This window comes from Scyliorhinus canicula, chromosome 19 (assembly GCF_902713615.1).
Source record: "Scyliorhinus canicula chromosome 19, sScyCan1.1, whole genome shotgun sequence".
NCBI classification, from domain to species: Eukaryota; Metazoa; Chordata; class Chondrichthyes; order Carcharhiniformes; family Scyliorhinidae; genus Scyliorhinus; species Scyliorhinus canicula.
In genome coordinates, this window is record NC_052164.1 from 99448024 (window position 1) to 99592202 (window position 144179).

General features: G+C 48.2%; 3 protein-coding genes across 12 annotated transcripts in view; all 3 read right to left on the minus strand.

Annotated features, from left to right (window-relative positions):
• Nucleotides 1-800: 800 nt before the first annotated feature.
• tmprss4a (transmembrane serine protease 4a) lies at nucleotides 801-59049 on the minus strand. 10 transcript variants are annotated; one of them, XM_038778740.1, is made up of 13 exons: nucleotides 58996-59049; nucleotides 37183-37258; nucleotides 32900-33010; nucleotides 29786-29938; nucleotides 27968-28097; nucleotides 26128-26229; nucleotides 18660-18700; nucleotides 17101-17260; nucleotides 15352-15521; nucleotides 13197-13292; nucleotides 11929-12071; nucleotides 10813-10962; nucleotides 801-2715 (listed from the first exon to the last, which is right to left on the minus strand). In XM_038778740.1, exons 1-13 carry the CDS (start codon nucleotides 59032-59034, stop codon nucleotides 2704-2706), a joined length of 1383 nt encoding a protein of 460 aa, XP_038634668.1. In that variant the 5' UTR covers nucleotides 59035-59049; the 3' UTR covers nucleotides 801-2703. The 10 variants fall into 10 exon arrangements, with proteins under 10 accessions (XP_038634668.1, XP_038634665.1, XP_038634666.1 ...); XM_038778737.1 differs by lacking the exon at nucleotides 58996-59049 and adding an exon at nucleotides 58868-58963; XM_038778738.1 differs by lacking the exon at nucleotides 58996-59049 and adding an exon at nucleotides 52140-52214.
• Nucleotides 59050-100280: 41231 nt separating this feature from the next.
• LOC119954505 (interleukin-20 receptor subunit alpha-like) lies at nucleotides 100281-117593 on the minus strand. The gene is made up of 7 exons (XM_038779796.1): nucleotides 117142-117593; nucleotides 112093-112219; nucleotides 107375-107556; nucleotides 105491-105657; nucleotides 103392-103548; nucleotides 102048-102169; nucleotides 100281-100940 (listed from the first exon to the last, which is right to left on the minus strand). The coding sequence occupies exons 1-7, from the start codon at nucleotides 117188-117190 to the stop codon at nucleotides 100365-100367; spliced, it is 1380 nt and encodes a 459-aa protein (XP_038635724.1). The 5' UTR covers nucleotides 117191-117593; the 3' UTR covers nucleotides 100281-100364.
• Nucleotides 117594-142262: 24669 nt separating this feature from the next.
• Nucleotides 142263-144179, minus strand: part of LOC119954454 (marginal zone B- and B1-cell-specific protein-like) — a 17744-nt gene continuing 15827 nt past the window's right edge. Inside the window, exon 5 of the mRNA XM_038779674.1 lies at nucleotides 142263-143465. Coding sequence (XP_038635602.1) covers nucleotides 143300-143465 — 166 coding nt within the window. The 3' untranslated portion in view covers nucleotides 142263-143299. The remainder of the gene's footprint in view (nucleotides 143466-144179) is intronic.

Consider the following 144179-nt stretch of genomic DNA (forward strand, 5'->3'; position numbering starts at 1 on the left):
AGAGCTGTCCCCATTCTTTCTTGTATTTACACCGGTGGGTGGAAAGCCAAGTTTTCTATTGCTCGGATTTTTTCAAACATTTAATCACAGGATTTGGGAGCAAACCCCTCATTGCCCCCGAGATAACAGAGTGACTTGCTGGGACAGTTTAAGAGTCAACCAGCATACCAGATTAGTGAACCTTCGCTCTTCTAAAGTGAATGGACTCTAATGCCAATTATGGTGCGAAAGGCAGACATCAGGACGACCCCAAGATTCATCCCCTGGTCACAGAGGGGAGAACTCCCCTGCTCTTTAACATCTTACCATGAGATCTTCTACAGCCACCCCGGGGGGAGGAAACTTGGTTTAATGTTTCATCAGAGGGAGGCATCTCTGACACTGCAGCACTCCCTCAAGTGTCTGACCCAGACGCAAGAGTCACATAGCTGGAAGGTCACCATCTGCAACAATAACTCAGTTTCTATCTCCACAGACACTGCCAGACTTGCTGAGTGTTCCCAGCATTTTGTATTTATTTTTTTTTAAATCATAAAATTAATGTATTGGGTTATCAGATTTCCAACAGCATTAACGCACTGAACAGGCCTCAGTTTTCACCAACATCGGCGATCTGCAGGATTTTGTAGTTGGACAAAGGGAAGCGCTGGAATTTGCCCCTCTACTCCCAACCTCAACCAAAGTGGGGAGAGCCGTCATACTGGAGTTTCTCTCTCGCCGCCATCTTCCCCCCACTCCAATCACACTCGCCCTTTAAGGATGAACAACTCCCCATCTTCCAGTCACCACAGACACAGACCTGAAGTGGTGGCCAATTATTTATTTAAAAACTCTGAAAATTCAAACGCAAAGACATAAAAAGAACAAAAAAAATGTTGACACACAATTTGGCTCCAGCATTTGAGACCGACACTTCAGTCACTTGATGTGGGGGACTGAGAACAAGCAGTGAACTGTGGAAGCCTTAAACCACTGTCCATGCAATATCTTAACACCAGAGAGTATCAGTACAATGAAAGATGGACAAGCACCTGAGAGGAACTGACCAATAACCCCCCCGAAGGGGCGTCAGTCACCTCTGGTAAACAGAATGAAAAATGAGGCAGCATGGTATCAGGCTGTGCCCTTCTCTGGGCCAAATACACCCCATGTTCAACAGGCATTTCTCATCCTCATTTTAATGCGGAATTTAAAAAGTGCACCTTGCCTCAGATTCACATCAATCGTAAGGAAGGATTGACCCGGATTCACGTAAACAAAACTCTTTTAGAAAATTCGCCCTGCATTTTACGGAATGGAACACATTCAAAAATCCATAAAATCACGTACAATAATAACTAGCATAAAACAAGTTTAGATTCACCCGGAGTCTATGAATTCATCAAGTGTTTCCTCATTGGCATTCGTCAGTCTAACTCAACTTGACCATTTCCGACACTGGCCGTCACCTCAAAGTCGTATTGAAATCCAGCCCAGTCTCCATGGGTCCAGCCTCCATTCAAAGTGACACCACCAGTCCCTTCAATCTCACTTCGAATAGATACAATCAAAAACACACGTGTCATAGACTGGGCAGCACGAGGAGTCTTCCCTTTCACATCCATCACAGTGCTAGACAGACGAGGGGGTGGGGCGGGGGTACAGGACAGGAATTACCCGGTGACATCCCAGATCTGGGATGGCTCATTGCAGACTCCAACAAAAGGTGCCTGAGACGGGCAGAGGTGCCATTTCTGAACACCAACATCGCCAGTCTTTAGTATGTAATCAAACACACAAAAATCATTATTTTTCTTCGACCAAATGGGTTTAAAAGTTGGGGTGTGCTAAGAGATTCGAGGGGATGGGAATCAACAGGACACCACAACCTCCCAAAAAAGCTAGACTCAGGCAGATAGTAAGTTCCCCCCCTCCCCACCCAAACACCTCGTCCTGACTACTATATATATTGCTTCTTTTTTTTTTAAAGTGTAAAAATATAAGTCTTATATACATTAAACGTGGAAACGCAGGTTATTAAGCCCATATTTCAAAAAAATTAAAATTAAGCACCAATCAAACTTGTCTTCCCATAATCAGATTGTTGATTGGTCACCCTGTAATCGGCTGTCCAAAAATCTGGTCAGCCTATTGGATATTTCAATCTAAAGTAGTCAATCAGAAAGAATTTTTTGAAAATCTAGTTGTCCAATTTTCAACTTGAAATGACGAGTCCCCCCACTCCCTCCCCCATGGGGCAATGGTACTTTTTCCTCTTAGAATTATGGAGGTTTGACCCACTCGAAGGTGCCTGGTTATAATTGACAATCAAGGCAGTCACCCCCGAGAAATGAATTGTAAACCCTAGCTCTCATTGCCGTTGCATTCCGACACATTTCAACATTTACACCATTGTGAGATTGTTTCCAATCTTCGACTTTACAGGGTTTACACTATTTATAAAAAGGTAATCACGGATCTGAGCATTTTCCCAAATCTAGTGCGCGAGCTCCATTACAGAGGGTCGCCGAGGCAGCTGGACTCTGGGATGTTTATATTCTTTCATTCCAGGCTGTTCAACAAAGGCAAGACAGCCGAGCAGTTCAAAGTGGGCTGGGTCCCTGATCAATGTTCAATAAAGTGCACGGAGTGAAGATCTCCCACAAGTCCAGGAAACTCGGCCCAGGCCCAAGGCGGACTTCTTTTCCCCCAAACCTCTCGTCCTCATCGCTGTGTCTAAATATAAATATAAAGATGCATTTATTTTTAAACATACACGAACTTGCATTGTTACATTTAACAAGGTCAATTAAAATAAGCAAACACTGGGGTCCATTTCAAGGGGAGTAAAATTGAAATGTGAGAAATATTGTGCTTAAATAGTTATCAAATCTTGGTTATATCGCGCTTCCCATTCACGGTTCTGACTTCCTTATAAAAGCAGCTCTGAGGAAAGTGCAAAATAATAAAGATTTGCAAGGGTGACATCAGAGCTGACAGGGTATAACAGTCAGGAAAGGTGGGACGGGCTGCGGCACCTTTCTCTACAAAAATAGGGTGGCAGAATAGAGATCTGTTAAATTATCAAATGTTTGAACAGATAAACAGGGAGAAGGTGTTTCACCTTTTGGGGGTTAAAAATGCAAGACAGAAATCGAACAGGGAATTCCGGAGTAAGTTATTTGCAGAGTGGTTTGAATGTGGCACTCAGTAGCGAAGATCGAGATGCATTTGAAGGAAGGTTGGATAAACACGAGAAGGATACGCTGATGGGCGAAATGGAGAGAGAGGTGGGAGGAGCCTCATATGGAACATAGACATCAGCATAAGCCAGGTGGGCCGAATGGCCTGGCTCTGGGCATACATTTATAATATAGAAATACTCACATCCCAAATAGAACAATATCTCATCGGCATCGTGCAAGTTTGAATATTTTAAATGTGAAAGTCATTGTCAATAACGTATTGGATGCTTGGGAAAGTCAATCCAAAACTCATCCCAACAACTTACATTTATATAGCATCTTTAATCTAGCAAACTGTGCCAAGGTGCTTTGCAGGAGTGCCGCGTAATATGTAATGCAGAACAATGCCAGCAGCGTGGGTTCAATTCCCGTACCAGCCTCCCCGGACAGGCGGCGGGTTGCGGCGACTAGGGGCTTTTCACAGTAACTTTATTGAAGCCTACTCCTGACAAGCGATTATTATCAATATCTGACACCAATTCATCATTAGATCAGGTGACCAAAAGCTCGATCAAAGGGGGCAGGTTGTCAGGAGTGTCTTTAAAAAAGGAAAGCACGGTGCAGAGGATTAGGAAGGGAAGCCCAGAACTGAAGGCCCAGACAGATGATGGTACGCCAGTCTACAATGCTGCGGTCAAAATCAATGGGCCGGAAATTCAGGAGTGGAAAGATCGGAATGTTTTTTGGCCGGAGGAGTTTCGGCAGGGGGTGGGGGGGGCGACTTGAAAAGAGGGCTGGCTTGGAATTTTAAAATTGGGGCCTTTGGCTGCAGGGCAAGGATCCCCAAGAAATGTCATTCAGAACTGTAACGCTCCACTCCTGCCTTCATCTGAGTGAATTTACAATGCCCCTCCATGACTTTAGTATCCCTCTTATAATGAAGCTCCCAAGCTACACACGGGTTATTGCTCAGAGTCCAACTGGCATTCAGCGCTTTCCACCAAAAACTCTGGTGTGCGTGACCCAAATTTAGATCCAAATCCCTCCCTTAGATTCCACAGTGTAACGCACTCCAGGGTTTCTGTGATTCTAAATCTTCGGTCTTAGTCAGTCCCTCGGGATTGAGGATGGCCTGTTTCCACTCCGATTCGATGGGATCAGAGATAGCCAATAAATCCAATGCGCCACCTATAGACTGTCTCATGTAGGGCAGGTGTCGCTTGGAAGGGTTGGGTGGATGGGTTATTTGGCGGTTTATTCACTCCCTCCAACTGAGAGGGTATCTGTTATTCTATATATAACCCTCTTGAACCCCTCGATTAGGTTCCAGACTGTAACTCACGAAAAGGGTGTCTGTTATTCTTTATATAAAGCTCATGAACCTCTTGGGTAAGATTCCAGCATGTGATTAACCCCTGATTAAACTTTGGGGAGAGGGCAGCACGGTGGCACAGTGGGTTAGCCCTGCAGCCTCACGGCGCCGAGGTCCCAGGTTCGATCCCGGCTCTGGGTCACTGTCCGTGTGGAGTTTGCACATTCTCCCGTGTTTGTGTGGGTTTCGCCCCCACAACCCAAAGGTGTGCAGGGTAGGTGGATTGGCCATGCTAAATTGCCCCCTTAATTGGAAAAAATGAATTGGGTACTCTTAAATTTAAAAAAAAAATTTTGGGGAGAGTTTTATGGACTCACAAGAGCTCGAAACATGATGTGTGGGGTGATTTAATTAGGAGGGTGTCAAAATTCAATTTCCCAATGGCGGGAGATACAGAACCAAAATCAGTGGTGTGCCCACGCCACCTTGTGACAAGTTTGTAACATGTGCATGCCATGTTTGTAACATGTGCATACCATGAATACTCATTAGCATAAAACTTTTTAAAATTGCATTCTACCTTCAAGACGAAGACAGTGGCGCATGGGAGTTGTCATGGAACCCAGTTCACAATTGTTTAAAGGTGACATGTGCCACCTTTATGCAGTTATTAGGACACCGTTTTTCCGGATTTATCTCTACGACATTGGCTAGGGGAGCAGGAGAGTGGCAGGTTTGTGTGGTGGCACGGGGGGGGAGTCAGTAGCGAGGGAGGTTTACGGTGTGAAAGAGGGGTTCAGGAGAGGACGGAGGGTGAGGTTGAGGCAGTGGAATGGAAAGGGTGCGGTGGGGGCAGTGGAAGGGTCATGTCATTATTATCCAAACATGATGCCCCCCCTCAGGATGTTGACTTGCAAAGTCCTTACAGACCTTGGGGTTCACCCACATTTCAACTATTCCTGATGTTTAGTTTTTTTAAAAAATATTTTTATTCTCCATTTTCACATTTTTTCTCCCGAATTTACACCCAACAACAATCAATAACCAACAACAAATATCTCAAACCCCATAACAGTAAGAACGATCCCATCCTCCCACCATGCCCAGACATCAGCCCGCATGTTAACATAAACAAAAGGAATCAGGGATTACCCATAGCCATCTTCAACATACATAGCCCCCCTCCCCCCGCAACCCACCCACCCATCCCCCCCCCCAACTAATGTTCGATGCCATCCAGTTCTTGAAAGTGCATAATAAATAGTGCCCATGACTTGTATAAACCCCTCCGAGCTTCCCCTCAGTTCGAAATTAACCTTCTCAAAGGTCAAGTATTCCAACAGGTTCCCCCACCACGCCAGGGCACAGGGTGGAGAGGCTGCTCTCCATCCCAGCAGGATCCGCCTTTGGGCGACCAATGGGGCGAAGGCTATGATATCTGCCTCCGCACCCGTTTCCAACCCTGGCTGGTCCGACACCCCGAATATGGCCTCCCGGGGACCCGGGTCCAGTTTCACATGCACCACCTTGGAAATTACCTTAAACACCTCCTTCCAGTACTCCCCAAGCTTTGGACAGGACCAAAGCATATGAACGTGATTAGCGGGGCCCCCACCCCGCAACATTCGCACACATTTTCTACTCCTTCAAAGAATTGGCTCATCCTCGCCCTCGTGAGGTGCGCCCTGTACACCACCTTCAGCTGTATCAGCCCCAACCTCGCACACGAGGTGGAGGCATTTACTCTCCGGAGCACCTCACACCAGACCCCCTCCTCTATAACCTCTCCCAACTCTACCTCCCACATAGCTTTGATCCCCTCGAGTGGTGCCTTATCCTTTTCCAACATAGCTCCGTATACAACTGGCACTGTCCCCTTCTCCAGTCCACTTGCCGCCTGCACCTCCTCCAACAACGTGGAGGCCGGTTCCTCCGGGAAGCTCTCGATCTCCTTCCTGGCAAAGTCCCGAACCTGCATATACCTAAACACTTCTCCCTGCTCCAGCCCATACTTCGCTTCCAACTCCCTCAATCCTGCAAATCGACCCCAAAGAAACAAATCTTTTAGAGTCTTAATCCCCTTCTCTTCCCATTTCCAAAAGCTTCACTCCCACCTCCCTGGCTCAAATCTGTGGTTCTCCCGAATCGGCATTTCCCTTGACCTTGCCCCCAACCCGAAGTGTTGGCGAAACTGCCTCCAGATTTTTAATGAAACTATTATTACCGGACTCCCGGAGTATTACCCCAGAGCTATCGGGAGCGGAGCTGTTGCTAGTGCCTTCAGCCCCAACCCCCTGCACAAACTCTCCTCCATTCTGACCCACTGGGAATCAAACCCTCTGACCCAACTCCTCACCTTCTCCACATTTGCCGCCCAGTAGTAGTACATCAGGTTTGGGAGGCCCAAACCCCCTGCCTGCCTTCCCCTCTGTAGCAGCACCTTCCTCACTCTGGTCACCTTCCCTCCCCATATGAACGAGGTAATCCTTCCCTCAATCTCCCTGAAAAAAGACTTTGGCAGGAAAATCGGTAGACATTGAAAAATAAACAGAAATCGCAGCAACACATTCATTTTAACTGCCTGCACCTGACCCGCCAGTGACAGAGGGAGACCATCCCACCTCGCCAGGTCGGTCTTCACTCTCCCCACCAAACTAATGATGTTGTATCTGCGAAGCCTCCCCCACTCCCGGGCAACCTGCACCCCCAGATACCTAAAGTGAATCCTTGCCCTACGGAATGGCAGCCCCCCCCCCCACCCCTGCCCCCACACCCGGCTGAGACACAACAAAATACTCACTCTTGTCCAAGTTCAGCTTGTACCCAGAGAAAGACCCAAATACCTGCAGCAACTCCAATATTCTTCCTATCGACGCACTCGGCTCCGACACATACAGCAGCAAGTCGCCGGCATACAAGGACACCCTATGCTCTATCCCCCCCCCCCACCCCCCCCCTCACTATTCCTTTCCATGCTCCCAAACTTCTTAATGCGATGGCCAAAGGCTCAATCGCAAGCGCAAACAGCAGGGGGGACATAGGACATCCCTGCCTCGTCCCACGGTGGAGAGAAAAGTATCTCGAGCTGATATTGTTCGTGCGGACACACCTTCGGCTCCTTATATAATAACTTTACCCAGTTCACAAATCTTGGTCCAATCCTAAACCGCTCCAGCACTGCCATCAGGTACCCCCATTCTACCCGATCAAACGCCTTCTCGGCATCCAATGCCACAACCACCTCTGTTTCCTTCCCTTCCGCCGGTGCCATAACGACGTTCAAAACCCTCCTAATGTTCGAAAGTAGCTGCCTCCCTTTCACGAACCCTGTCTGATCTTCACCTGTCACCTTCGGGAGGCACCCCTCCAGCCTACCCGCCAGTACCGTCGCCAATATCTTTGCGTTCAATTGAGAAGTGATATGGGCCTATACGACCCACACTCTGTCGGATTCCCTGATGTTTAGTTGAGCTAGTTTCAGAAGCCAATGATGATTCACACATGAATAATGCGTTAAATATTTGTAAGTGAAATTTAAATTTGAAAAACACCTTTGTGCTCTCAGCAGGTCCTTATGTGAACGGCAATAGGGTTGGCAGGTAAGATTTTGCCATGATGCCCGATTTGACCAGGAGGCTCTTCAATCGCTCACCCATAGCTGCTGTACTGTCAGCTAACAGCAGGTTACATCAATAAAAAGTTTCCCACCCCCCTGAATCACATGTAGTTTCTTAGAATTTTAATTGGAAACACATTGGGAAATGGCAAAAAGACATCGCGTATGTGGCGAAAGCCACGCTTTTGGCAAAATCCCCATCTTACCGCTTATCGACAAGTTTCTAAATGGATTTTTCATTGTTGCTACGAGACCATTGGGTTGACCTTTTGGGATGGTTTGATTGTTCAGCGTAGAGGGCCCTCTCTTTTATTTTAATTTTTCCAATTAAGGGGCAATTTAGCATGGCCCCTCCACCTACCCTGCACATCTTTGGGTTGTGAGGGTGAAACTCACGCAGACACGGGGACAATGTGCAAACTCCACACGGACAGTGACCCAGAGCCGGGATCGAACCCGAGTCCTTGACGTCATGAGGCAGCAGCGCTAACCACTGCACCACCATGCTGCCTTGAGAGCACGCTTTCTGCCTCGGTTTCCAATTACTAGGCTAGACCTTCAAACATCCAAAACTTCGGGCGTGTGGAGGGTAGACAATAGTAAGTAGAACTGCAATGATCTTCCTGTTCCGATTGGCAGATCAATTATAATCAAACTGAATTTCAGTCAAGTATTTTCCTCGAGTGTTTGTTCCATGTTTGATGCAGCCACTAGGTGGCAGGAAAGCTTCACATGAAGAGTCAGCATGGAGGGGGGGCGGGGGGGAGAGGGCAGGAACCCTGGCTGTTTAATCGCTGCCTCTCTCGGTAACCCAGGGAGTGAAGTGGATTGTAGTATTCGCCGTAACCCAGGCCGAGCACAAACTAGTGAAGGGTACTCACGTGTTGAGTGTGTCAAGGGAATTATCTAATAATTTGGCCCCTACCTCGACGTTTTGTTTATTTTGCACGTTATTTACAGAGAAAGCAGAAGAGTGGGGGAATTGGGGGCGTGCGGAGTTTGGTGGGTTGGGGGGGGTGCTAGTGTGCCAGGTGGGAGGAGGGGGCCGTATGCCAATGTGATGGATGGGTGGGGGGTTGAGGGTAATGTCCCAGTGTGATAGGCGGGGTGAGGGCAGTGTGCCAGTGTGATTGGGGTGGGGGGGAGGGGGGTGTTGAGGCTAATGTCCCAGTGTGATGGGTGGGGTGAGGACAGTGTGCCAGTGTGATTGGGGGGGGGGGGGGGTGTTGAGGCTGAGGCTAATGTCCCAGTGTGATGGGCGGGGTGAGGACAGTGTGCCAGTGTGATTGGGGGGGGGGGGGGGGGGGGTGTTGAGGGTCATGTCCCAATGTGATGGGCGGGGTGTGCCAGTGTCATGAGGGGTGATGGTGGGGTGGGGCAGGGGGATTGCTGATGTTGATGAGGGGTGAGCCGGAGGGGGGTGGGGTGTTGAGGGCAGTGTGACGTGTGGTGATATGCATCACTGTAGATACTCAAGGGGTTAATGTAAATACACTGGGACTAAATAAACACTAGGGGGAGCACCAGAGACATCATGACACACAGACATTCAACCAATAGGCCAGTAAGATAGGACATAACCAATAGGCAGTCAAGACACACCCAGAGGTGACACTACCACAAGGGGGCTACCCATATAAAAGGACAGGGCACACATGGTCTTTCTCTCTTTCTATAGGCGACACTGAGAGAGACAGGGGCAGGTCAGAAGCATCACACCCACCGCATGGCTTAGAGCAGACTGGTTAGTTAGATTGAGTTACTATAGCAAGATTAGCAGGAGAGTTGAACTCAAGTAGGAGAATTGTTAACTGTTCAATAAATGTGTTAAACCTATCTCCAAGTCTGAACCTTCCTTTGTCAGAGTATACATCAAGGAAGCAGCTTATGCTACATAAAGAAGCATAACACAACACAGAATAAAGCTCCCTCTACACTGTCAGCATTAAACACTCCCAGGACAGGAACAGCACGGGGTTAGATACAGAGTAAAGCTCCCTCTACACTGTCAGCATTAAACACTCCCAGGACAGGTACAGCACGGGGTTAGATACAGGGTAAAGCTCCCTCTCCACAGTCCCCATCAAACACTCCCACGACTGGTATAGCACGGGGTTAGATACAGGGTAAAGCTCCCTCTACACTGTCCCCATCAAACACTCCCAGGACAGGTACAGCACGGGGTTAGATACAGGGTAAAGCTCCCTCTACACTGTCCCCATCAAACACTCCCAGGACAGGTACAGCACAGGGTTAGATACAGGGTAAAGCTCCCTCTACACTGTCCCCACCAAACACTCCCAGGACAGGTACAGCACAGGGTTAGATACAGAGTGTGGCGATATGCATCACTGTAAATACACAAGGGGTTAATGTAGATACACTGGGACTAAATAAACACTAGAGGGAGCACCAGAGACATCATGACACACAGACATTTAACCAATAGGTGACAATCAGAGATTGGGGCAGATTAGAAGTATCACACCCACCGCATGGCTTAGAGCAGGCTGGTTAGTTAGATTGAGTCACTATAGCAAGATTAGCAGTAGAGTTGAACTCAAGTAGGAGAATTGTTAACTGTTCAATAAATGTGTTAAACCTATCTCCAAGTCTGAACCTTCCTTTGTCAGAGTATACATCAAGGAAGCAGCTTATGCTACATGAAGAAGCATAACACAACATGACGGGGCTGGGAATAGTGCCCGTCTCATACTTACACTCAGGACATTGTAGATCCAGTCGAGCTGTGCAGTCACATCACCGTAAACTCCAGGACGATTGGGACGGGCACATCCACTGCCCCAGCTCACAATCCCGATTAGCTGCCAGTGCATTTGGTGGTAAACTAATGGCCCCCCACTGTCCCCCTGAAAAGAGACGGAATGGCAAATTCAACCGACCACCTGAGAGAATCGCACATTCAATATCCAGCATCACACTCGAGTGTACACGCCCAGGAACATAGGAACCGGGGTGGGGGGGGCAATGAGTTCCTCAAGCCTGACCCAACATAGATTTAGGTTGTGGCTTTTTTTTGCATCTTCCACAAAATGTGACTTGGTTCCAAACGAGATTTCACTTAAAATTCATCGGCTCCTCAATTCCAACGTGGTTGAAAATCTATAGATTATGGGGCTGAAATAAGTGTTGACTTGCAATCTCTTCCTCTTCCCTTGAAAGAGTTGGCATTGACCTGGGTAGAGCACTGTGATGCCCTGGGTTACTCACCCAGGAGACCATTGGCAGAGCGAGAGTCCAGCTGGCCAGCAGAGCACTGGGCAATGGATGGTGAGGGGTGTGGCAGGGGAGAAGGTGGGTGAACACCACCAGTCCCCATCCCACCCACAAAACGATTGGAAATCCAAGTGACAATTTAATACAGACAGGAGGAAAGGTGCATTTGGTGGGAGGAATGAAGGTTAATTCCCGCATGGGGAGAGAGAAAAAAAACAGCTGAAATGCAGAGAGGCGTGTGACCCGACCGAGGGATTTAAAATGATAACGGCCTTTGGATAAAGGTGGACACCCAACAATGTTGTTGCTCAAGGGGAATTCAACACCAGGACCAAAAATCTAAAATACGATTAATAAATCTAATAATTAATTCAGTTTGAAAGCAGATTAATTCTGGTGGCAGAAGGCTTCAATTGGATCCAATATCCTGTTCACGTGCTGTGGGTTTTATACAATGTTTAAAACAGATCAGTTAGAGAATCGGACATCTGGTCTAAGTGAGCAGTTTCTCCCACCACTGCTCACTCAGCTTAGAGCAGGACTCAAAGTCGATAACCTCCCGCCTCGTTCAGGGACCTGGCTCTCCGTCATTCCCATACCTGACATGCGTCCACCTTGCCAGCCAGGTAGCCTGCGCACAGCATACGGTTGGTGATCCGCCCACCGTAATACTGTCTCTGGTTGCAAACGTCCCGGTCAATCATCGTTACGTTAGCTTGTTGAAGCCTAGTTGACACTTTACCTGTTTATATACAAAAAAAAACCAAAATAAGAATCAGAACGGGAGATTGCCCTTACAGCTTGATTCAGCACTGTGTGCCACGTGCAGAGGGTGACACTCATCTGCCCTACTTGTTGGACATCAAAGATCCATCATCATCATCATCAACAGGCAGGCCCCCCCCCCCGCCACCTCCCAATCTCCGGGCCAATATTTATCCCATAACCAATATCACAAAGAGAGCTCATTATCACACTGATGTGGAAGTTGAAAATTGGCTTCCTGGTTTCCCCACATGGCAACTAAGTATTTCAGAGGGTGGTGAGCATCTGGAACGGGCTGCCAGAGGCAGTGGTAGAGGCGGGTACGATTTTGTCTTTTAAAAAGCAGTTAGACAGTCACATGGGCAGGGCGGGTATAGAGGGATATGGGCCAAATGCGGGCAAGTGGGACTAGCTTAGTGATAGAAAATGGGCGGCATGGACCAGCTGGGCCGAAGGGCCTGTTTCCATGCTGTAAACATCTATGACACTAATTGATCTTTATTCCTCCAGCGCAGGCCTCTTGCACAACATTGATTTCCTTCATCCCACCACTAGGTGTCCATCCCTTCAACCGAAAGGAGAGAATTCCTCTCCTGAACGTCACCATCTCTCCTCACACCTCCTCGAAGACACTTTGAAACCAACTTCCTTGCCCAACCTTTCCTTACATATTTTGGCATCAGATTCGGTCTGACAATGCTCATGAGGTCTTGTGGCACATTGCTAGGTTAAAGGTTCTGTATAAATGAAAATTGTCCTTGTGCTTTCAAACAGCCAATCACAGGTGTTTGGGGGTGGTCAGAGATGAGCATCAAGTGGCAAAAACCTCCCAGAATATGGCCAACCAGAATTGACAACATCACCATTTTCGAAAAATCTGCTCTCGATGACTCCATTGGAGCATTAATCCCAAATTTGTTCGAGTGACGTGCAGGAGATTTCTGGCAAGTTGTCAGTTAACAGGAGTTTGCTTTACTCCTTCCCCACCCCAAGACCAAACACAAACTCATTACCCCTGGGCCAACGCATAAATAAATCCCTCTTTCCCAGCCATCTTTGAATGGATTATCTCTCACCTTATAGTAACCATGACGATACTTACCAAATTCCTTGGTGTAGCCCCAGCCGGTGACCCATGCCATATTTTTCTTTGGAAATTGAGCGTCGTGGTTGGGTAAACAAACAGGACGGATGTAATCTTGAATCAAGGAACGGAGAAAGATTATTAAATGGGAAGAGATTGCGCTCGTAGTAAAATAAGTGATTGTGGGCCGAGTGACGCCAACTTACCTTGGACAGAACCAGTGTGACCCGAGTCAGATAGGGACAGAAAATGAGCCGTTTTGTTTTTAATTACCGCATTTTTCAATGTACAGGTCGATGTGGCGTACGAGTCGAATTGATTAGATTTCAGGCTTTTCCAAACTCCACTCATACACAAGTCAAAAGTGCTCTCAGCCAAGACCAGGCCAGGAAAACAGGTTCAGTTCTGATCTCTCGTCAGTACATCACCGACCTGTCCCAAACATTTTTATGGTTGGCTCCTTATTTATGGTGAGCAGCCATGTTCCTGCCATTTTCCTCTGCACATTTCATGGCATCCAGCTTGAACACGGTGGGGTAGGATTGACGTGACTTGTCTGGAGATATTGTGGTAGGAGGTATGGGGTTTGCGTGGATTTATTCATAAGGTGTCGACATCTAAAATCCATTTTTAATGATAGCTATGTCGAAGTGGTGTAGAAGACAACGCCTGACCTTCAGGAGGAAGAAAGTCTCATCTTAACCCAAGATTGGGTTGTGAAAGTAGCCCCACAATTGGATGCAGCACCGCAGGGTTTCGGAATACTGAGCAGGGAGCAGTGATCACAGCCACACCCATGCGTATGCTATTCAGCGGGGTATAAGTGATGGGCTATAACCCCGTGCTTGCACATAGAGGGAGGGCAGGAGTAAGTTTGGTTCTGATAGTTCTCACATTGATTGTCTTACCCATGTTGCTGGGAATAATAAGAAGCATCACCGTGCCCCAGTGGGAGCTGCCGCCGCACACACTGAACTCACAACCTCAGTGGGAGCCAACACCACTATCGCAGGAAACTTCCAAGATGGTGAGTATTTTGTAGAAAACTGCACAGGAACGTTGTTCTTAGTGAAGATATTTTCACTAGGTTGGGGTTAGTAGCTAGTTAACAATCACTAGGTTGGGGTTAGTAGCTAGTTAACAATCAAATGCAGTTTAATGGTTGGAGGTCAGTTATCTCAGTTCCAGGACATCACCTCAGGAGTTCCTCAGAGGAGTGTCCGAGGCCCAACCATCTTCAGCTGCTTCATCAATGACCTTCCTTCCATCATAAGGTCAGATGTTGTGATGTTTGCTGATAAATGCACACGGTAAATGCACAATGTTCAGCACCATTCCTGACTCCTCAGACCAGGTGGAAATACCTGGACAATATCCAGGCTTGGGCAGATAAGTGGCAAATAATATCCATGGCACACAAGAACCAGACAATCACCATCTCCAATGAGAGAATTGGACTATTGCCGCTTGACATTCAATGGCATGACCCTGGGGGGGTTACCATTAACCACAAAAGGAACTGGACGAGCCAGATGAATACTGCAACTACAAGTGCAGGTCAGAGGCTAAGAATCCTGTAGTTAATAACTCACTTCCCAACTCCCCAAAGCCTGTCCATCTACAAGGCACATGTCAGGAGCCTGATGGAATATGCTCCAATCGCCTGGATGAGTACAGTTCCACTCAAGGTGCTCGACACCATTCAGGGCAAAGCAGCCCGCTTAATTGGCACCCATTTCACAAACATTCACTTCCTCCACCACTGATGCACAGTAGCAGCAGTGTGTACCATCTAGAAGATGCACTGCAGGAACTCACCATGGCAGCATCTTCCAAACACAGGACCTCGACCATTTAAAAGGATATGGGCAGCAGGTCCTTGGGAACAGCACCTGGAAGTTCCCCTCCAAGTCACTCACCATCCCAACTTAGAAATATATCCCTATTCCTTCACTATCATTGGGTCGAAATCCTATAATTGCCTCCCTAACAGCACAGTGGGTGCACCTACACCACATTGACTGCAGCGGTTCAATAAGGCAGCTCAGCACCACATTCAAGGACATTTAGGGATGGGTAATAAATGCTGGCCCAGCCAACGACACCCACATCCCATAAACAAGAACATTAAAAGATTAACAGGGCTCACTTGTGTGCTTAAACTGGACCTTACCTGTGTAGGGTAAAGGTGATCTCACTTTAACAAGCGCAATGTCATAGTCACTGGTCCGTGAGTTGTAATTTGCATTTGTCACGATCTTCAGAATCGAGAAGCTGCTTCCCCCGGAGTAAAGTGTCTCACTCCCAGCATATACCTTCCAGTTCCCAATCTGATGATATTCCCTGGAATAAACAATTCCAGTCAGCAAATAATTCCAAAAAGAAAACTGTAACTTTTGTAAAGTGTAGATGGAGCTTTACTCTGTATCTAACCCCGTGCTGTACCTGTTCTGGGAGTGTTTGATGGGGACAGTGTAGAGGGAGCTTTACTCTGTATCTAACCCAGTGCTGTACCTGTCCTGGGAGTGTTTGATGGGGGCAGTGTAGACGGAGTTTACTCTGTATCTAACCCCGTGCTGTACCGATCATGGGAGTGTTTGATGGGGACAGTGTAGAGGGAGCGTTACTCTGTATCTAACCCCGTGCTGTACCTGTCCTGGGAGTGTTTGATGGGGGCAGTGTAGACGGAGTTTACTCTGTATCTAACCCCGTGCTGTACCTATCATGGGAGTGTTTGATGGGGACAGTGTAGAGGGAGCGTTACTCTGTATCTAACCCCGTGCTGTACCTGTCCTGGGAGTGTTTGATGGGGACAGTGAAGAGGGAGCGTTACTCTGTATCTAACCCCGTGCTGCACATGGCCTGGGCATGTTTGATGGGCATAGTGTAGAGGTAGCTTTACTCTGTATCTAACCCCGTGCTGTACCTGCCCTGGGAGTGTTTGATGGGGACAGTGTAGAGGGAGCTTTACTCTGTATCTAACCCCATGCTGTACCTGTCCTGGGCATGTTTGATGGGGACAGTGTAGAGGGAGCTTTACTCTGTATCTAACCCCGTGCTGTCCCTGTCCTGGGAGTGTTTGATGGGGACAGTGTAGAGGGAGCTTTACTCTGTATCTAACCCTGTGCTGTACCTGTCCTGGGAGTGTTTGATGGGGACAGTGTAGAGGGAGCTTTACTCTGTATCTAACCCCATGCTGTACCTGTCCTGGGAGTGTTTGATGGGGCCAGTGTAGAGGGAGCTTTACTCTGTATCTAACCCCATGCTGTACCTGTCCTGGGCATGTTTGATGGGGACAGTGTAGAGGGAGCTTTACTCTGTACCTAACCCCGTGCTGTCCCTGTCCTGGGAGTGTTTGATGGGGACAGTGTAGAGGGAGCTTTACTCTGTATCTAACCCTGTGCTGTACCTGTCCTGGGAGTGTTTGATGGGGACAGTGTAGAGGGAGCTTTACTCTGTATCTAACGCCGTGCTGTCCCTGTCCTGGGAGTGTTTGATGGGGACAGTGTAGAGGGAGCTTTACTCTGTATCTAACCCTGTGCTGTACCTGTCCTGGGAGTGTTTGATGGGGACAGTGTAGAGGGAGCTTTACTCTGTATCTAACCCAGTGCTGTACCTGTCCTGGGAGTGTTTAATGGGGGTAGTGTAGATGGGGTTTTAATCTGCATCGAACCCTGTGCTGTACCTGTCCTGGGAGTGTTTGATGGGGGCAGTGCAGGGGGAGCTTCGTTCTATATCTAACCCCATGTTGCACTGGTCCTAGGGGTGTTGGATGGGACAGTGTAGACAGAGTGATTGATGGGATACGGGCGAGAGGTGGGATGTTGCTGGTGGAATGGATCGGGCGAAAGTGCGATGTGGGGATTGGGAAAGTGGAGTTTACTTGATGCGGGACGGGGAGCATCGTTACTTACACACTTACTCTGGGAAACAGTGAGCAGCAGTGAGGACCCATTGGGAATTGATGATGCTCCCACCACACAGATGCTGGTTCTTGTATTGAAGGCTGATCTGCCAGGGCCATTCGTCAATAGTGGCGTCCGTACCCCCTACAATCCGGTCACTCGCACTTCGCTGACACCCTGAAACATTTCAAGACAAAATATCTGATAGGTTATTATTTTCTCTCAGTTGGAACTGAACAATTCTTCAGGATAATCTATAAATCTAAACTACTCTTAGGAACAACTGTAGGTGCAGAAGAATCTTTCCCAATCGCTCTTCTTCCTTTATTGATTAATAGAGAAAGCAGAAACATTGCCAATTGTCCTTGGGCTCCCAAAAATGGATTCCACAATGCAATTTCTGGAGAAAGATGCAGTAGGAACAATCATGCTCTGGTCACAAGGGGTTAGCAGTCCAAAGATGTGAAGGTTAGATGGATTGGCAATGCAGTGTTCAAAGATGTGCTGGTTGGGTGGGGTTACAGGGATACGGTAGGGGAAGCCTAGGTTGGGTGCTCTTTCACAGAGGTGAAGGGCCGAATGGCCTCCTTCTGCACTGCAGGAATTCTATGGTTGTACGTAACTCACCTCCCAACTCCCCACCATCCACAGGGCACAAGTCAGGAGTGTGATGGGATATTTGCCACTTGCCTGGATGAGTGCAGCTCCAACAACACTCAAGGAGTCAACATCATCCAGGACAACGCAGCCCTGGCAACCCATCCACCTCTCCATCCACCACTGACGCACAGTGGCAGCAGTGTGTACTATCTGCAGGGTGCACTAAGGAACTCAAAAAAGCTCCTGCCAAACCTGCGACCTCTACCACCTGAAAGAGTAAGGGCAGCAGGCACATAGGAACCCCACCAAGTTTCATCCACGTCATGCACCACCCTGGCTTGGAAATATATGGCTGTCCCTTCACCATTACTGGGCCAAGTTCTGTGAGCTCACTCGCTAACAACACTGTGGAAGTGCCTACGCCACAATAGGCTGCAATGGTCCAAGGCAGCAGGGCATTGTAATCTTCTCAAAGGGCAACTGAAGATGGGCAATAGTTGCCAGTCTCCCATGACACCAGCATCTCGGGAATGTTATAAAACACAGGAATAGCTTAAACAAATCACATTGTTCATTCCTCAAGTTGCAGTAACAGTTTCAAAGCTTTATGAAGAAATATTTTTCAGGATATAGGTGGTATATCATGGTGAAGCCGATACAAGCCCAATAACCAAACAGCGGTTAAAAGAACCCCAGGAACCAAATGACAATATACAAACTGCCCAAATGGTCAACAGTCTGGGTCTGCTGCTGACTCATTGATAATAAGTTGGCTTTGTTGACAATTACACCATTGTATCATGTCAGCACCAGGATGATAGATAAGGAGCAAGATGGGCTTTTAGTCTTTCCAAATCCAACAATTCCCATCCTCCTATCCAAATTTGCACTGGCAAACAGTTCAGTGGCATTACCAAACACACACACACAATCTGAAGAATTCAAATTGAAAATTAGGGAATAGTATATAACTTACGTGCACAGACCAAAGAGACAATCGTCTTGGCAAAGCACTCCCTAAACAGAAAGTAAAAGGAAGCAAAGGTTGACGGACCGGTTTATTTTTCAACTTAAGCTTCAACGTTATTTCATTCTGTCTCCCAGTGTTAGAATGTTGATCAGGTGCCAGGGAGAGATAATAAAATGCTGCAGTTAAACCACCAGTTTGTCGGGAAAGCTTGGAGCAATGTGCCTGATTTAGATTACAAGCTGGCTAATATCTCAAGCATTCTTTGGACATTTCCATGCGATCTCACACCAGGAACCACAAAACCTCTGGCTTTGTGTTTGATTCTAAACCTGAATGTGTTTCAAATCACAAAGAATTTTGATAGACTAATTAAAGAGAAACTGTTTCTAGTCTCTGAAGATCAATATCCAGAAGACACAGGTGTTAAAATGATTGCCAAACGATCCAGAGACAGCAAGGAAAAGCTTCTTAATGCAACATGTGGTTAGGATTTGGAATAGATAATGCGATGGGAGCTCATTCCATAATAATTTCCCACAAGGAAATTGCAAGGACACAGATGGCCAGAGGAATGGGATTATTCTACAAAACAGCTGACAAAGACCCAATGGGCTACGACCTCTCCCTTTGCGCTACGGGCCCTCCATTGCGCTACGTCCGCTCCCTTTGCGCTACGTCCTCTTCCCTTAGCGTTACGGGCCCTCCATTGCGCTACGTCCGCTCCCTTAGCGCTATGTCCTCTCCCTTAGCGCTACGGGCCCTCCATTGCGCTACGTCCTCTCCCTTTGCTCTACGCCCTCTCCCTTTGTGCTACGACCTCTCCCTTTGCGCTACGACCTCTCCCTTTGCGCTACGTCCTCTCCCTTTGCGCTACGTCCTCTCCCTTTGCGCTACGCCCTCTCCCTTTGCGCTACGCCCTCTCCCTTTGTGCTACGTCCGCTCCCTTTGCGCTACGTCCGCTCCCTTTGCGCTACGTCCGCTCCCTTTGCGCTACGTCCTCTTCCCTTAGCGCTACAGGCCCTCCCTTTGCGTTACGTGCCCTCCATTGCGCTACGTCCTCTTCCCTTAGCGCTACGACCTCTCCCTTTGCGCTACGTCCTCTTCCCTTAGCGCTACGTCCGCTCCCTTTGCGCTACGTCCTCTCCCTTTGCGCTACAACCTCTCCCTTTGCGCTACGTCCTCTTCCCTTAGCGCTACGTCCTCTCCCTTTGCGCTACGTCCTCTCCCTTTGCGCTACGTCCTCTCCCTTTGCGCTACGACCTCTCCCTTTGCTCTACGTCCTCTCCCTTAGCGCTACGACCTCTCCCTTAGCGCTACGTCCTCTCCCTTTGCGCTACGTCCTCTCCCTTTGCGCTACGACCTCTCCCTTTGCGCTACGACCTCTCCCTTTGCGCTACGTCCTCTCCCTTTGCGCTACGACCTCTCCCTTTGCGCTACGTCCTCTCCCTTTGCTCTACGTCCTCTCCCTTTGCGCTACGTCCTCTCCTTTTGCGCTACGTCCGCTCCCTTTGCGCTACGTCCTCTCCCTTTGCGCTACGACCTCTCCCTTTGCGCTACGTCCGCTCCCTTTGCGCTACGTCCGCTCCCTTTGCGCTACGTCCTCTCCCTTTGCGCTACGTCCTCTCCCTTTGCGCTACGTCCTCTCCCTTTGCGCTACGTCCTCTCCCTTTGCGCTACGACCTCTCCCTTTGCGCTACGACCTCTCCCTTTGCGCTACGTCCTCTCCCTTTGCGCTATGACCTCTCCCTTTGCGCTATGTCCTCTTCCCTTTGCGCTACGACCTCTCCCTTTGCGCTACGCCCTCTCCCTTTGCGCTACGTCCTCTCCCTTTGCACTACGTCCTCTCCCTTTGCTCTACGTCCTCTCCCTTTGCGCTACGCCCTCTCCCTTTGCGCTACGTCCTCTCCCTTTGCGCTACGTCCTCTCCCTTTGCTCTACGTCCTCTCCCTTTGCTCTACGTCCTCTCCCTTTGCACTACGTCCTCTCCCTTTGCGCTACGTCCTCTCCCTTTGCACTACGTCCTCTCCCTTTGCGCTACGTCCTCACCCTTTGCGCTACGTCCTCACCCTTTGCGCTACGACCTCTCCCTTTGCGCTATGTCCTATCCCTTTGCGCTACGACCTCTCCCTTTGCGCTACGTCCTCTCCCTTTGCGCTACGTCCTCTCCCTTTGCCCTACGTGCCCTCCCTTTGCCCTACGTCCTCTCCCTTTGCCCTACGTCCCCTCCCTTTGCGCTACGTCCCCTCCCTTTGCGCTACGTCCTCTCCCTTTGCGCTACGACCTCTCCCTTTGCGCTACGTCCTCTCCCTTTGCCCTACGTCCCCTCCCTTTGCGCTACGTCCCCTCCCTTTGCGCTACGTCCTCTCCCTTTGCGCTATGCTATTCTACAATTCAGGGAATGAAATTCCTCCCCTCTCTATACATCTCGGTTGCAATATTAAAAAAAAATCCTCCAGCAATTAATCTGGGCCAAAGTTATAACGTGATGTGACTATGGTCAAAACGAGAACAAACTCAAAAATAAATAGGAGACTTTGTTGAAGGAAGTCACGTGGGCCGGGATTCTCCGGTATCCGGCGGGCGGGCCGTACCGGCGCCGAGGAGTGGCGTGAACCACTCCGGCGTTGGGGCGCCCGGAAGGTGCAGAATCCTCCGCACCTTCGGGGGCTATGCCGGGGCCGGCAGGGTTGGCGCATGCACGGGAGCGCTGGCGTGATCCCAGCACATGCGGAGGGGATTTCTTCTCCGCGCCGGCTATCACGGAGCTTCACAGCAGCCGGCACAGAGAGAAAGAATGCCCCCACGGCACAGGCCCGCCTGCAGATCGGTGGGCTCCAATCGCGGGCCAGGCCACCATCCCCCCCCCCCCCCCCCCCCCCCCGGGGGGGGGGGCCAGAACTCCGGCACCCTCCCCCCTTCCGGGGCCAGATCTCCCCCCCCCCCCCCAGAAACCCCCCCCCCCCCCACCCCCCCCGAGGACCCCGCAGGCCGCCCGCAGACCAAGGTCCCGCCGGTAAGGACCTTGTGTAATTTACGGCAGCTGGACAGGCCGAAAACCAGCGGCCGGAGCGGAGAATTGCCAGGGGGGCCGCTGCCAACGGCCCCCGACAAAAAAAAACGGCACTGGAGAATTCGGCGGCCGGCGTCGGGGCGGGATTCACGCCCTCGCCCCACCGGCGATTCTCCTGCCCAGCAGGGGGTCGGAGAACCGCGCCTGGCAGTAAGGGCTGCCCTCCTCAAGACGGGAGATTGGACTAGGATTCACAACTCTCCAGTGCCGGGAATTACAGAATAATCTCCTGAACATGACGACAAGCAAACCTAGCGGAGAGGTCATGAAATATCATGAAGATATTCCTTTCCATCATCAATAAATGCTCATAACTTCATAGAATCATATCATAGAATTTACAGTGCAGAAGGCCATTCGGCCCATCAAGTCTGCCCTGGCCCTTGAAAAGAGCACTCAACTGTTGTATTCTCTATTCTGCTTTATCGGCTTGGCTGGGATGGTAGTGTTGAATAAAGAACACAAAGCTTGGTTAACGTACAAACAATACATTTATTACACTACTAACCAAGATTCGTTCACATTCCTAAAGAAGGTTACTTTATAAAACTATGCTATCTCTAATTTACAGAACTCTCAAGTATACAAATGCTCTCTATGCCTGACTATCGTATCCAACTGCCTCCTAACTCTCAACTCCTAATCATATCATCGACTAATCCCAGAATCCCCTCGTCACATGATATATATGACTGCTCTGTGGTTCCCTCTAGTGGTAAGAAGCATCATCATTAACTTGTTAACTCTTTACATCCCAGTCAATATACATATCATTGCACCAACTTAAGCCCAGGTCTCCACCATATCCCTGTAGCCCAGTAACCCCACCTAACCTTTTAGACACTAAGGATTAATTTAGCTCGATGGCCACGTTGGCGCGATTGCAGCACGCATCCAATGGTACTTAGTGGCAGAAATTAGTCCCCAGCGTGTTTAACCCGCCGTGATGTGCCAGTTACATGCAACACTCACCGCACCAACAATAAAAACATCAGCATTCTACAAAAGCATTTCTTAAACAGTGTTATGGTGACCCATTTGGGACAATATCAGATACCAGGTCCAGCAGCATCACCTTGCTGCAAACTGGATTTGCCTTCTGGGCTTGTACATTTCCCCCAAGCCTGGTAATTTTGTTTTTTTATTTGTTCACGGGGTGTGGGCATCGCAGGCTGGGCATTTATTGCCCATCCCTAATTGCCCTTGAGGGGGCAGTCAGCCACATTGCTGTGGCTCTCACGCGTCAGCCAGACCAGATAAGGATGGCAGATTTCCTTCCCTAAAAGGACGTTAGTGAACCAGATGGGTTTTTACAACAATGGTTTCATTAATTCCACATTTTTATTGAATTCAAATTTCACCATCTGCAGTGGCGGGATTTGAACCCAGGTCCCCAGAGCGTTACCCTGGGTTTCCGGTTTACTAGTCCAGTGACAATACAACTATGCCACTGTTTCCCCAGGGCCCAGGTAGCTTAGAAAAAAAAATTGTCCTTCTTTCCAGCTACAGAAAAGAAGGAAGCAGAAACAGAAGCCTCCAGGCATCGACAGCCACCAACTGGAGCAAGCATCAAAGGCTTCTTTTTCTAAATTTAGACAACCCAATTATATCTTATCCAAATTAAGGGGCAATTTAGTGTGACCAATCCACCTGCCCTGCACCTCTTTATGGGTTGTGGGGGTGAGACCCACGCAGACACGGGGATAATGCGCCAACTCCACTCGGACAGTGACCTGGGGCCGGGATCGAACCCGGGTCCTCGGCGCTGTGAGGCAGCAGTGCTAACCACTGCGCCACCGTGGCGCCCACAAGCAGCATCACAATCTGCAGCTCTGAATTGCCCTCACAACTAAAAAGGCCAAATTTCGTATTAGCAATAGCCTTCAGCTATGAAGCTAAAGGCTGCTCACGGTCAAAGGGAGTTGAAAGTGTACTTCAGCATATAACCAAGAGCAGGCTCTGCCCTGTAGGTTTTAGTGGGACAGACAGGCAGCAGCTATGGGCTGTCACAGTACATAAAGATGGCTTGAAGGCCTCACAGATGAAAAGTCTCTGCCCCCCTGGCTCGGGGTCAACCCACGACCTCGAGCACTTCAGCACCCCCCCCCCCCGAAAAAAGCCCAACCCCCCCCCCCCCAAACTCCGAGCGCTGGGGTAGCACATCCTCAGTTCCCCTCAGCAGCTATTGCGTCAGCTTCCTGTTTTTAAAAAGGAGTACTGAACGACGGTCACGTGAATTCTCGCCGGTTAATTCCCAAGAGAACATTACATTCAACTCCAATCTCGCTAATGAGGTTGAAATTCATGCAAGTGAACATCTGGGCTTGATCTGGAGCTCACGACCGGGAGGGGGCCGGTTAGAAGACAAACTGATGCTCCCAGCACAATTTTGGCCTTTCCTGCTCATTTAAAAAACATTTTAATCAATACATTTTCACATAACATACAAAAAGATCAAGCAGAAACATACAACTTTTTAGAAAAATATCCCAGAACCCAGCCCCACCTTTCCCGTAGATACCCAGAACCCACCACCCCCCCCAGACAATTGCTGACGACAGCCAGCTCCTTAAAGATGGTAACGAACGGCAGCCGCCTGGAGTAAAACACCTCCTCCAATACCCTTATGGCATATCTCCTCTTTTCCATAGACAGGAATTCTGACCAATCCCCCCCCCAACGATGCTTGAGCAAAGCTGATGCCCTCCATCCGGGCAAGACTCGCCTTCGGATTGTTAGAGAGGCGGAGGCCAAGACGTCAGCCTTCTTCCACTCCTGCAGCGCCAACAAGTCTGATGCTCCAAAGATCGGCACCATTGGACACAGCTCCACTCTTTCCAGAATCTCCAACATTGGCTCGAAGAAGGTGGCGGCATGGTGGCACAGCGGTTAGCACTGCTGCCTCACGGCATCGAGGACCCGGGTTTTATCCTGGCCCCGGGTCATTGTCCGCGTGGAGTTTGCACATTCTCACATTCTCCCGGTGTCTGTGTAGGTCTCACCACAACGACCCAAAAGATGTGCAGGGTAAGTGGATTGACCATGCTAAATTGCCCCTTAATTGGAAAATTTGTTTTAAAAAATTGTCTCTCAAAGGCAGCCCAGAACTGAATCAACTTAGGGCAGGACAAAAACATGAGGGCAGTTCGCTAGTCCCTTCAAGCAATGCTCACATCTATCCTCTACACCCAGAAAGAACCCACAAACATGTGCCCTGGTCAAGTGCGCCCTCTGTACCAGTTTAAACTGAATCAAACTCAGTCAAGAGCAAAACCCAACTCTTCCTCTCCCATTTTCACTTTACTTTCTTCAGCAAATCTCTCTCTCCATGAACTTCCCACAAATATCTGAAATCCTCCCTTCCCCCATCTCATCAACAGACAGCACCCGATCCACAAGAGAAGGAGGCGGCAACCGAAGAAATGAAAGAGTTTCTTTTGCACAAAGATCTGTACCTGTAAATACCTAAAAACATTCCCTCCCGGGGGTTGGAACGTCTCCAACAATTCCTCGACCCCAGCAAACCTACCCTTCATGAACAAGTCCCTAAATCTCTTTGCCCCTCCCTCTTCCAGACTTTCCTGCTATTTAACTGGCGTGCCCAGATCCACAGGAGACAACGCGGTAATTAAATCACACCCAATTAGCATAATTAAGCATGGCTCACTGATCCTTCTGCTCGTTACAAAAACCACCCAATTTTTATTGGCTTCAAAAGGAATGAGAATCAGGCACATTCAATAAAAGGAAAGCTAACCTCCTCCCTCTGAGGAGGGCAAACTACCCACATTTGATCACCATGCAATTCTTCAAAGTAACAAACCCGGGCAGCACGGTGGCCTAGTGGTTAGCACAACCGCCTCACGGCGCTGGGGTCCCAGGTTCGATCCCGGCTCTGGGTCACTGTCTGTGTGGAGTTTGCACATTCTCCCCGTGTCTGCGTGGGTTTCGCCCCCACAACCCAAAATGTGCAGAGTAGGTGTATTGGCCACTCTAAATTGCCCCTTAATTGGAAAAAATAATTGGATAATCTAAATTTTTTTTTTTTAAATTTTTTTTTAAAAAGTAACAAACCCATCCGAACATGTCCGCAAAGCTCAGTTCAGTTCTGGACGCCAACTTGTCCCCAGAGGAACCAGGAGATGCAGAAATAAGGAACCTGCACCGGGCCTCCTATTGCTAAACCCAGATTGCCCCACCTCTAGAATATGTTGAGGCAAATTCCATTTGCAAATTAGAATCTAAAATCTAAAACCCACCCCCAACAAAACAATCCCACCCATTCCCACAACCAGTGCCAAACATTGGCGTGCTTTAAGACACGGGAGATTAAATCGGCCATCGCCTCTGCTGCACACGGGCTCATTGATCAATGTAGAGCGACAGTAACCAGGTTCTACTCACCCTTCCATTAACGCATCCCGAATAGAAGCAGGGTTGGTGCCTTTTTTGATTATCACGTTCGAGGGCCAAAGACCCATTTCCACAGGAATACCTGTCGGGTTTCTGCAGAGCAAAAATATGTGTTAAACAAACCCTTCCAAACATGGGACAATGTGTCATAGCCACTGTTTACAGAAACTACCCGCCATGTTTGTTTAATCCAGGTTGCAACTTGATGTGATTTAGCAACGTTACTGATGCTTGGATACCAAAGCTACAAACTCAGGAACAGTGCGACATTGTGCTCGAGCATGGTCTTTGCGGATCGATGTTGCTGCTTGAAGGGGGCAGGGCCAAGCATCGTGGGGAAGTGGAAGACTTGGGGACCCAATTTCAAAATCCCTGCTGCCGAGTTTCTGCATCCTCACTTCCAAACTCAGTTTTCTAATGTCAGCTCCCAGTGTATAATCACCCTTCTCTGCCCTCTCTCCAATACCTGGGTGTGAATAATGCCCAGTATGGTATCCAGTACTCCAAACCAGCTTTCTGTATAAATTCCATCATCCCTTTTCATCTGTGCATGAAAGCTTGAGTTTATAGAACCCAAGGTCCTCCATGTTCTCTTTAGTATTGCTCTACACTGTCCCAACGCTTATCTATCCAACAGCCTCCTTAGTTCTCACTCCTGAGCCCTGTCAGGGTGGTAGGGGCATAGGGGTGGCACAGTGGTTAGCACTGCTGCCTCAGCGCCATGGACCCTGCCTTGGGCGATTGTGCAAACTCCACACAGACATTCTTCCAGTGTCTGCATGGGTTTCCTTAAGGCTCTCTGGCTTCTTCCCACAATCCAAAGATGTGCAAGTTAGGTGGATTGGCCATGATAAATTGCCCTTCAGTGTCCAGGAATGTACAGGTTAGGTTATGGGGATAGGGCGGGGGAGTGGGCCTAGGTAGAGGGCTCTTTCAGAGGGTCCGTGCAGTCTTGTTGGGCCAAATGGCCTCCTTCGTCTGCACTGTAGGAATTCTTTGGTTCTATAAGTAACACCATTTACATTACCACATGAATATCTACATTAAACATCTGTCTCATCAACTCAAAACTACTCAGGTCTTTCCATATTCCAGCAGCTTGTCCCAGCATGTAGGGTCTCCCAGGTTGCCATCACTTCCTTCAGCTGAGTTTGGTCTGCCTGTCCAAGTGGATCGGCCCGGGTTTGTTTTCTCTGGAGCAGAGAAGACTGAGGGGTGATCTGATTGAGGTGCCCAAGATTATGAGGGGCATGGCAGGGTGGATAGGGAGCAGCTTAGTTGAAGGGTCAGTTACAAGGGGGACACAAGTTCAAAGTGAGGGGTCAGAGGGTTTTGGGGGGGATTTGAGGAAAAACATTTTTACCCAGAGGGTGGTGACGGTCTGGAATACATGGCCTGGGAGGGTGGTAGAGGCGGGTTACCTCACATCCTTTACAAAGTACCTGGATGAGCACTTGGCACGACATAACATTCAAGGCTACGGGACAAGTGCTGGCAAGTGGGGGTAGGTGGGCAGGGTGTTGGGGGGGGGGGGCTCCATTCCTCACCTCAGGGTGTTCATTGGCTCAAGAGATAATAAATATTTTAAAATTTCAGTCAAAGTCACAATGTTTGCGGCACAGCAAGACTCCACAAATTCCAAGGCCATCTGTTTAAGTGAGGTCAGTTGGGGTATTTGGGCCAGGGCATCAAGGGGTTAAGCTTCCTGCTCCTCTTCAAAATAAAAACCATGAGGTCATTCATGTCCCCCACAGAGAACATGGTACCGCTATTGCATATCTCATCCGAAAGGCATGGGGAGAGAAGCAGAATTGAACATTCGCCACTCTACCTTGAGTAACCCAACTGTTTGCATGTTACTTCGGCAAGTTTAGGCTGCCAGTTGTCATAACACACACTCTTCCATTGCTGGGTTTTCAAATCTTTCACTTGTAGAATGGAGTGGAGTCCGTATATTCGCACTGAAAAGGGGACACAACAAGTCATCACTGCCATTGGATGAACAGCAACATGAAACACACACAAAATGCGCGCACACAATGCGCACACACACACACAAAATGCGCGCGCGCACACACACACACACAAAATGCGCGCGCGCACACACACACACAAAATGCGCGCGCGCACACACACACACACACACAAAATGCGCGCGCGCACACACACACACACACACAAAATGCGCGCGCGCACACACACACACACAAAATGCGCGCGCGCACACACACACACACAAAATGCGCGCGCGCACACACACACACACAAAATGCGCGCGCGCGCACACACACACACAAAATGCGCGCGCGCGCACACACACACAAAATGCGCGCGCGCGCACACACACACACAAAATGCGCGCGCACACACACACACAAAATGCGCGCGCACACACACACACAAAATGCGCGCGCACACACACACACAAAATGCGCGCGCGCACACACACACAAAATGCGCGCGCACACACACAAAATGCGCGCGCACACACACACACAAAATGCGCGCGCACACACACACAAAATGCGCGCACACACACACACAAAATGCGCGCACACACACACACAAAATGCGCGCACACACACACAAAATGCGCGCACACACACACAAAATGCGCGCACACACACACAAAATGCGCGCACACACACACACAAAATGCGCGCACACACACATACAAAATGCGCACACCCACACAAAATGCGCGCACACACCCACACAAAATGCGCGCACACACCCACACAAAATGCGCGCACACACCCACACAAAATGCGCGCACACACCCACACAAAATGCGCGCACACACCCACACAAAATGCGCGCACACACACACACAAAATGCGCGCACACACACACACAAAATGCGCGCACACACACACAAAATGCGCGCACACACACACAAAATGCGCGCACACACACACACAAAATGCGCGCACACACAAAATGCGCGCACACACACACAAAATGCGCGCGCACACACAAAATGCGCGCGCACACACACAAAATGCGCGCACACACACACAAAATGCGCGCACACACACACACAAAATGCGCGCACACACACACACAAAATGCGCGCACACACACACACAAAATGCGCGCACACACACACACACAAAATGCGCGCACACACACACACAAAATGCGCGCACACACACACACAAAATGCGCGCACACACACACACAAAATGCGCGCACACACACACAAAATGCGCGCACACACACAAAATGCACGCACACACACACAAAATGTGCGCACACACACACAAAATGCGCGCACACACACACAAAATGCACACACACACACACAAAATGCACACACACACACAAATGCACACACACACACAAAATGCACACACACACACAAAATGCACACACACACACAAAATGCACACACACACACAAAATGCACACACACACACAAAATGCACACACACACACAAAATGCACACACACACACAAAATGCACACACACACACAAAATGCACACACACACACACACAAAATGCACACACACACACACACAAAATGCACACACACACACACAAAATGCACACACACACACAAAATGCACACACGCACAAAATGCACACACGCACAAAATGCACACACGCACAAAATGCACACACGCACACACGGATTCTTTGCTTACCTGGGAATTGATCGCGGAATGTGATGTTCATCACACAGTCCAGCTCGTCTTCGCCTTCAGAACAATCAGCGATTCCATTACACTGCGAATCGCGAGGAATGAACTTGGAGGTTTTGGAACAGAAGAAATAATACGTATCGATGGCAACCTTCACTGCAAAAAGAGAGAATGATGCTGATTAAACATCAATTGGTATGTGGTTGTCCCAGTGTTGGTCCTTTGGGCTGTTCTGCTCGAAGTTGTGGACTCAGTAACAGTCCAATAACTTTAAGAAAGAACACAATTGCACTGGAAACAGTTCAGAGAAAGTTGACCCCAGTTCTGAGAAAGTTCCCAGATGGGAGGAGGCAGGTTGGAGGAAACATTAGGCAGGCTGGCCTGTATCCTTTGGAGGTCAGCAGAATGAAAAATGTCATGGAAGTGTCCCTTTAAGAAATGTTTTTGTCTTATCACATGGCTTCAGTGATGTCATTGTGTGGGTGGAGCTGGGCTGTGGCTCCGAGTTTTACTTTCGCTTTGAGTATGAACTGGTTGGTCCTGCACAGGTTGAAAAGCTCTCCATCTGCATTTCAAAAGCTGTTTCCAGACTGCTTGATAACTTGAAGGGATTCAAATTTGCTATTTTGGTATCCATACCAAGTCTTAAAGAAAGTAAGAGTACTGTTTGTTGGCCCACACCTTTGAAAAGGGGGTTTCTGGTTTCTGGGATCTTGTTATTAAATTGGAACAGTTAAAGGGGGAAATTTATTAAGTTATACATAGATTACTGTAGCTGTGTGGGGTACTTATATTGGTAGTTGATAAAAACACTTACTGTGTATGTTTTTAAAAATGTTAACTAAATTCGTAGAATAAAGCTTGATTTTGATTAAAAGTGCTTAAGGCCTCTGTTGAATAACACCTGAAAGACAGGTCCTTGTCCTCATCGAAAGCAAAATCAATAAACAGTTACAGGTCAGGTGAACTCTATGATATACTTTGAAGTTTTCTAAACCCTGGTCCTTAACAAAGGTGATCTTACTGAAACGTAAAGAGACTGGCACCCAGAGTTTCTGCTGTTACTGTTACCTTATATGGCAACAGGTTATATTCAGAGTACCAGAGATGGGACACCATGGGCGGGCTCAGGTGACCTCTCAAAGGGTCATCAACTGGACCATTGGATGTTGAGACCCCCTCCTGAGGCATCCTTGGCTTGAGGAAATGGTGAACGGGGGAGGGGGGGGGGAATAGGCACCCGAGGCATATCAGCAGTGAAGACACTAGGCAGAGGCAATTGAGACATTCAAGGGGGAAGGGAGATAGAAGCTGCCTGCGAGCCTAACGTTCATGACAACGAACCAGAGGGATTCAAGAAAACGGACCCACAGTTCAATCAAGCCACCTTTACGGGTAGCAGTCTCCTCGCCATTAAGACACCCAGGCAAAACTTTGATTGAAACACTGGTCAAAGTATCTGAGATTTTACAGATACAACAGGCTGCTGGGAAGATGTTTCTCCTGGTGTAGGAGACTAGAACGAGGGGGCACAGTTGGAAAATAAGGGGTCTCCTATTTAAGATGGGGATGGGGAGAATTCTTTTCTCCAAGTGGTCACAGGTATGTGGGATTCTATTCCTCAGGGTACTGGAGGCCAGGTCACAGAGTATGTTTAAGACCGAGTTAGATAGATTCTTGATCGACAATCATTGAATTAACAGTGCAGAAGGAGGCCAGTCAGCCCACAGAGTCTGCACCGGCCCTTGGAAAGAGAACGCTACCTAAGCCCACACCTCCACCCTATCCCCGTAACCCCACCTAACCGTTTTGGACACTAAGGGCAATTTAGTGTGGCCAACCCACTTAGCCTGCACATCTTTGGACTGTGGGAGGAAACCGGAGCACCCGGAGGAAACCCACGCAGACACCGGGAGAACGTGCAGACGCCGCACGTGAATCGAACCTGGGACCCTGGCATTGTGAAGTAACAGTGCTAACCACTGTGCTACCGTGTCGCTTCATTTATGTTCATTTGTTAAGCAAATATTCGCCATCCTGGAACAATAAGCTCCAGCTATGGAGACTTCACAGAAGAAGGGGCCCAGATTGGGAAGCATCTAAAAAACCCTTCACTACTTAACTGACTTCTGACAAGGCGGCAAAAGCAACGCCAGGAATCCACTCCGAGGAATGGGAAAAGGGTAACCAGGATTCCTTCTCCCAGTTACAGTCCAGTCATTACTTCCGACAACAGTCTGCAGATGGACAGCAGCGAAGTAAAGGACAGGGAAAAGCTTTCAGCTGGATTTGGGAGAACTTTCTTGCTGGTCTTGAGCTCTAACCTTTTCTTTGGATTTTATTTGTTTCGTATAAACAGCAGCGGTAAACAGGATGGTGTTCCCCCAATCATCAGACTAAGCACATGACTTCACACCATCATAACTGACAACCATCCATATAAGGGCATTTGACAACCCTGGACAAAACGGGAAAATCCCATCATCTGTACTCATCTCAAGGCTCAAATCAGCTTGCCTTGATTATGGAGGTGACGCAAGGAGCTGATCGATCAATGGAGTCAAGGTACAGATCAACCAGATTCAACTAATTGATAGAAACATTAGCTCAGTTTCTCTCTCCCCAGATGCTGTCAGACCTGCTGGATAGTGACGTTTAAGGGGCATCTTGACAAATACATGAATAGGATGGGAATAGAGGGATATGGATCCCGGAAGTGTAGACGATTTTCGATTAGACGGGCAGCATGGTCGGTGCAGGCTTGGAGGGCCGAAGGGCCTGTTGCTGTGCTGTACATTTCTTTGTTTATCCAGAATTTTCTGCTTTTATCTCAGATTTCCAGCATCTGCAGCATTCTGCTTTTATCTGATTGTTATCCTATTGGGGGAATGTGTACCTCTGTGTCGGTGGGTGACAGGCAAGATGGGATCAGAAAGCAGTGATACTCTACACAGACCATTATCCCCTCGAGGCTTGTAACCCGCGTTTGCTGGTGAGTGACGGACGTGGTGGGACTGGACCACAGCTCAACATTTCAAACAGTGGATTGGTGAAGACGAAGAGCAGAGTGAGGAGAAATATCTTACACTAACTTCTTGAACAAGGAAAGCAACTTACCAAAATAAATGACGATTGCAAGAATTGCTACAACCGTAAGGACCGTCAGCACAGTTATAATGATTTTCTTCTTTGACATCTTGCTACAGCATGGTGAACTGGGAGCCATTTCTGGAGATTAGAAAATATTATTTATTTATGTGTGGGTCATGCAAACTAGCCCAACATTCACTGACTGCAAAGGAGGAAAGAGCTGGCGACTGGACGGGTTGCATGGGTACATCTCGACACTTCTGGAAATGTGTTTGTGGAAGCACATTGGTAAGAAAAGGCTCAAATGCTTTAGAAGGAAACAGGGTGACTTGGCCAGGGGTGGGGGCATGGGGGGGGTGGGGGCATGGGGGGGTTTGCCATTCTGTAAGGCAAGGGACTCACTTTAGATACCTAGGGGTGCAGGTTGCGGGAGGGGGGGGGGGGGGGGGGTCTCCGTAGGTACAACATTTCTAGTTTGGCGGGAAAGGCGAAAGCTGATCTGGCAAGGTGGGATGGTCTCCCTCTGTCATTGGCGGGTCAGGTACAGGTGGTTAAAATGAACGTGCAGGCCACGATTCCAGTTTATTTTTCAATGCCTGCCGATTTTCCTGCCAACGGCATTTTTAAGAGAGATTGAAGGGACGATTACCTCGTTCATATGGGGAGGGAAGGTGGCCAGAATTAAAAATGTGCTACTACAGAGAGGAAGGCAGGCAGGCAGGGGGTTTGGGTCTTCTGAACCTGATGTATTATTCCTGGGCGACGAATGTGGAGAAGCTACGGAGCTGGATCAGAGGGGTTGACTCCCAATGGGTCTAAGTGGAGGAGAGTTTGTGTAGAGAGTCGGGATTGAAGGCGCTAGCAACAGCGCTGCTCCCGACGGCCCCGTGGAGACACTCAGGGAGTCCAGTAGTAATAGCTTTGTTGAGGATTTTGAGGCAGTTTCGACAGCACTTCTGGTTGGGGGCCGAGTCAAGGGAAATGCCGATTCAGGGGAACCGTAGATTTGAGTCAGGGAAATGGGATGGAAATTTTCGGATATGGGAGGAGAAAGTAATTAGGACACTAAAAGATTTATTTCTTGGGGGTCATTTTGCGGGATTGAAGGAGCTGGGAGCGGTATGGGCTGGAGCAAGGGGAAATATTTAGATACATGCAGGTTCGAGACTTTGCCAGAAAGGAGATACAGAACCTCCCGGTGGAGCCGACTTCCACATTGCGTAAGGAGGTGCTGATGACAGGGGGACTGGAGAAGGGGAAAGTATCGGCAGTTTGCGGAGCTATTTTGGAGGAGGAGAAGGCGCCGCTAGAAGGGATCAAGGCAAAGTGGGAGGAAGAGCTGGGGGAGGATATGGAGGAGGGGTTCTGATGTGAGGCGCTCTGGAGGGTGAACGCCTCCACCTCGTGTGCGAGGTTGGGGCTGATACAGCTGAAGGTGGTGTATAGAGCACACCTTACAAGGGCGAAGATGAGTCGACTCTTTCAGCAGCTAGAAGGGGGCCCCGCAAACCACGTTCATATGTTTTGGTCCTGTCCAAAGTCGGAGGATTACTGGAAGGAGGTCTTTAGGGTAATCTCTAAAGTGGTGCACATGAAACTGAACCCAGACCCTCAGGAGGCCATATTTGGGCTGTCGGACCAGCTGGGGTTGGAAACGGGCACGGAGGCAGATGTTGTAGCCTTCGCCTCGTTGATCGCTCGAAGGCGCATCAAGTTAGGGTGGAGATGAATCTCTCCACCCTGTAGCCTGGCATGGTGTGCGGGGGGGGGGGGGGGGGGGGGCTGCTGAAATTCTTGACGCTTAAAAAGTCAAATTTGAACTGAGGGGAAGGATGGAGGGGTTCTACAATTCATGGGCGTTATTTATTATGCACTTTCGAGAATTGGATCACATCGAACATTCGGGGGGGGGGGGGGGGGGGGGGGGGGGGGGAGCTGGGAGGGGGCAGTGTGTGTCAATGGTGACTATGGGTGATTCCTAATTCCTTTTTGTCATTTATTTATGTTAACATGCGGGCTAATGTCTGGGGTTTGCTGGGAGGATGGGATTGTTGTTATTGATATGGGGATTGACATTATTCGTTACTGATTATTGTTTATTGTAGGGTGTAAATTTGGGAGAAAATGTGAAAAAGGAGAATAATAAATATTTTAATAAAAAAGGAAAAGGACAAAGTCACTTTTTGTTGACCCTTCCTCCTCCCAAGAAGAGTTATGGAATTGAGGGGAGGGGGGTGTGATGTGGAGGGAGGACAACAAATACACTGACATTTCTCGGAAAAGGATGAGTGTCTCTAGAATAGAACAGTACAGCACAGAACAGGCCCTCCGGCCCTTGATGTTGTGCCGAGCAATGATCACCCTACTCAAACCCACGTATCCACCCTGTAACCGTAACCCAACAACCCCCCCCCCCCCTTAACCTTACTTTTTAGGACACTACGGGCAATTTAGCATGGCCAATCCACCCAACCTGCACATCTTTGGACTGTGGGAGGAAACCGGAGCACCCGGAGGAAACCCACGCACACACGGGGAGGACGTGCAGACTCCACACAGACAGTGACCCAGCCGGGAATCGAACCTGGGACCCTGGAGCTGTGAAGCATTTATGCTAACCACCATGCTACCGTGCTGCCCCATCTCTCAGGTGCAGGAAAGGGAGATCAGACGAAAGAACAAAAAAGCCCCAAATTTGCATAGTGCCTGACACAATCCCATGATGCCCCAACATGCTTTGCAGCCAATTAAGTGCTTTTGAAGTGTAGTCGCTGTTACAATGTAAGAATATAGCAGCCAATTTATGCACAGAAATCTCCCATAGCCAATATGACCAGATCACCCATTTAAGTGAAATCATTTGAGTGAAAGATATTAGCCAGGATATCAGGATGACTCTGGTCTCGGGCAACAGGGTGACACAGTGGTTAGCACTGGTGCCTCACAGCGCCAAGGACACAGATTCAATTGCAGCCTTGAGTCACTGTCTGTACGGAGTCTGCGCGTTCTCCCCGTGTGTGCGTGGGTTTCCTCCGGGTGCTCCAGTTTCCTCCCACAGTCCAAAGGTGTGCAGATTAGGTGGATTGGTCATGCTAAATTGTCCCTTAGCTCGGCAGGTTACGGAGAGTAGAGCGGAGTGGGCTTTGGTAAGGTGCTTGTTCGGAGGGTTGGTGCAGCCTCGATGGGCTGAACAGCCTCCTTCTGCACTGCAGGGATTCCATGAACTTCTAAATAATGGCATGTAATCTTTCACAACTACCCGAGATGACAGATGGAGCCTTGGTTGATCATCTTATCTGGGTTTGTTAGGTCTCTGGAGAGAGACGTGAACTCATAATAAAATGATTTAGTGGCACAAGTTTCATGAGTGACAGCAGTTTATAGACTTGGCAATGTTCAAATGACTCATTCAAGTCTCCAGCAAGTCCCTCATTTTTGGGACAATCTTATTTTAGAAAATGAAAAACTCTTTGTTGGGATGTCAGACTTCGGACTAAACCAAAATCTTAACAAGTGGAATGACACACAGCAACATCACATTTCCTGGGATAATGTGAACAGGTCTCTAATTATGGAGATTGACGTACTCTTGTGCTGTTTTACCCTCCACCCATTTATTTTTCCAAATGTTCTCCACTTCTAAAAACAGTCTCACTGATGCCTTCCCGTGCGGCAATTTCTTTTCATTGCGAATGTCTGATTTGCTCCAATTACAATACGCGTTACAAATCATTAACAGCAGCAATGCAGGTTAACCCCCTAAAAATGCTAAACTTGGCTAGACCAGTCTTAGATCAACTGTATCTTTACCCACAGTGGAAAGAATGTGAAATTCACTGCCAAGCACAGTAATTAAGGAAAATAACGTAGCTGCATTTTAACACTGGTTAAACAAAGAGGAAGAAAGGAATCAAAAGAAACAATAAGGTGAGTGAAATAGGGATGGGAGGAGCCTTGCGTGCAGCCTATACACCAACACAGGTCCACTACAGTGGCCCTTTTCTGTGCTGCGAATTCTATTTGGCCCTCTGCCCTCCATAATCTCAGCAGCAATGGATCAATCAGGTCCAGAGATTATTTGATTACCTCATTCTATCCCTTTCTCCTTGAATCCCATTTCCAACCAGGATGCGATCCAGCTATCTCAACTAACTCAGGTGCAATCTCTTCACCAAACCCAAGATGAAGCCCCAAAAAAGGAGAAAACAACTTTTTCCCAATGAAGGGCAAAGCAAACCTTTCGGTCCAAACATTGGTACATGGCCATGACATAAAAGTTTGACTGTACATTAAAGAGCTAATGTTTCAACCTGGATCCGTTGGACTTGAAGGTTTGAAGCTAACCCATTCATCCGCCTCCTCCCTTGATGTCACGCTCTCTCGTGCCTGGAAAAAGGGTATTGCAAGAGGATACAGTCAAAATACTTTCCAGTTGTCAATTGGGACACACACACACACACACACACACACACACAAAATAGGCTGGAGATCCAAAACAAAAAGTGCCGGTGAAACTCAGCAAGTATGGCAGCATCTGTGGAGCGAGAAAGAGAGTTAACTTTTCAAGTCCGTATGATTCTTCTGAGAGAATAGAATGCTGTTTGGATGAGATAAGGCAGTGAGAGGAAGCTTGTGCAGAGCATAGAGACTGACATGGCCCACCTGGGCCAGCTACACACAGGCGGAATATCCTACGTAGTTCGCCAGTTTCAATAGATCAACACACTCAGGGTGCCCATTATTTCCTTTAGGAGTATGAGAAGTCCGACGATCGGTAGAGAAGGCCGACGATCACGGCAGTGTTAAGCTTCTGTATGCCATTAATGATGGCTATAAAAAGCGCAATGACACGGTAGGATGGCGAATATACTGGGCTAGTCGTCCAGAGGGCACACTTTTAAATTCCACTGTCGCAGTTTAAGAATTTGAAATCAGTTTTAAACAAATACTAAAAACATGCAAAGAAGAAAGCAGTCATCAGGAAAAACAGCCACCAAGCTGTCAATTAGTGATTAAAAATCCAACCAGGGGTAGGAAAACTACAGTGCTTACCTGATCTGGTGTCTGGACGATTTAGCATTGGAAAGGGTGCAGAGGAGATTTACCAGGGTGTAGAGAATTTTAGTTATGAAGAGAGATTTGATAGACTGTGGAGTTGTTTTCCTTGGAGTAGAGGAGACTTGAGGGGGGGGGATATGATTGAGATGTATAAGATTATGAGGGGTACAGATAAAGCAGGAAGGAACCTGTCCCCTTGGTGGAGGGGTCAGTGACCAGGGGGCATAGATTTATGGTGAGGGGCAGGAGGTTTAGAGGGGATGTGAGGAAAAACCTTTCCACTCAAGAGGGTGGTGGGAGTCTGGAACTCACTGCCTGAAAGATAGTGGAGGCAGAGACCCTCATAACATTTAAGAAGTATTTAGGCAGACAAGACCATGGGCCAAGTGTTGGGAAATGGGATTAGCATAGTTAGATGGTTGTTTTTGACTGGCGCAGGTGCAATTGGCCGAAGGGCTTTTTTCTGTGGTGTAGGTTTCTATGACTAGTATGGTTGATGTTTAACGTCCTCTGATGTGACCCAACAAACCACTCAATTGCATACCACCTTCTCAAGCAGCAACTAGGAATGAGCCATAAATGGGGGAGATGGCTACACAGTGTCACTGAGGACAGGGATTCAAATGTCACCATGCAACTGGTGGAAAGTAACTTCAATGAACACATCAGCAATTAAAAGCTAATCTCAGTCATGGCGACCATCAAACCATTTCTGGATGTAGTAAAAACCCATCTGGTTCATTCATGCCCTTTAGGGAAGGAAATCTGCCATCCTTACCCGATCTGGCCTACCACAGTGGGTGGTTGACTCTTAACTGCCCCCTCACCTTGAAATGAACTGAGTGGCTTGCTGGGCCCAAGAGCAATTAGGAAAGGGCAACAAATGTTAGCCTTGCCAACGCGACCCACATCCCGAGAATGAATTGAAAACAAAAGCCACTCAGGAGGAGTCCTTGCAAATCCTCTTAAGAAGGTTCCAATGGAGTATATCTCTGTAAATAGTCAATGAAGGTTCACTAGTTTGCAAAAGTATAGTTTCAAGCTCCCTTCGATCAAAGGCACCCAGAGCCCGGTGGTGATATTAACACATTTCCCAAGAAGTAAATGGCTTTTGAGGTAAGAAACCCATATTTATAGATGTAAATCCTGAGGTCACCGCAGACAGATTACACCTTGTCCCAGTCCTGTGCCCCCATTGAACCCAGATTCCATTTTCCCACCTGAAGTTGTGAAACACCCCACGGCACAATTCAGAGATGAGTTGGCAACTCTGCTTAACATTTTACACACAACAAAGACACACCAACAATAATCAACTTGATGTGGCTCCATGCCCAGCAGCTGTCGAGTTTGTTCTCTTTTCTCTGTGTTCCTGTCTCCAAGTGACAAGGTCAGACAGTCCTGGTCAGGATTAGAACATTAAGAGTGAAGACTTTCCCATTACTCTACAGTCATCTTTATTGCCCATCAACAAATCCCCACTTTCCTCCATTTAATTGTATTCTTGTCACAACCCCTGCCTTTACAACCCTGCCAAAGAGCAACAATCAAACCAATCAGATTCAGTTATTCAAATTACTGTTCAATCCAAAGAACACACCTTATTGCAGTCAAATTTCCAGTATCTGTAACATTTTGCTTCTGTCTCAAATTTCCTTCTTCCAATGGAGGGCCCCTCCCTCACTTCCTGTACACTGATGACTATCAATGCTACTTCCTGTTTTTGCCCCAAACTGAAAATTCATAAACTTTGCTTCCGATTTCCACCCCGATCTCACCTTCACATGCTCCATTTGAATCTTCCCTTCATTCGACCCCTGCCCGTCCCCATTTCAATAAGAAGTCTTACACCAGTTTAAAATCCAACAGGTGTGTTTGGAATCACTAGCTTTCGGAGCGCAGCTCCTTCCTCAGGTGAGTTTCAATAGGATACGCTATTTAGCAGCATTCACGATAAGCACTATTGGGCTCATTTCTTACTCGTAATAATAATAATCGTTATTCGTGTCACAAGTAGGTTTACATTAACACTGTAATGAAGTTACTGTGAAAATCCCCCAGTTGCCACACTCCGGGAGCACCTGTTCGGGTACACAGAGGGAGAATTCAGAATGTCCAATTCACCTCTCAAGCACGTCTTTCGGGGCTTGTGGGAGAAAACCGGAGCACTCGGAGAAACCCCATACAGACACAGGGAGAACTTGCAGACTCCGCACAGCCATTGACCCAAGCCGGGAATCGAACCTGGCACCCTGGTGTTGCAAAGCAACAGTGCTAACCACCGTGCTACCGTATGAATGTCGATTCATGTGTTTTACCATTTCTCCTGACCTTTTTAGTAGTTAATGAACTTACTCTATCTAAGCTCAAGAAGGTCTGGTTGAATTTTGGCTCCTTTTTAAAATAACTACTGGGTCTGAACTAGGTATCCAAGGGATAAACGTTTGCTCCCAGCAATGGGTGGGCTGAATAAAGACACTGAGCCAGTCACTCCTCTTCACCCAGGGTTGTGACAACTTGGGGGTATTCCAGCTGGGGATGGTGACAAATTGAAGTACTTCGCCCCAACAACAACTTTTGAGGAACCTCACCTGGGGCTGATTGTAATAAAACCCAGGAAGATGCAATTCCTGCTCTTCTGCCTCCTGTCTCCTCGATGTACAAATTGTCCTGGTGAATTTGTGCTCTTCTTTCAATTTAATCTACATCATGTGGTCTCCTAAATGCAGACTTGGTGCCTGCTCTGTGGGCCTCGGCTTCTGGCCAACTGTCCCCACCTGACCCGGGCCCGACTGCAGGATTCTAACAAAGTTCAGCATCTCCTCTTTCAATTTGGCACTTTTAAAGCCAGACTCAATAAATTCAGATCATAATCACCCCTGTCAGCATCAACGGAGCCGAGGTGGAGATGGTTAGCAGTTTCAAATTCCTAGGGGTGCACATCACCAAAAATCTGTCCTGGTCCACTCACGTCGACGCTATCACCAGGAAAGCACAACAGCACCTATACTACCTCAGGAAACTAAGGAAATTCGGCATGTCCACATTAACCCTTACCAACTTTTACAGATGCACTATAGAGAGCATCCTATCGGGCTGCATCACAGCCTGGTATGGCAACTGCTCGGCCCAGGACCGCAAGGAACTTCAGAGAGTCGTGAATACCGCCCAGTCCATCACACGAACCTGCCTCCCATCCATTGATTCCATCTACACCTCCCGCTGCCGGGGGAAAGCGGGCAGCATAATCAAGGATCCCTCCCACCCGGCTTACTCACTTTTCCAACTTCTTCCATCGGGCAGGAGATTCAGAAGTCTGAGAACACGCACGAACAGACTCAAAAACAGCTTCTTCCCCACTGTCACCAGACTCCTAAATGACCCTCTTATTGACTGACCTCATTAACACTACACCCTGTATGCCTCAACCGATGCCAATGCTTATGTAGTTACATTGTATATCTTGTGTTGCCTTATTATGTATTCTCATGTATTTTCTTGAATTTTGTTTAATTCCCTTTTCTTCCATGTACCGAATGATCTGTTGAGCTGCTTGCAGAAAAATACTTTTCACTGTACCTCGGTACACGTGACAATAAACAAATCCAATCCAATCCAATCTCTTCCCCCATTTTGTATTATTTTCTTTGAAGGTTTGGATTCTGCTCTCTTTTACTTTCGGATGGCAGCTGTTCATCATTCCACCGTTCACACGCACTCACCCGATACATCTTGTCCCATTCCCACTCCCTTCATCGCCATTTCCTTTGTCATTGAATCTCTCCCGTCTTCCACTCAATCTCATCAGCTTTCCTTTTGTCTTTATCCGCTCCCCCTTTACTTGCTCAACAGCAATCACATTTCTAACTTTTCCCAATTTGGAGAACAGATCATCCACCTGAAACATTAACTTTGTTTCTCGGTACATGCTGCCACAGCATTTCGTGTTTTTATCTCAAAATTTCCATGTGTTTAAACTTTGTTGTTTTAAATTTAGAGTATCCAATTCATTTTTTTCCAATTAAGGGGCAATTTAGCATGGCCAATCCACCTACCCTGCAACCTTTTGGGTTGTGGGGGTGAAACCCACGCAGACACGGGGAGAATGTGCAAACTCCACACGGACAGTGACCTGGGGCTGTGATCGAACCTGGGACCTCAGCATCGTGAGGCAACAATGCTAACCACTTTGCCACCGTTCCACCCTCTGCTCTTCCTTTCAATAGGATCATGTCTGATCTAATTCTGGCCTCAACTCCACTCCCCCCCCACCCCCCCCAAGCCTCCTGTGCCACCAACAACCCTTGTCTAAATAAAAATCTATCTAACTCAGCCTTGACCGTGTTCAATGACTAGCCTCCACTGATCCCTGGGGAAGAGAATTCCACATCCACCCTCAAATGAATAATTTCTCCTCATCTCTTATCTTAAATAGGAGACCTATATTTTTTAAAAACTGTGTTCCTCAGTTGTAGATTTCATTCCCCCTTTAAAACTGTGTTCTCCAGTTGTAGATTTCACCCCCCCTGCCCCCCCCCCCAAGGAAACAGTGTCTACCCCAAGGTCTTACATGTTTCACCCCTCATTCTTCTCAACGCCAATACATATCGGCCCAAATGTGTTCAACTTTTCCTCACGAGGCAACTCCTTAATCCCAGGAAATCAGTCCGGTGAACCCACCTTCTCTGAACAGTTGCTGATCTTATTATACCCTTTCTCAAGGAAGGGGACCAAAACTGTACAGTTTTCCAGACGCTGGCAAAACTTCCTTACTTTTAAGGACCCTGCTGGGTCACTGTCTGTGCGAATTTCGCACTGTCTCCCCGTGTCTGCGTTTCCTCCCACAGTCCAAAAACATGCGGGTTAGGTGGATTGGACATGCTAAAATGCCCTTAAGTGTACAGAAATAGCTTAGATGGGGTTATTGGGTTACCGGGGATAGGGTGGAAGTGAGGGCTCAAGTGGGTCGGTGCAGACTCGGCTGCACAGTACGTTCTATCTTTTTACACGGAACTCCCCTTGCAATACAACTCCCCAATCAATAACTAATTTGTATGTAGTAGGGTGGGGGGGGGGGGGGGGGGGGGGGGGGGGTCTGCAGGCCAAGCAGAGGAGAAGACAAACGGTTACAGTTCCTTTACATTACAACCACGACTTAAACTTTACAACAAAAACAAAACACTTAATTGGCAGTTTGGGGTTGACCCCAAGAGGTGTCTATGTCAATGGAAAACTGGGTGGAAGTGATGTGATGAGATTACAGATGGTAACAGGGGACTAGCCTGGGATACACGAATGACTGGAATCTCACAGACCTGCCGTTAGAATTCCACCCGATTTCAATTCTTGCAATCAGTTCTCTCCCCTGATTCAAGCGGAATCCTCCTTCGGCACACTCGGGAAACCCTTGGGGAACTTTTCAGCAGAGGACGAGGCAACACTCGTCCGCTTTATTCCTCCCGCCATTCGCCACCAGTATCATTCTGCAGCTTGAACCTTGAGTCACCTGTTGTTCACAAACCGCCCATTCTGCACCAACTTTATTCTCGCTCTATTGTAACAGACGCTTTATGCAATTTCCTTATTCATTCCGAGTACTGTAAGCTTAAAGTTTAACATCTCTCTGCGCCTTTATTTCCCCCCACAACCTTTCAACAAACAACAAAGTGTTGTAACCGAATCTTGACTTCCTTATTTAAGGGTGATTCAATGGAAAGGTTTATGAATTGATGCCCGAGGGAGATTTTTCCAAACTGACGCAATTGGACAACTATTTTTAGAAACTTAAACATCCTCGTCTACTTAAAAAAAAGAGCTAATTCCATACATCAACCATAACACACCTCACCTTTGCTCAGTCAGGCTAAACTCCAGCCGCTGTCTTGTAGTTACAAATGAAAAGGGTTAGCAGGGCGACGGGCAGAAATCCGCCCTCTTGCTATCGCTTTAACAAGCTGATAGAGTGGATAAATTCCTCCCCACAGGCAGAGGAGGGATTGTATCCGCAATGGCAAGCAGCATATTCCACTGGTCACATCTGTACATTGACCAATCTGAACTTTGCTCGATGTACTCTTGGACCCAATCTAACGCCTGCCATTAACTACATCACTCCCCACAGTCTGAACAATGATTGATAGAAACTCAAAAATAAAGCGTGCGCCAATCAAGGGGAAAAAAAACTATAGAAAGAGTTCCTTGCTCAATTTCACTAGTTATTTTTGTTTCCTTTCTGGGGGATTACAAAGCCAAGGTGCAGATTGAACAGGGCTCGCTTCAAAAACCAGTCCCAATTAAACCCAATCCATGGTCCCCACAATAGAGACACATTTGAGCCAAGCTGACAAAATCGCGTTTGATCTTAGTCAAAATTCCACTCGTGATATTAGCAGGATCACAGCGTGACAGAGCTAAATAGCAAGCCATTCGGCCCATCAGACTTGTCCCAAGATTCCTCCCAGATTCCTCCCCTTTCGCTAGATGTCCCTTTGGAATTCTCAAATCCGCTTCCACTACAACACAGGGTGGTGTTTATAATCAGAATTCCGGATCATAACCGACAGTCCCTGTATCAAGATACTTGTTCATTTCCCCCAGCGTTACTGACCTCTGCATAGGAGATAAAAGCCAGTGCAAAGGGCCGGGGAGGTTTAAATACAGGGGAATTCGGCCCAAAACAAATCACACTCCCCCTTCTACCCCGCCTCATGATCCAATTCACCTGAATCAAGTCCCAAACTGCAAAGTCTCTTCACCAGTCCCAAAAAGGTGACACACCTTATCTGAGCCGTGCAGGCTCCAACTGGGAAGTTTCAAAAGATCTGTCAGACCCAAATATTTATTTTTCTCGTCAACTCATTAGTGGACACCGATTTTTTTTTAAAAGTACATTTTGGTTCAGTGACTTGCACATCCTCATTTTCAATTTGAACCCATATCCAGCCGCAACAATGAAACTCCATCAGGCAAATATATCAACAAATATTTGTTTAAGCAGCAATTTATAAAATAAACAATTTGGTTTATTATCCTGCTGATTGTTCATGTGCGACCACCTAACAGGGCAATTTTAGACCAACTTCGGGCGCATTCTCCCCAATTGTACAGAAGGTAGAAAGTTTAGTTTATCAAGTTTCCAAGTGTTTGCCCCTCTCTGCCCGCCCTCACTCTCTGTTAGGAGTGGGCAGACCACACTCAGCGCCCGGGTACCTCCGCCATGAATTACAAGACAGAAACCATTACAGACTGGGGTTGCCAACTGCTCCAGGATTGGCCTGGAGTCTCCAGGGATTGAAAACAAGTCTCCATTTATATCATTCGTTGCCAGGAGAAAACAAAAATCATAAGGGTGTTCCGGTTTTTAAAAATTCTCTTTGAAGTTTGTCATTTATGGATGGAGTAGAAGGGAATGTGGAAATACGGATACAAAATTGGTTGCGCGGCAGGAAACAGTGGTGGGGAGCAGCTGATTTTCAGATTGGAGAAAGGTTTGGAGGGGAGACCCCATGGGGATTGGAGTTAGGAAACTCTTTCCCCCCCCCCCCCCTTTTCCTGATACATATTAATGACTAAGACCTTAGATCACAGGGCACAATTTCAACATTTACGGATAATCTGAAACCTGGGAACATTGTGAAATGTGCGAAGGATAGGATAAAATTTATAACGGACAAGTGGGTGGGACGGGCAGACAAGTGGCAGGTGACATTTAATGCAGAGAAATGTGAAATGATTCACTTTTCAGAGAGACCATATTAAAGTAAAGGCCCCATTTTAAAGTTGGTGCAGGAGTAAGGCCACCAGGTTGTGTGTGTCCATAATAGTGTATATGTCACTAAAACAGCTGGAAAGGATGACATTGGGGGGGGGGGGGGGGGGGGGGGGGTGGAGGTGTGACAATTTGAGATGGGAGGTAATGTGATGAAATTTCCAGAAATACTCAACTAGAAATTGACAATCTTACCTCAAGTGTTAGGTCAAGTTTCTCAATCTGTATTTACAGCAAGTCCTTAAGCTCCTTCCCAGTGAGAGCTGGCAGAGACACAGTGCCCCAGCACTGCCGTTGCCGGAAGTTAGTCAACATTTATGAGCAGTTTGACTGGATTTATTTTCTATTACTTCCTCCTACAGTAATCCTTCTCCCCTCAACTCTACTCCGAGCCCCATACATGTGATTTGATGTTAAATATTATGCGGCTCTTTTACTTGGAATTGGGCAGTGTGTTAATTATTAACATTCACACAATCTGTATAGACATTGAAAACAGCTGGACATAATCGCATTTTCCAAAGGATTTGGAGGTAACTTGCATCCCTTTCTTCACTACTCTCTTCTGAAACTCCAGCATTATGAGATATCCCAGGGCCGCACGGGGGCACAGTGGCTGCCTCACAGTGCCAGGGAACCGGGGTCAATTCCGGCCATAGGTGACTGTGCGGAGTCTGCACGTTCTCCCTGTGTCTGCGCGTGTTTCTTCCTCCGGGTGCTCCAGTTTCCTCCCACAAGTCCCAGAAGACGTGCTGTTAGGTAATTTGGACATTCTGAATTCTCCCTCAGTGTACCCGAACAGGCGCCGGAATGTGGCGACGAGCGGCTTTTCACAGTAACTTCATTACAGTGTTAATGTAAGCCTACTTGTGACAATAAAAATTATTACCTAACAAGCAAGTCTTTTGGGACTCAGTCCAAAGATTTGCGGGCTAGGTGAATTAGCCATGCTTACATGAACACTGCAATGAAGTTACCATAAAAATCTCCTAGTCGCCACATTCCGGCGCCTGTTCGGGTACACGGAGAGAGAATTCAGAATGTCCAAATTACCGAACAGCACATCTTTCAGGACTTGTGGGAGGAAACCGGAGCACCCGGAGGAAACCCACGCAGACACAGGGAGAACGTGCAGACTCCGGATAGACAGTGGCCCAAGCCGGGAATCGAACCTGGGACCCTGGAGCTCTGAAGCAACAGTACTAAGCACTGTGCTACCTAAATGCAACTTGAGCCCGGGGCCGTCAGCGATGGCTGTTTGGAGCTCTCTCGCCTCAAGAATCAGTGTTCATGTTCTACTCAGACTGACACTCCAGGGCAATACTGAGGAAGTGTTTACACCAGTAAACTGAGGCTACCCTCAGATGGGCTAAAAAATCATCTCAGGGCACTATTTTGAAAAGTATCGGATCTCCCCCTGGTCTTCTGGTCAATGTTTCTCCCTCAACCGGTAAAACGCAGATTAGCAATTCTTTTTGAAATTGTGTTGCAGTTTGTGGGTCTTACTCGTTAATTTGGTACGGTTCCGAAATTGCAAAAGTGACAATCCATCAAAAAAATACTTCATTCGCGAGATGTGATCAAGATAAATACAAGTATTTCTGGCATTTTTTGTGGATTATAAACACTGAACCACGATTAAAAAGTACAGGCTTCAGGAATGGTGGGGACCAGCACACAGGCAATATGCAGCATCAGAAATCGGGGGGACACCATTACGGGCTCACCCGTCCTTCAAACAGGGATTTTCCCCCTCACTCATTCTTTTACCTGTTCAACACCCTTGTTTTTTTCTGTTCTGTTTAGACCTCTCTCCTGAGCGCCAGTTTTCAATGCTTGGTCCACACCCACCACATTAACCTGCTGCTCCTTTCAGCTAGTTGTTGGCAGGGTTCGTGCTGATTTCCAATTTCTGCCGGGCACCCTGGATCAGTCATTGTCCCACCTATCTCACATATGGAAAATGTCTCGGCTGTTACTCCCCTAACAATGCAGCCACACTGCCGAGCCGGTTAAAAGAAAATCATTCATGCAGCACTTTTCACATCCGCGATACATCTCAAAGCACTTTACAGCCAATAACGTACTTTTTGAAGTGTAGTCCCTGGTGTAATGTCGGAAATGTGGCAGCTGATATGTGCACAGCAAGCTCCCACAAACAGCAAAGTGACAATTGGCCAGATAATCTTCGTGATGTTGATTTGACGAATAAATATTGGCCAGGACATCGAGGAGAACTTGTCTTCTCTTCTCCAAAGTAGTGTCATGGGATCTTTTACATATACCTGAGCAGGTAGATGGGACTTTGGTTTAATGTCTCCTCAGAGATGCAGCACCTCCAAACTACAGCACTCTCGCAGTGATGCACTGGTGTATCTGCCTTGACTTTTGTGCTCAAGACCAAGAGTGATGCCATTTATCAGTTACTAGCTTGCCCCAGTAATAATTGGATCAATGTTGGGACTGCAGCTTTGAGCCTCAGTATCCATCCATGGTGGGGTGGAGAGGGTTCAGTGAGGGGGGGGGGGGGCAAGAAGGGCAGGAAAAGGAAGGAAAATAAAATCAGCCAGTGTCCCAGCTGTTGATCACCATGCAGCGATGATTCCTGTCTGTCCTTCCAAGTGATTTGGGGTTGAGATTGGGATCACAATCTGCTGCTGTGCTTCATTGAAGGGAGACAGAGAAGCCACAGGGGGAGTGTGTGTGGCCCACCCTCCATCGCGCACGTACCTGGGTTCAGACCTGAGAGGGGTAAGCAAGGCTTGGGGATTCAGTGAGAATCAACAGGTGCGGCGTGAATTGAAAAAATGAAATGAAATGAAAAATCGAGTCGGCTTCAAATGAAGTTACTGTGAAAAGCCCCCAGTCGCCACATTCCGGCGCCTGTTCGGGGAGGCTGGTACGGGAATTGAACCCGCGCTGCTGGCCTGCTTTAAAAGCCAGCGATTTAGCCCTGTGTTAAACCAGCCCCTCCAAAGTGTTTCGCAACAAACGGAGGAGGAAATGCTTGTCGCCAGCCAGACTGATGCTATTCTCGGCCTCTTCATACCGAGGACAAAATGGGCCACAATCATTACAGCAGGAGACCATTTGCCCATCATGGCTTTATTGGCTGAGCAACACAGCTAGTCCCTCTCTCTCCCCCTCCACACACCCACCCTCCCTCACCACCCCTCCTGCCCCCTCCCACACCGCCCCCCCTCCTGCCCCCTCCCACACCGCCCCCCCCCTGCCCCCTCCCACACCGCCCCCTCCTGCCCCCTCCCACACCGCCCCCTCCTGCCCCCCTCCCACCCAACACCGCCCCTCCTGCCCCCCTCCCACACCGCCCCCTCCTCCCCCCCTCCCACCCCGCCCCCTCCTGCCCCCCTCCCACACCGCCCCCTCCTGCCCCCTCCCACACCGCCCCCTCCCACGCCCCCTCCCACACCGCCCCCTCCCACACCCCCCCCTCCTGCCCCCTCCCACACCACCCCCTCCTGCCCCCTCCCACACCACCCCCCCCTGCCCCTCCCACACCACCCCCTCCCACACCACCCCCTCCTGCCCCCTCCCACACCACCCCCTCCTGCCCCCTCCCACACCACCTCCTCCTGCCCCCTCCCACACCACCTCCTCCTGCCCCCTCCCACACCACCTCCTCCTGCCCCCTCCCACACCACCCCCTCCTGCCCCCTCCCATAACCGGCAAATTTCTCACTCCTCAGGAGCTCATCCAACTACTTTTTGAAAGTTACAATTGAATCTTCCTCCCCCGCAGTGTCAGGCAGCAAATTCACCTCTTAATGCTGTTCCTTCTTTTGCCACTCACTTTGAATCTGTGTCCTGGGATTCTCAAACATTCTGCCAACGAAAATAGTTTCTGTCCACCTGCTCTGACCCCTCGTGACCTTGATCATCTCGATCGATTTTCCTTTCCGCCTTCTGACGAAGGAAAACAAACCCCAGTTTATCCAGCTCACCGGAGTCTCCCATCCCTGGAACCACTCTCAGGAATCTTTCTGCGCCTTCTCCAAAGCCTTCGCAACCTTCCTGAAAACTGCTAAATGTTTTTAAACGTATTTGCATTACAACTACAACCGTGCAGAGTTTAGACAAAGAGCACCCTGCAGTGATCCATTACAACTACAACCGTGCAGAGTTTAAACAAAGAGCACCCTGCAGTGATCCAGAGCCAGACATGTCCAGGATCTGTGTTCCCATATAGACTGGGGCTCATCGTCAACAGGCAAAGAAACAATGAAACAGTCCAACCTGCGATGAAGTGAATAACGAGAGACTTCTCGCTTACCTTTCGAGACTTTTTAACCATTGTTGCAGCTCCAGAAACTGGAGATCAAGCAGACTGACAATGAACAGGAAGTGCTCACTCCGAAAGGAGTAAGTGATGTCAGCTGATCTACAGAAATCCAGTGAGGAGAGAATTGTGTGAGAAGCGAAAGGACACTGAGCACCAGGCAGAGCAGGATTGCACAGATATAGGTGAACAACAACATGTAGACTGTCTATACATCGAACAGGAACAGCCAGTTACACAACCACACAACAGGGTCTGTCGTAGCTCCGTGGGAGGAATTCATAACGATGAGTCAGGATGTTTGCAATTTGAAGAGCCACCGCAAAATTCAGGCTGACTCTCGCAGTGCAGGACTGAGGAGGTGCTGCCCTGTTGGGACAGCATTCTCCTTGCGGCCTCCATCTGCCCTGGCACAAGAGATGCCACAACGCCTCCCCGAACAGGCACTGGAATGTGGCGACTAGGGGCTTTTCACAGTAACTTAATTGAAGCCCACTCGTGACAATAAGCGATTTTCATTTCAAGAATCCAGGAGTTCTCCCCAGTATCCTGGCTCTGGTAACCCTCACGAGGATCATGGGGGATGGCTCATTGATCTCCACATGGGACCCGTTGAGTCATCCAAGGTAACTTGGACTTGCCAGGACCGAGCCTTAATAATAATAATGATAACCTTTTATTGTCACAAGTGTGAGGTTGCTGTGAAAAGCCCCTAGTCGCCACATTCCGGCACCTGTTCAGGTAAGCTGGTACGGGAATCGAACCCGCACTGCTGGCTTTCTTCTGCATCACAAACCAGCTGTCCAGCCCACTGAGCTAAACCAGTCCAGCCTTTGAAATTCTGTCGCTGACTCGGACTGGAGTTACTGTTAGTCCCGGGCTGGGACACTAGTGTTGGTTGTCTTGGGTGCGGCTTTACTTACAAGTTAAAATAAATTTAGTTTGGCCTTTATCTTTGGGTCTCCTGCATTACTACACTGGCCAATACCTCTCCCTCACACATCATCACCAAACAGATTATGGGACCGTTGCTATTTGTGGCAGTTTGCTGTGTGTAAAAAAGTTGCAACATTTCCTACATTACAACAGTAACTACGCTTCAAAAGTGTTTCATTGGCTGTAAAGTGTTTTGGTACATGCTGGGGTTGTAAAAGGTGATGCAGAAATGAAAGGGTTTTTTTTAATGGAAGTTAGTTACAGGAATCTAATCAATGTAGTTTATATGTGACCAAGGCTTCATCATCAAATAGGTGATGAGGGCAGTGGAGTCCTGTCACGCTACAGTTAGCGAGTTGAATTCCATCTGCGTATGTTTGAAATTGAGTCCAGCAGATTCCCGAGGACTGTGCGTTACCTACACTGCGGAATTACGCCATAGCGAGATTGAGATCTGAAGTTACGTGAAGAATGTTAGCAATATAGAAACCTGTACACCCTCCCCTAGCCCACTCTGGTGCGAATTAATCTACATTTATAATAATAATAATCTTTATTGTCACACGTAGACTTAAATAAACACTGCAATGAAGTTACTGTGAAAAGCCCCCAGTCGCCACATTCTGGCTCCTGTTCGGGTACACAGAGGGAGAATTCAGAATGACCAATTCACCTAACAAGCACGTCTTTCGGGACTTGTGGGAGGAAACCTGAGCACCCGGACATGCAGACACGGGGAGAACGTGCAGACTCCGCACAGACAGTGAATCCAAGCCAGGAATTGAACCTGGGACCCTGGCGCTGTGAAGCAACAGTATTAACCACTGTGCTACCGTGCCACCCATTGAAACTTCATGAATAGATGCTGAGTAACAGCCTAGATAAATAGAAAGAGAGAGAGACAGAGAGAGAGACAGAGTGTGTGAGCAGGAACCCAGTCAGTGACAGCGGTGAATGGGTTAACACCGCAGCCTTCTCAACAGAACACAAAACCGGTCTGTCCGGTGTTTTCTGTCCTGCAGACGTGTCTGAACCCAGAGCAGCTAGTTTCTGATCTGAATCTCAGTATCGTTCCCTGTTCCTTCTCACCGCATCCCCCATTCCCTCGCCCCTCTCTCCATTGCTCTATTCCCTCTTAAATACGATCCATCGGGTCATGTTCCCCTCCCCCAGTCCTGGAGAAGGGTTGAAGGGGCTGAGACACTGACCCATGTCATTTCACCAATATCGGCAGACCTGTTGAGGGTTTCAATGTTTGCATGCGTCATTTTCATTCTCCTCACCGCAACTCTTGCCCCAAGGTTGTTGACAGACTCATGGCACTGTGTAGTCCTGAGCTATATCAGTCCTTTGTAAGCTTTCGCCTAAGGCTTTAATCCAAACAGAGTGGTGATTAACGATGCAGTAATTGGTCTCAATGTTTTCGAGGTTCCATGACTCCTGGGTTGCTTTGGATTTTCAAGAATCAACGCCCAAACCCCTGGGCTCTAATGAATTTATTTGAATATTTTTGTTTATTAGTTATGAATACCTGTAAGTCAGACAGACAGAAATAAAAATCTGCTTGATGATCTTCCAATCGGATAATCCATAGTCAATATGCTTTCTGATTGGATGTGGCACCACGGGGATGGATGTGCAAAGTGGCCAAGAGTTTGAGTGTTGGCGAGTGTGTGGTTGGAGGCAGGAATTGATGTGATGAAACCTCCAGGAATATGTGCACCCAGAGTTGACAACCCTACCACCTCCTCCAGCCTAGTCTATTCTGATCTCACCCTAGCCTCCACACACCAGCCCCCAGCTGGGAATAGTGCAAATGAGGAATTGAAACTGTAACCTGTCTTGCCTCAAATAAGCTGTAGGATCGTACTCATTGAACAATGACAGAATCTTATCTTATACCATCTGCACAACTTAAGTAACTTGACCCTTTAACACCCCCCTCTTTCTGCCAGTGCATTTTTGTGCATTTCTCTTGAGTAAATACAAAGGATTATATAGGATGTATGACTCACAAACAGGCCATTCAGCCCATCAAGTCCATGCTTGTATTGATGCTCCAATCGCCCCATCTTTCCTCAACTAAATCTACTATCCTCACCCTCTATTCCCTTCTCCTTCAATGCATCTATACTATTCACTCCAACCACTCCCTGTGGTAGTGAGTCCCACATTCTCACCATACTTTTGGGTGAAGATGTCTTGATGACTATCTTCTATTGATGGCTCTCGTGATGCTCTTCTCCCCAAGAGGGAATTTTCTCTCTGTCTCCACCCCATCAAAACCTTTCAGAATTTTAAAGACCTCCACTAAGTCACAGTTAGGACTGTGGGAAGTTATCGAGATTGACAGTGAATTTGAGATGAAAATAAAATGACAGACAAGTAACAAGACTAGCAGGTGTCTAGAGGAATAATGGTGTGTTATTTGCCCAATAACAAGATCAGCAGACATTAAGGTGTAATTGGCCATATCGAAAACATTGTTCACTAGAGATCAGTGGGGGCTATACAAATAATAACTTCTAAAGGCAAGGAATTGGAGAGAGGCAGACAGCAGAGTCCACAGAGGGGAATATCAGAGACAAAACAGTACAACTGCTAAAACCCTCATTGGGAAGAGAGGCTAGTTCTCCATCCAACAGTCAGACAGGTGAGTTCAATCTACTTTCTGATTCACAGACGCCTGTTTAGAGCTATGACAAATTGCAGATATTCTCCTCTAAAAGAGGCAGTTTTGTGCCTTAATTGAACCAGGAAGAGAAGTTCTCAGACTTGGTCACCTAAGTATTATTGTGTGGTAACTATTAACTGAATTTGACCTATGGAATTATTAAAAATTGGATGTTGCTTGGGGGAAAGGGGTGTCTCTGTGAGTTCAGGGAACTTGGTTATACTTTGGGAACAAGAGATAACTTCAGATAACACGGTGTGTTTATTTATCACAGTGCGTATCAGTCTTTTGTCGTGTGTTTTTTTCCTTTTCTTTACCTTTAATAAATATTCTATATTAATTGTTTACATAGCGACTGGTCTGGTTCCTTACTGGGTTGTACGTTGCTCCTCACATTGTTCCAAACAAATGTACACCACCAAAAACCAGCGTTTCACGTTATCCTTTGAGGTTTTGAGACATTCTCGCAGGTAACATCAGTGGGGTTCTTTTTTCAAGAGACGTGACCCAGCCTGTCCACCCTTTCCTGACATAACCCACATCTTCGTAAATCCTCTCTGGACCCTCTCCAATGCATCTATATCATTTTGATAACTTGGCCAGAACAATCTACACCAATGAGTGTGGACAAACCAAGGTTCCCAAACCTTCCCATTTTCATCAGTTTTAACATGTTCCACTGCATCCTCCTAAACATGTCTCATGGGTCCAAATTTTAATTACCACACCTCTGTTTAAATAAGCAATGTTGAATCACAGCTTTGTTACAATGCAGAAGGAGGTAATATGACCCATTGTGTCTGTACCAGCTTTGCAATGAGAAACTTAAGTTGTGCCTACCCCCCCCCCCCCCCCCACCCCCTGTCTCTGAACACTCTTCCTTTTCACATAACAGTCTAATTCCATTCTGAATGCCTTGATTAAACCATCTCCATACTCCCAGGCAGCACATTCCAGATCCAAACCACTCACCGGGTGAAAGGTTTTTTCTCATTATTCTTGCTTGTTTCACCAATTCCTTTGAATCTCTTCCCTCTCGTTCTTGATCCTTTCACAGGTGGGAGTTTTCTCCCTGTCTACTGTGTGCAGACGCCTCATGATTTTAAACACCTCTCTCACATCTCTCAGCCTTCTTTTCTCCGTGGAAAACAGCCCTAACTTATCCAATCTACCTTGACCCCTGAAATCATCCTTGTGAATCTTTTCTGCACACTCTTCAATGCTTTCACACTGTGGTGTGGAGATGCCGGCGTTGGACTGGGGCGAGCACAGTAAGAAGTCTTACAACACCAGGTTAAAGTACATGTTTCTTTCAAACACTAGCTTTCGGAGCACTGATTCACCTGAGGAAGGAGTGGTGCTCCGAAAGCTAGTGTTTGAAACAAACATGTTGGACTTTAACCTGGTGTTGTAAGACTTCTTACTGTGTTCATACTGTGGCACAGTGGTTAGCATTGCTGCCTCTCAGCGCCAGGGTCCTGGGTTCAATTGTGGCCTTGGGTGGCTGTGTGTGTGAAGTCTGGAGTTTTTCCCCCCTGTGTGCGTGGGTTTCCTCCAGGTGCTCCGGTTTCCTCCCACAGTCCAAAGATGTGCAGGTTAGGTGGATTGGCCATGATAAATTGCCTCTTAGGGTGTGAATGAATCGGGGAGAAAGAAATCTCGTTTTGGGAGCGTTTAGCGGGACTTTCCCGGCGTCTGCAGCACTGAGAACGATCCCGCTATTAAACGGGGCTCCGTTTTGTCTCGGGCCTCGGTGAGGCAAAGCCTGCCGAGGCTTCATTTCCTCATTACAAGCTCATGCTCGTCTTGCCCAGGATCTTCTGCTCCTTTATCTTTGTACACATTGGTTTATATTGTCTTTCCATGTTCTTTGTACCAAAATGAATCACTTCCTATTTCTCCACATTGAACTTCATCCGCCACCTGTCTGCCCGCACCACCAACCTGTCTCTGTCCTTTTCAAGTCCTACATTATCCCCCTCACAGTTCACAAGGCTTCAAGTTTCATACAATTGGCAAATTTTGAAATTGTGTCCTGTACACCAAGTTTTTGGTCATTAGTAAATGTCAGGAAAAGCAAAATTCCCTAGAAACTGCATTACTTGAAAATGCAGCTTGAAAAACATCCATTAACTACTGCGATCCATCTATTGTCTCACAACCAATTTTGTATCCATGTTGCTACTTTCCCCTTTATTCTGTCAGCTATGGCTTTGCTCACAAGTCTGTGTGTGGTACCACATCAAATGCCTTTTGGACGTCCGTGTACATCACATAAACTGCATTGCCCTTAATAGCCCTCATTGTTAACGTCCGGTAAGTTAGTTAAACATGATTTTCTCTTATGAAATTCATAGAACATAGCGCAGTACAGGCCCTTCGGCCCTCAATGTTGTGCCGACCTGTGAAACCACTCGAAAGCCCATCTACACTATTCCCTTATCATCCATATGCCTATCCAATGACCATTTGAATACCCTTAGTGTTGGCAAATCCACTACTGTTGCAGGCAGGGCATTCCACGCCCTTACTACTCTCTGAGTAAAGAACCTACCTCTGACATCTGTCCTGTATCTATCTCCCCTCAATTTAAAGCTATGTCACCTCGTGCTAGACATCACCATCCGAGGAAAAAGGATCTCACTGTCCACTCTATCTAATCCTCTGATCATCTTGTATGCCTCAATTAAGTCACCTTTTAACCTTCTTCTCTCTAACGAAAACAGCCTCAAGTCCCTCAGCCTTCCCTCATAAGATCTTCCCTCCATACCAGGCAGCATTCTGGTAAATCTTCTCTGCACCCTTTCCAATGCTTCCTCATCCTTCCTATAATGCGGCGATCGGAATTGCACGCAATGCTCCAAATGCAGCCGCACCAGAGTTTTGTACAGCTGCAACATGATCTCATGGCTCCGAAACTCAATCCCTCTACCAATAAAAGCTAACACACCGTACGCCTTCTTAACAACCCTCTCAACCTGGTTGGCAACTTTCAGGGATCTATGTACATGGACACCGAGATCTCTCTGCTCATCCACACTACCAAGAATCAAAACCAAGAACTCAAGTTGCCTTTCCTTAATTAACCCACATTTGTCCATGTGACTAAATTTTGTCCCTGAGGTTATGTAACATTCTCTACATTACAGGTCGTTTCAATATGCCGATTTAAAATGGTTTCTGCTCCTTTTCTCCTGAAAGATTCCAATACAATTTATTTTACCATCTGCCATGCCATAACATTACAGTGTTAGTGCAGGCTGCCTAAATCCCAAAGGGAAACTTGGAACAAGCTGTCACAGTGGTTTGCAATTTGTCTATTATGAGGAGTTATCTTATTTCAAGATAAATAAGTCCCAGACAGCTGGTGATGATTTTAAATAGTAAATGTAAACATTGCTTAAACTAAAAAAAGAGAAAAAAGCATTCAAAGACACCTGAACACCTTTACACAATTAATAGTGTTCTATAAACATTTCTTAAAAGCTACTGGATTAAATAAACTCGGAGCTGAAACCCTCTTTTGATGGCAACAGTCCTTTTCGATTTCCTAATCTATTAACTTCCAGTGACATGGTGGGTGGCACGGCAGCACAGTGGTTACCATTGTTGCTTGCTTGGGTCACTGTCTGTGCGGAGTGTACATGTTCCCCCCGTGTCTGCGTCGGTTTTCTCCGGGTGCTCCGGTTTCCTCCCACAAGTTCCGAAAGACATGCTGGTAAGTGAATTGGACATTCTGAATTCTCCCTCTGTGTACCCGAACAGGCGCCGGAATGTGGCGACTCGGGGCTTTTCACAGTAACTTCATTGCAGTGTTAATTTAAGCATACTTGTGACAATAAAGATTATTATTATTACATTACCATACAATGCCCTGTTGCCCCACGGTAAAGCTCACACAGACTCTTCTTTTTGAGGGTGGTGGCAGAACTGGTGTCTGTAGATCTGGCTTCAACACACACTGTCTTGGTCACTATCCGACAGTCTCACTTTAAATATATTGTTTTTTCCTTTAATCTTTCCATCTACTGTTTCTCCAAGCCTTTAAAAGTTCCAAGAGTTGATAAATATTTTTGATTACCTTATGGTCACTATATTTATAAAATAAACTTATTATTTTGCCTCACATATTTACATTTAGGGGCTGGTTTAGGAAAGTGGGCTAAACAGCTGGCTTGTAATGCAGAACAAGGCCAGCAGCGCAGGTTCAATTCCCGCACCGGCCTCCCTCAACAGGCGCCGGAATGTGGCAACTGGGGGCTTTTCACAGTAACTTCACTGAAGCCTACTTGTGACAATAAGCTATTATTATTATTATTATTATATGTTTGAAGTCCAGCTGTCAACTTTAAAATCACTTCTCTTATCAGCCAAATGTAAATTCCTAGCTGCTTTCCTGGCCCTCTGTTCAGTATCATTTCAACCATTTGCCTTCGCTCCTTCCTCATTGATGTTTTGACCTTTGTAGCCTGTCTATGGTTTAATTAAGCCAGTCACAGCCTTGCTCACACAGACAATTGTTTCCCAGTATGTGACAATGATATTGCAAAAAGTATTAAGAACTCTAATTTTCTTCACAGTAACTTTGCCAGTCCATTTGACCTGTGCCTGTGAGGATGCATCTCGGAGTCAACTCAATGAGCGGTTTTGCAAATAGGGAGAAACTGTTGCTCGTAGCAGAAATATCAGTAACCACGTAACAGAGTTGAGATCATTGTCAAAAGAAGTAAAGGAGAGGTGAAAATTTAAATAAAGGTAATGAGTGATGAGCGAGACTGCGCTGCTTGAAAGGGTGGTGGGTGATGTTGTCATGGTAATGACATCTGGACTGGTAATCCAGAGGCTCAGCAAAATGATCTTCAGACCAGGGTTCAAATTCCAGCAAGACAGCTGCCAGAATTTAAACTCACTAAATAAATGGAAGTAGAATATAAGTGGAATATAAAGCGATGAAACCACTGTCAATTGTCATTAAAAAAATCCATCTGCTTCGCTAATGTAAGGGAGGAAATCTGCCGCCCTTAGCTGGTCTGGCCTGCATGTGACTCCTGTCCCGTCCAGTTCAAGGCCAATTAGGGATTGCCATCCCATGAAAGAAGAAGAAAAAAAAATATAAGTCCAGCTGGTTATTGGATTGTTCCCATTCCTATTGCCTGGTCAATGTGGGGTCGGGCGGGCAAGGAGCGGCTGTTTTGGAGGTTAGGGATAAACTTTAACAAAAGCCACAACTCAGCCCAGCACATAGGATGTTGCAATACTGACCTTTCTCTGCTGGGACCACAGCCCAATCCAGCCAAGAATATATGAGTAGAATACGCCGACGCGAATTTCTTTCCACCGCATCACCCAAAACAAACATAAACAAAATGTCCTGCGTATTTTTCTTTTACCTGCCGCCTGTCCTTTAACCCTCTCAATACATTTTGCATTGTGTTCCCTGCGACGGAGTTCCTGCTGCTGATGAATAGGTGGAGGTGCTTCAACCCCGTTCCCTCTCACTGCAGAGATAATGTACACGCCTTCAAATATTTATGACGGGGAGAGAAAAAGAATTAGCAAACAGTTCCTTTTTATGGCAGCTGTAAAATCTACCTGCCAATGGAAAGAAACAATGGGCCTTTTTGGAGGGAGAAGTGTATAATTAAAGTGCTGGAGGAAAATATTTGGCCGCAATCTCTGGAGTGAAAGTCCATTTGCCTGGTGGCGTTTGTGACTGAATATTAATTCAATGTTTCTTGAAACTGGGTTTCTCTTGGCTAGTGGGCATTGCCTTACAGATGGAGGGTCCTGACAATCCCTAAATAGGACACTCTTCCTACCTAGAGAGAGTATATCAAACAATTTAATTAATACTAATAATAATCTTTATTGTCACAAGTAGGCTTACATTAACACGGCAATGAAGTCACTGTGAAAATCCTCCAGTCGCTACACTCCGGCGTCTGTTCGGAGGGAGAATTCAGAATGTCCAATTCACCTAACAAGCACGTCTTTCGGGACTAGTGGGAGGAAACCAGATGAAACCCACGCAGACACGGGGAGAACGTGCAGACTCCGCACAGGCAGTGACCCAGGCTTGGAATCGAACCTGGGACCCTGGCGCTGTGAAGCAACAGTGTTAACCACTGTGCTACCGTGCTGCCCCTGAGGTCAAGAAATACCTATCTCGCTCTCAGGTGAGTGAATGAATGGTGTAAAGTCCATGGTGCAGTGTACATGGGTTGTGGCAGGAGATTAAATAGAGGCGCTGAAAGACATATAGGATATGGTCATCAAATGCATTTGTTATAAATGGCCAGGTTTTTTTACATTTCAGACTTTCCTAGATTCCTGATATACATTTCTAAATTTATCAATAATCTCACTGTGTGCTGAATATCAATACCTCCGCAAATAATGGATTATGTCTAAAAAAAATACAAATTGGACAGTGTCTGCATTTAAATAGGGAGCTGTAAAAATCCCTCCCCTGACTTGTTGCAATGACAGGCACGGACCAATCATTTCTCTCATTGGCTGAGTAACTTTTTTGCATGCGTTGGTTTTCCACTGGATCCTGCTAGAAGAGGACTCTTTCTGCCACCTTGTTTGCTATTACATTATAGGAAGTGCATCACTTCGGAAATTAACAGGGCGACATGGATGCGCAGTGGTTAGCACTGCTGCCTATGGAGCTGAGGACGCGGGTTTGATCCTGGCCCTGGGTCACTGCCCATGTGGAGTTTGCACATTCTCCCCGTGTCTGCGTGGGTTTTACCTCCACAACCCAAAAATGTGCAGGTTAGGTGGATTGGTCATGCTAAATTGCCCTTAATTCATAGAATCATCATAGAATTTACAGTGCTAAAGGAGGTCATTCGGCCCATCACCAGTCCTTGGAAAGAGCACCGTACCTAAGTCCACACCTCCACCCTATTTCGGTAACCCAATAACCCCACCCTACCTTTTGGACATGAAGGGCAATTCAGCATGGCCAATCCGCCAATCCACCTAACCTGCACACCTTTGGACTGTGGGAGGAAACCGGAGCACCCGGAGGAAACCCACGCACACACAGGGAGGATGTGCAGACTCCGCACCGACAGTGACCCAAGCCAGAATCGAACATGGGACCCTGAAGCTGTGAGCCAACTGTGCTACCGTTTCCCCATGGGAGGAAAAATAATTGGGTACTCTAAATTTTGAGGAAAAAATGAGGAAATTAACCAGTATATAAATATATGCAAATATATTTCCATTTTAATAAAACTCCAATTTCTTCACTTACTGACCAGGAATATGTCACACCAGAGGGGTTTCCCTGTCTAGGCGAGGATAGAACATATGTAGAACATACAATGCAGAAAGAGGCCATTCGGCCCATCGAGTCGGCACTGACTCATTTAAGCCCTCACTTCCAACTTATCCCCGTAACCCAATAACCCCTCCAAACCTTTTTGGACACTAAGGGCAATTTATCATGGCCAATCCACCTAACCTGCACGTCTTGGAGTGTGGGAGGAAACCGGAGAACCCGGAGGAAACCCACGCAGACACGGGGAGAATGTGCAGACTCCGCACAGACAGTGACCCAGCGGGGAACCGAACCTGGGACCCTGGCGCTGTGAAGCCACAGTGCTAACCACTTGTGCTACCGTGCTGCCCTGTATAATGTGTCAGTTTCAGGTACTCAAGCCAATAATTAGAATAAGAGGGGAATGAGGAAAGCAATATGTATTATAGAGAGCCTAAAACACCTCCCAGATGTTCAATTTACAAATAATTACTTTACAACGCAGTGACAATTATTCCGTAGCATCTCTCAGCGTTCATCCCGCATTCACTAACCAGGCACCATCTCGCATTCACTAACCAGACAACATCCCGCATTCACTAACCAGGCAACATCCCGCATTCACTAACCAGGCAACATCCCGCATTCACTAACCAGGCAACATGCCACATTCACTAACCAGACAACATCCCGCATTCACTAACCAGACAACATCCCGCATTCACTAACCAGACAACATCCCGCATTCACTAACCAGGCAACATCCCGCATTCACTAACCAGGCAACATCCCGCATTCACTAACCAGACAACATCCCGCATTCACTAACCAGGCAACATCCCGCAATCACTAACCAGACAACATCCCACATTCACTAACCAGACAACATCCCGCATTCACTAACCAGACAACATCCCGCATTCACTAACCAGACAACATCCCGCATTCACTAACCAGGCAACATCTCGCATTCACTAACCAGATAACATCCCGCATTCACTAACCAGACAACATCCCGCATTCACTAACCAGACAACATCCCGCATTCACTAACCAGACAACATCCCGCATTCACTAACCAGACAACATCTCACATTCACTAACCAGACAACATCCCGCATTCACTAACCAGGCAACATCCCGCATTCACTAACCAGGCAACATCCCGCATTCACTAACCAGGCAACATCGCGCATTCACTAACCAGACAACATCCCGCATTTACTAACCAGGCAACATCCCGCATTCACTAACCAGGCAACATCCCGCATTCACTAACCAGGCAACATCCCGCATTCACTAACCAGGCAACATCCCGCATTCACTAACCAGACAACATGCCGCATTCACTAACCAGACAACATCCCGCATTCACTAACCAGGCAACATCCCGCATTCACTAACCAGGCAATATCCCGCATTCACTAACCAGACAACATCCCGCATTCACTAACCAGACAACATCCCGCATTCACTAACCAGGCAACATCCCGCATTCACTAACCAGGCAACATCCCGCATTCACTAACCAGGCAACATCCCGCATTCACTAACCAGACAACATCCCACATTCACTAACCAGGCAACATCCAGCATTCACTAACCAGACAACATCCCGCATTCACTAACCAGGCAACATCCCGCATTCACTAACCAGGCAACATCCCGCATTCACTAACCAGGCAACTTCCCGCATTCACTAACCAGCCAACATCCCGCATTCACTAACCAGGCAACATCCCGCATTCACTAACCAGACAACATCTCGCATTCACTAACCAGGCAACATCCCGCATTCACTAACCAGACAACATCCCGCATTCACTAACCAGACAACATCCCGCATTCACTAACCAGGCAACATCCCGCATTCACTAACCAGACAACATCCCGCATTCACTAACCAGGCAACATCGCGCATTCACTAACCAGGCAACATCCCGCATTCACTAACCAGACAACATCCCGCATTCACTAACCAGGCAACATCGCGCATTCACTAACCAGACAACATCCCGCATTCACTAACCAGACAACATCCTGCATTCACTAACCGGACAACATCCCGCATTCACTAACCAGACAACATCCCGCATTCACTAACCAGGCAACATCCCGCATTCACTAACCAGACAACATCCCGCATTCACTAACCAGGCAGCATCCCGCATTCACTAACCAGGCAACATCCCGCATTCACTAACCAGGCAACATCCCGCATTCACTAACCAGACAACATCCCGCATTCACTAACCAGGCAACATCCCGCATTCACTAACCAGACAACATCCCGCATTCACTAACCAGACAACATCCCGCATTCACTAACCAGACAACATCCCGCATTCACTAACCAGACAACATCCCGCATTCACTAACCAGACAACATCCCGCATTCACTAACCAGGCAACATCCCGCATTCACTAACCAGACAACATCCCGCATTCACTAACCAGACAACATCCCGCATTCACTAACCAGACAACATCCCGCATTCACTAACCAGACAACATCCCGCATTCACTAACCAGGCAACATCCCGCATTCACTAACCAGGCAACATCTCGCATTCACTAACCAGGCAACATCCCGCATTCACTAACCAGGCAACTTCCCGCATTCACTAACCAGACAACATCCCGCATTCACTAACCAGACAACATCCCGCATTCACTAACCAGGCAACGTCCCGCATTCACTAACCAGACAACATCCCGCATTCACTAACCAGGCAACATCCCGCATTCACTAACCAGACAACATCCCGCATTCACTAACCAGACAACATCCCGCATTCACTAACCAGGCAACATCTCGCATTCACTAACCAGACAACATCCCGCATTCACTAACCAGACAACATCCCGCATTCACTAACCAGGCAACATCCCGCATTCACTAACCAGGCAACATCCCGCATTCACTAACTAATTGAAGGGAAAATATTAACCAGGGCATCAACAACATAGGATATTGGAACAGGAGTGGGGCCATTCAGCCCACATAGCCTGCTCTGCCAGGAGAATTTGATGTTCATTCAATGATGCCATAGGATCATTGACATTTACTTAAACCACCAAGAGAAGCTGACAGCAAGCCTGGTTCAAGGAGTCATTACAGAAAAGCATCTCCACTTACACCCACATTGCGTGCTGCAATTCCTCTTCTAGTTTGCACATTCAGACCCTCAGTATCGAGTTCCAAACCACAATCTTCAGCTGAGAAGGGAGGAGGACCAGCAACAGAACTGAACTAGCATAGCTCACGCATTTACATTTATCAAGAAGCGTAACTGGAAATGTTCTGACACAGTCCGTTCAAAAGTAACACAGGAATCAAGAGTGGGGGTGGGGGGGCTCGCACGGTAGCACAGTGGTTAGCACTGCTGCCTCACAGGGTCACGGACTCTGGTTCAATTCCGGCCTCGGGTGATTGCCTGTATCGAGTTTGCACTTTCTCTGCGTGGGTTTCCTCCGAGGGGCTCTGGTTTCCTCTCATAGTCCAAAGATGTGCAGATTAGGTGGAATCACAGTGTTACAGCGATAGGATGGGGCAGCGTGCCTCGGTGGGGTGGTCGTTCAGAGGGTTGATGCCGACTCGATGGGTCGAATGGCCTACTTCTGCTCTGCAGGGACTCCATACTATTCTATGGGAGTCTGTGAGGGACAGTGAAATTCATCAAGCTTTAAGTACCTGGGGGTGGCACAGTGGCGCAGTGGTTATCACTGATGCCTCACGGTACCAAGGACTCGAGTCGATCCAGGCCCTGGGTCACTGTCCGTGTGGAGTTTGCACATTCTCCCCGTGTCTGTGTGGGTCTCACCCTGACAACCCAAAGGTGTGCAGGGTAGGTGGATTGGCCACGCTAAATTTTCCCTTAACTGGGAAAAAAAAATATCAGCAGGTAAGGACAGGGTGTCCGAGTGACTAACCAACCAAAGCTCAATTTATAGCTGAAGAAAAACAAAATGGACGAGGTGATAACACCCAACACCCTGTGCCCATTAACCTACACCCAATGGAGGAATTAGTCCCCTCAAAGAAGAAATGCGAGAAAACAAATTCGCCTGCCTGTAACTGTGAGCTGGTAAAGCTGAAAAGGGAATGAAGTTCACATTTAGATTTCAGAAGGAATATACTGAGAAGCGGAAACACAAGGCACAACAGGAAACTAATAATGGTGATCGGAGAAGGAAGTATGGTGTCATAACGATTATAGGCAGGTTGCTCAGATAGAGAAACTGATGTGTTCAATCATTAGCTTTACTGATGGATTAAATTATGGAGTTAAATCTGAAATATCTTGTGCTAATTCAGCTAAGCTACCAGCTAATTGTTAAACTCCAGTTAATAAGACCACTTAAAAGTCAAATATACCTTTGGGGCTCATTTCTCGACAGAGAATTGAAGAAAATAGAGAAGTTAGTTTGAACGTGTGTCGAACTTTGGTTTGAAAATACTGTTCCCTGTTCTGCACATCATAGCCAAAGCCATCAGGCAGGATTCTCCCATCCCACCCGCCTTTGGTGGCAGGAGGGAACACAGAATCCAGCAGGAGACAAAACGTCGGAAACCTGCTGGTGTAACATCATATCACAAATCAGCCCCCGGAGTGTGAGGAGACGCCGGGGGCTGGGCTGAGGATGGTCTGACAAGACAAGTTGGGGGGGGGGGGGAGGCAATGTGGAAGGAGGGCTGTGCAAGGATGAGGGGGGAGGGAAGGGGTGGGGGGGCAGGGTGGTGGTGGTAGGGGGGGCAGGGTGTTGGTGGTAGGGGGGCAGGGTGGTGGTGGTAGGGGGGCAGGGTGGTGGTGGTAGGGGGGCAGGGTGGTGGTGGTAGGGGGGCAGAGTGGTGCTGGTAGGGGGGGAGGGAAGGGGGGCAGGGTGGTGGTGGTGGGGGGGGCAGGGTGGTGGTGGTAGGGGGGAGGGAAGGGGGGCAGGGTGGTGGTGGTAGGGGGGGGCAGGGTGGTGGTGGTAGGGGGGAGGGAAGGGGGGCAGGGTGGTGGTGGTAGGGGGGGCAGGGTGGTGGTGGTAGGGGGGCAGGGTGGTGGTGGTAGGGGGGGAGGGAAGGGGGGGCAGGGTGGTGGTGGTAGGGAGGGCAGGGTGGTGGTGGTAGGGGGGAGGGAAGGGGGCAGGGTGGTGGTGGTAGGGGGGGCAGGGTGGTGGTGGTAGGGGGGCAGGGTGGTGGTGGTAGGGGGGGAGGGAAGGGGGGGCAGGGTGGTGGTGGTAGGGGGGGGCAGGGTGGTGGTGGTAGGGGGAGGGAAGGGGGGCAGGGTGGTGGTGGTAGGGGGGGCAGGGTGGTGGTGGTAGGTGAGGGGGGGTGGTCACAGATAAACAGGGGGGTCAAAGGGAAAGCACGTACATAAGTAGAAAGGGATGCACGCAGACTGCAGATTATGGATTAGGGAGTGTATTAGTGCGACACAAACACTAAACTGGTTGGGAATGCAGTATTTTGTGAAAGTCAACGTTGTCCATCGCCCTCTCTGGATTTGAGAACATAGTCAAGGCTCCGATTTAAGTTCAGAGGCTGGAAGGCAGGAAATCCATAGAAACCCGACAGTGCAGAAGGAGGCCATTCAGCCCCTTGAGTCTGCACTGACCCTCTGAAAGAGCACCCTACCTAGGCCTACTCACCTGTAACCCCAACAAACCTGCCCATCTTCGGACACTAAGGGGCAATTTAGCACGGACAATCCATCTAACCTGCATATTTTTGGACTGTGGGAGGAAACCGGAACACTCAGAGGAAACCCATGCGGACACTGGTAGAATGTGCAGACTCCACACTGTCACCCGTGGCCGGAATCGAACCCGGGACCCTGGCGCAGCAGTGCTAACCATTGTGTCACCGTGCCGACCCAAAGTCAGAGATTGCAGACATTCTGCTGTAAAGTGGGAAGGAGTCACAGATGACAAACAGTCCAGGGTCTATGTGGAACTCAGCCAGAGAAAGGAAGAGTGAGCATGTAGCAGGGACAGTCATTGGAAGCATGGTGTAGCCCAGATGTATAGAGGGGCAAGGACTGTGTGCTTCAAAGAAACAATGCAGTTTGGTCAGCGGGGCTACAGTCAATGTGCCTCGGTGTGGCAGACTGTGCTCGGCAGCAGAGGGAGACGGCGATGGACACAGGGAAAACTGCAGCCTCCAGATGGGGAACACAGAAAGTAGAAGTGTGTGAAGCTCTCATGGGTGGGTAGGAGGGGAGGGGGGAGGGGAGAGGGGGGGGGAGAGCAGGGATTGAGAGTGGAACCCCTGTAAGTGATGGTACACAGAGCACCGGAGTGGGTACAGGTCTACGTGAGGCTGGTGGGGAGAGTGCCAATGTCCACCATCATTATGACAGAATCCAATATTACTGGGGGAGGCTACAACAGGTGGCATCTCTACCTGTACATTGTGAGGTAAGTTGGAGGTTTGGGGACTGTGAGGGAGGGACAGTCCAACCCCGTACTGTAATACAGGGGCAGCACCACCATCCCGACACTCAGCTAAAATGGCATTTTCCAAAAGATCGGTTCTGCCTGCGAGTTTCTGGAAGACCACAAAGCTGGAATCTGGGCTCCTCCTTGCAACACAGACTCACTTGTTGGTGCCGCTACAGTGGACAGGGTCCAGGTCAATTACACAAGACTCAGATCTCAGAGCACTCGAATTAAGCCCACGCCTCCACCCTACCCCCGGAACCCTACCTAACCTTTCTGCACACTAAGGGGCAATTTAGCATGGCCAATCCACCTAACCTGCACATCTTTGGACTGTGGGAGGAAACCGGAGCACCCGGAGGAAACCCACACAGACACGGGGAGAACGTGCAAACCCTACACAGCCAGTCACTCGAGGCCAGAATTGAACCCAGGTCCCTGGAGCTGTGAAGCAGCAGTGCTAACCACTGTACCACCGTGCCGCCCCAATGTTTCCACTTGAAGGGGAAGTCCAAAACGAGGGGCGAGAAATACAAAATAGTGATCCAATAGGGGGTTCAGGAGAAATGCCTTTATTCAGAGAGAGAGGTTAGAATGCGGATCTGACTGCTGCAATGGAGCAGTTGAGGTGATAAAATAGATACATTTGAAGGGGGCTTGACACACATGAAAGAGGAAGGATGTACAGTTTGGCTGGGAGGAAGTAATGTGGAAGGAACCCCAGCTGCAGCATGAATGTTGGGTTAGACATATTGGTCCCAAGTACCTGTGTTGTGCTTTTCTATCGACCTGATAAGGGCATTCATCTAAGGGGACTGTCTCTATACAGTTGAGGTTGCTTCACTTCTCTCTGCTTCAGGTTTTGTGGGACAGATATCTGGAGTATAATACAACTGGAATGTAGCTGGGTGACGCGGTGATAGTATTTGTGATTAAATGTCAGACAGAGAACATAAAGGCTTCAGCTATGAGGAATGATCAAAAAAAAATCAAGAGATGTTCGTGCTTCTGAGAGGCGTAGAGATTGCTTTTTTTTATCAGAAACTGCACAAATACAAAGAGATCCACTCATGCAGTTTCTTTGAAACATTCACTGGCCAGAAGCGTTTCGTGAAAAATGAAGCAACTCAACACCTGACTCACAGAATCCTGACGTCAGTTAGTTGGGGTGAGAAACATGGAACAGGTTTGTGTACTTGGGAGCTTGACAAAGCTAAGACATGTTCCAGTCGGTATTTTGCGGCAGTTCCTCCTGAATATTCTGACTCCTGATATTATGCAGGAGCACATTGCGCGAAACAAAACGTCATAAAGAAAGTGTGAAAATAAAAATTTGTGTCAGCTGGAGAATAAAAAACTTGGCCAATTCTGGATTTTTATGAGTATGCCCGATTTTCATCGCTCCACTGTTGGTGACCATAGCTTCAGCTGTCTGGGCCCTAAGCTCTGGAATCTCGCCCTCAAAATCTCTCTCTCTCCGCCTTAGCTATCTGCCATTGTGACCAATCTTTCAGCCACCTGCCCTGATATCTCCTCCTGTGGCCAAATTCCCATTACTGTAGTGACATTCTTGCAAAGTGCCTTGAGATACTTTATGAGGTTAAAGGTGCGTTATAAATGCAAGCTGTCAAAGGTCATTGAGTGGTAATGAAGCAGATAAAAAGAAATAGTGATTGTACTATACTTTAGATTTATTATGTGTAATATGTTATTTGCCCCGGGAGACAGTGTGCAAAGTGTAAATTTCCCTAAATGTTCTACTTTCTCAGCTCTCTGCCGGAAAGCATTCTGACCCACAGCAATGTAATCTCCACCACAGGTAGCATAAGGAGGCCGGCTCCAATATCCACCCCTCGTCCCTCCCCCAACCATCCGATGGAATGCAGATCGGAATCCCATGCTGCTGACTCGTCTGATCAATGATGCACTATCAATTAGCACAAAGACGGGAGTAGTGGAATAATCGAGGCTTTATTGAGCAAAGATGTGCCTCCTGTAGCTGGAATCAGAATGGCTACAGCACTGGCGAGCACACACATTTATACACCGCCTACTGGGCGGAGCCAGCAGGCAGGGATTTACCCATGTACCTCTAGGATATATGTCTTACCGTAATACATATAATACTGCTAGTGATGACTACCACAATCAACATGTACTTTTTAGATGCATATTGGATCCGGACCTATGGATAATGATGGCGGAGGCTCCAATTTTCTCTCCATCGCATGACTGACCAGGAATCTCTCCCACTGCTCCCACCTGAGCACCACTGGTGGGTGTTGGAAAGATTCACAGATTGATCGTCAACCTGTTTGGCCACGTTATAAACACATCTTCCTTGGCCATCAAATCCTGGAGTGGGACTTGAACCATTTGGGTTCAGAGGCAGGGTCACTACCCACCGCATCATGAGACCGCCTTGACCCTATATCATAGCATCATGAAGCACAGAATGAGGCCATCATGCCTTTGCCAGATCCTTAGTAGACACAGCCAATTGGTCCCACGCCCCTATTGTTATTCCATGTCCTTTGGATGTTTTCCCTTCGAGTATCTATCCAACTTTATTTTGAAAATTAAGACCAAATCTACACCTGCCCTCAGCCTTTTCAAACAGTGCAGTCCCAATCGGTGCAACTTCAATTTTTTAATTTCCCTAAGTGACTTTTGTTTCTTCTCCCAATCACCTTGAATCCATATCCTCGGCTTACTGACACTGCTGTCACTGGAAATGGTTTTGCTTCTTTGTAAATACATGCAGGGGTGAACATAATGCATGTTTTTATTTATAAATAGAGGCATAGAGAACAAGAGGACACACGGTTCTTTAATGAGTAAGTGGTGTCAATATCAGGAAGTATGATGGTTCCTTATTGCTGTTGTAATCTGGTGAGTCACGACTGAGCATGGCGCCTGTTTGTTGCCAGTTTTGGCACAGCGTCAACATTTTCTGATTTGGAACTAAATCACTGTTCCTTTACTGTCGCTGGGTTAAAATAATGGGATTCCCTTGCTCACAACACTGTGGGCGGTACCGTGGCACAGTGGTTAGCACTGCTGCCTCACAGCTCCAGGGGCCTGGGTTCAATTCTGGCCTCGAGTGACTGCTTGTATGGAGTTTGCACTTTCTCCCCGTGTCTGCGTGGGTTTCCTCCGGGTGCTCCGGTTTCCTTCCATAGTTCAAAGATGTGCAGGTTAGGTGGATTGGTCATGATTAATTGCCCCCTAAGTGTCCAAAAGGTTAAGTTATGTGGGGTTACTGGGTTAAGGGGATAGGGTAGGGGCCCGATCCTAGGTAGGGTACCCTTTTCAGAGGGTCGGTACAGACCCGATGGGCCGAAAGGCCTCCTTCTGCGCTTTAATGATTTTATGCATCCAAACCACGACAGTTCAGGAAGGCAGCCTTGCATCACTACCTTCTCAAGGGCAATTAGAGTTTGGACAATAAATGCTGGCCTTGCCTTCATGCTCACATCCCACGGATGAATATATAAAAAAACTTGTGTTGCAGTCTGAAGGATGACACTGTTTTGCCCTTTCTCGAATGATACGTTAAACTGAGGCCCACTCTGACAATGTGAAAGATCCCGGGGCATTACTTATATCTCAGCCAACATTGCTAGAACAGATTATCTGCCCATTTATCCCTGTTGTCTAGGGGATACATGCTGTGTCCAAATCAATCACTGTAATTCCGTCTATTATAGTGCTTACCTCTTTAATGTCAATTACTACAAAGCACTTTAAAATGTACTGACTTCATGAAAGGTGTTCTATAAATGCAAATTTGTTATTCTTCTTGCTTTTTATCCAAGAACACTGTGTGCTTAGCACTGACCAATCAGAAAGCTAGTAAAAAGCCTTCTATAATTCATTCTAACAGTGATGGATTTATTTAATTGTATTTACCTGAGCCATGGGGGGTCAAAGGTTGTGGACTCAAGTGTCACACCAGAAAGAGTAGTCAGTTTTGAGAATGCTGCATTCTCAAGGAGGAGATGGTAAAGATCCCGTGACACTATTCAAGGGTGACTAGCGAGACCTCCTGTCCAACCGCTTTCTTTAATATTCTGACGTTGGCCGAATTCCTCATTCGCGGCTGGGATTTTCCGGGGCCCCTGAGAGTGAATGTAGTTTGGGCCGTAACGCCTAATTTTCCATTCTCACTCGCCACGGGTCCCACAACGGAGGCCGGTTACTGGAGACTCCCGCAAGTTGTTTCCACTGCTTGGGGAATCTCAAACTAGTGGTTGTCAGCTTGGAATAAAGTGCCGGTCATTTAGGACTGAGATGATGAGAAGTTTCTTCGCTTAAAGGGTTGTGAACCTTTGGAATTCTCTATCCCAGAGAGATATGGAGTCGTTGGGCATTCAGTTGTTGAGCATATCCAAGGCTGAGATCAATAGATCTTTGGACATTTACGGGAATCCAGGGATAGGCACAGTGACACAGTGGTTAGCACTGCTGCCTCATAGTGCCGGGGACCATGGTTCAATTCCGGTCGTGTGGAGTTCGTATGTTCTCCCCGTGTCTGTGTGGGTTTCCTTCGGGTGCTCCAGTTTCGTCCCACAGTCCAAAGATGTGGAGGTTGGGTGAATTGGTTGTGCTAAATTGCCCCTTAGTGTCCAAAGATGTGTAAGTCAGGTGGGGCTATGGGGATAAGGCAGGGGAGTGGGCCTTGGGAGGGTGGTGCAGACTCAATGAGATTCTATGGATATGGAGATGGGACAGGGGAGTGAATTTGATTCAGAAGATGTGTCATGATCTCATTGAATGGGGGAGTGTGCTCGAGGAGTTGAATGGCCATCTCGAGCTTCTATATCTGTCCTCAACGAACAACTGAATTTTTCAATAATAAAATGACTAATCAGGACAAGATGGGTGAGGCCACCTGAGAATCATTAACGATTTGGGTTACTTGTGATATGTGTTCTTATCCAGTTTACTGTAAACTCTCACTTCTGAAAATAGAAACTGGGTGTGTCCATTGTTTGGTAAATGGCTTCTTGCTCCACACGTGAATTTTTTGAAACAGAACTGCCACAACTATGATATACTTCGCACAGGAGACTCAAGTGGGGTAATTCCTTCCAGACACAATTACTCACCTGTCACTTAAGCATGTCCGTTTGTTCCTTTTGCTGTACCTAAACCACAGCATGTTTCAACCCGTATACGGTGGACAAATGACGACAAGTCTGTTTCATTGAATAATTCACTATTTATTTACTATCACACAATTGTTAATGTTAATTCATCACACACACATACAACATAAGTTAAACTACAAAGCAAGTTCGCACAAGACCTTAACTTAACTTCAAGTGACTGTCAAGCGCCGGCAAATGGCCTTTATTTGGGACCCGCAGTCATGCAGTTCATTGTTGGTCTTCTTCACCCTTGGCTCTGATCTGCCTTCTGCTGGTGATGTGGATGGTCTTCCTCTTCGGCCGCTGAAGGCTAACTGTGATTGGTTGCTGCTGTACAGAGAGAGATCAAGGGGCTGCGCAGCGCCTTTTATCCTTGGGAATTTCACACCCTTTTGGGCGATCCCAGGTGAGCTACCAATCAATCGATCAGGGCTTTATCACCCTGATTGATTAAGTCCAATCAAGACCTGCCGCCTTGATAGTGGGGCGTGCCCTTACCAACCATGTCCATTGGTGTCCAAGGCACATAGGCCTTTCCAAATAAGGAAAACAGACGCTGTTGAGTCTGTTACTTTAGAATCAATTTGCATTTAAGCCCTGGGATGGCCATTTTCCTGTGTTACGTTTGAAAGTCTGGGGCCTGCAGATTTTTGTTTATTTGGAGCTGCAGTCTGCTTGTCCTCGAACTTGGCCACTTTTCCCAGCGTCCCTCGCCACACGTTGGACGTGAAAGATTCCATTGGGAAAATGCAGCCCAGTCTTCCCAGCTGTAGGTCAAGCCACAAAACCAAATCATGTGGTGATTGAGTCACCCGCCCTACTGGCTGCGTGCTAACTGGCTACTCAATTTGCCTACCTAAAGGTGCAAGAACAATTGATTGGCTGCTGAATACTCTGGAATGTCCTAAGGAAGCAAAGGGCACTACATGAATGTAATTTCTTACTCCATTTAAATTAAACTTTGACAGCAGTATGATAATAGAGCTCAAGTTCAAACTGTGAAGAGACTCATTAGAATTGGTGCCTGGAATATACATTCATATTAAACATGATTGACACATGGAGTAGAATTTCAGTTTCTAGAAGCAGCACTGATTCCTAGAAATATTTATGTATCAATTGGTTGAACTGAAGCGGGGAGGGGGGGGGGGGGGGGGGGGGGGGGGGTGAGATTGAGGGGAATTCCTGAAAAGCTGAGAAATATTTCATTTTGGGGCTGTGATGAATTTGTTTGCCTTTTTAGAATCAGTATCTGTGATAATATTAGGATCAGTCATTCAGCAGTATCCATATGAGTGTCAGTCCCTGTGAACGTCATTGAGTCATAAAAGCACAGAAAGAGGCCATTTGGCCCATTGCCTGTATGCTGGCTCTTTCAAGGGCAGTGAGTTCCAGATCATTACCAATCATTGCATTAAAAAGTACTTTCCCATATCCCCCCCTGCATCATTGTATAAAACCTTCAATCTGTGTCCCGCCCCCTCCACACCACCCTAGTCCCTGCACCATCAGCTAATGGGAACAGCTCTTCTTTCCCGACCTTATCACAACCTGTCCTCATCTTGTAAAAGTAAAATAAGTAAATTTGCCACAGTCCCAGATGACCATAGGCCGCTTTCCCCTTTGAGGGGGGGGGGGGGGGGCTGACTGGTAGTGGTTTAACCTGAGGATCACCACAGCTCAGGCAAGGGGCAAGGCTGAGAAGGGCCTTCATGAATAACCTCAGCTGGCACAGGGATTGAACCCACGCTGCTGGCCTCGCTCTGAACCAGCGGTTCAGCCAACTGAACTAAACCGGCCCATCATCTTGTAAACCTCTTTCAAATCTCCCCTCAATGTCCTTGTCTCTGAGCCGCACTGTGAATGGATCTCTCAGTCTCTGTTCTTATCTCCCCCAATCCCTGTGTTCAAATTGAGATCTGTGTGGCGTGTAATAATGGCGTGTTTAATAGCCCCAGAGTCCAATATGTACAACGCTGAATGGAATTATGAACTCATTGTCTATAATCTAATGTCAGGTCGAAAATAGTTTGTTTCTCCTCCTCACTGACACTTTGATAGTTGGGTTAATTGCTAACCCTTAGCATGGTAGCACAAATGATTAGCACTGTGGCTTCACAGCGCCAGGGTCCCAGGTTCGATTCCCTACTGGGTCAGTGTCCGTTAACCCTAACCCTAACCCTAACCCTAACCCTAACCCTAACCCTAACCTGCATGTTCTCCCTGTGTCTGTGTGGGTTTCCTCCGGGTGCTCTGTTTCATCCCACAGTCCAAAGATGTGAAGGTTAGGTGGATTGGCCATGCTAAATTGCAAAGGGTTAGGAGGGGGTCATTGGGTTACGGGGATAGGGTAGAAGGGAGGGCTTAAGTGGGTCGGTGACGAGTCGATGAGCTGAATGGCCTCCTTCTGCACTGTATGTTCTATTTAAAAAGTAACTTCATTGCAGTGTTAATGTAAGCCTACTTGTGACACTAATATAGAATATTATTATTATTACTACCATAGAACCATAGAATCCTTCCAGTGCAGAAGGAGACCGTTAAGAACATCGAGTCTGCACCAGCCTTCCAAAAAAGCTCCTGGAGGAAACCCACGCAGACACGGGAAGGACATGTAAACTCCACACAGACAGTCACCCAATGCTGGAATTGAACTTGGGTCCCTGGCCATGTGAGGCAGCAGTGCTAACCACTGTGCCACCATGCCGCCCCAGGTATCACAGATAGTGATATTTTTAATTGTCACCAATCAAGTTCTTCAGTGATGCGCTGTTATCTTATCCCAATTATGCCTAAGGTACTAGATTACTTCATTACATTCCAAATGAGTGCATGTGATTATATAATCCAATCACTGCTAATACTACATTACCCAATCACTAACAAGGCACGTATACATTGTAGCATGTGACTACCTGTTGATCCCACCCATTTCTCTGTCCTGTTTGCGATTTAAGTTTCTCTTAACCCTTTCAGAAGGGAACGTTGTTCCAAAATGCCAACACACTTTACCCCGCCCTTAGATGATAATAATAATAATCTTTATTAGTGTCACAAGTAGGCTTACATTAACACTGCAATGAGTTACTGTAAAAAGCCCCTAGTCGCCACACTCCAGCGCCTGTTCGGGTACAGTGAGGGAGAATTCAGAATGTCGAATTCACCTAACAAGCACGTCTTTCGGGACTTGTGGGAGGAAACCGGAGCACCCGGAGGAAACCCACGCAGACACGGGGAGAATGTGAAAACTCCGCACAGACAGTGACCCAAGCCGGGAATCGAACCTGGGTCCCTGGTGCTGTGAAGCAACAGTGCTAACCACTGTACTACCACTCCACAATGTCAGTATAGCAGTCATTTTGTAGTTTTTCAGGGAAATCATGCTCCATCTTGGATGAGCACAGTAAGAAGCCTTACACCAGGTTAAAGTCCAACGGGTTTGTTTCAAATCACTAGCTTTCGGAGCACTGCTCCTTTCTCAGGTGAATGAAGAGGTATATTCCAGAAACATATATATAGACAAAGCCAAAGATCCAAGACGATGCTTAGAATGCGAGCATTTGCAGGTAATTAAGTCTTTACAGATCCGGAGATAGGGGTAACCCCAGGTCAAAGAGGTGTGAATTGTCTCAAGCCAGGACAGTTGGTAGGATTTCGCAAGCCCAGGCCAGATGTGTGTGCGGAACTTGGTTCTACGTTTCTGCTCGGCGATTTTGCGTTGTCGCGCATCCTGAAGGCCGCCTTGGAGAACGCTTACCCGGAGATCAGAGGCTGAATGCCCTTGACTGCTGGAGTGTTCCCCGACTGGAAGGGAACATTCCTGCCTGGTGATTGTCGCACGATGCCCGTTCATTCATTGTCACAGCGTCTGCATGGTCTCTCCAATGTACCACGCTTCGGGACATCCTTTCCTGCAGCGTGTGAGGTAGACATCGTTGGCCAAGTCGCACGAGTATGTACCGCGTACCTGGTGGGTGGTGTTCTCACGTGTAATGGTGGTACCCATGTCGATGATCTGGCACATCTTGCAAAGATTGCCATGGCAGGGTTGTGTGGTGTCGTGGTCGCTGTTCTGAAGGCTGGGTAGTTTGCTGCAAACAATGGTTTGTTTGAGGTTGCGGGGCTGTTTGAAGGCAAGTAGTGGGGATGAACTTGGCACGATGTTCACCTTCATCGATGACGTGTTGAAGGCTGCGAAGATGTCGTAGTTTCATAGAACATACAGTGCAGAAGGAGGCCATTTGGCCCATCGAGTCTGCACCGACCTACTTAAGCCCTCACTTCCACTTATCCCCATAACCCAATAACCCCTCCTAACCTTTTTAGTGACTAAGGGCAATTTAGCATGGCCAATCCACCTGACCTGCACATCTTTGGAATATGGGAGGAAACCGGAGGAAACCCATGCAGACACAGGGAGAACGTGCAGACTCCGCACAGACAGTGACCCAGCGGGGAATTGAACCTGGGACCCTGGTGCTGTGCAGCCACAGTGCTATCCACTTGTGCTACCGCGCTGCCCTTTTTCCGCTCCGTGGTGTTGTAAGACTTCTTACTGCGCTCACCCCAGTCCAACGCCGGCATCTCCACATCATCTTGGATGAGTATGAGTTCCCTAACATACGCTGGCTAAATAAACTGCGGAACAAAGAAACTCTCAGTCTCGTTTGGTCCTTGCGGAATTGGAGCAGATCTTTATCTCTCTCCCGCCTTCCCATCAATGCTACAGCCAAAGATATGGAAATTGAGGCAGTAGGTAGGTGTTCCTTGTCAGTGTCGCACTGCTGAGGACCTGCTGAGTTACAATGTGGGTCCTTCCCTATGTGGATACATCAGTGACCATTCCTCCCAGTTGCTGAACTGAAAACTAGGGGCAAGAACACCGAGACTCAAAACAGAAAGGTGGGAGGGGTTCTCTCGATGTAAGTCTATTATATGATAAAAGACTGGTAGAGCACAGAAGGAGGTCATTTGGCCCATCATGTCAGCACTAACTCCGTTCAACAACAATCCAGTTAGCCCCACTCGGCCATCGCCCTCCAAATGTTTCTCGAGTTGCGTTTTGAAGGCTAGCTCCTGCCGAAGCTCTTTCCCCCACCTTGCCCGGTATTTCACACTCTGATCCCTCAGTGTTCATTTTAGGATGAATCGTAGGCACCTGAACAAGTATTGTGCAGTTTGCATCCTCAATCAGATCACAATGACCCTCCCCAAGCTCCATTGTTCACTTCCTGTTTCAGTTCACAGGGGAATTCAGGACGAAATGAGAACTCAGAATCAGGAAGTTACGAAGCCTTTTAGGCATCAAAGGTAGTTTGACTCGGTTTATATTTTTTTGCGCGCTATCAACAGCAACTTACATTTATAGAATCGTAGAATCCCTGAGGCCACTCGGCCCATCGATTCTGCACTGAACCTCTGAAAGAGCACCCTACCCAGGCTCACACCCTATCCTCGCAACCCAGTAACCCCACCTAACCTTTTGGACCCTAAGATGCAATTTAGCATGGCCAATCCACCAACCTGTGGGACTGTGGGAGGGAACCGGAGCACCCGGAGGAAACCCACGGAGGCAAGGGGAGAACGTGCATACTCCCCACAGACAGTGACCCAAGGCCGGAATTGAACCCAGGTCCCTGACGTCGTGAGGCAGCAGTGCTAACCACTCAGTAACCCTCAACCCAGCACCCTCGGAGTCAGACCCAACTGTTCCAATAACAGCCAGGAAGGTCATTGCTGTGGCTTTGCATCCCGTCCACACAATCAAAGCGGTCAGTGCAAGTATCAGCTGTGGCATTAAGGGGTCAGACCGTCTGCATATACAGATAAGATGGTCTAACATTTGTTTGAGGAACCCTTCGTGAAATTGGGTCATGCTAAACACAGCCTACACAGAGCATCAAGGTGAGAGGGGGAAAGTTTAAGGGAGATGTGCGTGGAAAGTTTTTTACGCAGAGGGTGGTGGGTGCCTGGAACGCTTTACCAGCGGAGGTGGTAGAGGCGGGCACGATAGCATCATTTAAGAAGCATCTAGACAGGTATATGAACGGGCGGGGAACAGAGGGAAGTAGACCTTGGAAAATAGGAGACAGGTTTAGATAAAGGATCTGGATCGGCTCAGGCTGGGAGGGCCGAAGGGCCTGTTCCTGTGCTGTAATTTTCTTTGTTCTTTGTTCATTGTGATCCTGGGCAGTGCCAATATCTTTACCCAGAATAGCCGAGGATTGATGGATTTCAATGTCAAAGGAGACATAGAGGGAGACAGATAAGAAAAGGTGGAGGGGTGGAGAGAAAGAAGCACAGATAGTTTAAAAGAAGGAAAGGGCTCCGGAGGGTGAACGCCTCCACCTTGTGTGTGAGGTTGGGGCTGATACAGCTGAAGGTGGTGTATAGAGCACACCTTACGAGGGTGAGGATGAGCCGGCTCTTTGAGGGGGTAGAAGATGTGTGTGGACATTGCCCGGGTTGGGTGGGGTGGTGCGCAAATTACGTTCATGTGTTTTGGTCCTGTCCAAAACTAGAGGATTATTGGAAGGAGGTGTTTAGGGTAATCTCGAAAGTGGTGCACGTGAAACTGGGCCCGGGTCCCCGGGAGGCCATATTTGGGGTGTCGGACCAGCCGGGGTTGGAAACGGGCGAGGAGGCAGATGTTGTAGCCTTCACCTCGTTGATCGCCCGAAGGCGGATCCTGTTAGAATGGAGATCAACCTCCCCACCCTGTGCCCTGGCGTGGCGGAGGGACCTGTTGGAATTCTTGATGCTTGAAAAGGTCAAATTTAAACTGAGGGGAAGGATGGAAGGGTTCTACAATTCATGGGCTTTATTCATTATGAATTGGATCATATCGAACATTAGTGGGTTTGGGGCTGGGAGGGATGAGGGGAGGGGGTCTGTATGTGTTAATGGTGACCATGGGTGATTCCTGATTCCTTTTTGTCATTTGTTTATGTTGACATGCGGGCAAATGTTTGGGGGTTTGGTGGGAGGATGGGATCGTTGTTATTGATATTGTAGCCATTTGGGATGGCCACTTACAAAGGAAACATGGACTCAAGGGAAATATGGCCAATACAGGATTCAGGCAAACTCAGAGCCTAAATGTATATTTGCTAACAGAGAACCAGACAGTATCGAAACTCCCAGCCGATTTACATTCTAATGACCCATTTCCCCAGGACAAAGCACGGGTACTCAGGTATCAGATACAATTCCAGACACATCGGCACCACTCCCTTCACCCAGGAAACCCAAACAGCCAAGGGGGCAGCACGGTAGCATGGTGGTTAGCACAATTGCTTCACAGCTCCAGGGTCCCAGGTTCGATTCCCAGATGGGTTCACTGTCTGTGCGGAGTCTGCACGTTCTCCCCGTGTGTGTGTGGGTTTCCTCCGGGTGCTTTCCTCCCACAGTCCAAAGATGTGCAGGTTAGGTGGATTGGCCATGCTAAATTGTCCTTAGTGTTCAAAATTGCCCTTAATGTTGGGTGGGGTTACTGGGTTAAGGGGATAGAGTGGAGGTGTGGGCTTGGGTAGGGTGCTCTTTCAAAGAGCCGGTGCAGACTTGATGGGCCGAATGGCCTCCTTCTGCATTGTAAATTCTATGTCTATGCCATGTCAATGACTGCTCAGGACACGCCAGCCATCAAGGCACCCGCCCCTTTATTGGCCAAAATCGAAGGCAGTAATTGAAGCCTGCCGAATTATTGGGTCCAAAGCTAAGGACCGTCCCAAAAGAGCGCAAAACCCCAAAGGATAAAGAGAGACACTGCCATGTGTTTGATCTCTTTTGGCCCTGGCACACTGGCACTCTTCTGCCCGACCGATACCTGAAGCCAACTGCAGCACCACGACCAGAAGCAAGTTCAAGATCAACGATCGCTACCAGACGGATGAGCCCAGCAGAAGCGAAGTTACTTCTCCAGACCCAGCCACTCCAGATCCAAACAAAGGCCTTGTTCCTCTGCCAAAGCCGGGTGCCTGAAGTTATGTACAGTAAAGTAAATTAGGTACAATTCAGCTTGTAGTGTTTTTATGTTGCATGTGTGAGTTAATCTTGGATGTAAATAAACCATTATTGAACTTGAACTAACTGACTGATCTTTGAACTTTGATCAATATCCGGTTGAACCTTGTTTTGGTATCATCTGATACCTGGCGACTCTGAAAAGCAATATCATCATTATTAATTGGCAACATTCTTGGTGATGCTGGTGGGATAGTAACCCGCTCAGTATTAAAAAGGGCAACAATATGGGGATTGACATTACATTTGTTACTGATTATTGTTGGGTGTAAATTTGGGAGAAAGTATGAAAAAGGAGAATATAAAATATTTTTTTAAAGAAAGAAGGAAAGGGATGGACAAACAAACACAGACAGAGGCTAAAGGAGAGTGAAAGGACGGAAGGATACTGATGCACGATCAATTGCACAAAGACGAGAGTTGAATACAACTGAGGCTTTATTACACTAAGATGTGTGGCCTACGACAGCAGCTGGCGAAATGGCTGCTGTATGGGGAGCACACATATTTATATTCCGCCTACTGGGCGGAGCCAGCAGGCAGGGACTACCCCCGTACCTGTAGTACAGGGTCTTACCACACATCTCCTAATATATACAACAGTGGTGATTACCACAGATACATACACCAGAGAAAGTTTGAATCAGTTTCCAACATTACACCAGTGATTATACTTCGGAAAAAATACTTTGACAAAGAGTCATTGGACTCGAAACACTCGCTCTTTGTCTCCCTACGATGCTGCCAGACCTGCTGAGATTTTCCAGCATTTTCTCTTTCGTGATACTTCGGAAGTTGGTTGTGAAGCAGTTTGAGACATGGGGTTGTTGTGAAAAGCGAAATACAAGTTTTTCTTTCTTTCAGAGAGGTAAGCAGACAAACAATGGAGGACACAAGGAAAATAAAGGAGGGGGTGCTTGGGCCTGTGTGCCCTGTGCCAGTGCTGTGCCCTCCGACCCTACACTGCTGCAGCTCACTCTCAGAATAGCTTCACCTTCCAATGAGACCTGAGAGAATCGCAGTGTTTCAACAGCAAACCACCAGCATCCTCTAGTGTTCACTCCCAGCGAAGCTGCTGGACCGACTGATGCTGACTCCGTGACATGCGCCGATATCAACTCAGCAACTCACAGCTCAGAAGCATGTGTGTGACGATCAGGGGATGGGAGAGGGGCTAGGGGAGAAGGAGACATGGAGGGGAGAAGGGGGGGGGGGAGAAGATGAGGGAGTGAGAGGGAGGAAGGAAGGGTGGAGGGTAGGAGGGAGAGGGAAGGGAGGGGGCCAAGGGAGTGAGGTGAGAAGGGAGTGAGGGAAGTAGGGGAGCGAGTGAGGATGAGGAGAAGGCGAGGGGAGGAGAGGATGAGGGGAGCGAGAGGTGGTGAGGGGTTTAGTGGAGAAGGGATCAGGGAAATGGGAGGGGAAAGGAGGGGTGAGGAGGGCAAGAGACAAGGCAGTGGTTAGGGTAAGTGGAAGAAGGGGAATAGAAGAGGGCAGGCTCTTAATCAGCCTTGAGATTGATTAAAATGTAATTTCTGCGACCTTGATTTAGCTCAGTCAATCAAGCCAAGGTCAGGACCTGATTTCTTGCATCCTCTATGGATTGGTGCCACCCCAGCGCACCCAATGGGTGGGTGAGTGTCAGGCTGAATACTGTTCTTCTGAACTGCCCTTTGACCTTTAACATGGAATGGTCAGGTTCTATTATTCTGATCCCTACACTGCCCAGGAATCCAAACCAACCAATCAGAAGTCTGTCAGGCCCCTGCGAGATTGTCAAACCCTTTCAGCTGCTGCAAGCTGGCGAAGCAGGTCACCCGTGCCAGGGAGTTAACCTTTCACCGACACCCAGCCGTCTGCATGTTCCAGCTCCCCGCGTTTAATTCATTTTAACTGTACTGGGACAGAGTTTGGGATAAGGGCAGGGATGAGAGTGGGAAAAGCCGAGGAGCTGGGAGAAAGTTGGGGCAGGTATTAGATCAAGCAGGGAATGGGACAAGTGTTGGGGATCTGCAATAGGAGAGGGTTCAGTGGGACAAGAGGATAATGCTGGGCTAGAGTACCCAATTTTGTTTCCAATTAAGGGGCAATTCAGCGTGGCCAATCCACCTAACCTGCACATCTTTGGGTGGTGGGGGTGAAACCCACGCAGACACGGGGAGAATGTGCAAACTCCACATGGACGGTGACCCAGGGCCGGGATTCGAACCTGGGTCCTCAACGCCATAGGCTGCAGTGCTAACCATTGTGCCGCGTGCCGCCACGCCGGGGCAGGATTTAAGAACAGGATGGGATCAAACTGGGGCTGGGTTCACCTTAATCATTCATGAATAATACTAACAAATACAATTGATTTTTTAACATAAATAAATAGTAAGATTAGTGAAAAGAAAATCAGGTACACTTACTTTGAAAGATGAACCTATTCCATATTGTTACACCACAAATGTCAGATTTTGCATTCCGAAGCCAGGCTGTTGAACTGTTGACTATAAGTAGGTGTGAGCTCTGTAATGAAAACTCTGTCCACCATCTATATGGCACAAGTCAGGAGTGCAATGGAATACTCTCCACTTGGGCTGCACAGCGGTGCAGTGGTTAGCACTGCTGCCTCACACCGCCGAGGACCCGGGTTCGATCCCGGCCCCGGGTCACTGTCCGTGTGGTGTGGAGTTTGCACATTCTCCCCATGTCTGCGTGGGTTTCACCCCTGCAACCCAAAATGATGTGCAGCGTAGGTGAATTGGCCACGCTAAATTGCCCCTTAATTGGAAAAAAAAGAATTGGGTGCTCTAAATTTTAAAAAAGGAATGCTCTCCACTTGCCTGGATGAGTGCCGCTTCAACAACACTCAAGAAGCTCAACACCATCCAGGACAAAGCAGCCCCCCTTGATTGCTCCCCCTTCCACAAACATTCACTCCCTCCACCACCAACGAACAGTGGCAGCCGTGTGTACCATCTACAAGATGTACTGCAGGAACTCACCAAGGTTCCTTCGACAACACCTCTCAAACACAAACACTATAATTGAGAAGGACAAGGGCAGTAGGTACCTGGTAAGACCACCACCTGGACGTTCTCTCCAAATTACTCACCACCCTGACTTGAAATATATCGGCCGTTCCTTCACTGTCACTGAGTCAAAGCCCTGGAACTCCCTCTCTAACAGCACTGTCGTAACACCACACCATATGGACACCAGTGTTCAAGAAGGTAGCTCCCCACCACCTTCTCAAGGGTAATTAGGGATGGGCAATAAATGCTGGCCAAGCCAACGAAGCCCACATCTCGTAAATGCATTAAACAAAAAGAAAAGACAATAATTCTCTGCACCTCTCTCAACTGGGACCACACGCAGTAGCACTCAAATAAGCAACAATACTACCTAATATTAAACAAATATCAAACCACCTATCAACAAAGAATAGAACTTGATCACATTCTACCTTGTGCCTCACTCCCCAGTTATTTGTTATTTTGTATGCAAACCACCGGAACCCTTGATTAGATTCCAGCCTGTAATTAGTTTGCCGAATATCTTTTATTCTGTATATAAACCATCTGAACCCCCGATTAGATTCCAGACTTTTACTCACTTCGCTGTGTCCGTTATTGAATATTATATCCTTGTAGATCTGAGTTAATCTGTGATATGATTCCTGGAAATCATTTACCGACTTATCGGAGAGTCTTTAGTCCGTCTAAATATGAGGACAACATTAGAATTGGGGTTGCTAAGGAAATTAACATTTACAACTTCAAACGGTTGTTTTTGTTCTTCCATCCTTTCTGTCACTTGATGGGATCCTTTGTCTCTCCTGTAAATGATCGGTTGGGCGACAGTTTCACTATTGTCAGCACCACCTTGTCTCGGACATGACGAAATTAGTTTAATCAGTTGACACTGTTACTTAGAGCATTTTGTTCATCCTGTGTGAAAGTGGATACCTATGCTGAAAGGGTTAACAGGCTTCGGTGACTGAACACTGCCTTACCCGGGGGTGGGTACCCAACCTCCGTGGGTACGGTCTGGGTTAACTTTTTCATGCCAGCAGAGTGACAGAGACGTAATTTGCTTCACTCCCGAAATCCACGAGCAAAAGCAGGAAATGGGTCCACCATTGTCACTTCAGCACTGGATTCCTGTTTAACCAGTTCATTCTGAGTGGGGAGACCATTTGGCCCATTTAGATTCACCCATCCAGGGACATGCTAACTTTGTCTGAAATGATATCAGAGTGTGTTATCACTGCCACTCTTACTGATACATTTATTCCACATATCAATGTGAAGATGTTTCTGATATCAGTCCGACGATGACTGTCTACAAGTCTGATCCAGTGTCCCCTGGTTCTACTCCCACAGCTTGATTGAAAATAATAGAACATAGAACAGACAGTGCAGAAGGAGGCTATTCGGCGCATTGAGTCTGCATCGACCCACTTAAGTCCTCACTTCCACCCTATCCCCGTAACCCAATAACCCCTCCTAACCTTTGTTTTTGGACACTAAGGGCAATTTATCATGGACAATCCACCTAACCTGCACATCTTTGGACTGTGGGAGGAAACTGGAGCACCCGGAGGAAACCCACGCAGACACGGGGAGGATGTGCAGACTCCGCACAGACAGTGACCCAAGCCGGGAATCGAACCTGGGACCCTGGCGCTGTGAAGCCACAGTGCTAATCATTTGTGCTACCATGCTAATATTCATGGTTGTTTTTTTTCTGTACCGATTAAAGGAATATTTGAACTTCTATAGTGCTTTTCACAAGCTTGGGATGTTGCAATCACGTCTCAGAAAATGAATGAATGTTGAAACGGGTTAGGCCGGGGAGGGGAGGGGCGGGGGGGGGGGGGGAGGGAGGAGGATAAGGGAGGGAGAGAGAGGGTGGAACAAGAGTGGATAAGGAGGAAGGATTGGGAAAAAAAGAGGTGGGGAACTGGAGGGGAGGGGAAAAAGATTGGGGACGAGGGAAGGAGGAAAATAGAGGAAAGGGGGAGAGAAGGAGGGAGACTAAATGGAGTTTTGATATCAGTGTAAAGTTTGCCCTAATTTTGTGTCTTGCAGCTCACCTGATCTCCCAGTTATTTAAGGCATTTGTGCAGTTGACTTGCCAGGAATGAGGACAGACCAGTCTGGTGGCAGTTATCGTTAATGGTAGCACTGGATCACAGGAGCAGACCTACTTTTGTCCACACTCTTGTCGGGAAAGAGATGGGTAAGATTCAGGGTCAGAAGACCCAGTTACCATTTCAGATATTAAGTTCTAATTTCAGACAATAGAGCATATTCGTCTAGTTTTATTTAAGGATTATGTGTAGTTGGGGAAAATTCTGTGCGGTATCAGGAAGTAATAGAACTGTAAACATATGTGAACTGCTCCGAAATGTTTGTTACGTGAGACTGTCACTATTTCTCTGTCGTATGTGTGACTCTTATTTAGCTCTTCGCCCTTTTATTTTGATTAAAATCCCCGAGTCTGCTTTTTCCTGAAATTATCTGCTGTTGCTTTAATGCAAGTCACCAATTGTCCAAAAGGTCAAAGGCCTGGACTGTGGCCAGTTACTGACCCTTTTGATTCGATCCCTGTTCAGGTACAGCAGGTGAAAGGGGAACACTGCTCTCCTGTCTGGCTGTGTGTCTCAGTATCAGTTCCTGAACACGTACAGCGAATTCACTAGGCGAATCCCAGAGCCCAGTCTGGACATATCTTTATTGACGAGGGACACAAAGTGTCAATCCTGGCAGAGTACCAGAGCACAGAGTGTAATCGCTCTTGTACGGAACATGGAAGTTAATTTTCACACCGCAAGCGCAAACATCAATGTGATAAATGACAGATAACTTGCTTTAATGATGTTTAGGCTGAAATGTTGGCTAGAACTCCAGGGAGTACTCCCTACTCTTCTTCCATTTGTGCCATGGGATCTGTGACCTGACTCAGAAGATGGGGCCTTGATTTAATTTTTCACCAGAAGGATGGCACCTTCGACAATTCAGCACTCCCTCAGCAGCACGCCAAGCGTGCCAGCCTAGATTGCATGTTCAAGTCCTGGAGTGGGACCTCAACCCACAACCTTCCAATCGAGTCGAAAAAGCTACCCACTGATCCACAGCTGACACCCAGGAATTGAGGAGATGGCTGAGGCGCTACCCTCCCACCTCCCACCGTGCACCGGGGTCGGTCTGCCTGCTTGTGAGGTGACAGCAGCTCACAGTGTCACCGGACCACTGGGCTGCCACTGTAACTTAATAATAATAATAATCTTTATTAGTGTCACAAGTAGGTTTACATTAACACTGCAATGAAGTTACTGTGAAAGGCCCCTAGTCGCCACATTCCGGCGCCTATTCGGGTAGACTGAGGGAGAATTCAGCGTGTCCAATGTGGGAGGAAACCGGGGCACTCAGAGGAAACCCACGCAGACACATGGAGAACGTGCAGGCTCCGCACAGTCAGTGACCCAAGCCGGGAATCAAACCCAAATCCCTGGCGCTGCGAACCAACAGTGCTAACCACTGTGTTACCGTGCTGCCCATGTCCAATTTCTGTACCTTCTGTTTTTCAGATAGTCCATGGGAGGATCGAGCGACAGGCACTGCTCCCAGTGAAATCCTGTTACATATTCAGAGACAGAACCCTCATGTGAACAACACAGAATTAGGAAACAGTAAGGGCAGAATCTCATTCATTCCTGTGTACCGTGTGATTTGAACATTTAACCAACACCTTGAATAAAAAACGTTTGTGTTTCTATAGAACATTTCACATCCTCAGGATGGTCAGAGTTTCACGGCTAATGAAATACCTTTTGCAGTATAGTCACCGTTGTAATGTATGAAACACTGCAGCCAAATATATGCACAGCAAGATCCCACCAACAGCAATATGTTAATGACTAGATAATCTATTTATTTTAAGTGATATGGAAATGAGATACAAGTTTTAGAACAACAGGGAGAACTCCATATTCATTTTCAAAATAGTGTAATTGGGTCTTTTATACACATTTGAGAGGGCAGGAAAATGGCGCCTTTGACTGTGCGGCATTCCCTCAGTCCCGCCCTGGGATTGTCAACCTCGATTAAATCAAAAATGGTCAAATCTCGGGATTTGAATCCATGACTTTCTGCCTCAGAGGTGGAGGTGCATCACACTGGACCATGGCTGACATTGCGACAACAATTAGCAGCTTAAGGAAGGTAGGGTTAAAAAGGTAATAATAATAATAATCGTTTATTGTCACAAGTAGGCTTCAATGAAGTTACTGTGCAAAGCCCCTAGTTGCCACATTCGGGCGCCTGTTCGGGGAGGCCGGTACGGGAATTGAACTCGTGCTGCTGGCCTTGTTCTGCGTTACAAGCCAGCTGTTTAGCCCACTGTGCTAAACCAGCCCCATGTTAATAAAAGAAGATAAATTTGGATTGTTGCTGTCCCTGTTGGTGTTGAGGTGCACCCTCAGAGGAAGAAAGACTTCCTCGAGTGAGGTAAGCTCATTGGTCCCTCATTCCTACACCCCCTCCGAGGTGTGGACAAGACGGGGTTGGGCAGTGTTACACAGGTTAGGAAAGGATTCACTTCCCACAATTAAGGGATGGTCCTCAGGTTGGGAAGGAAATCAGAAACACAAACAGGGCGGGATTCTTCCAGCCCAGGGCCGGTCCGGAGAATCTGGCAACCAGACCACGGCGCCCCGACGCCGGCACGCGATTCTCCGCGGAGCGGAAAATCAGCGTCATTGGCGCCAGCACGTTTGGCGCGGCGCTGGTCACGGGCCACTCTACACGGCTGGGCCGCCGATTCTCCGGCCCGAATGGGCCGAGCGGCCACTCTAAAAAGGCAGCGTCCTCACCTGGTCGCAGCCGGCAGGACATCTGTGGGCAGGGTGGGGGTGGGGGGGCGGACCGTGGGTGAGGGGGGCCGTGGGGGGGGGGGAGTGGGTCTCTGACCCCAGGAGGGGGCCTCGGATGGGGCCTGGCCTGCGATCGGGGCCCACCGATCGGAGGGTCGGCCTCTTGCTCCCTGGGCCATTTTCCTTACGCGCCGGACCCTGAACCCCTGCGCCATGTTGCATTGGGGCCGGTGCGTTGAGGGAGGCCACCACGCATGTCCTCGTTGACGCCGGCGCCACTGCGCATGCGCAGATCCCGGCCGGCACAGTTCACGCCAGGATGGGAGGCTGGAGCGGTGTGTACCGTTCCAGCGCCGTGCTGGCCCCCTGTAGGGGCCAGAATCGGTGCTCCCAGTGGCCCGATCACGCCGCTGTGAAACGCGGCAGCGTTTCCGCCGGCGTAGGCACTCTGCCGCCGAATGGGAGAATCCGGCCCACAATCACAGTGAGGACACTGTGTAATTAGATAGAATTCATTCATGTGACAGGATCTGGGGACCTTAAGGAGTTGAGATGAAGAAGCAGGTTGGTGGGGGAGCAGCAACGTGGAGCAACCCTTGATCATCTGTGCTGTGCATTCCAAATTTCAGCCGTGGACTTCAAAAAAAAATCCGAGCCAGTAATTGAACCAGGTTGTGAAGGAAACTTTGAGCTGTGTATAGGGAGGTTGCTTGGAATCTGCTGACCCCATTTCTGTCCATATCTAGCTAATGGTGTAAACACGCGAGGGATCATCATCGCTGTTTGCTTGCTGATCCTGGCTGGAGTTGCGCTGATCATATTCTTGGTCCATTACTACAGACACGGATGCTGCTTTCAAAGTAGGTGCAGTGAAGATGGTTCACTAAATGGAGGGATTACTGACCCTGCAATCCGATCGACAAAACGTGATTAGGTTTAGTGGACAGGATTGGAGACCAGGTTAGAAGTTGGCGGTTGGGGTTAACCCGGTGAGACTGGTCAAGGTTTCCCTCCAGCGTCTCCCACAGGGGATTTTTTACAGAAGGCGCACAATGAGTGCAGTCAGTGGTCACATTTGAAGAAAGTTCGCAGATTTTCCTGACCTGCATCCTTAGAGGACATGGATTTGAGGTTTTATGGAAGATTGTTCCAGTCTTTAATTGTTCTTTGGGGAAAAAGAGTGGGCACAGGAAGCACACTGGGGTATGTACAACTGGAGCTGTTGATTACAAACTCTTTGAGTTCGATCACCTTTGGGTTTGATGGAGCGCTAAGAAGTATTTAATTGGCCATTCAAAATTTTACAGACACCTGTCAACCTGTGGGATTTTCATAGAATCAGGGAATCCCTACAGTACAGAAGGAGGCCATTTGGCCCATCCAGTCTGCACCGACCCTCTTAAGAGCATCCTACCTACGCCCACTCCCATGCACTATCCCCATAAACCCACCTAACCTTCACACCTTTGGACAGAAAGGGGCAATTTATTTAGCATGACCAATCCATCAAACCTGCACATCTTTGGACTGATGATGCAAGGGCGTAGGAAGAAACCAGAGCACCCGGATGAAACGCACACAGACAGGGGGTGAATGTGCAAACTCCACACGGTTACCCAAGGCCAGAATTGGACCCAGGTCCCCCGGCGCTGTGAAGCAGCAGTGCTAACCACTGTGCCACCGTTCCTCCCTTATCCGGTTCTGGAGACTGGGCCAGCTTAGCTACGTGACCAACTGGGTGACACAAGCATCTCATGACTAATTATTTGATGCCACTAACCTCAGTCCCTATGCTTAAACCCTGATCTTTCCTATCAACTCTAAACTCTAGCCCTAAACTCTAACCCCATCCACTAACTTTAACCCCAAGAACTAATCCTAACATTAGGAATCAGGTCTATTTTATTAGGATTTGGTCTAGGTATTAGCGTAAGAAATAAAATATTTTAAAATTAATTTTGATAAGGTTTATACCCTGTGTTTGACAATATTGTAGCTGTATTTAATCATCTTTATTGTCACAAGTAGGCTTACGTTAACACTGCAATGAAGTTACTGTGAAAATCCCTTAGTCGCCACATTCCAGCGCCTGTTCGGGTACACGGAGGGAGAATTCAGAATGTCCAATTCACCAGACAGCACGTCTTTGGGGACTTGTGGGAGGAAACCAGAGCACCCAGAGGAAACCCACGCAGACACAGGGTGAACGTGCAGATTCCACACAGTGACCCAAGCCCCCCCCCCCCCCCCCCCCCCCCCCCCCACTTCCCACCATCGTTCCCCCTCCAGCTCACTCTCCACTTGTGGAAGGTGTGTGTGTGTGGATGATGATGACAGCTAAGGGGAGAGTCACACTCGGTATTTGGGCACACTTGGGAGAATGGACAAGAGGGTGAGGCAGCAAAGGGTCGCTGTGGGGTCGTATCCCTGGTTCAGAGAGCGTCAGCACCACCGAAGGAAGGAAGGAAAGCTGGTGAACAAAGTCAGCTAAAATCATTGTGATGGTTTGTATGAGTGTGGGTGTGAGGGTGTGAGAATTTGGACATTCTGAATTCTCCCTCCGTGTACCCGAACAGGCGCCGGAATGTGGCGACTAGGGGCTTTTCACAGTAACTTCATTGCAGTGTTAATGTAAGCCTACTTGTGTTGGTGTGAGGGTGCATGAGAGGGTGTGTGGGTGGGTGTGCAAGGGTGTGTATGATGATGTGAGGGTGTTTGTATGAGGGTGTGTGTTAAGGTGTGTATGACTGGGGCTGTTTAGCACTGGGCTAAATCGCTGGCTGTTAAAGCAGACCAAGGCAGGCCAGCAGCACGGTTTGATTCCCGTACCAGCCTCCCCGAACAGGTGCCGGAATGTGGCGACTAGGGGCTTTTCACAGTAACTTAATTTGAAGTCTTCTTGTGAGAATAAGAGAATTTCATTTCATGATGTGAGGGTGTTTGTGTGAGGGTGTTTGTGTGAGGGTGTGTGTGAGGGTGTGTGTGAGGGTGTGTGTCCTCTCTGCGGCTTGGCTTTCCCATTGTTTAAACACGCTGATCTTTTACTGACACTGCTGCACTTTCTGTGTTTTACAGGCCCCAAGAAGACCTTCAGCCAGAATGCCCTCAGGTACAGTTGACAATCTTCACTGACACAACACTGAGCATGGTTTACAATCCTCTGGCTGTTCAGTCGGTCAGAATAGCAACTTTGCTGAGTAGGAGCAAAGTAGGAATGCTCGAAATGTGTGTGTCTACTTCTCAGGAAAGGATTGACTGGGTGACATCTCTTGAACAGCAAAAGCTAATTGACCATCCGGGTCTTCACAATTCTGAAGGTTTCCATCGAGTAGATTTGGAGAGTTTGTTGTGGAAGGGATTGCTCGAGGCCATCAATATACAGGGAGAGATGGTGGCATCATGGTAATGTCACCCGTAATCCAGGGGCCCAGATTTATGCCCGAGGGCCACAGGTTAAGACCCCACCACAGCATCTGGTTGTAGGTGTAGGGCGGGGATAGGGATGGGTGAGGGGAAAGGGTAGGATTAGAAGTCGCTGTATGAGTAGGAGTGCCGCACTTAAGCTCGGTGCTTATAGGTTAGGAAATTAATCAGTGATCCTTGCCATAAGAACAGCAGGATTAGATAATCAGATAGCTAGGAGCATATTGCAGATGTGTCCCATGCATTATTTTGCTTATAGGGTGAACCTGTCTGTACTCATAAAGCCACAAAGATTAATCTTTATTCAGTAAAATTGGCTTGAGGTCAGTCAGAGTTCAATCGCTGCATGTCAACGGGACTGTGCAGATTGGAAAATGCTCAGTAGTTCCAAGCTGCAATGTCGAAGTATCCAACATTACATGATTTCCCTTCCTTCTCAGAGAATCGCTGCAGTGCAGAAGGAGGCCATTTGGCCCATCGAGATTGCAACAGCCCTTAGAAAGAGCACCCTACTTAAGCCCACACCTCCACCCTATCCCCATAACCCATTACCTCCTTTTTGGGGTAACCTTTTTCGATACTAAGGGGCAATTGATTATGGCCAACCGACCTAACCGGCACATCTTTGGACTGTGGGAGGACACCGGAGCACCCGGAGAAAACCCACGCAGACACGGGGTGAAAGTTCCGACTCCGCACAGACAGTCACCCAAGACCGGAATTGAACCCGGTCCCTAAAGCTGTGATGCAGCAATGCTAGCCACTGTGCATCCGTGCCACTCTCTTTCTTAGAAGGTTATTTGTGTATTTGTAACACGGTGTCACCTCTAGAATGTGGCGTCTCACTGTTGCGTGCATTTGGTGATGTCATTGACAGAAGAGAGTTATTGCATATGACATTGTTACTGCGGGATTATTGACAAATGATGCAGCCATGTCATCGGGGAATGCTCTATTATAAATGAGATCTAACAATGGACCAGTCTACGCAAATAAGCAAGGTCCCCGGCTAGATTCCATGTTCTCTAATATCAGGCTCTTAGGGGCTGTGCAATGAGGAGCTGCTGGGAAAATGTGAAGTTGTTCATTTTGGAAGGGTGAACAAAAGAACAGAGGATAAAGATGCACGGTGGCGCAGTGGTTAGCACTGCTGCCTACGGCGCTGAGGACCCGGGTTCGATCCCGGTCCCGGGTCACTGTCCGTGTGGGGTTTGCACATTCTCCCCGCGTCTGCGTGGGTCTCACCCCCACCACCCAAAGATGTGAAGGTTAGGTGGATTGGCCACGCTAAATTGCCCCTTAATTGGGGGGGGGGGGGGGGCGGCGGGGAGGGAAATTGGAACTCCAAGTTTCAAAAAAGAAGAGTATTAATTAAATGGAGAAAAGCTACAGAAAGCTGCAATGCAAAGGGACTTGGGGGTGACTCTTACACGGAACACAGAAAGGTAGCACACAGGTGCAGCAGGTAATCAGGAAGGTTAATGCAATGGTGGCTATTTCAAGGAGGTTGGAGTATTAGAGTGGGGACGTCTTGCTGCAACTGTACAAAGTACTGGTGAGGCCACATCGGGAGCACTGTGAGGCCACATCTGGAGCACTGTGAGCAGTTTTGGTCTCCAGTGGAGATGGTTCAGAGAAGGTTCAGTGGGATGATCCCCGGTATGGAGGGATTGTCTTGTGAGCAAAGGTTAAACAGGTTGGGCCTCTACTCACTGGAATTTAGAAGAATGAGATGTGATCTCAGTGAAACATACAGGATTATTAAGGGGCTGACAGGGTAAATGCAGAGAGAATGTTTCCCCATGGGAGAGTCTAGGACTAGAGAGCACAGTCTCAGAATAAAGGGGGGCCAATTTAATATTCAGATAAGGAGAAATTTCTTTTCTCAGAGGGTTGTGAGTCTTTCGAACACCTTGCCACAGAGAGCTGTGGGGCGTTCTTCTATTGTTTTAAGGCTGAGATAGATAGCTTCTTGATCAGTGAGGGAATTAAAGGTTCCAAGGAAAGGGCAGGAAGGCGGACGTGAGGAATGCCAGATCAGCCATGATCCTATTGAATGGCGGATCAGACTCGAGGGGCCAAACGGCCAAACTCCTGTTCCTATTTCTTCTGTTCTTATGATGCTATCGATTATCCATTGACCTCTTGCTGGAAGGGCCTGTGTGTTACCTTCAGGGGCTGGTTTAGCTCACTGGGCCAAATCGCTGGCTTTTAAAGCAGACCAAGCAGGCCAGCAGCACGGTTCGATTCCCGTACCAGCCTCCCCGGGCAGGCGCCGGAATGTGGCGACTAGGGGCTTTTCACAGTAACTTCATTGAAGCCTACTCGTGACAATAAGCGATTTTCATTTTTCATTTTCATTTTTCATTGTTGGGTGAGAACAGGACTGGTTTCCGCTGAGTCTGCCCCTCATGGATGAAAAGCCTCACTGAGCTCCCAGTTAAGGACTGGCCACTTGATCCAGGCATTGGAAAACCTCCTTGTGTCCAAATCTCAGCGTGGAAGAAAACACGGGAAGGTTAGAGATGGAGAGATGCCAGGTGGTGTGGGGAGGAATGGGGTGGCGGGGTGGAGAGGTGCAGGGCGGGGGGGATGTTAGGTGGTGGGAGTGGGGGGGGGGGTGAAACTGTGGGGCAGGGGGGAGGAAAAGGACGGATCTTAAATATGAATTTTTCTACAGAAACCTGAAATCAATCCAATTGGAGTTTGACCCACCTTTTACCATCAGCGGGGTGATGAACACTCTGGGAAACCCGAGCTCAGACTATCAGTTCCACTATCGCAACATGCAGACTCACGACGAGGATTTGTACCCAGCCAATGAAGAGCGTCTTTGAAGAAGGAGTGATGGGAGTGTGAGATTATCACCTCCTGGGATTGTTTGGGGACCTTATTCCGATTGATTTTGTTTCGTGTTGTTGGAATGGGAAACCAAAACTTAAAAATCCCAGGGAATAGCTTAGCTCTTACTGGTTAATTGGATTTTGCCAATTTTGAGATTTGGGGGTGTGCAATTTCATCTCGTCCAAACCCAGCTCCACAAAATAGGCAGTCACCCAACAATACGAGTGTAAAAGAAAATATCCATTCGGGACCCGGGGCCATTGAACCCGGTGATGTGGGTGAGCGGCCTAGAACAGTTCCTCAGGCTGGAGAAGATAAAGTTCCCTTTGAGAAGGTCTGTGGAGGGGTTTGCCCGGAGTTGGCAGCCGTTCATTGGCTTCTTTGAAAATAGTTAAGATGTCAGCAGCGGGTGGGGGGTGGGGGGGGGGGTTAAAAAAGGAGGTAGGGGAGCTGGGGAGAGGGAGGCAGGATGGTGGGGGGGGGTGAGACATTAATTTGTTTTGATTATTTGTATTCCTGTTTGCTTGCTTTTTTATGGTTGTCTTTGATGTTTATACATATAGAAATGCCTCAATAAATTGTAGTTCAGACAAAAAGGAAAAGATCCATTGTACAAGATAAGCAGGAACTTACATTTATATCAACACCTTTCACAACCACTAGATGCCCCCAAAGCATCTTACAACCAATCAGATGCTTTTTCAAAGTGTAGTTCGTTCCGAATTGTAGAAAATCCCACAAATAATAAGGGGTTCAGAGTCAGATATTCTATTTCAGAGATGTTGGGTGAGAAAGAGAATACACAGGAGCCAATTTTCACAAAGCATAAGCCACGTGATATTGACCAGATATTCTATTTTGCTCAATGATTTTGGTTGAGATATAAATATTGACTAGGACACCGGGTCACCTGTCCTTCGAAATAGTGGCCATGAGATCTTTGACAGAGCTCCAGGAATGTTTGATGGGGACAGTTCTGAGGGAGCTTTACTCTGTATCTAACCCCCTCCTATACCTTAACCCAGCCCTGTGCTGTACCTGCCCTGGGACGCTTTGATGGGGACAGTGTAGAGGGAGCTTTACTCTCTATTTAGTCTGTGCTTTACCTGCTCTGGGAATGTTTGATGGGGACGGTATAGAGGGAGCTTTACTTTGTACTCAGCCCTGTGCTGTACCTGCCCTGGGAGTCTTTGATGTGGACAGTGTAGAGGAAGCTTTTCTCTGTATCTGGTCTGGTGCACCTTGGAGTGTTTGATGGGGATAGCATAGGGGGAGCTTTACTCTGTACCTAACCCCGTGTTGTATCTGCCCTGGGAATGTTTGATGTGGACAGTGTAGAGGAAGCTTTTCTCTGTATCTGGCCCGGTGCACCTTGGAGTGTTTGATGGGGATAGCATAGAGGGAGCTTTACTCTGTATCTAACCCCCTCCGATACCTTAACCCAGCCCTGTGCTGTACCTGCCCTGGACGTTTTGATGGGGACAGTGTAGAGGAAGCTTTTCTCTGTATCTGGCCTGGTGCACCTTGGAGTGTTTGATGGGGATAGCATAGGGGGAGCTTTACTCTGTGCCTAACCCCGTGCTGTCCCTGTCCTGTGAGTGTTTGATGGGGACAGTGTAGAGGGAGCTTTACTCTGTATCTAACCCCGTGCTGTACCTGCCCTGGGAATGTTTGATGTGGACAGTGTAGAGGGAGCTTTACTCTCTATTTAGCCTGTGCTTTACCTGCTCTGGGAACGTTTGATGGGGACGGTATAGAGGGAGCTTTACTCTGTACTCAGCCCTGTGCTGTACCTGCCCTGGGAGTCTTTGATAGGGACAGTGTAGAGGAAGCTTTTCTCTGTATCTGGCCCGCTGCACCTTGGAGTGTTTGATGGGGATAGCATAGAGGGAGCTTTACTCTGCATCTAACCCCACGCAGTGCCTGCCCTGGGAGTCAGAGTTTTGCAACACAGAAAGAGGCCCTTTGGCCCATCATGTGTGCACTGGCCATCAAGCACCTATCTATTCTCAACCCATTTTCTAGCACTTGGTCCATAGCCTTTTATGCTATTTCAAGTGTGTCATAATATACACACAGGTGATGGTGCACAGACAGACACTGACTGACACACAGGATGACCAGTGAACACACAGAACACAGCAGCCAATCATCAGACAGGACATGACCACTATAAAGCCAGAGGGCACCAGTTTTCCCGCTCTCTCGGGATCCAGCCTCTGAGACAGTCAGAGCTCGTTAGCAGCAGCTAGTACAAACACCATGTGGTAGTCAGTTAGTCTGGTCAGGCTAGCCCCATGTCTCCAGTCAACTCAGCATAGTGTCAACCCACAGTTAAGCACGTAATATAGTTAGATGTTAAATAAAATTGTGTTACATCTCATCAAGTGTTGGAAGCCTGTCTCTCTCTACACTGCATCAAACGCAGTCCACATAGACCCAGCTTACCCAACACATTATGGTACCAGGTCTGGATGTTGAGAATTGACGGACTCACCTTGAGGTAATTTGCGTTGACCAGCCATCCGGTAACATGGACAGCGTCCGCCCTCCTCCGCAGCTCCGCGTCGCCGGCAACCTCGATGCAAACAGGAAGATTTTCAAACAGAAGTTCCAACTCTATCTTGAAGCCACCGACCTCGAGGCCGCATCAGATGCCAGTAAGATCGCACTAAATGCTTCTTAAATGTTGAGGGTTTCCGCCTCTACCAAACATTCAGGCAGCGAGTTCCAAATCCCCACCACCCTCTGGGTGGAAAAGCTTTTCCTCAAATCCCCTATAAATCTCCTGCCCCGTACCTTAAATCTATGCCCCCTGGTTATTGATCCCTTTAGTAAGGGGAAATGTTTCTTTCTATCTATCAGTTCTATGTCCCTCAATTTTGTACACCTCAATCAGGCTCCCCCCTCAGCCTTCTCTGCTCCAAGGAAAACAACTCCAGCTTAACTTAGCCTCTTGTGATAGTTGAAACGTTCCATCCCAGGCAACATCCTGGTGAATCTCCTCTGCACCCCCTCCAGAGCAATCGCATCCTTCCTATAGTGTGGTGACCAGAACTGCACACCGTACTCTAGCTGTGGCCTAACCAGTGTTTTATACAGTCTCTCCGTGAGCTGTACAGGTGTCCAATCCAGCCCCAAATTGGCTGAGCTAAATTAGAAAACCTACTTTTTCGAAGCAGCAAGTTGGTACAGCTGTGCATTCCTACTGTAAGGCTGCTGTGTGCGACTAGCTCTTTAGAATTTCCAAACAGGATGTATTCAGGAGCAAGAGTTTATTTCGATATCCTGCGCCCAAGGAAACCTGTTGGTTGTTAGGCTGTAATTTTACATCAGAATGAAACATTCCAAAACATCAAACCATTTCCTCTCCTGATGTGTTTGTTGTTGGCTGAATGGGAAATGTTCCCTTGCTGAACAACAGCAGCCTTGCCTTGAGGTGCATAGGTTGATCAAAGCATAATTAAATTTTAAGAAATTCCACGACTAATGTTGCTTTTTCTTCAGCTGTTTTCACTTTGTGGAGAAGCTGAGACCCGTTCCTTGTACGGTTCAATTTTCAAATACTTCTCTGAAATGAAAATGCTGAACCCACCTCAATGTGACCATCATTAGAGTGATTGTGTGAATGACAATGTCACTGCGATCAGGACCACTGATCCAGTGCCAGTGTCGTAATCGGAGTGAAAGGCTAACAGAAAGTGGAACGGCGGACAAAGGGCGCGATTCTCCGGTGAGTCGTAAAGGCTGCCGTGAAACTGGCCGTGTTTCACGGCAGCCTCCGCGCCCCCTCTCAGGACCCGATTCTCCCCCCCTCCCCCGGGCGAGGCTAGCAGCGGGGCCCTGTGAAGCACGGCATCGCGGGCTTAGCGACCGTCGCTAAGTCCGCGCTCCAAGCGTCACGCCGGCTGACGCGCACGATGACGTCTGCCGCGCATGCGCGGGTTGGACGGCTCCAACCCGCGCATGCGCGGATGACTTAATCACACAGACGCGTCAAACCCGCGCATGCGCGGGCCGTCATGCCCCTCAGCCGCCCCGCGGACTGATCCTGCGGGGCGGCGGAAGAACAAATAGTGCGTGGGTATCGAACCCGCTGCCCGCAATCACTGCCCACCGATCGCAGGCCCATGCCACCCTTGGCACTGCCGCAATCAGTGCCATGGTTGTCCGGGACGGGCACTTTGCGGCCGTTTTCACGAACGGTGAGAGCAGGTGTGATCGCGTTCGTGAAAACGGCCGTAAAGGCCTGGGAACTCGGCCCATCGGCCTGGGGAGAATCGCTGTTCGCCGTAAAAAACGGCGAGCACCGATTCGTGTCGTGGGGCGGCCGTGGGGGGTGGGTGGGGGGGGGGGGGGGGGGGGGGGGGGGAGAACAGCGGGAGGGCGTGAAAATTGTCGAGAATGCCCTCCCTGCTATTCTCCGACCCATCATGGGCAGCGGAGAATCGCGCCCATACTGCTTAAGACATGAAGAGGAGTTCGCTGATTCCCCTCGCTGGCAGTTACAGGCACCCATGTGAAACCTATTGTCAGCAAAGAGGGAGGTCCCACTATGCAGCAAATATTTGATGGTCACCAAAACGCGCCGTCAGCTGTTAGTTGGAAGGATTGCAGTCAGCTTTGTCTTCCCAACAATTTGTTGTGCCTCTTGAATAGAGGGACCTTCTTCAATCTCTGAACTTCTTATTCAAATAAAAGCTGTTTTGTGCACTTTAACTAGCAGATAATTCCTTAAATTGGTAAAACAAAAGTCTTCTATATGAAGCACATGGGGTGCAATCCATGAAGGAGCCACAGAACCATTTGCAGCACGGAAGACCCATCAGGTTGTTGATGAGCTAGTTTAGCTCAGTGGTCTAGACAGCTGGTTTGTGATGTAGAACAAGGCCAGCAGCGCGGGTTCAATTCCCGTACCAGCTGAGAATTCTGAATTCTCCCTCTGTATACCCGAACAGGCGCCGGAATGTGGCGATTAGGGGCTTTGCACAGTAACTTCATTGCAGTGTTAATGTAAGCCTACTTGTGACAATAAAGATTATTTATTTATTTATTTATCTCTCTGTAGCGCAATCAAATCAGCAACTTTCCCCCACTCTACCCCCATAGCCCTGGACATTTATTTCCCTCAAGTGATCATCCAATCACCTTATGAAATATTTGATTGTTTCCACTTCTATCACCTTCGTGGACAGACAATGTGGGGGTCATTACCACTGCTGCGTAAAAATAATTTGACCTCACACCTCTCTTCAATCGCTAGCCTAAAACCTGAAATCTGTGTGTCTCCAGTCTTTGTAGCATCAGCTAATGGGAACAGATGTTCTGTATCTACCTTATCTAAACCTTTCTTAATTTTGCACACCTCCATCAAATCCAACCTCAATCTCCTTCGCTCCTGGGAGAACAATCCCAGCTTCTCCAACCCTAACCTTCTGACTAAAATCTGTCATCCCTGGAACCATTCGATAAAATCTCTTCTGCACCCCCTCGAGGACCCTCACAACCTTCCTGAAGTGTGGTGACCAGAACTGGATGCAACGGCGGCTTGGCGAGAGCCTTAAACAAGTTCACGGTTTTGGTTCTCGCTACCTCTACTCATGAAACGCAAGATCCAAAACGCTTTGCTGATAACTCTCTCAATGTGCCCGGCCACCTTGAAAATAAAAAAAGCAGTTTAAACTGAAAAAAAATGTTTTAATAAATAAATAATTTACAACACAGGAACACTAATAAAGGTTTCAACGGAAAAGCTTTTCTCTACATCCCGTTGTCCGTTAACAACACATCGTCTAAGCTGAGAAATCCTTTTGAGAACCCTTCAGTTATGTTCACGTCCAGTGTTGGAATAGAGCAAGGATGCATATTGTGGGCAGTCTGAGCTGGATCAGTGCACTCCTCCTGCTCCGAGGCAGCATTAGTCCTTGGTGTCTGCCTTTGATAACCCGAGGACATGATGCTTTCCTCAGTGTCGGCGGCTGCGTTTATGGTGTCGGGGATGTTTATTAAACAGGATTCCTTGGGCTGAGAATTGTTCTGATCACCCTCCGGGCTGACGCTCCTCTGACTGCTCGACTCAGGGGTTTGCTGCATGTAGGGATTCAATGGTTCGCAGAACGAAGGGGTCGGGCCCGATGAGCCGCTCCCGATGTCGATGCCACTGTCCACGGAAGATGCCTCCCTGATTTTCAGCTCCGACCAGAGGTCATCCTGTTCCTGAATCTTACAGGGGCCAATGAGAGTGCTGTCAGCAAACACCTGCTGCACCACCACATCTTCTATCAGACTCAGGTAGTCCATGAGGCTCAAACACTTCTTGTTCTTGTCAAGAGATTTCTGTGAGAAGAAACACATCACAAATCAAATCTAACCATGAATGTCTAAAGTAAAATTTGCTTTCCACACAATTAAACATTGCCAGCAGGGGGCGTTTCAGCTTCGGTGTAAAAGGCCATGGAAGGCCTGGGGGGGGGGGGGGGGGGGGGGGGGGGGGGGGGAGAGCCCACCGGCAGGTCAGGGTAGAAATGTGGCGGGGTGGAGAATCCAGCCCATGGTTTTTCTTTTTTTTTTAAAACTTTACCTCTGGTTGTCAGCACTGTACTCCTAACTCATAAAACATGTTTTTTAAAAAAATACAGGCCGAGTATCCTTAATCCGAAATCCTCAGGGCCGAATTCATTTTGGATTTAAGATCATTTCGGGTTTTGGATACCGCATATAAACTTACATTTTTTAAAAATGCAGTTCTTGGATGTTTGGGGATTTAAGGATAAGGGATGCTCAACCTGCAGCAGTTTTGGACAACTTGTGTGACTTTCTGGACCATTTTGCGGGAAGGTTAGGGGTCACCCACATTGCTGGGCCTTTGGAGTCTCGCATAGGTCCAATTCAGTAAGGAGGGCAGCTTTCCTACCTGAGATACGAGGGATGCTAAACAGAATTGAGGAGGCCAGAATGCTTTCAGATAATCCAGGGGAGCAGGACAAGAGGGCATGAGGTCAGGGCAACTTTAGTGCTGATGTCTCCACACACAGGGTGATCAGCAGCGGGCAGGGTTGCTCGGACGGGGTCGGTATAAGTGGCTCACTGAGCTCATTTAAATCCCAGTGCAATAAGGAGGTGTTAAGGGTGGGATTTAGGGCGGAGATGATCAGATGGAAATCCAATTCTCCATATTTGAATATTTGCGAAAAAGGGACGTGCTGTTGAAGTTTTGTGTCTTGCACTCTTCAGGGCAGAATTCGTGAGAATACCAATTCTAAAGGGAAGAACACTTTATACCGCATGTGAGAACAGTGCTGATGATTGGTTGGGCACGCGGACTCTGACCGATGGAGAATGTACCAGGGAGAAGTTAACTGCCAAGCTTTTGCTGATCGACTCTGATTGGTCAAGGGATTAAAAAGATTCCCTAATTTTTCAGTGAGGGACAAGGGAACTTACCAGAACAGCTGGGATGGTGCTTTGTTTCTTTAAGTAAAGCCAGCAGGCCATTCCGAGACACAAGCTTAGTGAAAATATTAGGAAGACAGCACTAATGACGCCAAAGATTGAAGTGTCCAATACTGTACAAAGGAACAGAAAACTCTCATTAGTAGAAGAAAGAGAAGAAAGAAAAGTAATGGCAATCTTAATCAGATGGTAAGAAGTCTTACAACACCAGGTCAAAGTCCAACATGTTTGTTTCAAACACTAGCTTTCGGAGCACTGCTCCTTCCTCAGGTGAATGAAGAGGTAATCAGATGGAGTAAGGATCAGGAGAAGGCCATTCAGCCCCTCAAGCACATTACCAGTCACCGAGACCATGTCTCAGTTCCTACTTACCTGTCTTGACTCCATTCCCTTTATGTCCTTCTCTAGCAAAAATGTTTTCAATCTCAGATTTTAAATGATAACTTGAGCAATCAACTACTGCTTTTCTGTCAGGGGAGTTCCACATTTCTACCATCATTTTCAACAAGAGATGTTTCCTAACCTCTTTCCTGGATGGGCTGATCTGTAAGGTTGCCACCCCTCTTGTCCACCAATGGAGATGCTTTCCCTCTGCCTGTCCTATCAAATCCCTAAAAACCTCAATCAAAAATGACCCCTTTCTGGGGAGCAAGCAACTGTTACGTAAACATTCTTCGTAATCCAGTCTTCGGAGACCCCTGTACATACTCAAAGTCCATCAGAAAAATGTAACTAACGAATGGACGGGATCACCTTCACCAGATTTGTCTGACGGACCTCGTTTGTGAAGCCACCAATGAAATGCATATCAGCTCATCAGCCAAGGGTTGACAGTGGGTCAAACTAACGTCCAAGTCATCAGCAGGTTTACACAGGACAAGTTTTGCCAGATATTTAAGCACAAAGAGATTTATGTATCACCCTTCATGATCCAATTGGCCAGTCAATTCCTGCTGAGATACAGCAATTGTTGAAACATAGGTAAATGGAGGAGAAGGCAAACTGTGTACAATAAGGCCTTGTAAGCAGCAACAAATGACCAGGTCATTTTCCTTTAGTCATGTTTGAGGGATAAATATTAGGCAGGCTACCAGAAGATTCAGGGTCAATGGAAAAATAGCACAAGTAGAAGATGCGGGTCGGAGATGGAGCTTAAATCCAGACCAGGGAGAGGGGTGAAAACCTTCTCCAGTTGGTTGGACCCTAACAATATGGGTTTGTTCACTCTGACAGCCCAGATCTCTGACTAGCCTTCAATCTGCACTGACGAGATACTGCAAATAACAAAAATAATATAAACTGGGAAATGACGGCACATTGGATTGTCCACTCTACCTGGGTCTGTGATTGGGATGGTTGCACATTTCTCTTCCGTGGCGTTCCCTTCCTTTGTGTCCCCATTCAGGACTGCTCTCACGCTGACGCAGTAGGTTTTTCCTGGTAGCACTGTGGTTTTGTTCAATTCTCCTGAGCTCACAACTTCTTCGGGTGCCTGGGACACAAGCAAAGGGCACATTAGACAAATCAGCCAACAGCATAAATATTTCCAAGTCCCAACCTTATCCTCTCAGGATTTGCACGTTTTCAGAAAGCTCAAAGCAAACATTCTATTAAACAATAAGAGGTTACTGATTGGCTTGCGAGCCAGCCTATGTTAATGATGACAATCGCTCTCCAGTTTGAGCAGTAGTTCCTATTGCCCAGGAAACAGTTCAGATTCACCCCCAGATTCATCACTTTGAGAATGGTTAGGCTAGCGTTAATCACTTTCATATCTGTGATAGGGATATTAAACTGCAATGCCAACGCATAACAGAATTAACAGGCGGGGATCGACATGGGCGGCACTGTAGCACAGTGGTTAGCACTTTTGCTTCACAGCAGCAGGGAGCTGGGCTCAATTCCTGGCTTGGGTCACTGTCTGTGCGGAGTGTAATGACTTGGGCCAGGCCTTTGAGATTGGCCAATTAGAATACGAGAACCTGATTAGTGGCCCAATCAGGGGACCCCTTTCTGTGTATATAACAGGGAGTGTCAGATCCTCTGCACTCCCGGTGTAGACAGCAGACTGAATGGTCATGGTTGTTCAGCTGTTGGGTTTGTAAATATATGAATTCTGGTGACGGGACTTCTGCCTCCGTGGATTATTACACGGAGTCTGCACGTTCTCCCCGTATCTGCGTGGGTTTCCTCCGGGAGCTCAGTTTCCTCCCACAAGACCCCAAAGACGTGCTGTTCGGTGGATTGGACATTCTGAATTGTCCCTCAGTGTAACTGAACAGGTGCCGGAGTGTGGTGACTAGGGGATTTTCACAGTACCTTCATACTCAAGACACTAGTAAAGATTATGATTATTATTATTGTATTTTATCATGAAGGTTCTTCTCACTTCATGTCTCGGTCTGGTGCAGACTCATCATTAGGAATTGATAACAGGAAATGAGTCACCCAGTCTATTACTGTTATATCGTGTGGCACCAGGCTATTAGACATTGAACCAACTTGACTTGCTCTTTGTTTGTCTAACATTTCCTAGTTTCCTTTCAGTCAGCGTTTTATCCAAAGCATTTGATCCAAACCTAGCCAGGTTGCAAGAGGAGCATCACTTGGCAGCACCATGTCCTATTCGTGTGTGCCTGAGATGGTTCAGTCCTCCACTGATAACACGCTCCCTCTTGTGGGAGGATCTAGAACTAGGGGGTCACTGTTTACAAAATAAGGGGTCACCCATTCAAATGAAGATGAAGTGGAATTTTTCTGTCAGAGGGCCGGGAGTCTCCGGAACGCTCTTCCTTCCTGAAAAGGCAACGGAAGCAGAGTCTTTGAATATTTTTAAGGCAGAGGTGGATAGATTCTGTGTGAGCAAGGGAGTGATAGGTTACCGGGGGGGGGGGGGGGGGGGGGGGGGGGGGGGGGGGGGGGTTAATCAGTTCTAGATACATTATGAAAAGGTGCTTATCTGAAATACAAGTTGTTGTGAGGGGTAGCTCCTCTCAGAGCCCAATCTGTTGAGCGTTTGTGTTCACACAGACAGAGCTACACCTGGCTGCTACGGCCCTCTCCAAGGAAAGGGGAGGGTGTTGTCCAACTACAGCTGACCATTGTCCAGTGAGGCTGGCCTGGGTAGGACTGAATCAGGCAGGTGGGTAACGCTTTACCCAACACTCTGAGCGATATGACTCAGAAATGACATGACTCAGAAATGAAGAACACCGTCATTCGGGCAAGGGAGCCGGGCATGTTAAATACCCACCCCCCTTCCTGGAAGGCACGGGGACAGGGTGGTGAGGGAGAGTTGCAATCTGGACAGGATGAAGGCAGAGGGAGAGAGTATCAAAGTATGACATTGGCATCAGCAGAACGTCAATTTTCTGAAACAGAACTCTCCGACACGGTCAGGGAATTTCAGCTGAAAGATCTCCACGAGCTTTTACCTTGTCGGTGCTGTTCTCACGCAGATAGACAATGTACAAGAATGGCTTCCCCAAAAGCTCCTCCATTGACAGGTTCCTTCCACCCGTTTGCAAGGTCGGCGGGGAGATATTGACACGAATCATGTTGCATTCTGCTTTAATATTAAAGGATGGAAAACCTAAAGGGACTGAAAAAAAAAATGAATGCAAAATTAAATATAGATCGACAGTCAAAATGAAAGTAAGTGTCAGACAGCAGGTGTGGCAACGAGAAATGAGGTTTTTAAAGATGCTTTCATCGGATGTGGGCGTTGCTGGCTTGGCCAGCGTTGTTTACCCATTCCGAATTACCCTTGAACTGAGTGGCTAGCTCGGCTATTTGAGAGAGCAATCAGTGAATATTTTTACCACAATTCATGATAGTTGTCACGGTCACCATTATGGAGACTAACGTCATAATTCCAGATTTATTGACTGAATTTTAAATTCCACCAGCTGCCGTGGTGGGATTTGAACCCGTGGCCTCAGAGCATTAGCCTGGGCCCCCAGATTACTGGACAGAGACATTAACAATACACCACCATCGCCCCGCCAGTGTCTCAATGAATGTGTCAGTGAGAGCATAGCAGCGACTGTAACTGTCTGCATGGGTCAGTCTGAGTGTGTCAGTAAGTGTGAACGTGTACGTGTGAGTAAATCCAGTCAGTGAACGTGAGTGTCCATGTTGCCAAGTGTCAGTGAGTGTCAATGCATCAAGAGTGTCTGTGTGTGAGTGTGTGTGAACGAGCGAATATGTCCGTCCAGATGGAAGCAGCAAGTGTTAATAAATATGTGGCTCTTGCTGGCTACAAACCAAGAAAATAAGAAAAGGCATACAGCTACTTGAGACTTCCCTCGTTCAATAAGATCATGAGCTCAACTCCAGTTTCTTACCCAAGACCAATCTCCTCCAATTCCCTTTGGTAGCCAAACACCTACTGATCTCAGCACTGAGTATATTCAATGGCTGAGGCAGGGAATTTAAAAGATTCACTCTTTTGAGTGAAGAAATATTTTGTCTCCATCTTAAATAGTCAACCCCTTATTCTGCGACTTTGACCCCTACTTGTAGAGAGGAAGCAACCTCTCTCTATCTACTCTTGTCAAGTTCCTTCAAAATATTATGGGTTGGATTCTCCGTCGGCGGGATCCTCCATTTCGCCGGCAGCGCACTCGCGCCCACGGATTTCCCAATGGCGTGGGGGGTGCCCACAATGGAAACCCCATTGGCCGGCTGCCAGGATGGAGAATCCCGCTGCCGGGGGGGGCACGCCGCATCGGAAAACGGGTGCGGCGGGCCGAAGAATCCCGCCCGTTGAGTTTCAATAATATCACTTCACGTTCTTCTAAACGTCAATGAGTTTGTACTCAGCTTCTCGTCCCTTTCCATGATTCTGGTGAACCTTCACCGCAGTGCCTCCATGGCAAATATATCCTTCCCTAGACGAGGAAATCACGAGGTCCCAGGTTTGATCTGTGCTGAAGTCACAGACAGCAGCTGAGTTGTAGCTTGGACTACAAATGCCTCAGGGGTTAGTGAAGAATAAATGTCAGTCAGGGTTCTTGTTCCTGACTTTGAGTTTCAAGGGAGGGTGCAGGCACCTTCCTCCCAGCAAAAACACTTTCAAACGTCAGATACAAACAGAAGATGCTTGTTTCGTCCTGGGTGTGTTCATTTCAGGAGCAAACACTTTCAGTTTCCCAAAACCCACATCAAAAATTGTAACTAATGAGGAAACTATTTAGAAATTTGCATCCAGTCCCCAAACTTCAATTGCTGCCTTTCAAACTGAAAATTATTCCTTAACCATTCGGAGCATCAAACAGGTTGGTGTTATATTCCGTTTTGTGCGAGAGATCACTTACTGTATTCTAGGGGGTTAAAATTTTCCGATCTTTCCCATTCTGAGGTTATGTTGCCAATAACACTTCGGACTCTGGCGATGATTTCCACTTTAAAATCCCAGGTCTCCTGTGTGAGGTCACAGTGATGGTGGGGAATGCCGGTACAGTGCTTCACCGGGATAAATGTCTCCACCTGCCCGTACCTGTGGGACAATGAGAAAACTGATCAGCTTCTGCACCTTATTAACAAAAGGTCGACCTTCCCCGAAAACGCCCTCCTTCCTTACCGTTCCGATTTTCTGGTAGGACTGTGTTCCAGGATGTTTCATCAATGGATGAGAAAATTGATAGCGAGGGATTCAATAATCAAATGTCATGGGCGGGTGGCTAGATTCTTTTTGTTTATTGGAGATGGTCATTCTCTGGCACTTGTGTGGTGTAAACATTACTTGCCACTTATCAGTCCAAACCTGAATGGTGTCCAGGTTTAATTTGGGCAGGGGCCGCTTCATTATCCGGGGAGTTGCAAACAGAAATAAGCACAGCGCTCTAATTTCCTGGTAATATTACAATAACCACACAGCATCGCCAACATAGACCATAAGAGGAGCTTGTTGTGGAAGTGAAGTTGTGGAGTTAAGTGAGGTAATCTATAGAATCCCTACAGTGCAGAAGGATGCCATTCGGCCCATTTTGTCATCACTGACCCTACCTAGGCCCACTTCCTCGGCCTATCCCCATAACCCCACCTAACCTGAACCTCTTTGGACACTCAGGGGCAATTTATCATGGCCGAACCACCTCACCAACACATCTCTGGACTGTCGGAGGAAACCAAAGTACCCGGAGGAAACCCACACAGACATGGGGAGAATGTGCAAACTCCACACAGTCACCCAAAGCCGAAATTGAACCCGTGTCCACGGCGCTGTGAGGCATAGTGTGAACCACTGTGCCACCATGTCGCCTGTATAAAACAAGAACATCTTTTAAATGGTGTTTAACCTGAGGCCTCCACTTCCCTCTCAGGTGGAAGACACTACTTAGAAGTCCAGGTCACTAATACACAGCAAAATGAATGTCGGCGGCCGAGAGCTCATAATTTTTCTGAATATCACTGGTTAGGTCAGTATTTGTTGCCCATCCCTAATTACCCTGGAGAAGGTGGTGGGGAGCGGCCTTTTTGAACCGCTGCAGTCCCTGTTGTGTAGGTACACCCACCGTGCTGTTAGGGAGTGGGAGTTTACAGATAGGCAATCTGCATCCTCTACATCAACTCATAAATAGGCTCAGCCAAGGTGTGAGCTTTGGGAGGAATGTGAATGTCTTCATATGGGGGATTTCTGATGACTCCTAATCAAACCAATAGCAAACTAAATTAAGCTGTACACTCTCCTGGTGCATAGCTCTGCCTGTGCAAGAGCACTGTTCCCAAAAATAGCACAGGAAAAGCCCAGTGTGTAGCAAATCTCTCTTTGCTCATGGACCATTCCCTGATATGAGCTCCCGTCGGGTGAAGCTGTGAGCTTGTAGCAATCAAATAACTTAGCTTCTACTCTGCAAGCAGTGTGTTTAGAAGTAGCTGTTATGATTGAGGGGCCGGCAGACACTTCAAACTTTCATGTTGAGAGTCACTGTTCCGTGTGGGCTACTGCTTTAGCTGCCGTGTTGAAATTGTTCTCTTGTATCTGCTGCTTTTTGCTTTAATGAGCTATGTCCATTATTGCAACACAGAGGAGGTGTCATCACTGCCGCAAACATTAAAACATTTCTCCACTTACGCAGAACAGGATATTCCCAAAATTGTGACATCAGTCAAAAAGTACACAGCACTAGTGAAAGTCCGTACAAACTGAAAATAACCAATCAGGAAGTAGTCTCTGATTCACTGATTGGGGAGATTAAACATCAAGAATATCATCTCTCTGATCTCCCTTCTGACTGGTCTTTCTGAGGTTAATCCTCACATAACAAAACGCATGTTCTAAACATCCCAACACTCCGCTTGATGTCTATATCGTTTTTAATTTAGAGTACCCAATTCATTTTTTCCAATTAAGGGCCAATTTAGCCTGGCCAATCCACCTACCTTGCACATCTTTGGGTTGTGGGGGCGAAACCCAGGCAGACACGGGGAGAATGTGAAAACTCCACACGGACAGTGACCCAGAGCCGGGATCGAGCCTGGGACCTCGGCGCCGTGAGACAGCAGTGCTAACCACTGCGCCACCGTGCTGCCCTCGCTTGATGTATATTAATGGATACATTTACAATGGCACTGATATGACGCCACGCTTGCAAAAAGATCTGGTTCAGTCGCAGACAGTTGCTGGGGGAGGAATGGAGTCAGTGACGAGGAATCAAGAAATAGGGCTGCTGCATATTGCTTGTATTATGTGTTTATATTTTTCTTTTGATGTTGTGCTCGGTCTTTATAAAACATGGCCACAGCTGGAATACCGTAATCAATTCTTTGATCCAAACTTCAGGAAAGATGTCACGACCTCACGGCAGATTTGCTGGAATGGTACCAGGTAGGGTTGGCAACTGTGATTAAGTGTATTCTTAGAGGTGTTGTCACATGACTCTCCTCCACATTCCAACAATTCATTGGCTAACACATCCATCCTTGTGACGTACGGCCTTTCTACGCTAATTGGAAAGCAAATATATATATTGTTTTTTTAAAGGGGCAATTTAGCATGACCATCTTTTTCGGTTGTGGGGGTGAGACCCACGCAGACACGGGAGGAATGTGCAAACTCCACACGGACAGTGACCCGGGGCCGGGATCGAACCCTGGTTCTTGGCGACGTGAGGCAGCAGTGCTAACCACTGCGCCACCGTGCCACCCTCAAAAATGCCTATTGCCCGATTGGATGGTGTTCGACTGTCGGCTAAACGGTCATTTTTGTCTCCATTTTCAGTATTGTCACATCTGGCAGAGAGAATGTTCAAAGAAAATGACAAAAAAAAAACCAATCTTTTTTCAAGTCCCCTTTCCAGCAGGGTCCTGGCGATTGATCCAGGAGAAGCCAGGCCTTTCCTGGAGTGTTGGCGACCATAAGCCAGAATTGAGGGATTTTAGTTATGTGGCGTAAAGTTGGGGTTGTTCTTAGAACAGAGCGGTTTAAGAGGAAGTGTTCAAAATTTCGAACAGCTTTGAATCCTTAACTACTGTCACAAGGACAGATGGTTTGGTCATCTATGTCGCTGCTGATTGTGGGAACTTTCTGTGTTTTTGACATGGCAACAGTGACTCACTTCAAAAAGAACCTCACTGCCTGTGAGAATTGGGTGAAAGCCGCTATAGAAATTCGAGCTATTTCCTTCTTTCTGCGCCTGCTCCTCTCACCAGTCACCCTCACAAACCCAAACCGGTTCTGAGATCAGACGGCCCGGTGGTATTGTGAAAATTACAGAACAAGTGAATCCCCACAAATCAGCAAAAAAACTTTTAGTTTCTGTTTCTATTTTTTTTATAAAAAGATCTTTCTGCAAACTTTCCAACTCTCAGTTGAAAAGGTCACATCAAAACCCAAGGCAGAGCAATTGTTGCAAAGTCAGTTGGAACAACTGGAAATGGATTTCAATGATGCAAAATAAAAAATCTTCAGTGAAAGGTTTAGTTCGTCGAGAGCTGGTTTAATGTTTTCTTGGATTAAAGACACTAAGCTGTCACTGGGGGCGGGGGGGGGGGGGGCTGTACTGAGCGCTCCAACAATGCAGCAGCACTCACGCTGTACTGAGCGCTCCAACAATGCAGCAGCACTCACACTGTACTGGGCGCTCCAACAATGCAGCAGCACTCACGCTGTACTGAGCGCTCCAACAATGCAGCAGCACTCACGCTGCACTGGGCGCTCCAACAATGCAGCAGCACTCACGCTGTACTGGGCGCTCCAACAGTGCAGAAACACTCACGCTGTACTGAGCGCTCCAACAATGCAGCAGCACTCACACTGTACTGAGCGCTCCAACAGTGCAGCAGCACTCACGCTGTACTGAGCTCTGCAACAATGCAGCAGCACTCACTCTGTACTGAACAGCTCCAACAGTGCAGCAGCACTCACTCTGTACTGAGCTCTGCAACAGTGCAGCAGCACTCACTCTGTACTGAGCTCTGCAACAATGCAGCAGCACTCACTCTGTACTGAGCTCTGCAACAATGCAGCAGCACTCACTCTGTACTGAGCTCTGCAACAGTGCAGCAGCACTCACTCTGTACTGAGCTCTGCAACAATGCAGCAGCACTCACTCTGTACTGAGCAGCTCCAACAATGCAGCAGCACTCATGCTGTACTGAGCGCTCCAACAGTGCAGCAGCACTCACTCTGTACTGAGCAGCTCCAACAATGCAGCAGCACTCATGCTGTACTGGGCGCTTCATTTTATTTATTTTCAAGTCTCTGGAGTTGGGCTTTAACCTATGACCTTCCAACTGAGAGGTGAGAGTGCTCAGGGTTACTTGAAGAGCCATAGCTGATTACAAAGACCGGATCCTGCAGGAGCACGATTCTCTTTACTCCCCCCACCCAACCAGTTCATTGTGAGGTTGTGTTGGGCCGGCATGAGAAGGGTAACACGCTGAACACAGATCAGGAGCAAAATCTCTGGCTGTTCCCCCCCACACACACTGACACACACACACAATCATTCCTTCCTCCTTAACTTGAAGTCAACCTTACGTTCCACTACTTACTCCTAACTTGTGAGTGGAGGGAAGGAGGTTCCTTTACCTTAAGTATTGCACATCGTATCGAATGATCTGTGAATGCCTCTGCGCTGGATTCCAGTGGAAGATGTTCTTGCCATTATTGGAAGTGAAATGAAGATTTCCCGGGGGTTGCAAGCCAGCTTCAGCTCCTGTAAGAATATTTTCAAGATTCAATTCCATTGCACAGCACATTTTTCAATCAGTATAAGCTCACACTGCAAATAAATAATAGTTCAGTCAGGGCTCCTCAGAACATCGGCATATTATTTGGAATCATTTTTCTGCTACCAGGGACAGGAACTCAGTTTATCCAAAGCAAGTAAAGAGTATTACAGGTTCAAACCTATCATCTCATTGACAGTTCCCCAGAAATGCACGTTTGGATTTGTGTGACAGCCCTTTTGTGGACCTCTGATCCATTGTAGAAACGCGCAAAAATTCAAACCAGGGCAATAATTTTTTTAAAATGCTTCAGCCTGATTCACATTCTACAAGATAAAAGCAAATTACTGGGCGGTATTCTCCGACCCCCCCCCCGGCAGGGTCGGAGAATCGGCCAGGGCCTGCGTAGATCCCACCCCCGCATTGGCCGGAATTCTCCGCCACCCGGGAATCGGCGGGGGCAGGAATCCCACCGCGCCGGTTGTCGTGCCCCCCGTGGCGATTCTCCGGCCCGCGATGGGCCGAAGTCCTGCCGCTGAGAGGCCTCTCCCGCCGGCGGGAATTGGAGCAGCTCTGGTGCCGGCGGGAGCAGGCGGCGCGAGCGGGCCCCGGGGTCCTGGGGGGGGGGGGGGGGGGCGCGGGGCGATCGGACCCCGGGGGGGGTGCCCCCACCGTGGCCTGGCCCGCGATCAGGGCCAACCGATCGGCGGGCGGGCCAGTGCCGTGGGGGCAATCTTTTTCATCCGCCGCCACCACGGCCTCCACCATGGCGGAGGCGGAAGAGAGCCCCCCTACCGTGCGTGCGCCGGGATGATGTCAGCGGCTGCTGACGCTCCGGCGCATGCGTGGCCTTATGCCTTTCAGCCAGCCGTTCGCGCCATCTGGTGGGGCGGAAAGGCCGTTCGCGACGGCCTGCGGGGAGCCAAAGGCCGCTCACGCCAGTCGGCAGGGCCTAGCCCCTAAAGGTGCCGAGAATTCCGCACCTTTGGGGAGGCCCGACGCCGGAGTGGTTGCCGCCACTCCGGCACCCCCCGCCCCGCCGGGTAGGGGAGAATACCACCCCGAAACCAAAGAGAAAATGCTGGAAAATCTCAGCAGGTCTGGCAACATCTGTAGGGAGAGAAAAGAGCTAACATTTCGATTACAGATGACCCTTTGTGAAAGCAGGCAAAGGGTCAGCTTTGACACAGTTATCTGGACTCGAAACATTAGCTATTTTCTCTCCCTACAGATGCTGCCAGGCCTGCCGAGATTTTCCAGCCTTTTCTCCTTGGTTTCGCATTCTACAAGGCTACATAGACCAGAAAGCAAAAGGTCGGACCCCACTTTCCTGGCCGAGTACGTGCTGAGCTTAGCAAGCAAACTGCTTTGCCAAAAATGTAACTATTCTTTAATTCCACAATGGCTTAACTGGTAATATCAGCATGTACATTTGCTGCATCGATCCCTGGTTTTTGCTGGGGGAAAGAGTGGGTGCGATGTGGCTGAATTCATGTAAAATATAAATGGGGTTGACTTCACTCCCGTCCTGTTTGCGCTGCTGGAACCAATGGGTTTGAGTGTAAATGGGGGAGTTCTCCTCTTGTGTGGTCCTAGTAGAGTATGAGAGCCCAGTGGTTATGGCAACATTGTTTACAAAGAATCAGAGGAACACAGAACGTAGGAGTAGGAGTCGGCCATTTGGCCCTTTGAGTCTACTCTGCCATTCAGTAACATCATGGCTGATCTTGTTGTGAATTAAATTGAATTTGCAGAACAGAGACAGACCATTCCACCAAAATATCTTTGCCAGGGTTAATACCCCTCACAAGCATTGCTGCCCCACAGCATCAGGGATCCAGGGTCGATTCCAGCCTTGGGTGACTGTCTGTGTGGAATTTGAACTTTCTCCAGTGTCTGTGTGGGTTTCCTCCGGGTGTTCCGGTTTCCTCCCACATTCCAAAGATGTGCAGATTAGGTGGATTGGCCATGATCAATTGTCCCTTAGTGTCCGAAGATTTGCAGGTTAGGTTATAGGGAAAGGGCAGGGGAGTGGATCCAGGTGTTATTTCGCAGGGTCGGTGCAGACTCAATGGGCTGAATGGCCTCCTTCTACACTGTCAAGATTCTATATTCTATGAAACCGCCTCTAAACCTATTTAATCTGATCCTATAGTTTCTCCCTCATGCTCTCATCTAGCTTCCCCTTAACTACATCCAGGTTATTTGTCACAATCACTCGGTGTTGACATTCTCACTAACTCTGGTTCCAGATGTTCCCCCTGCATTCTTTATTGGATTATTAGTGACCATCTTATATTTGTGATCCCTAGGTTTTCTCTTCCTGATCTTCACTGCATCTACCCCCTCAAATTCCTTATTAATTTCACTGATTTCTATCCGATCACATCTCAGTTTTTTGACTGCGAGTTCAAACCACGGGTAGTGAAATTCAATCCGATAAATTTGAAAATGGGTGGCTAATTAGTTAATCAAGCTCCACGAGTTTACTGATGTACTGCCACGCCTACCAGGCCTGGCCTATTGTGGCTTTCACTTTGCCTGGTCACAAAAAGTCCCAGGATCATAGGCTGGGGAATTCCGAGAGATTGTGGGACTGTTGTGGTTTACTTCAGCTGACCGTAGCTTAGACAACAACTGGGGAACTTGAGATATTTTTAAAATGTATTAGTTCATGAGATGAGCCCATTACTAGCGAGGCCGGCATTTATTTCCCATCCGTAATTGCCCTCAAGGTGATGGGGAGCTGCCTTCTTGAACCGCTGCAGTCCATGTAATGTAGGTACACCCACAGTGCAGTTAGGAATGAAGAGAATTCCAGCATTCTGACTCGGCGACAGTGCAGGAACAGCGATATATTTCCAAGTCAAGATGATATGTGGTTTGGAGATGAACTTGCAGATGGTGGGGTTCCAATGTAGCTGCTGCCCTTCTCCCTCTAGCTAAAGGTCACAGGTTTGGAAGGTGCTGTTGAAGGAACTCTGGTGAGTTGCTTCAATCCATCGTGTCGGTGGCACAGATTGCTGCATTGTGCACCAGGAGTAGAGGGAGTGAATGCTTAAGGTGGTGGATAGGGCATCATTCAAGTGGGTTGCTTTGCCTGTCTCATTCTCAGCAATCATGATGTTGGGGATGTAGGGAGGGATTAGACGATGTGGGGGGTGCGGGTATTGCTCCTGCTTCTCACTGGTGTTCAGCGACTCCTGCTGGTGACAGACATGGGTGCCAGGTGAAGAACAGGTTTGACTGTGACACTCAGGTCGCTCACTTCTTGTCAAGGCTCATACATTGGACAGTTGGGGCAGATATTGGACAGAACAACTATCAAATCCAGTCTGGGCAATGGGGAAATTAAATAGAACATTTACACTAATTAAATGAACTGAACAAGTCTCTTGGAACTGCAAGTGGATGAAGATAGGGAAGGGGAAGTCGCAACACCTCCACACAGGTAAAATATGTCATGGGCTTTTGTGACAGTATTATCTGTTTTATATGTTAGAACATTGCCTATTTTATATGTAGCATATCTGAATCTAATAATATTGCATAGGCAACCAGCTGAGAAATTGCTTGCACCCTGGGTCCCATCAAATACCAGGGCAAATAAACTGAAGCCAATATAACCAGATCAAAACCATCTGAACAAAATTCAATCCAAAGCAATTGAGTTGAATCCAACACAGCCAAATCCAACTAGTGTAACTGGATCCACGTGGTACAATCAGATTCTACCGAACACAATCAAGTCCAACCCATCAGAACATTGGATAATTGTTCCTTCCCTAGCCCAGGGCTGTTGGAGCCAATGTGCTGTTCCCACTGTCTCTCACAGTTGAGATCAGATAACTCAACATGGTGGCACATTGGTTAGCACTGCTGCCTCACAGCACCAGGGACCCGGATTTGATTCCAGCTTTGGCTGATTGTCTGTGCGGAGTTTGCATGTTCTCCCAGTGTCTCTGTGGGTTCCCTCCGGGTGCTCCGTTTTCCTCCCACGGTCCCAAGATGTGCAGGCTAGGTGAATTGGCCAGGCTAAATTGTCCTTTGTGTCCAGGGTTACAAGGATAGGGTGGGGGGTGGGGGTGGGGGGCTCTTTCAGAGGGTCGGTGTAGACGTAATGGGCCGAATGGCCTCCTTCTGCACTGTAGGGGTTCTACGGTAACACAGACCAGGGTTGGAACTTACATGACTCAAAGCTACACTGAACAACTGAATTGCTGTCGGTGCTCAAATCATAGACACATTTGGATGTCTGGGTGGTAGATCAGTAACAGCAGATAACTCATTGCACTCACTGCTGGCCGATTCGAAACATTGCTTCACACAGTACAGGGTAAAGTTGTGGCAAGAGGATAAACACGACCAAAAAACATATTAAAACACCTTCACCTGGCCACCCATTAAGAGGAGAAGGTGTGAATCCGATCAGGAACAGTTACATAGGGCTTGTTCACAAAATGCTGTTGCTGATTTCGTTCAAACTTTATCAGGTTTAACCTCATTGGCAATTATCAACCTGTTTTGGTCAAATATCTATCTGTTAACTAACATCACTGAAACCTACCTGGTCATGATCACATTGCTGTTGGTGGGAGTTTGGTGTGTGGGGGCAGATTGTCATATTTCCGACATAACTGCAGTGACTAACTAGGTTTCACAAAGTACATTGGGTGTAAAGCGGTGGTGCTGGAGAAAAATGCAAGTATTTTAAATAACAGGATAAGACCCTGAAACAGGAGTCAATGACACACCCAGAGGAAACACAAACTACCTCTCTCAACTGTACAAGTTTTATTTTAACATGTTTAACGCGCATTGATCGCCAGAAGTGGCTGTTATCTTTCCTTGTGCGGAGTTACAGTCAGTAGTTTCGTTTAAAAACAAGAGATAATCCATGGGGACCTACCAGAGAGGATGGAGGCTAGCAGCAGGAAAGCTGTAATCCATATTGCCATTGCTGTTGCTGCCGGGGTCTCAGACAGCGATCATGCCAATCTCTCTCAGTTACACTGAGATTGGAGCAGGTATAGTGGTGAGAGGGAGTCGCCAAGCGTCACAGCTTCCGCCTGTCAATTTCCTGGCTGCAATCACTCTCCAATCACTAGCAATCCCTTCTCCTCTCCCCCCGGAACTCAGCAACTGACCTTAAAAGGCACAGGAACATTCGCAGAGGCTCCCTTTCCACCTCCCTGCGGAAACCCAAATGCTCTCGTTTAAGCACAGCAGCAGAGGTAGTGGCAATCTTGGGGTTTCCAATGAAATGACCCAAAGATCACAGATCCCCCTCCCAATCCCCTTTCAAATGTAACACGTTTGTGTTAAATCTCCCTCAGGGCTGGATCTTTTCGCTTTGTTGCCTGCACATTCCTGGTTGTATTTCACACCATCACTTTGATGTTGATGCTGGAACTCTTGAAGGGATTTTACTTTTTATAAAAGAAGAGCCTGCCTTCATTTAGCGTCCCTGCTGTAAAGATACGGGTGTGGTGATATGATTTGCATACCTGTCTGCCATTGCAGCAGAACACCGGCTTACCATTGGCCCTGGTCGGTCATGTGCCTCTCGACCGATTGAGGTATAAATAGTCAAACGCCCGGCGGTCGTCCATTTTATTGTAGACAACCGCAGGGCTAAGTTCTAGTTTATTAAAGCCGAACTTTTGTAAAGCAACTCGTCTCTCGTGCAATTGATGGCACATCAACGGACGACAAGTCAAATTCTCCAACAGCAAGATCACACCCCCCCCCCCCCCCCCCCGGGGAATAAATGACCCCAACTGTGATGGTTGAGGGATCAACACTGAGGGATGGAAGTGCTCTCCCTCTTTAAATGGTGCCATGTCCCCGAGAGAGAGAGAGGGCAGATTGGTTTTACCACGGGTGGCACGGTAGCACAGTGGCTGGAACTGTTGCTTCACCGCTCCCGGATCCCAGGTTTGATTCCCAGTTTGGGTCACTGTGCGGATTCTGCACGTTCTCCCCGTGTCTGCGTGGGTTTCCTCCGGGTGCTCCGGTTTCCTCCCACAGTCCCGAAAGACGTGCTTGTTAGGTGAATTGAACATTCTGAATTCTCCCTCAGTGTACCCAAACAGGCGCCGGAATGTGACGACTAGGGGTTTTTCATAGTAACTTCACTGCAGTGTTCATGTAAGCCGACTTGTGACACTAATAAAGATTATTATTATCTGAAAGACGGCACCTCCAATACTGCAGCGCTCCTTCAGCACCGGCCCTGGAAGTCAGCCGGTTCTGCTCAGAGTTTAGGCACACGGTGACATTCTGATTAAAGGGCCACCGTGATTTTCACTCAGGCATGGTGAGCAGAGGGGGAAAAGAGAAAAAAACAAGACAGAAAAAATATATTCCAACCACATTAATTAGCACGCATGTTCTCCAGGCGGAAATCTGTGTAGAGTGTTCCGCAAATATTGTTTGTTAAATATTTCCATGCATGACGACATAAAAACTCCATTTTCACTCTCTGAACTTCATTGTGCAACTTGATGGTGATTCAGTATCCTAAAATTACACAAAATGTCCCAGTATTTCTATTTCATCATCTCCCCTCTCAACTAAATGGCATTTTGTTTTGTTTCAGATTATACAGCAAGAAAATTAGTCACGATGTTGATTATACAGCAGACCTGCCAGAGAGGGTGAACGTCAGTATCGGGATGGGGGGGGGGGGGCTGTGATCTGCATCGCTATTTGCTGTTAATAATAATAGAAGCAAAAGAATCTTTATTATTGTCACTAGTAGGCTTACATTAACACTGCAAGTTCCTGTGAAAATCTAATCGCCACACTCCAATTCCATCATTCACACTGGGGGTGTGAAGGAGTGCAATTTCACATTGTGATACCGAGCTGTACATGCTACAAAGATTCCAGATTCCAGTCTGAATCTACAATGAGCAGCAGAGACATTGGACTAGAAACGGCTGCGGACCAAGTGTTGGAACATGGATGAGCGTAGATAGGTGCTCGATGGCGACCCAGACACGATGGGCCGATGGGCCTCCTTTTTGTGCTGTAAAACTCCCCGAAAGGAGAGAAGGTATCCATCAGGGATTCTATTCCAGCATCTTATCCACTGGTATTTCTTGAGCATGTGTGAGCCTGGGGCCCTGGATGTCTTCTGGGAATTATGCCTTGTGTGATGCCTCATGGTTGAACAGTATTCTCATCGAAACCCCAGAGTGCAGAAGGAGGGCATTCGGCCCATCTACACCGACCCTTCAAATGAGCACTCTACCCATGCCCATTCCCCCCAACCCCGTAACCCCAGAACCTAACCTGTTGGACACTAAAGGACAATTTAAAAAAATTTTTAGAGTACCCAATTTTTTTTTCCAATTGAGGGGTAATTTAGCGTGGCCAATCCACCTAACCAGCACATCTTTGGGTTGTGGAGGTGAAACCCACGCAGACACTGGGAGAATGTGCAAACTCCACATGGACAGAGACCCAGAACCAGGATCGAACCAGGGACCTCAGTGCCATGAGACAGCAGTGCTAACTAAAGGACAATTTAATATGCCCAATTCATCTAACTTGCACATCTTTGGGTTGTGAGGGTGAAACCCACGCAGACACGGGAAGAATGTGCAAACTCCACACGGATCCAGGGCCGGGATTCGAACCCGGGTCCTCAACGCTGTAGTCCCAGTGCTAAGGGACAATTTAACATGGCCAATCCCCCTAACCTGCACATCTTTTGGACTGTGGGAGGAAACCAGAGCACCCGGAGGAATCTCACGCAGACATGGGGAGAACGTGCAAATTCCACACAGACAGTGACCCAAGGCCGAATTGAACCCGGGCCCCTGGCGCTGTGACGCAGCAGTGCTAACCACTGTGCCACCATGCACCATGCAATATTCATTGCATCTGAAGCTTGCACTGGGAAGTGAAGGCTGAGGAAGATAACTACCTCCAACTTCCCCTCCAAGCCACTCACGCCACCCAAATTGAAAATGTATCGCCATTCTTTCATCTTCGCTGGGCAAAATCCTGGAACATCCCATCAAACAGCACAGTGGGAGCACCTCCATCTCATGAAACTGTAGTGTTTCATGAAGGCAACTCATCCACCGTTTTCTCAAGGACGGCTGATAAATGCTAACCTTGCCAGTGAAAGCCACATGCCAAGAATGAATATGTTAAAGCAATGCTCTATTGTTTTAATAACCTTTGCCATAGTTCTACTATCCATAGAACAAAGTACGTGAAAGTAGGTTTGCAATGAATGGGAAGAGCTTGAAGGAGAGAGAGAACCTACCAGACAAGCTTTTTCTTGTATCCTGAATGGGGTGTAAGGGAGAGGGTAAAAGACCCATCCAAGATGTGGGAATATAATCTCTAAAAAAAGAGAGTTAACAGTTGTTCGCAGAGGGAAAACAATGTCTCTTATTTATGGTTACTTCTGTATTGACTGAAAGTTAGGGTGAGATCAAGGGCATTACTCAACCCCAATGAGACAAAGCCCCATCAAGAATCTGCACAATGTGGAAAAGAGAGACAGAAGTTGCAGGAATTGTTTTAAATGAGCTAATGTTTCTAGCCCCATCTTTCTCGGTGTTGGGACCTCTGACAAAATAATTTTGTCAACATTGAGATAAAATAATCAAAAGGCACAGATCAACAATAATGTCCCGAGTCCCCGGCCTCCCCCTATTTATTCAGCTTCCTCTTTCTGCTGAGTTAGCTGTGAAAAGCTGCGCTCAACTTGATTCAGCATCGGTTTTCACAGAACAAACCAAACAGTTTTAATTTCGAGTTCCCATTTATTTTAATGGGGAACACTTTTGACCTAGTGTCAGCAGACACCAGATAGCTCAGATCCCAAAGCCTCAGGAAGGGGACGAGTCTCGATGTCGGAATCACAACTGCAGGGGCTCGGGTTTGCATGGGTAGACAGTGGACTTGCATCAGCAATAGAACATAGAACAGTACAGCACAGAACAGGCCCTTCGGCCCTCGATGTTGTGCCGAGCAATGATCACCCTACTCAAACCCACGTATCCACCCTATACCCGTAACCCAACAACCCCCCCAACCTTACTTTTTAGGACACAACGGGCAATTTAGCGTGGCCAATCCACCTAACCCGCACATCTTTGGACTGTGGGAGGAAACCGGAGCACCCGGAGGAAACCCACGCACGCACGGGGAGGACGTGCAGACTCCGCACAGACAGTGACCCAGCCGGGAATCGAACCTGGGACCCTGGAGCTGTGAAGCATTTATGCTAACCACCATGCTACCGTGCTGCCCTTATTTTCCAATCTTCCTGGAAATGACCGCTGCCATTCTTCGCCCGGTTCAGAATGGTGGGCAGACACCCAACGCTCTGCTGCTCCAATGCGAGTGCTGCCAACTCAGCAGCACAACCCACAGAGGTTCTGAGCAGCAAGCATTTTTTAAAAATGAATTTAGAGTACCCAATTCATTTTTTCCAATGAAGGGGCAATTTAGCGTGGCCAATCCACCTAGCCTGCCCATCTTTGGGTTGTGGGGGCGAAACCCACACAAACACGGGGAGAATGTGCAAACTCCACACGGACAGTGACCCAGATTCGGGATTGAACCTGGGACCTCGGCGCCGTGAGGCAGCAGGGCTAATCCATTGAGCAGCAAGCTTAACGGGAAAGCCGCTTCACTTTGAGAGGCCCTCGCAACTCGAGGAAGATGCTTCACCTTTCGCCACAGAAACAAAATGCAAGGTGCTGAGTTTGTTCTACAGACATACAATGGCCCTGGCTGGGCCAGACCTGGAACTCTATGAGGAATTCTGAGCGCCACACCTTAGCGGACACCCCCAATATATTGGCCTTGGAGGGAGTGTAGAATAAATTTATCGGAATGATATCTCTATTCCAAAGGTTAATTATAAAACAAACTAGGTTCTATTCCCTGAAATTTAGAAGGTGAAAGGGTGTTTTGATCAAATTTTTCATGATATTAAGGGGAACAGATAAGGTGGGTATCAACAAACTATGTCTGCTGGTTGGGGGGGGAGGGCTCAGATGTGGGGGTATAGTCAATCAGAGCCAGATCTTACAGCGGTGAAATTAGAAATAATTCTTCACATGAAGAGTGGTGGGCGTTTGGAACTCCCTTCCACAAACAGCAATAGATGCTTGATCAATAGTTAATTTTAAAACCAAGATTGATAGAGAGCTTTGTTAACCAAAGATATTGAGAAATATGGGGCAAAGACACAGGAATGATGCGGAATTTTCCATTCCTGTGACTAAGTGTTAACGGCAGAGCAGGATTCGTAACCATCCACAACAGCAAAACTGGCTCCACGCCTGGACACACCTGGGGCCGTTTAAGCGACGGTTAAGGGGCTACCACAGGCGCCACATGGAACATAATCGATTCCAATGGAAAAACGGTACCGGATTCGCCGGGTCAGTGATGGACACTCGGGGGGCTGGCAAGCTGCAGCCGCTCACACACATTACACTCCCTGTGGTGAATGTAATATATATATATATGATAATTCACGCTGTCTTTGTAAGCGCAGTAGCGCTATCCTACCACTAGGGGGAGTAGCTCTGGGAGTACTCAGGAACCTGTACTGGGCTTCACCCTTGGCTCCGCCCACGACTCCTCCCCCTAGTGCCGCTGTATAAATACCCTTGTCCAGAGTCAGCCTGAGTTCACTAAGAGTTCATCAACGGGTAACAGGCTGGCTCTGAAGTAAGTCCATTAAAGCCTAGATTCATATCGGAAACACATGTCTGGTGAATTGATGGTTCCATCACTCCCCAAACACACTCATCCCAGCCACACACACACACATTACACGCCCCACACACGCAACCCAGCCAACAAGATGGCACTGGTTGCGTTGGAGCACTTCCCGCTGATGGGTCGGTTGGGGCCAGAGGGCACCCAGCGGGGTGGCCTGGGGGGACATCGATACGACCTTTGGCCCTAAGTTCACAGTGGACCCCCCCCCCGTTACTCCCTCCGGCCCTTGCAGAAGCCCCCTAGCCAGCGGCATGACTGTCAGAGAATTATGACGATATTGAACACTTTCCGTCCCCCCTCTGTCTCCCTCAGCAACCACGATGACTGTTTCACTATATTTAAAAGTGAACCTCGCTGTGGGAATTCACCCCGCTGGAGGCAGAGAATCGCGGAGGCCCTGGAGAATACTGGGTCAGGTCCGCTAATGATATGCCAAGGATGTTTACTGTACATGCGGGGTGGAACACATTGACGCCGCTTGAAACTGGCACCCACAACAACTTTGGCGTCAAAATCAATTCTCCGCCGAATCGCATTTCCCGATTCCTGCGTCAGCCGATGGAAAATCCTGCCCATGGAGTCAGGTCAGGGAGCAACTATGATCTCATTTAATGGCAGCATAGATTCGATGGGATAAATGGTTAACTAACTATTGTTCCTATGTGTTTATGTTCTTTTTTAATTAATTTACAGGATGCAGGCGTCACTTTGGTCAGCGTTTCTTTCCTATCCCCAAGTGCCCTCTAGAAGATACCGCTGAGCCGCCTTCTTGAACTGCTGCGGTCCCTGCGATGTAGGTACACCACAGTGCTGTTAGGGAAAGAGGTTGATCCAGGATTTTGACTCAGCGATAGGGAAGGAACGGCGACTTATTTCCAAGTCAGGATGATGAGTGGCTTGGAGGAGAACCTCCAGGTCATGGCTTTTCCCTTGTTCTTGCCCTTGTTCTTCTAGATGGGAGGGGCTGTGGGTTTGGAAGGTGCCTTGGTGAGTTCCTCTTGCGGAGGGTACACACAGCGGCCGCTGTTTATCAGTGTTAGAGAGGGTGATTGCCTAAAGTGGTGGAAGCGGGCTGCTTTGTCCGGAAGGTGTCGAGCTTCCTGACTGTTGTTGGAGCTGCACTCATCCAGGCAAGTGGGGAATATTCCATCACACTCCTTGTGCCTTGTAGATGGTGGACAGGCTTCAGGGAGTCAGGAGGTGAGTTACTTGCTGCAGGATTCCTAGTCTCTGACCTGCTCTTCAGCCACAAAATTCACATCATAGAAATCATGGAATCCCTAAGGAAGGAGGCCATTCGGACCATCGAGTCTGCACTGACCCTTGGAATGAGCACTCTACCCATGCCGAAGCCCCCCCTATCCCAGTAACTCTATAGCCTAACCTGCACATCCTTAGACACTAAGGGGCAATTTAGCTTGGCCAATTCACCTAACCCGCACATCTTTAGACTGTGGGAGGAAACTGGAGAGGAGACCCACACTGACATGGGGAGAACGTAAAAACTCCACACAGACAGTGACCCAAGGCTGGGAACGAACCCGGGTTCCTGGCACTGTGAGGCAGCAGTGCTAACTGTGCCTGGCTGGTCCAGTTCAGTTTCTGGTCAATGGTAACCTCCAAGATGTTGACAGTTGGGGGTTCAGCGACGGTGATGTCATTGACTGTCAAGGGGCGAGCGTTAGATTCTCTTGTTGGAAATGGGCATTGCCGAGCTGGGTGGGACAGACCTACCATTACTGCTACGGGGCGAGGGCCAGAGGGTGGCCATTCTGCTAAATAAGAGGATGATATTCATGGCGACAAAGATGGGAAGGGACCCAGGGGGACGATACGTCATGGTCAGCAGTGTCCTAGATGGGGCACCGGTAATCCTCGTTAACGTGTACGCTCCCAACTGGAGCGATACGGAGTTTATAAATAAGACCATGGCAGAAATCCCCGACTTAGATACGCACCGACTGATCATGGGGGTGGGGGGGGGGGCCTTTAACTTTGTACAGGACCCACGGACGGACAGGTCGAACACCAAAACGGGAAAGACCTCCAACATGGCAAAGGAACTCAGCCTATTCATGGAGCAGATCTGAGAGGCGCTGAAGGCTGTGGTCAGGGGTGAAATTATCACTGATAAAAGCACAAGGAGATGGGGAAGAGAGGGTGGCTAGGCAACGGCTAGTCGACTCCATGCTGGAAGTAGACCGGCAATACTCAGAGGCCCTGACCGCAGAGCTCCTGGCCAAGATGAAAAAGCTACAAATGGACTTTGACTTGCTCTCTACGAGGAAAGCAGTGCACCAACTCCGCCAGGTACAGGGGACCCTGTACAAACGCGAAGACAAGGCTAGCCGCCTGCTGCCTCACCAGCTGAGACAGCAGGCAGCAACGAGGGAAATAGTACAGACCAGGGACTACAGAGATAAATTAGTAGCAGAACCGGACAAGATCAACAAAGCGTTTGAGACCTTCTACCTGGGGCTGTACACAGGATTCAGGGATGAAGCAGTTCCTTGATGGAGAGAACATGCCAGTATTGGGGGGAGGACAGGAAATCGGGCCGGGAAGCACTACTAGAACTGTGAGAGGTCAGGAAGAGTATCAGCTCCATGCAGGCAGGAAGGCGGCGGGACCGGACGGGTTCCCGGCGGACTTCTACAAACGATTTGCGACATCATTGGCCCCGCACCTGCGGGAGATGTTCACAGGCTCGCTGGTGAGAGGCACACTGCCACCTACGCTGGCACAGGCCTCAATGTCGCTGATACCTAAAATAGACAAAGACCCAACAGGATGCGGCGCCTACAGGTGCAGACGGTCAAAATGAACGTACTGCCCAAGTTCCTCTTCCTGTTTAGATCCATCCCGATCATCTTGGTGTCCATGTACATAGATCCCTGAAAGTTGCCACCCAGGTTGAGAGGGTTGTTAAGAAGGCGTACGGTGTGTTAGCTTTCATTGGTAGAGGAATTGAGTTTCGGAGCCATGAGGTCATGTTGCAGTTGTACAAAACTCTGGTGCGGCCGCATTTGGAGTATTGCGTGCCGTTCTGGTCGCCACATTATAGGAAGGATGTGGAAGCTTTGGAAAGGGTGCAGAGGAGATTTACCAGGATGTTGCCTGGTATGGAGGGACGTTCTAATGAGGAAAGGCTGAAGGACTTGAGGCTGTTTTCATTAGAGAGAAGAAGGTTAAGAGGTGACTTTTTTATTTTTATAGAATTTACAGTGCAGAAGGAGGCCATTCGGCCCATCGAGTCTGCACTGGCTCTTGGAAAGAGCACCCTACCCAAGCCCCTACCTCCACCCTATCCCCATAACCCAGAAACCCCACCTAACACTAAGGGGCAATTTAGCCTGGCCAATCCACCTAACCTGCACATCTTTGGACTGTGGGAGGAAACCGGAGCACCCGGAGGAAACCCACGCACACACAGGGAGAACGTGCAGACTCCATACAGACAGCGACCCAGCGGGGAATCGAACCTGGGACCCTGGCGCTGTGAAGCATTTATGCTATCCACAATGCTATCGTGCTGCCCCCACTTAATTGAGGCATACAAGATGATCAGAGGATTAGATAGGGTGGACATCGAGAGCCTTTTTCCTCGGATGGTGATGTCCAGCACGAGGGGACATAGCTTTAAATTGAGGGGAGATAGAGAAAGGACAGATGTCAGAGGTAGGTTCTTCACTCAGAGAGTAGTAAGGGCGTGGAATGCCCTGCCTGCAACAGTAGTGGACTCGCCAACACTAAACGCATTCAAATGGTCATTGGATAGGCATATGGACGATAAGGGAATAGTGTAGATGGACTTTAGAAGGGTTTCACAGGACGGCGCAACATCGAGGGCCGAAGGGCCTGTACTGCACTGTAATGTTCTATGTTCTATATCCCCTCGGCCTTTTGCAACTCACTGGACAAACTGATTATGGCATTTGTATGGGGGGCGGAGGGGGGGTGCAGGGGGAAGAATGCAAGAATTCCAAATAGAGTACTGCAGAGAATGAGATCCATGGTTGGCCTAGCCCTCCCAAATCTGCAATATTACCACCAGGCAGCGACCGCAGAGAGGGCAAAGGGGTGGATAAAGGAGCCAGAAGCCGACTTGGTGCTTATAGAAGAGGGCTCCTGCAGAGGGACCTCCGTCCAGGAGGTCCATGCCTAGCCATGGCAGCACTCACAACCCCACCTGCTAAATATTCAACGAGACCAGTGATGGCACCAACACTCCGGTTGAGGAACCGACTGTGACAGCATTTCAGGCTAACTGAGATGTCCGACAAGCCCCCAACTGCAACAACCACAGGTTCACCCGGCGACTATGGACACCACCTTCAAAGGGTGGAGACAGGAGTGAAGCTGACAGTTCGGAACTTTGCACCAACAACAGGTTAACAACTCTTGAAGAGCTGGCAGAAAGATTCCAGCTGACAAGGGGAAACAAACTTAGATATCTACAAATCGGAAACTTCCTACGAAGGGAAACAAGGACATACCCACGACCAGCACGACAGTCACTGATGGACACGGTCATCTTAGGGAAAGGGAATGTGGGGACATGTTCGGCCGACTGCTAAGGGGGGGGGCAACACCCATCTGGATGAGACAAGGGAGAAGTGGGAGGAGGATTTGGGGTTTGAAATAGGGTGGGGGACTCTGGAGCGAAGCATCGCTCAGGGTCAACTCCACCTCCCCATGTGGAAGGCTAGGCCTAATGCAGCTAAAAGTGGGACACAGAGCTCACTTAACTAGAACCCGAATGAGCAGGTTCTTCCCGGAGCTGGAGGATAAATGTGAACGGTGCCAAGGAGGCCAGGCCAACCACACCCACATGTTCTGGTCTTGCCCCAGACTTGCTGAGTTCTGGACAGCCTTCTTCGAGGCAATGCCCAAGGTGGTGGGGATAAGGGTGGAGCCATGCCTGAGAGTGGCGGTCAGACCAGCCAGATCTCTTCATGGGGAGGAGGGACAACGCCCTTGTCTTTGCCTCCCTAATCGCCTGCTGGAGAATCCTGCTCGGCTGGCGGTCAGCAGCACCTCACAAAGCCGCAGACTGGCTGTCCGACCTGTCGGAATTTCTCCAAACGGAGAAAATTTAATTCGCCATCTGAGGGTTGGACGAAGTCTTCCCGCAAAAGGTGGGAGGCATTCCCTCGGTTATTCCAAGACCTGTTTGTAGCCAACAACTAGGAAGCCAAAGATCAGGAGGGTGTAGGCATGGAAAGTAAGGAAGGGGGGAGCTGTAGTTCAGGGAGCATAGAACTGAACCAAGCCCAACAAGAGAAGCAGGAGACACAAAGGGGGGAGGGGAGGGGGGGGGGTGCAAAAAGAAACTGAACCAAAGGTAAGAAAAGCAAAGAGAAAACCAGTGGGAAGTGAAACGCAGCGGTCCACAATCGCCACGGCAAACACTGTAAGGGAGAAAAAAGGAGAACCTGTGACCTATCAATGTAAATAGTCAAAGTCGATCGTATAGTTTCAGTTTTACTTCTTATATTCTCTTGTTTAACTCCCACTTTTGATCATACTTATATTTGTTTTGTACACCAAAAACTCAATAAAAGCATTAATAAAAAGGAAATGGTCATTGTCTGGCCCGAATGTTACTTGCCACTTGCCAGCCCAAGCCTGGTATAGAATCATAGAACTTACAGTGCAGAAGAAGGCCATTCGGCCCATCAAGTCTGCACCAACCCTTAGAAAGAGCACCTGACTTAGGCCCACGCCTCCACCCTATCCCCGTAACCCAGTAACCGAATCTAACCTTTTTGGACACTAAGAGCAATTCTAGCATAGCCAATCCATCCTAACCTGTACATCTTTGGACTGTGGGAGGAAACCGGAGCGCCCGGAGGAAACCCACGCAGACACGGGGAGAACGTGCAGACTCCGCACAGACAGTGGCCCAAGCCGGGAATCGAACCTGGGACCCTGGAGCTGTGAAGCAACTGTGCTAACCACTGTGCTATCGTGCTGCTATTGATCAGCTGTTGCCGCATTTGGACATGGACTGCTTCTATAGTATGTCTGTAATATATATGTAAATCAATGTTGGCTGCTTTAAATTATTATTCTTCATCTTCTGCCTTTTAGCTGAGATATTAAACCAAGGTATTGCCCGCATGTTCAGATGATGTAAAGGTCCTACCACATTTGTTGCCGTGGCATTCTGGCCAAAAATCAAAGAAGAGTAACTGGTCCGCCTGCAACATTGCTGTTTGTGGGAACTCCTTGTGTGTAAATCGGTAACCACGTTTGCTTGCCCAGCCCGTGACTGCGCTTCAAAAATAACTCATAGATTGTAGTTTTGAAAGGTGAGTGGAGAAAAGAAAAGGATTACAGAGCAGTTCACCTAACATCTGTGGTCGGGAACTTAGTAGAATCAAAGCAGCCTCTTATGTTGTTTAGTAATTTATGAACTATGCAATTGAAAGGGAAAAGCTCAAAGTGTTGTAAATTAAAAGATATAAAACTAGTTGAATTGTAAAATGTTTATCTTTGCAAGAAATACCCAACTAATCAAACAAAAGGACTGTGTGTTTGCATTTGTGTTTATATTGATAATGGATAATGTATTATATCCTTATCTGGTTAGCTTCAGAGGGAGTGTGATGGCATCAAACATTGTTGACCTGATCCTGTGCGGGAAAGTTAGAGACGACATAATGTGGTTTCGAAACTTTTAGCTTCACTGTAACCATGTTTGGGGGAATTATGAACAGGCTGCTTTGAAAACCCCACATCGTGTCTGTGTCAGCAAGCTGGGATGGGGGAAAGGACAGTAAAGGACCAACATTGTTGTTGGGAGTTTAAATCCACCACAGATTGTGTTATGCAGGACAAAGACATTCTCAGCATCAATCTCAATTTGCTGGATAACTAGTTACATCAGTGTCAGCCATCATGATGATCTCTATATTATGTCTTTGGTGTTAGTGATATTAGGACTCGAGGTGAAAGCAGATTTAAGGAGAAACTTCAAGAAGATTAAAACCCTTAATCTTTTAGGTATCTAACCCATGCATCATTCTAAAATTCATGGTAGACAACCCAAATGCTTGGCCATCTGTTTCTACTCACAGTTCTCTATCTGTCGTCATGATGAATGCTTGGTTGAGAGTCAGGTCTCACCAAAGCATTAGCTCAGCAGGGATTATGTTTTGAAAAGTCTGGTGAATTGTTCACTTTGCTCGATTGACATCTGTATGTGATTATAAAAGGCTATTCGTTCTGCGATCTCTTTTGTCAATGTCTCAATATTTATTTGAACAAGATTAAGAGGTTCATTTTTCCTTTTATTCTTACATGGGATGTGGGCATGCTGCAAGGTCAGAACTTATTACACATCCCTAATTGCCCTTGGCTTTCTAGGCTATCTCAGAGGGCAGTTAAGAATTAAGCACATTGCTGTGGGTCTGGAGACATAAAATTTCTTTCACGAAAGGACATTAGTGAACCAGGTGAGCTTTTACAAAATTCTGGTGTTCCACTGGTCACCATTACTGATATTGGCCATTTGTTCCAGATTTGTTAATGAACGGAGTTTAAATTGACATGTGCGGATTTGAACATGTAACCCCTATAATAGCAAGCATTTTTTAAAATAAGTTTGTATTGGCATTTTCAATTCTATATACAGTTACGTTTTGTGTCCACCATTCTACAGTACATGTAATATTTTCCTGTCTATTTACATTTTGTCACCTTCTGTCTCAGTGCTCTGTCTTCGTTCCCCCACCGCCCCCCCCCCCCCCCCCCCCCCCCCCCACCATACTCCCTCCCTTCCCTTCCACCCCACCCTCCTTTGTGGTGTCCCCTTCCTTCCCTTAGGTCCCCCCTTCTCTTCCTCCACCCCCCTCCCCCTGGGTTGTGTCTTCCTGTTAATTTCTTCTAGTTTCTAGTTTTATTTCTTTCATTGTTGGCTTCGAACAGGTCTTGGGACAGGCCGACAAATTGCCCCGTGCTTTAAGAAAGCTTTTCTCCGACCCTCGGAGGGTGAACTTGATCTTCTCCAAGTGGAGAAATTCCGATAGGTCTGCAGCCAGTCTGCAGCTGTGGGTAGCGCTGCCGATCGCCAGCTGAGCTAGATTCTGCGGCGTGCGATTAGGGAAGTGAAAGCCAGGGCATCGGCCCCCTTCCCCATGTGTAACTCTGGCTGCTTTAATACCCGAAGATTGCCACTGACAGGCACAGCTCTATCCCCCCCCCCCCCCCCCCCCCACAACCTTGGACATTGCCTCGGAGAAGGCTGTCCAGAACCCACAAGCTTGGGGCAAGCCCAAAACATGTGGGTGTGGTTGGCTGGGCCCCTCTGGCACCGTTCACATATATCGTCCACCTCTGGAAGAACCTGTTCATTCGGGTTCTGGTCAGGTGTGCTCTGTGCACCACTTTGAACTGCATGAGGCTGAGCCTTGCGCAGGAGGAGGTGATGTTAGCCCTGCTCAGTGCTTCACTCCAGAGTCCCCAACCCACCTCTGTCCCAAGTTCAGCCCCCCATTTCCATCTGGTCTCGTCTACTGGCTTTCGAGCCCTGTCCAGTAATTGTCCACAAATGTTCCCATAGTTCCCCCCTTCTTTGTTATCCATATCCATCAGGTTCTTTAATGGTGTGGTCTCCAGGGCCCTGGGGTAATCTACTGTCTCTTTGCGGGGAAAGTGTTTTATTTGCAGGTGTCTCATTTCTTGTTCTGTCGGTAGTTCCAACTCCTCTGTCAGTTCGTTCAGCGTCGCTAGTCTGTTTCCAATGTAGATGTCCCTGACTGTCAGTATTCCCCCGTCCTGTCGCCATCTCTTAAAAGTGGTGTCTAGCATGGCTGGTGGGAACCTGTGGTTTCCGCAGGTGGGGGCCATGGGGGACATCTCAGTCAGACCAAAATGTTGTCTCAATTGGTGCCACGGTTTCAGTGTGGTGGGGTGGATGTGTATTTTGTTGGGGGGGAGGGGATGGGAGTGCTGCCGTGGCGAGGGTGTGGAGGATCAGCCCCCTGCAGGAGGCTTCCTCCATCCACACCCAGTCCGAATTGGACCCGTGTACCCGTCCCCTCACTCTCTCCGCCGTGTCTGCCCAGTGGTAGTATTGCAGGTTTGGGAATGCCAAACAACCCTCAATTTTCCTCCTTTGCAGTATTGGTTTGGGAACTCTCGGATTCCTCCCCCTCCCCCCCCCCCCCCCACACACACACACACACACAAAGAAGGCCTTGGAGATGAAGATCGGGGTGGATCTAAACAGGAAGAGGAACCTCGGCAGCATGTTAATTTTGATCGTCTGCACTCATCCCAGCAGGGAGATTCGGGAGTGCGTCCCACCTCTGCAGGTCCTTTTTGACTTCCTCCACCAGGCTGGTCAGGTTCCACTTCTGGATCTGTGTCCAGTCTCTGGCCATTTGGATCCCCAGGTAGCGGAATCTGTTTTGGATAGTTTGAATGGGAGCCCCTCCAGCTCTGTGCCTCCTCCGCTCGGGTTCATCGGGAATGCCTCGCTCTTGCTCAGGTTCAGCTTGTAGCCAGAGAAGGTTCCAAACTCTTTCAGGATCTGCACAATTGCTTTCAGACCCTCCTGTGGTTTTGAGACGTATAGAAGCAGGTCATCCGCATAGGTTGAGATTCTGTGCTCTCTGCCTCTCCTTTGGATACCCTTTTAGCTTTTCGCGCCCCATAAAGCCTGGGGTTCGATTGCTAGGGTGAACAGAAGCGGGGACAGTGAGCATCCCTGCCTTGTGCCTCTATGCAGCTGGAAGTATTCAGAGCTGGTGGTGTTGGTTCGAACGGGCTCACCTTGGGGGCGTTATACAGGAGTTTCACCCAGGTGGTGAATCCTGTACCTCGAGAAGGTTCTTCCACTCGACTCTGTCAAAGGCCTTTTTTACGTCCATGGGGACAACCACCTCCGGTGTCATTTCCCCTGGGGGGGGGGGGGGGGGGGGGGGGGGGGTAAGGGGGGTCATTATTATATTCAGTAGCCGCCTGATGTTTGCAGTGAGTTGCCTACCCTTGACAAAGCCTGTGTGGTCCTCTGCGATTTCTGGCCAGGATCTTTACGAGGATCTTCACATCTACATTTATTAACGAAATGGGTCTGTATGAGCCATATTCCGTCGGGTCTTTGTCTTTTTTGGGTATCAATGACATTGTGGCCTGTGCTAGTGTAGGAGGCAGGGTTCCCCTTGCTAGTGAGCCTGTGATGTGGGGCCAGGATCAGATGAATTATTGATAGAAGTTCGCCGGGAACCCGTCAGGTTCCTGCACCTTCCCCACCGGCATGGAGCTGATGCTCTCCATGATTTCTCCCAGATCGATTGGTGCTTCCAGCTCCCCCCCCTGTCTTCCCCTATAACTGGCACGTCCAGTCCATCGAGGAACTGTTTCATCCCCGTGGCCCCCTCGAGGGGCTCGGAGGTGTACAGTCCCTGGTAGAAGGTCTCGAATGCTCGATTAACCTCTTTTGGGTCCGCTACCAGTCTGCCTCTGTTGTCCTTTAGCTGGGCTATCTCTCTCATGGCTGCCTGCTTTCTCAGCTGGTGAGCCAGTAGGCAGCCAGCTTTTTCTCCGTGTTTGTAGAAGGTCCCCCGTGTCTGGCGGTGTTGATACACTGCTTTCCTGGTGGATAACAGGTTAAAGTCCATTTATAGCTTTTTTCTCTCCGCCAGCAGCTCTACGGTCGGGGACTAGGATTACTTTCTGTCGACCTCCAGGATGGAGTCGATCAAGTGTTGCCTGGCCGCCCTCTCTTCCCTGTCTCTGCGTGCCTTGTAGGCTATAATGCCCCCTCCAATCACTGCCTTTAGTGCCTCCCAGAACGTGGAAGATGAGACTTCCCTGTTCCAGTTTTTAGTCACGCACTCGCCTATGGCCTGTGATGTTTTCTGGCAGAAGGCCTTGTCAGCCAGGAGCACCATGTCCAGCCTTCATGTGAGGCGTTGGGCACAGCCCATCTCTAACCTCACATTCGCATAGTGCGGAGAGTGGTCGTAGAGGATGATCGCGGAGTATTCCGTCCTTACAATTCCTGGAAGCACCGATTTCCCCACTGTAAAGAAGTCGATCCTGGTGTGTACCTTGTGCACTTGTGAAAAGAATGAAAATTCCTTCTCACCCGGGTGCAGGAACTGCCATGGGTCCACTGCCCCCAACTGCCCCATAAATGTTCCCAGTTCTTTAGCCATGCCTGCTTTTTTCCCCGTTCTGGGGTTTGATCGGCCAGTCAGCGGGTCCTGTGCACAGTTAAAGTCGGTGTGTGTCAATGTATGGGATTTCCGCTATGGTCATTTTTATAAAGTCTGTGGCGTCCCAATTGGGCACGTACACATTTATCAGTACCACTGATGCCCCATCTAGGAACTGCTGACCATGACGTACAGCCCCCCGGGTCCTTAACGGTCCTGGTCTCTGTAAATCTCGTCCTCTTGCTGATCAGTACTCGTCCCGTAGCATGAATGGTATGTCTGTCCCACCCAGCCCTTTCTGACCAGTAGTCTGTCCTTCTCCCTCAGGTGTGTCTCCTGCAGGTAAACTATGTCGGCCTTCAGGCTTCTCAGGTGGGCGAAGACTCTGGATCTTTTCACCGGGCTGTTAAGTCCCCTTACATTCCAGGTGACTATCCTGGTGGGAGGTTCTGACCCACCCCGGTCCTGCGGGATCATCCATACTTACCTGTTGGACGCGCCCCTGTACTCCGGGGTTTCCCTTTGTTAGGGGGCCGCCCAAAGTAGCCGCGGTCGCCGCTCTCACCGTGAGGTCAGGCCCCTGCGCTCCAGAGTTTCCCTTTGTCCGAGGGGCGCCCAACATGGCCGTCAACTGTGTGTATGCCACATGGGTGCGCCCCCTCACTCCGGGGTTTCCCTTTGCACAGGGACCCTGAAAATGGCTGCTTGTGGCACCATCTTGATTTCTCGGCCAGCTCCCTGCCTGCCAAAGTCAATGCTTCTCTTGCTGCCAACCTTTCTCCCTCCCTCTGTCCCTTAGCTGTTCTGTGCACACCCCCCTATCCACCCCATCTCTCCCCCCCTGTGTTCTCCCTCCCTTTCACTGTGCCCCCCCCCCCCCACCCCCCTCCCGGCCAGACACTCCCTTTCCCCAAGAGGTGCACCGCAGCCCAACTTACTGCCTGTCTTTCCGTTCTAGCCCTCCTTGCTGCTACAGTGGCCCCCCTCCCCGGATTGGATCATGAGTTATCTGCCTGCCTACGTTCCCTTCATCACCCCCTCACCTGCGTTCCCTATCACCGCTCCCTCCTTTCTGTCGTCCGACCCTTAATTCAAAACGAGGCAGAACAGTCCCGCGCAAACACATAGTCTTCAAAATAGTCTCTGGTCTCTGCTTTTCTCTCCCCTTGCCCTCCTTCTCCGGCGCCTCTTTCCCACTGCCGAGCTTGTTCTCTGTCCAAGTCGTTGGCTCTCACAAATTCATTGGCCTCTGCCGGGGTGTTAAAGTAGTGTTCCTTCCCCTGGTATGTGACCCAGAGTCTGGACGGGAACAGCATGTCAAATCATACCCCACTTTTGTAGAGCGCCGATTTCGCTCTATTGAATTCGGCCCTCTTCTTAGCAAGGTCCGCCCCAATGTTCTGGTAGACCCGGATTCTATGTCCTTCCCAGGAGCTTGACTTCGTCTGCCGGGCCCACGCCAGGATCGTTTCCTGGTCCTGGAACCGGTGCAGTTTAGCGATAATCGCTCTCGGCTGTTCCCTGCTTTGGGCTTCGTACGGAGCGACCTGTGTGCCCTGTCAATTTCTGGGGGGTTGGGGAAGCTGTCCCTCCGACTAAGTTATCCAGCATTTGGGCGATATAGTCCGTTCGGTCCCTGCCCTCAATTCTCTCCGGTAGACCCACAATCCGGATATTTTGCCGCCGAGTCCTGTTCACTTGGTCCTTGACCTTCCCCTTCAGGTTCCCCTGAGCCACCACCAACCTTTCACCCAGGGCCGGCTCAAGGCACCGGCAACTCGGGCAGTCGCCCGGGGCGCCATGTGCTGGGGGGCGCCAGAGACCGGGTCCCGCGCATGCGCAGTTGGGCCGGTGCCAACCAGCGCATGCGCGGTGGCCGCCCTCCCCCAAGGCGCCCCTGCTTGGTTCGGTCCGCCCCCCCCGCTCAGTCCGCTCCCCCCCGCCCCCCCTTGGGTCCGCCCCCCCCTCGGGTCCGCCCTCCCCCGCCCCCCCTCGGGTCCGCCCTCCCCCGCCCCCCCTCGGGTCCGCCCTCCCCTCGGGTCCGCCTCCCCGCCCCCCCCTCGGGTCCGCCCCCCCTCGGGTCCGCCCCCCCTCGGGTCCGCCCCCGCCCCTCGGCCCCGCCCCCCGCCCCTCCTCGGCCCCGCCCCGCCCCCCCCCGCCCCTCGCCCCCCCCCCCCCCCCCAAGGGCGCCGAAGTTCAGCTTGCCCGGGGCGCCAGCAACCCTAGGGCCGGCGCTGCTTTCACCTCTGCCTCCAGATCTACGAACCTGTCGCTCTGGTCCGACAAGGCCTTTTCGAGGTCCAGGATCGTTCTGTCCTGTGCCTCCACTTTTTTACCGAAGCCATCTATCATGCGCTGGAGGGAGGCCCTCGCCTCCGTCACCACCTCCTTCACTGCAACCTGGAACTCTGTTTGGATCGCTTCCCTCATGACGGCAAGTTCCTTTCTTAAGAAGCTTTTCCACCCATCCCCTCGTGGAGAGGGAGAGGTTGTCGTCTGCTTCAGTGCCTCTGCTTGGGTCGCCGGCCTGCCCCGTTCTAGGGCAGCCGGGCTTCCACCTCGCCTTGTGGTTCCGCCATTCTGTCCGCCCGCTGGTCTTGCCTTTTTATCATCAAATTTACAGTGCAGAAGGAGGCCATTTGGCCCATCGAGTCTGCACCGGCCCTTGGAAAGAGCACCCTACTTAAGCTCATATCTCCACCCTATCCCCGTGACCCAGTAACCCCACCTGACCTAAGGGCAATTTAGCATAGCCAACCCACCTGACCTGCACATCTTTGGACTGTGGGAGGAAATGCTGGTGGTGAAAGAATATTTTTTCAAAATTGAGATGACTTCATTCTTCTTGCTCATTAAAATTATGACTTTTCCATGTAACGCAGGTCAAATCAACTTGGAATGCCCGTTCTTGCTGTTACTATTCCATCATCACTTTTTACATGGTCAAACGGCAACACATTCTGCTTGGCAATGCATAAGAAAAGGCTTCCAGCTACAATGATCATGTATTAACCATTATTTGCAGAATTGCAGAATTATATTTTAAATGGTCCCATTAAAATGTTAGACTTGGGAATGTCACAAACACGTGAGGAATTTGAATGGCAATACTGCAACTAAGAAATAAGGCAGAACTGCTTCAGATGTCAGATGGACAGAGGGCACAGAACGCAGAAGAAACAGGCGACACGAGAGAATCATCTTTCAAGCTGGAAGTCATTGTGATCTGGAGCGTGCTGCACAGACGGGCAGTGGAAGCAATTCAATAACTTCTAAAGTGGGCTCCAGAGAAAGAACATGGAGCAGGACTACTCCTTGTTGATAGGCTGAATGGTCTCCTTCTGTGATTTACAATTCCATGATTCAATAGTAATTTCAAAGATTATGGGCGCGATTCTCCGCAAATGCGGAGAGTTGTGAAGGCTGCCGTGAAACTGGCCGTGTTTCACGGCAGCCTCTGCGCCCCCTCCCGGGACCCGATTCTGCTCCCCGGTCGGGGCTAGCAGCGGGGCCCCGTGAACCTCGGCATCGCAGGCTTAGCGAACTTCGTTACGCCCGCACTCCAAGGTTAACGGTGGCTGACGCAAACAATGATGTCAGCTGCACATGCGCGGATGACGTCATCGCGCATATGCGTGAAACCCGCGCATGCGCGAGCCGTTATGCCCCTCAGCCGCCCCGCGGACTGATCCAGCGGGGCGGCGGAGGAACAAAGAGTGAGCGGGGTTCGGACCCGCTGCCCACGATCGATGGGCACCGATCTTGGGCCCATGCCACCCATGGCCGTGCCAATCGGTGGCATGGTTCTCCAGAATGGCACTTTGCGGCCGTTTTCACGAACTGTGGTAGCAGGTGTGTTGGAGTTCGTGAAAACGGCTGTAAAGGCCTGGGAAATCGGCCCATCGGATAGGGTAGAATCGCTGCTCGCTGTAAAAAAACGGCGAGCAGCGATTTTTGTCGTGGGGCGGCCGTGGGGTGGGGGGGGGGGAGAATAGCGGGAGGTCGGGAAAAATGTCGGGAAGGCCCTCCCGCTATTCTCCGACCCATCGTGGGGGCGGAGAATCGCGCCCTATGTACTGAAAGTGTGCACATGCCTCTCAATCGTTCCCAGTGAAACTCACCTGCGATTATTCCACCGCACAAATTCAACTATTTCATGTACACGTAATGCATGAAAAATGTGTTAAAAGAGTCCAAGCGGGAACAAACACAAGCAAGCTAAACAGAGGAAATTCAAACCCACAAGGTTTTTTTTTTAGCGAGGGGGGAATTTAAATAAAAGGGTGAGCTGGAATTTTTGAAATACTATTCCAAAGAAATGGGAACAAGTTGAGGTGAGGGGAACTCATTTCTACTTTTATTTGAGGCGCACTGGTTTTTCGACAAGGTCTCACACAGCAGATTAATATCTAAAGTTAAAGAGCATGGGATCACGGGTAGTGTCTTGTGATGGATAGAAAGCAGGTTCGCAGTCAGGAAGCCAAAAAATTTAAATAAATGGGTCTTTTCCTGCTTACATAGTTACACAGAAGATAGGAGCAGGAGGCCTTTTGGCCCTTCGAGCCTGCTCCGCCATTCATCACGATCATGGCTGATCATCCAACTCAATAGTCTAATCCTGCTTTCTCCCCATAGCCTTTGATCCCATTCTCCCCAAGCTTTTTCCAGTCACCTCTTGAATATATTCAAAGTATTAGCATCAACTACTTCCTGTGGGAATGAATTCCACAGGCTCACCACTCTTTGTGTGTGGAAATGTCTCCTTGTATCTGTCCGAAATGGTTTACCCTGAATCCTCAGACTGTGACCCCTGGTTCTGGCCACACTCATCATTGGTAAGGCAGTGTCTACTGGGATACCGCTGGGATCTGTGCCAGGGCCCCAGCTGTTCACATTATATATTAATGATTTGGATGAGGGAACTATTGTATTGGAGTAACTTTTGAGGGCAGGGAACATTACTTTCTGATGGCAGCGGAGGCGAATGACTTTGGCAAGGAGCATAGGCTGTGGGGAGAACTAATGTTGGGACTTTTGCATGACTTTGACTTATTCTGTTCCAGCCAGTTTTTGTTTTTAATTGGTATGTGAAGTTTTTTATATGTGTGTACTTTTCACCGTTGTGGTTTTGTTGTTATTATACTCTTAAGATGTGAAAGATGTATACAATAATGGGTTTGCGGTCGGTTCGTTTTGCACAGGGTGGTTGGGTATTGGGGTGGGTCGAAGAGGGGATGGCGTGGATCAAGCAGAGTGCGGGGGTGGGTAGTTTGGGCGGGGTCCTTTGTTTGGACATCCAGGTGGGTGTCACCATGCTAGCAGGTGCTAGTGAACGGAAGCAATATGGGGGTTTTGGCTGTGCAGGGTGGGGAGGGGGAGGTTGGGGCGGGGGCGGGTGGAGTTGGGGGGGCTCCTGGTGACGCGGTTGGTTTTCTGGGTGGTTTTGGCTGAGGATGAAAGGGCGGCCGTTTTGAACAGGCCTGGGTCCAGTGACGATGGTACATGTTAGCAGAGGGGGAGGTCAGAGAACCCCCCGGTAAGGATTTTAACATGGAATGTGCGTGGTTAAATGGTCCGATTAAACGGTTTCGGGCGTTTGCGCACCTATTTGTGAGCAGATGTGGACTTTCTGTAGGATATACATCTATGGGTAAAGGATCAGATGCGGGTAAGGAAGGGATGGATGTGGCAGACGTTCAACTCGGGGTTTGATTCTAAGTCGAGGATGGTTGCGGTCCTGTTCAGTAGAAAGGTGGTATTTGTGGTTGCAGGGAGTCGTTGTGGGTTGTGGGTGCTTGACCCGGGGAGGGGGGGTAAGTTTGTGGCGGTGAATGGGGTGTTGGAAGGGGCAGCGGTGGTTTTGGTGAATGTACACGCACCCAACTGTGACAACACGGACTTTATTAAGGAGCTTTTACACTCTATCCCAGACTGGGATACCCATCAGTTGATTATGAGGTTGATTTTAATTGTGCATTGGACCCTGGGGTGAATAGATCTGGTCACAAGTCAATGGCTAGGTCGGGGTTGGTGAGGGAGGTGGGGGTATTTATGGATCAGATGGGGGGGGGGGGAAGGATGGACCTATGGAGGTTTAGGCACCTGGGAGACAGGGAGTACTCCCTCTTATATGTTCGTTGGGTACACTCCCGCATCGATTTCTTTGCAGTGGGGAAGGCGGTGATGTTGGGGATTGTGGAGCTGGAGTATGTAGAAAGAGTAATTTCTACAAATTTAGAGATATTATTTTGTTCCCTCATCCAAATAATGAAGATATTTTGTGAATAGCGCCAATCCCTGTGGTACCCCACTAGTCACTGCCTGCCTTTGGAAAGAGATCCGCCAATTCCTGCTCTGTTTCCTCTCTGCCAACCAGTTTTCTATCCATCTCAATACATTACCCCTAATCCCATGTGCTTTAATTTTACTAATCTCTTATGTGGGACTGTGTCATGGCCTTCAGAAAGTACAAATAAACCACATCCACTGGCTCCCCCTCATCAACTCTAAGTTACATACTCGAAGAATCCCAGTAGAATTATCAAGCATGATTTCCCCATCATAAATCCATGCTGACTTTGTCCGATCCTGCCACTGATTTTTGAGTTCTCTGTTATAAAATCTTTGATAATGTTTCTAGAATTTTCTCCACTCCAGGCTTACTGGTGTTTAATTCCCTGTTTTCTCTCTACCCCCCCCCCCCCCCCCCCCTTTAAAATAGTGGGATTACATGAGCTACCCTCCAATTTGTAGGAACAATTCCAGTCTATAGAATGTTGGAAGATGACCACCAATGCATCCACTATTTCTGGAGCCACTTCCTTAAATACTCTGGGATGTACATTGTCAGGCCCTGGGGATTTATCAGCCTTCAACCCCATCAATTTCCCCAACACCATTTCTCTACTAATATTGATCTCTTTCAGTTTCTCCCTCTCACTAAACCCTACGTTCCCCAACATTTCTGGTATCTTATCTGTGCCCTCATTTGTGAAGATAGAACCAAACTTTGTATTTAGTCGCTCAGCCACTTATTTGGCCCCATTATATATTCCCCTGTTTCTGACTGTAAGGGACCTACATTTGTCTTCACCAATCTTTTTTTCTTCATGTAGCCAGGGAAACTTTTACATTCAGTTTGTATGTTCCTTGCAAGCATCCTCTCATACTCTATTTTTCCCTTCTTAAATCAATCCCTTGGTCCTTCTTTGCTGTGAAGCGTGGGAATGTTCAATGGAAAAATGCAGAGTGAGATTTACTCTGTACCTCCTAATTCATGATGTACCTGCTCTCAAATATTTGATGAGACAGTGCAAAAGGTTCTGATGAAATGTTATCGATGTGAAACATTAACCAGAGGTGCTGCTGAATTTTTGCTGCATGTTTTGTTCTCATTTCATATTTTCAACATCCACAGTATTTTGCTTTTGCATTAGTGTTCAATTCACTGCCATTTCTCTTCCAGGAATGCCTACCTCAAAAAAGTTCTGTTGGGATTTCCATTTGTCACTTTGACTTCATTCCCCTTCTTTGCTTTCTTTTGCATGTTTGATCAGATACCTAAAAGAAAGCCTGCTTTCACAACCACACCAGCAGCATCTGTCTCTGGCTTCATTTTATTCCTCATGGATTCCAACTTAAATTCCAGACTTATTGTTATGATCAAGCATCTCCAAGACATGCAGAACTCCCTGATCAAAAGTTCTGAGGAAAGATCATCAACCTGAGATGTTAATTTTGTTTCTCACCACAAGTGTTGCCTGACCTCCTGAGGCTTTACAAGCTTTCTTGTTCTTATTATAGAGGGAAGGTTACTCTTTATCTAACCATGTGATGTAGCTGCTTTGGGAACATTTAATGGGACAGAGTAGAGGGAGCTTCACTCTCTATTTAACCTGTGATATACCAGCCTTGGGAGGGGCTGAGTTTGATGTTGATACTGAATGTCAAAGACGGAAATTTCTCACTATAATGAGCACCATGATTTGTTGCCTCCCAAACTGGTGCTCCACAAATCTGATAATGAACACTTTATATTAATTAAAAATATTAACCAAATCTCTTTGGCGGAATTTTAAAAAAATCAACACATGCCTTAAAATGCAAACTCTTTATTTTTCTTAACCATACTACTAAACTTTAGACTAAACAAGATAAATGCCAGAAACATGCTTGCAGTATCTCTTGTGGGTGATTCCTTCTATTCATCTCAAAGGTATTTTAATATAAATTACAAATTTCAGACACATGCATATCTGACTTGAGATCACTGAATAATATCAGCTCATGTGTGAATCAAAGTTTATTTAGTGAATTATGAAAATTTGGTCTCAAATGTAACTTTAAATATAATTAACATATGTATTCTGACCTGACTTTGGCACTGCACACTAAAAAATAAAGCTAGGTTGTTAGTGAAATCGAGGTGCAACTGAACAATAGGGCCAGAAGATCCTCGGCCTTGATGGTCAGTGCCTGTTTTGCACTGATTCTAACTAAGGCGGCAGTAGAAATGTTACCACTTGGTGGCCCTGGCTGAGGAAGGAGGTCATTAGAAAACAGAACAGTTTGTCACAGGAGGTTTGGAAACTCAGAATCCAAAAACTCACATCAACATTGGTTCACTTTCCAAATAAAATACTTGCCTCCAGTAGTTTCTGCCGTTACTAAATAGAGCACTAAACAGCAATTTAGAGTTTAACATCAATGTAAATAGTTACTTTTTTTTTTGCTTTTTGATCAATACAAGTGATTGCCTGTATTAAAAGTGGGCCTTTTAAGTGGTGGGGGCTGTGCATTAATAGGTGCAATTGGTTTCTGGTCAAGTAATTACATGGAAGAACATCATGAAACTTCAGCATCACAATTTATGAGGTTGCAAAAGCATGACTAATTACCAGCATTTTAAATAACATTTAATTAATGAATTAATCCATTATGTGGAATTTCAACGACAAAAATGAATATCAGGAATGTGGGTATGGGGTGTCCCTGATTCCTCATTTTAAGTTCAGTAATTTGAATGATTTAAAAAATCATCAGCTGGCTCTTTCCTCACCCATAAACACTGACCCTCATCCTCGCCCAAATTCCTAATGTGCACTTGTCATCTGAACAGCTGTTGCAAAATGCTTATATTTCATCTTTAACTGTTGTTTGGAATCTTTTCTGTTCTGTGCAAGCTCCATTTTTACCAAAGCAGAGAAAATCTTCCAAATAATTCCGATTGTCCCTGTATTCATTGTAAATATCCTCTTCTGTGAACTCTCCTAGGTAGGCCTGGCACATTTTAAACAACCTGCGGGGAGTTACACAGAAACATTCACAATCTGAACAAGCAAAATAAAAAACAAGAAAAGAATCAACAAGTAAACAGGGAAAAGAACAAATAATACTCAAAATAAGCATCTGAAAGGGAAAATGCTAAATATTACCTGTCTTTTCTATTTTCAAGTGCTCAGTGGTTGCTGCATGTTTTCAATTTATTTTTATGGACAGAAGAAACTTTCGGATTCTAATCTCCATCTGGCGGTTTCACTTCTACTCATATATGAAAATATCCCTTTGTTAATATTTAGCTTCAATTGTTTTTCATGGTATTACCTTTTCTATGCATCATTTTAATTATCTCAAAGCCAGATGTTTTACCCAATTTGAGTTTAGACAATCCAGCTAATCCCCTTCAGCCAGAAAGAGGTCAAGGACAATGCATCTGTAATGACCTCCAATTAGCATTATTGGTTGGCAAATTGGAGTATGAGCTCCCTCAATGATAGCTCACTGAGGGGGCGCATATAAGCACCTGTGTAGGCTTTGTGAGCAGTCTTAAGTTGACTGGAATGCTAGCAGCACTGTTTGGAGCTGCTCTTGTATCTAGTTATTGGAAATAAATATTGGTGTGGTGACGGGACTCCTGTGGATTATTACAGCATCATTCAATCCTTCTTCCCTTTCCCAACAGCTTCGCTCAATTTAGGGTGACACAGTGGCTAGCACTGCTGCCTCACGGCGC

Coding starts and splice junctions, on each gene's coding strand:
- tmprss4a (XM_038778736.1), bottom strand. CDS start 47,965: ATGACACTACTTTGGAGAAGAGAAGACAAGTTCTCCTCGATGTCCTGG. Junction 26,230..27,967: donor AAACAGTTGGGTTACTCAAG/GTAGAGTGGCGA, acceptor TTTGCTCTGCAG/AAACCCGACAGGTATTCCTG. Junction 12,072..13,196: donor GGGCTACACCAAGGAATTTG/GTAAGTATCGTC, acceptor GTATATAAACAG/GTAAAGTGTCAACTAGGCTT.
- LOC119954505 (XM_038779796.1), bottom strand. CDS start 117,190: ATGGCAATATGGATTACAGCTTTCCTGCTGCTAGCCTCCATCCTCTCT. Junction 103,549..105,490: donor GTGAGAACAGCACCGACAAG/GTAAAAGCTCGT, acceptor CTTGTGTCCCAG/GCACCCGAAGAAGTTGTGAG. Junction 102,170..103,391: donor CATCCCAATCACAGACCCAG/GTAGAGTGGACA, acceptor TCCTTTGTACAG/TATTGGACACTTCAATCTTT.